General features: G+C 44.3%; 3 protein-coding genes across 5 annotated transcripts in view; all 3 read left to right on the plus strand.

Annotated features, from left to right (window-relative positions):
• Nucleotides 1–10792, plus strand: part of LOC115205960 (striatin-4) — a 21948-nt gene extending 11156 nt beyond the window's left edge. Inside the window, exons 7-18 of the mRNA XM_029772413.1 lie at nt 1–130; nt 683–778; nt 4802–4920; nt 5357–5532; nt 5789–5836; nt 5961–6082; nt 6755–6922; nt 7045–7185; nt 8838–8936; nt 9091–9177; nt 9349–9552; nt 9663–10792. The exon at nt 1–130 is cut by the window's left edge and continues 24 nt beyond it. Coding sequence (XP_029628273.1) covers nt 1–130; nt 683–778; nt 4802–4920; nt 5357–5532; nt 5789–5836; nt 5961–6082; nt 6755–6922; nt 7045–7185; nt 8838–8936; nt 9091–9177; nt 9349–9518 — 1356 coding nt within the window. The 3' untranslated portion in view covers nt 9519–9552; nt 9663–10792. The remainder of the gene's footprint in view (nt 131–682; nt 779–4801; nt 4921–5356; nt 5533–5788; nt 5837–5960; nt 6083–6754; nt 6923–7044; nt 7186–8837; nt 8937–9090; nt 9178–9348; nt 9553–9662) is intronic.
• A 6505-nt stretch (nt 10793–17297) lies between these two features.
• Nucleotides 17298–87591, plus strand: LOC115205963 (serine/threonine-protein kinase D2). 2 transcript variants are annotated; one of them, XM_029772418.1, is made up of 18 exons: nt 17320–18234; nt 64416–64554; nt 65258–65389; nt 69538–69839; nt 70140–70323; nt 70465–70536; nt 71076–71238; nt 71332–71443; nt 72713–72790; nt 73363–73684; nt 74084–74136; nt 74322–74394; nt 74496–74602; nt 76669–76830; nt 83748–83846; nt 84989–85256; nt 85411–85496; nt 85699–87591. In XM_029772418.1, exons 1-18 carry the CDS (start codon nt 17908–17910, stop codon nt 85918–85920), a joined length of 2901 nt encoding a protein of 966 aa, XP_029628278.1. In that variant the 5' UTR covers nt 17320–17907; the 3' UTR covers nt 85921–87591. The 2 variants fall into 2 exon arrangements, with proteins under 2 accessions (XP_029628277.1, XP_029628278.1); XM_029772417.1 differs by having other exon boundaries at nt 17298–18234; nt 71076–71443.
• An 11129-nt stretch (nt 87592–98720) lies between these two features.
• Nucleotides 98721–109247, plus strand: LOC115205964 (G-protein coupled receptor 4). Of its 2 annotated transcripts, none has more exons than XM_029772420.1 (3): nt 98721–99111; nt 103262–103380; nt 107242–109247. In XM_029772420.1, exon 3 carries the CDS (start codon nt 107283–107285, stop codon nt 108282–108284), a length of 1002 nt encoding a protein of 333 aa, XP_029628280.1. In that variant the 5' UTR covers nt 98721–99111; nt 103262–103380; nt 107242–107282; the 3' UTR covers nt 108285–109247. The 2 variants fall into 2 exon arrangements, with proteins under 2 accessions (XP_029628280.1, XP_029628281.1); XM_029772421.1 differs by lacking the exon at nt 98721–99111 and adding an exon at nt 102022–102043.
• Nucleotides 109248–119402: the final 10155 nt, after the last annotated feature.

A 119402-nucleotide genomic window follows, 5' to 3' on the forward strand; every position in this document is an offset into this window, starting at 1 on the left:
GATCTGGACCCTGATGATGAGGATGAAGATGACTCGGAGGATGCCCTGAGCGAGTTTGACTTCCTGGGATCAGGGGAGGAGGGGGAGGGGGCGGGAGAGGCCCGGATCTCAGGGGACGGCCGGGAGTTAGGTACGCCATTGTCATAGCAACCACCTCAACCACACCTGTCTGTCTAGCTTTCTGTCTGTCTTCTCTTTCTGTCTGTTTGTCTATCCCTCTCTCCCTTCATCCCTATCCGTCTCTCTCTAGGGAGTTATATGTTCTGTACTCTCACCTCTACTGCCAATAAACCATTGTCTATGGTGAACCATTGTCTCTGTGTCTCTATCACATTTGTTGTTTGGATGTGTGACTTTGTCATCCACGTGTCTCTCTCTCTCTCGATCTGGAGCAATGTGTTCTGTTGGCATAACGCATGCCATTTGGTGTCTGTCTACTTTCTCTTTATCCGCCTCGTGGCCTGTCCCTCGGTCCGTTTCTCTTCGTCTGTTTGTGGGTTTCTCTCTTTCTATTTCTCTGTTCGTCCATCGTCTCCTTCTGTATGCATGGCCATGTGTTCTTTTGTCCTTTACTTCTCGCTGTCTCTCTCTCCTCTCTCCTCTCTCTCCTCTCTCCTCTCTCTCCTCTCTCTCTCTCTGCATGACTGTGTGTGTTGTGTCTCTCTCCTCTGGCCTGGTTCAGAGAACCGCAGGAACAAGCTACAGGGCATGATGTCGGACTTCCCCCCCAAACCCTCCCCACCCCCCTCTGTGTCGGGACAGTCTCGCTCCGGGGAAGGTAAGACAACACCCGCCCCCAAAACTCTCCCTGTCTGGCTGTGCCAAATGTTCTACAATGTCCTGTATTATGTCGTGTTTTGTGTGGACGCCAGGAAGAGTAGCTGCTTCTTTCACAACAGCTAATGGGGATCCTAAAGAAAAACAATTGCAAATACCAAAGTAGCTCAATTGCTTCTCTAAAGGGATGCTTCTCTAAAGGGATGCTTCTCTAAAGGGATGCTTCTCTAAAGGAATGCTTCTCTAAAGGGATGCTTCTCTAAAGAGGTAATTGTTTTAGTGTTGGAATAGGGGAAGGGGTGTGTTTTTGATAAGATGGTGGTTGATATGGTAGTGAGTTTAGTGTTGGAATAGGGGAAGGGGTGTGTTTTTGATAAGATGGTGGTTAATGTGGTAGTGAGTTTAGTGTTGGAATAGGGGAAGGGGTGTGTTTTTGATTAGATGGTGGTTGATGTGGTAGTGAGTTTAGTGTTGGAATAGGGGAAGGGGTGTGTTTTTGATTAGATGGTGGTTGATGTGGTAGTGAGTTTAGTGTTGGAATAGGGGAAGGGGTGTGTTTTTGATAAGATGGTGGTTAATGTGGTAGTGAGTTTAGTGTTGGAATAGGGGAAGGGGTGTGTTTTTGATAAGATGGTGGTTGATGTGGTAGGGAGTTTAGTGTTGGAATAGGGAAAGGGTGTGTTTTTGATAAGATGGTGGTTAATGTGGTAGTGAGTTTAGTGTTGGAATAGGGGAAGGGGTGTGTTTTTGATAAGATGGTGGTTAATGTGGTAGTGAGTTTAGTGTTGGAATAGGGGAAGGGGTGTGTTTTTGATAAGATGGTGGTTAATGTGGTAGTGAGTTTAGTGTTGGAATAGGGGAAGGGGTGTGTTTTTGATAAGATGGTGGTTGATATGGTAGGGAGTTTAGTGTTGGAATAGGGGAAGGGGTGTGTTTTTGATAAGATGGTGGTTAATGTGGTAGTGAGTTTAGTGTTGGAATAGGGGAAGGGGTGTGTTTTTGATTAGATGGTGGTTGATGTGGTAGTGAGTTTAGTGTTGGAATAGGGGAAGGGGTGTGTTTTTGATAAGATGGTGGTTAATGTGGTAGTGAGTTTAGTGTTGGAATAGGGGAAGGGGTGTGTTTTTGATAAGATGGTGGTTGATGTGGTAGGGAGTTTAGTGTTGGAATAGGGGAAGGGGTGTGTTTTTGATTAGATGGTCGTTGATGTGGTGGTGAGTTTAGTGTTGGAAAAGGGGAAGGGGTGTGTTTTTGATTAGATGGTGGTTGATGTGGTAGGGAGTTTAGTGTTGGAATAGAGGAAGGGGTGTGTTTTTGATTAGATGGTGGTTGATGTGGTGGTGAGTTTAGTGTTGGAATAGGGGAAGGGGTGTGTTTTTGATTAGATGGTGGTTGATGTGGTAGTGAGTTTAGTGTTGGAATAGGGGAAGGGGTGTGTTTTTGATTAGATGGTGGTTGATGTGGTAGTGAGTTTAGTGTTGGAATAGGGGAAGGGGTGTGTTTTGATTAGATGGTGGTTAATGTGGTAGTGAGTTTAGTGTTGGAAAAGGGGAAGGGGTGTGTTTTTGATTAGATGGTGGTTAATGTGGTAGTGAGTTTAGTGTTGGAATAGGGGAAGGGGTGTGTTTTTGATTAGATGGTGGTTAATGTGGTAGTGAGTTTAGTGTTGGAAAAGGGGAAGGGGTGTGTTTTTGATTAGATGGTGGTTAATGTGGTAGTGAGTTTAGTGTTGGAATAGGGGAAGGGGTGTGTTTTTGATTAGATGGTGGTTGATGTGGTGGTGAGTTTAGTGTTGGAATAGGGGAAGGGGTGTGTTTTTGATTAGATGGTGGTTGATATGGTAGTGAGTTTAGTGTTGGAATAGGGGAAGGGGTGTGTTTTTGATTAGATGGTGGTTGATATGGTAGTGAGTTTAGTGTTGGAATAGGGGAAGGGGTGTGTTTTTGATAAGATGGTGGTTGATGTGGTAGTGAGTTTAGTGTTGGAAAAGGGGAAGGGGTGTGTTTTTGATAAGATGGTGGTTGATGTGGTGGTGAGTTTAGTGTTGGAATAGGGGAAGGGGTGTGTTTTTGATTAGATGGTGGTTAATGTGGTAGTGAGTTTAGTGTTGGAATAGGGGAAGGGGTGTGTTTTTGATAAGATGGTGGTTGATGTGGTAGTGAGTTTAGTGTTGGAAAAGGGGAAGGGGTGTGTTTTTGATAAGATGGTGGTTGATGTGGTGGTGAGTTTAGTGTTGGAATAGGGGAAGGGGTGTGTTTTTGATTAGATGGTGGTTGATGTGGTGGTGAGTTTAGTATTGGAAAAGGGGAAGGGGTGTGTTTTTGATAAGATGGTGGTTAATGTGGTAGTGAGTTTAGTGTTGGAATAGGGGAAGGGGTGTGTTTTTGATTAGATGGTGGTTGATGTGGTGGTGAGTTTAGTATTGGAAAAGGGGAAGGGGTGTGTTTTTGATTAGATGGTGGTTAATGTGGTAGTGAGTTTAGTGTTGGAATAGGGGAAGGGGTGTGTTTTTGATAAGATGGTGGTTGATGTGGTGGTGAGTTTAGTGTTGGAATAGGGGAAGGGGTGTGTTTTTTGATTAGATGGTGGTTGATGTGGTAGTGAGTTTAGTGTTGGAATAGGGGAAGGGGTGTGTTTTTGATTAGATGGTGGTTGATATGGTAGTGAGTTTAGTGTTGGAATAGGGGAAGGGGTGTGTTTTTGATTAGATGGTGGTTGATGTGGTAGTGAGTTTAGTGTTGGAATAGGGGAAGGGGTGTGTTTTTGATTAGATGGTGGTTGATGTGGTGGTGAGTTTAGTGTTGGAATAGGGGAAGGGGTGTGTTTTTGATTAGATGGTGGTTGATGTGGTGGTGAGTTTAGTGTTGGAATAGGGGAAGGGGTGTGTTTTTGATTAGATGGTGGTTAATGTGGTAGTGAGTTTAGTGTTGGAAAAGGGGAAGGGGTGTGTTTTTGATAAGATGGTGGTTAATGTGGTAGTGAGTTTAGTGTTGGAATAGAGGAAGGGGTGTGTTTTTGATAAGATGGTGGTTAATGTGGTAGTGAGTTTAGTGTTGGAATAGGGGAAGGGGTGTGTTTTTGATTAGATGGTGGTTAATGTGGTAGTGAGTTTAGTGTTGGAAAAGGGGAAGGGGTGTGTTTTGATAAGATGGTGGTTAATGTGGTAGTGAGTTTAGTGTTGGAATAGAGGAAGGGGTGTGTTTTTGATAAGATGGTGGTTAATGTGGTAGTGAGTTTAGTGTTGGAATAGGGGAAGGGGTGTGTTTTTGATAAGATGGTGGTTGATGTGGTGGTGAGTTTAGTGTTGGAAAAGGGGAAGGGGTGTGTTTTTGATTAGATGGTGGTTAATGTGGTAGTGAGTTTAGTGTTGGAATAGGGGAAGGGGTGTGTTTTTGATTAGATGGTGGTTGATGTGGTAGTGAGTTTAGTGTTGGAATAGGGGAAGGGGTGTGTTTTTGATAAGATGGTGGTTAATGTGGTAGTGAGTTTAGTGTTGGAATAGGGGAAGGGGTGTGTTTTTCATTAGATGGTGGTTGATGTGGTAGTGAGTTTAGTGTTGGAATAGGGGAAGGGGTGTGTTTTTGATTAGATGGTGGTTGATGTGGTGGTGAGTTTAGTGTTGGAATAGGGGAAGGGGTGTGTTTTTGATAAGATGGTGGTTGATGTGGTGAGTTTAGTGTTGGAAAAGGGGAAGGGGTGTGTTTTTGATTAGATGGTGGTTGATGTGGTGGTGAGTTTAGTATTGGAATAGGGGAAGGGGTGTTTTTTTGATAAGATGGTGGTTGATGTGGTAGTGAGTTTAGTGTTGGAAAAGGGGAAGGGGTGTGTTTTTGATTAGATGGTGGTTGATGTGGTGGTGAGTTTAGTATTGGAATAGGGGAAGGGGTGTGTTTTTGATAAGATGGTGGTTGATGTGGTAGTGAGTTTAGTGTTGGAATAGGGGAAGGGGTGTGTTTTTGATTAGATGGTGGTTGATGTGGTAGGGAGTTTAGTATTGAGAGCTGTTCTTCCTCCACTCCTTAAGGTGGCGCTCTGGGTTTTTCTTCTGACGTCTTCATCCTGGACGCCGTCGGGGGCGGAGACATGAACCTGGGAGAGCTGGCTGACCTCACCGTCGCCAACGACAACGACCTCACCGTGGATGTGAGTACTTGAATGCGTGCTCACACACACACACACACACACACACACACACACACACACACACACACATATGACAGTGTTTCTCCTATGATTTTTTTTCAGCAGCGGTGGCAAAGATAACGTGGGGGGGGCTGAGAGAAGAAATTGCAGTTTTAAAGCTAATTTCCTGCAATTCTACACATTTCGCCATGGCTGAGGCCGTGTTTCTATGCTATCTGAGTGACTCAAACATAATAACAAAATCAATGGGGGTCCTTTATATTCTCCCTCAATGTCTAGTTTTTATGTTGGTGGTTGTTCATTTTCAAAGATGATTTTATAAATATTTAGCTCAATTATCTTTTTTACGTACTTTATCTGAGTTTAGTCATACAAAAAGTTAGCTGCTGCTAAATGACTACACCCCACCAACACTCTGCCACCTGTGTGCGTGCAGCTACAGGATAACCGGGAGGAGTTCAAGAAGACGTGGAACCCTCGCTTCACGCTGCGTAGCCATTTTGATGCCATCAGAGCGTTGACGTTCCACCCCAGCCAGGCCGTTCTACTCACAGCCTCCGAGGACGGAACCCTGAAGCTGTGGAACCTCAACAAGGCCATACACTCCAAGAAGTAAAAACCTAAGGAGTAGCAGGACCGTAACACGCCAATATCAGGGCCTGTATCATAAAGTCGGGAATGCTGATCTAGGATCAGATCCCTCCTTGTCCATGTTATCTTCTTCATTGTGATTTTAAAAGGCATAACTGATCCCAGATCAGCACTCACTCCTACTCTAAGGAGTGGGAAAGAAAGTGAATGTGGTCTGGTAGTTTGCTGTAACACCGTGCTGTAATGTGTAAACGGATTTTGGTCTTTGCCTCCACAGAAATGCAGCTCTGGACGTTGAACCCATCTACACCTTCAGAGCCCACAGGTGAGATCAGACCACACGCACATACACACACATGCATGCAAACACACATTTGTTGCAGCTGTCATGTGTTTTGGTGTGTTTCTGGGTTAATAGCTCATCTTTGTGTAATCGTGTGTGTGTACAGTGGTGCAGTTCTGTCTCTGGCAATGGGAGAGGACGGAGACTCGTGCTACAGCGGGGGTCTGGATGGAACCGTGCGCTGCTGGAAGATCCCAGACCTCAACGTGGATCCCTACGACAACTACGGTCAGTCCCTGACCCCTGTCTGACCTCTCTGTCACCAGGACAAGCCAGGTTTATCCCCAGCTAACGTATTCAGTTCTGATTCAGTGGATTACACATGATCGAGTATCATCACCATGAAAACATATTGAATGACATTAGGGCTGTGACGGTCAAGGAATTTTGGATGGCGGTTATTGGTCAGCCAAATGACCACGGTCAGACGCACATTTTGGGGGCATTGTATAGGACTGGGGTTTTCACTTTTCTTGGGTTGTGGTCGGGAGATTGTGGAGGCCAGGTCATCTGATGCAGCACTCCATCACTCTCCTTCTTGGTCAAACAGCTCTTACACAGCCTGGAGGTGTGTTGGGTCATTGTCCTGTTGAAAAACAAATGATAGTCCCACTAAGCACAAACCAGATGGGATGGCGTATCGCTGCAGAATGCTGTGATAGCCATGCTGGTTAAGTGTACCTTGAATTCTAAATAAATCACAGTGTAACCAGTTAACCAAAATAAAAGTTATTATTTTTCACGTAAATCCCCTCCCCCCCCCAAAAAAAAGAAAATCGCAGACCCCAGTTTGAAAACACCTAGTCTCGTTTGCTACAACACCTTGCTTGTTTCAGCAAGCAGCAACAAAGTTTCATCACGTTGTAGAATCCATTTGTGTGTGTCTCTTTTGTTGTGTAGACCCGGGCATAGAGAGCAGTGTGTTGTCGGGTCATGAGGACTCCGTGTGGGGTCTGACGTATTCTGCCCACCACCATCGGCTGGCCTCCTGCTCTGCAGACGGGACCGTTCGCATCTGGGAACCCCAGAACTCTGCCCCCTGTCTCTCCGTCTTCAACAAGGAGAAAGGTGTGTGTGTGTGTGTGTGTGTGTGTGTGTGTGTGTGTGTGTGTGTGTGTGTGTGTGTGTGAGTGTGTGTGTGTGTGTGTGTAATATCTTAACTCTCTCCCCCCCCCCCCCCCCCCCCCCAGAGCACGGAACACCCACTTCGGTGGCCTTTGTGAACTCTGACCCCGACCAGGCGGTGGTGTCATTCGACGGCGGCGAGACGCTGCTCTATGACCTCAACACAGAGCAGAGCATCATGGTCCTGGAGACCGGCACTAAGGACGGTGAGTCCTAGGGCCTGTTCTAATACGGTCAGAATGCTTCCTTCGTCCTGGCTGGTCTAGTAGTAATGCATGTGTACGGTGTTGGCTAGGGGTGTACAGCGAATGTTTCTTGGCGTTGTCTGTTGTGACAGGATTGTTATGTTTGGGGCCTCTCAAGTTTCCACTCTGATGCTGCGTTTGTAACCATGTGGGAGGTGGGAATTTAACAGCTGTGAGGTTGTAAATGCCATTTGAACTCGTTTAAAAAACGCAGATTGGCAAATGGCCAACCAGCTGTGTCAACCATAAACTAAAATGACAGCTATCATGCTTTTTAAACACATTATAGAGTAAAGAAAAAACACAACAATAGACTGCTTTTTATAAACCTTGTTTTGTTGTTGCGTTTAACTGCCGAAAATGCTGTTATCGAGGGCATTTCCTTAGTAGATGTCAGAGGTCACCATGTGGGAAGAACAGGATTATAGACGAGTTTCCCACTAGTAATTACCAGTTGGTGTGCCATTTCAAGTGGACTTTTCCCAGTCGTATGTGGTAAATTCCCTCTCCCCGCATGGTTACGAACGCACCATGACACTGCTTCCTTCAGTGCCAGATACGTACTTGTGACTCTCATGAAAGGTCTGTAGCACAGTTCATCTCCCGCTCTGGGGTAATGTAATGGGCTGCCGCTTTTAAGCGTGTTCAACACAGGGTGCATTGGCTAATTGATTGAAAACGTTGGCTTATGTAGAGCGGGAACTAGCTGTTTGCTAAAATGAGTGCAAGAGGGAAGTTTGTAACGTGGCTCGAGCACTTTCACCAGGTGCTGAAACACCCTATTCTCAACCTCTGAATGGGCGCATATCGGCGGCTATAAACCAAAGACTGTAAAAAACAATATGGACATAGCCTAGCTATTGCTCTTGTCATTTCTTTGGCCCAGTCATAATCAGCTGCTTAAATGCAGAGGGGAGACGACGTTGTGGTGTTGATTCTTTGCGTTTCCGTCTTGCTCCGGCATGCGAGGTTGACGTCGGCGTAAATGTGGCAACATATTTGAGGTGTTGGCAGCTCGATAGGCTATTGTCGTTGCACGTGGCGACATACTGTTAACGTTTTATCCACAACTCCTCTGTCCATCGCTGTCGTAATCTACTATGAAACCAACATTTTCCCAAAATGTGAGATTTTAACAAATGATGGAGTATCCTCAGAAAATGACAATTTGTGATTAAAATTTTGATTACAACGTACACATATGCTCTAGGTGTTGTAACGGAATGGCCTACGTCGGGTTTTTTTCAGCTCAGATTTACTCGAGGCATCGGCCTACAATGCAGCATCGGCATAGCCTATAGGACTAGTGTTTTTACATTTTTATATATATTCATTCGGGTTCACAGTGCGGACCGAACCGAAGTCCCTGTACCGAGCGGTTCGGTACGAATACGTGTACCCTTACACCCCTAGTCGGCATAGGTTCAAATCAGGCATACTGCCCTAGGATGCAACCTCTCTCTTGTCTTTCCCCACTGTCATCCTCTCTCTGTTCAATAAAATCTGAAAATACCTTATGTATTGAAAAAAAGGTATCATTCTGTGCCTCCCTTCCTTGAGAGAAGCCAGGAGGATCTCCCTCAATACTGGTCTGTGTGTGTCGCCCCCTGCAGGTAGTAAGCTGATTAACTGTGTGGTCAGCCACCCCTCGGAGCCCATCTCCATCACCGCACACGAGAATCGCACTATCCGTTATCTCGACAACAAGACAGGTCAGCCTCTGTCCACTGCTAAATCCTACCTTTATGTAACAACGGCAGAATTAGGCCTCATGCTTGATCTGTTTTGTCTGGGTCGAACTAGCCCATAGTCACGTTCCTATCTTTTACCGGTTTAAATGTAATGCCCATCTGCGTTTGTTACCAGGTAAAGTGATCCACTCCATGGTGGCACACCTGGATGCTGTCACCTGTCTGACCACGGACCCCAAAGGCACTTACCTCATCTCTGGCAGTGAGTACCCTGATTGTATTGGAACTGGGGACCAAAAGGTCTGCAATTTATTAGATTTTTGCCCTCTAGCACTACACACCTGGGGGTGTATATTAAGGAACACTATTTCTAACCGCATATCATTGACGATTCCGCTGTACTCGTAACTGTGCTCTCCGCTTCCCCCTGCAGGCCATGACTGTTCGGTGCGTCTGTGGATGCTGGACAACAGGACGTGTGTGCAGGAGATCACGGCCCACAGGAAGAAGCACGACGAGGCCATTCACGACGTGGCCTTCCACCCCTCACAGCCCTTCATCGCCTCAGCCGGCGCCGACGCGCTCGCCAAGATCTTCGTCTGAGAGGAGGCACAGACAGGGACCATCATCCTCCTTGGTGAGACACTAGAGTACAGAGAGAGAGAGTGTGTGTGCTTTATCTTACAATCTGTTAGTTTACTTTCTTTACAGTTTCTACTTATATGAAATTGTCCCTTTTCATTACAGCCCAACAAACACAACTTGGCCAGAGGAGAGTGATGACTACAATGGACAAACCTCACCTGCCTACACACGCAATTCCACATTCACAGTTACACACACACACACACACACACACACACACACAGACACACACACACACACACACACACACACACACACACACACACACACACACACACACACACACACACCCAGTGACATACACACACAAAACTGTGTCCTGCACCCCACTGGCTGGGTCATCGCCAACAGGACACTATTACCCACAGTTCTCTAGCTGTCCCATGATGCCTCAGTAACTTGTTGCAATACTAACCATACTGCTTTTCTAACGGCTAATCTGGCTGCTCGGTTTATTAGGTCAGTTTACTACACTATAATACTCTATTCATTTCTACCTTTACAGTCCACTCATGGTTATAATAAGGCAGTGTGTGTGTTGACATTGATCACTAGGCATGCCGATGCATCACCTACTACAATTAGTGACGCGCGCACGCACACACACACACACACGGGTTAACATTCAGTTTGAAACTTTTTTTTTTTATATATAAAAAGCTTAGCTCACCAGTTGTTAACACGCATAAGTACCTGACTACAGTAGAGTCCAGTCCCCATCAAGTGACGGCATTAGCCATTGTCTACTGCAATACAGAGTGGGGCCACAATGCATTTCATTCCAAAGACTTCTGAGGGTTTTAGTTTGTGTGTGTTTTGGAGCCTTCTCCTAACCAGTGTTGGACAAAACAGCTTTAATTTCAGCCTCATCGCCGAGACACTAAGTCTGAGTGTTTGTGTGTCCGGTATTGTACGGTCATCCATTTCAGTAGAATCAAGTTTGATAGGAAAGGGGTGTGTGTGTGTGTGTGTGTGTGTGTGTGTGTGTTGCACTTGTTTAATCTTTGGTGCTAAGATCTCGTCAGTCCGAGTCTGAATCAGGGACCTGTTTGCATTCGAGGTGTGTGTGTGTGTGTGTGTGTGTGTGTGTCTCACTGGGATATTTGTCATCAACAGTAGCATGATATGGCTTGTATCATGCGTCACTCTCCAGCCATGCCATCTGTTTGTGTTGAGATACTGTATGGGTCATTTTTATCTCATAAGAAGACTAACACGCTATGCTAAGCAGACACTTTTCTACTGGTTTCCTTTTATATATATGTGTGTGTGTGTGTGTGTGTGTGTGTGTGTGTGTGTGTGTGTGTGTGTGTGTGTGTGTGTGTGAAGTTGGCCTTTGTCATTTCATCAGGATAGCTGGTTTGTGAAAGAGTTTGTGGAGATGATGCCACAGTGGAGACCTCTGACTGAAACGGTTGACGTTGAGAGAAAGTGACACTACTCCCAATATGGCATCCTGTATTCTCTCTCCCTTAAGTCGGCATCAAGTCAGACTGGTCCTTTGTGCCGGTCTATTTATTTAGGCTTGTGCTTGGAAACAATCATATTATCCATTGAAATAGCTGTTGTTGATTAGGTTTCTGGTTTTGGTGCGAGTCCTCATAGTGGGAAACTGGTCTCTCTCCGGTGTCAATGGAGTCAGCAGGGGAAATTGCCCCCAGGATATGGGAACAAAAGGCACATAAAGACCCCTCCTTCCTCTCCCTTTCCCCTATGGAGAGGAAACAAGAACAAACACTACCTAACCCTTAGCCCCCCTTACATTGGCCTCCGACAAAGACTGAACTAGACAGGGTTGGTGTCTGTTCACCAAGCAGTCACTTTGGCCTTGGATTATTGTGGAGCTATTTTTCCTGGAAGGGAAAACAAGCTTGGACAAAGAGCGAAGCCACTCTGAGCCGTGGGCGACCGCTAAAGACTGACATATAGGTCGGAGATCAGGTGATGTCGTTAGGTAGCCGGTTTATTTTTGAACTTTCCGGGGTGGAGGCAGAGGGAGCCCTACGGGCAGATCTCTGGCTGTGGAAACATGGTTCAACATGGTTCCACAAGCCAGGGCAGAGCAGGGCATTGCAGTAAAGAATTAATGGTCCAGTAGCACCATGTCAATCAGTAACTGGCCCTGAGCTGCCCACAACATACTAATCAACCCCTAGCACACGCCAGAGGAACGGGGTAGAAGTCGTCCCAAACCACTGATTCCAGATCAGATATTTCTTCATCTCCTTAATGGTTAAAGCCAGAATTGTGGCTATGGTAATCTGATCCTAGATCTGTGGTTTAAGGTCAACTTTAACCAACTACAGTACGTGCAACAGGGTCACTACAGGGGTCAGAGAATCAGAGAAATGACTGAGAGGTCAACGTTTTCCTCTCCACTGCAAGATCTTATGGGAAAACACTCTGTGGTCTGGTCAGACAGGTGTCTGCGAGCTTGATTTAGTACATGTCAGCTTCATGTGTTTGCTAAAACATGATGGTTTCAGATGTATTGGATTTGATGAGGCAGAGAATTCCTAAAGTGCTACTGTGGCACATTGTGTGCTGTAAGGCTTTGTTGTTGAGAGGATAAATATAGTACACAGTTGTCAATCACCCACACTAACTGTTGGTTATATGCTGCACTACATCAGCTGCACTAGACCCCAAAACTAGACCAAGGGGTTATCTGTAGCTCAGCTGTGTCTTAGTGTGGCTGTGGAGACCAGGGCCCAGTTTCCCAAAAGCATCTTAAAGAGCGACTGACCCTATAAAAAGCTACTTCTCGTTTTTAAAAATGGCCTACATGAGTCAGAAACACGTATTCTACTGTCAAAATTGACTACAAAGTGTAATTTTGGTCATAAAAGTTAGTCTCGTCCAAAACCGTTGTTACTAAAGTTGCATTTGAAAGCGCTCATTATTTTCCCGACTGCGACTGCCTCAGAACAGCGGAGTGCATCGTTAGATGCTTTTTTTTTTTTACCCTTCCTCGTCACTTTATACACTAAACAGAAGATCTCAGCTAAACATAGAATCAAGATGTTTATCTGTCTCTGTGAACGCAGATAACTTAAGAACGTAGTTGACTGCTACAAATACAAAGTTGCCAATGTCCTTGCGATTGTTGCAAACAGTAAGGTTCCAAAATAAAAACTGAGTTGACGGTGGGGAGCAGACGGACAAACAAAAAGATAAATACAGACAGTAGGCTTATATAGGCTACATACAGTGCCTTCGGAAAGTATTCAGACCCCTTGGCTTTTTCCATATTTTGTTAGGTTACAGCTTTATTCTATAATTGATTAAATCGTTTTTTCCCCCTCATCAATTTACACACAATATCCCATAATGACTAAGCAAAAACAGGTAAAAAAAATAAATAAAATAAACGGAAATATCACATGTACATAAGTATTCAGACCCTTTACTCAGTACTTGGTTGAAGCACCTTTTGCAGTGATTACAGCCTCGAGTCTTCTTGACTATGACGCTACAAGCTTGGCACACGTGTATTTGGGGAGTTTCGGGCTCTGGCCGGACCACTCAAGGACATCCAGAGACTTGTCCCGAAGCCACTCCTGCGTCGTCTTGGCAGTGTGCTTAGGGCCGTTGTCCTGTCTGAGGTCTTGAGCGCTCTGGAGCAGGTTTTCATCAAGGATCTCTCTGTACTTTGCGCCATTCATCTTCGATTTGATTCTGACTAGTTTCCCTGCCACTGAAAAACTTCCCCACAGCATGATGCTGCCACCACCATGCTTCACCATAGGGATGGTGCTAGGTTTCCTCCAGACGTGACGCTTGGAATTCAGGCCAAAGAGTTCAATCTTTGTTTCATCAGACCAGACAATCTTGTTTCTCATGGTCTGAGAGACTTTAGGTGCCTTTTGGCAAACCCCGAGCACGCTGCCATGTACCTTTTTACTGAGGAGTGGCTTCTGTCTGGCCACTCTACCATAAAGGCCTGATTGGTGGAGTGCTGCAGAGATGGTTGTCCTTCTGGAAGGTTCTCCCATCTCCACAGAGGAACTCTGGAACTCTGTTAGAGTGACCATTGGGTTCTTGGTCATCTCCCTGACCAATGTTCTTCTCCCCCAATTGCTCAGTTTGGCCAGGCGGCCAGCTCTAGGAAGAGTCTTGGTAGTTCCAAACTTCTTCCATTTAAGAATGGAGACCACGGTGTTGTTGGGGACCTTCAATGCTGCAGATTCTTTTTTTCTTTTTTTACCCTCATAACAATTCTGTCTCGGAACTCTACAGACAAATCCTTCGACCTCATGGCTTGGTTTTTGCTCTTACATGCACTGTCCACTGTGGGACCTTTTATATGGAGAGGTGTGTGCCTTTCCATATCATGTCCAATCAATTGAATTTACCACAGGTGGACTCCAATCAAGTTGTAGAAACATCTCAATGATGATCAATCGAAACAGGATGCATCTGAGCTCAATTTCGAGTCTCATCGCAAATGGTCTGAATACTTAGGTAAATAAGGTATTTCAGTTTTTTATTTTTAATACATTTGCTAAAATTTCTAAAAACCTGTTTGTGCTTTGTCATTATGGAGTATTGTGTGCAGATTGCTGAGGATTTTTCTTTATCTAATCCATAACACTGGAAAAAGTCAAGGGGTCTGAATACTTTCTGAAGGCACTGTATATAGGCCTGTTTATTTAAATCAGGTTCAAATCAATTTCATGTTCAATCAATTGAGTTCTAGTTTGCTGGCTAGCCTACTGTGCAGTTTTTACCTCAATACATTTCACGATATGTAATGTGTGCAATGATATGTGAAATCTCTGATTTGTGCATTATTATTGTGTAAGCATTAGAATATGCCGCCTCAATATTTGCTTCCATTAGGTGATAATCTCTCTAGGAGCTGATCCGTTATCAGTATTGTGAAATAATGATAATGTTAAAGTAAGATATGAATAGAGAGAACTGATCCGAGAGCAGCGCTGCCTTTCTTTCGATCCTACCAGTATCGACACATGCTCCAACGACACACTTGGCGAACGTTCTTTCTGCGTGGTGTTTTAGGAAACGCATGTTACATCTTCGGGCGTTGTAGGAACGATGGATTGTTAAAACACTTGTAAGCCTAAATTCCAATGCGATTGGGAAACCAGGCCCTGAAGTGTCTCACTGGCATTTCTCCTCCCTTCACATAAATATTGAGACTGCCATGAGTGTGTTGGATGAACTCTGCACTCAGTGTCAATGTGTCAGTCTACATGTACGTCTGCAGCATTGAGCTATAGACTGGTCCTGAGACGCTGAAATATGTCCCCCTTCTGAGAACAGACAAATCAATGTGACAAATCAAAAAAAGCGAGAGGAAAATAAAAATGACTGTAAATGATAAAAGACTAGAGCTGGCGTTATGTGGTGTACATGTCCATTTTCATGTTTTATTTCTTGCTTTTTTTCCCCCTTTTTGATTTGAATTATTATGGAAGAATACTGTAGTATCATAAGTGAAATCATTATTCTTTGCTAGGCTTAGAAGTTGCTTGTGATTGACAATGACAATGTATACCTTGTTAAAAAAAAAGAAAAAAACGTTAACAAATCGGAAAAATGACAAAAAAACTAAAAACATCAAAAAGTGATCAGTCCGAGGCCAAGGTAAAGGACTCGTTTCTTTGTGTTTTTATTTTTTTAATAGCAACTTATCACTGTGTGATATTTTGTATATCATATTAAGCTGCATTCAAACAAGGGATAAGAGACCTGCTTTTTATTGTTTGTTTTATTATATATATTTTTTGAACTGCATTTTAGCTTGTATCAAATGACAGCTTTTCCTTCTTTGGTTTTGTTTACTTTGCAGGTCTCGTGTTGTATGTCATTAAAGAAGAAAAAACCCCATTTTGTACAGTGAATTTGAGCGCAATATTGTCATTCATCGTATCTTGTCAACTGTCATTTATTGCTGTATAACTACATGTTAATGATCAACCTAATGATCGAGGGTTTCCCTCTTATATGTTCCTTGTATAGCAACATATTAGGGTTGTTCCACAAAATGAGTCCCTTTTGATATTTTAAGTAGACATTTTGCGCAAAAATTGAATTTAAAAGCCTGTTATTAAATGAAGTGCCCTTGTAATATAGACCACATGGAAAATGCAAAAACATGTATGAATAAAGTCTTGCTAAAATGCCAAAATTCATCATTTTGATATGTCCCTCTGTGCACCCTCTGAGACTTCTAGGAAGATTTAAACCCACTTAACCCCAACATTTCTCCCAAGTTTTCACCATTGTAAAGCCCTAGTTATTTTGTTGCTTTGACAAAGTCATTTCTAAAGATTATTATTTATTAGTGATTCATTTTTAGGTATAAAAAAACCACCTGGCCCTCATTTTAAGTTCAACCCTGTTATGTGAACTGAACTTACATTTTAATATCGTGAAACTATTCCTTAAAATAATGTTTTCAAAAGAAACATTGAACATCTAATAGTCAAATCATAGTGTAAACTCTTGACCTGGTTGTACTCTTTTTGGCTGTTTTCTGGTGTTTTTTTGAGCTTTAAAACTGAGTGCGTTGAGCATAATGTCAACTCTGTTGCCAATAGATCGACAGGCTAAAATGTTTTAACATTCCCCCTGTCACAAGGGGATTTCTGGCTGATTTAAGATGAAATCGTCAAGTCATTTATTTAAAAGAAATGTAACATCTCTTGAGATGGGAAAACATGTTTTTATTAAGTTTGTCCTCTTTATGAAAGAATGTAAACATTTGGTGAAATCAAATGTTACACTACCCAAAATGGACTAATTTCATGGAACAACCCAATACACTCTTCTCTCCCTCACCTGACTTCTGTCCAGAACAGGAACGAACTAGGCAGGTTTTACAGGTCTCTGGGATAACATAAAACAGGACCCACAACAAGCAAGTGACCAAAGGATTGTTCATGAAAAAGTCCCATTAACATGACAGTTGTGACACCCACCTGCTCCCCAAGCTCTGGAGAAGACAACTCAGAAATATCAAGCTTGCGTCACCCGTTCCTGAAGACGAGCAAGGTCAGTTGTGTTTGTGTTACTTATGTGATGAAGATCAAAACAGACCTTGGATCAGTCCAGTCTTATGATGAAGATGTCAGAGACTCTTGAGGGATACATGTCCCTCTAGTGGTCCTTAAAGCTTCAACTCAGAACAACCGCCGATAAGAATGTGCTTTTTACAGTAGGTTTATTGTGGTCACTTCTCTTAATCTATTAGCCATAGATGACGCTAATTAGAATATCTATATCTAAATCAGTTTTTCATAATACACAATTAGACATTGAGCAAACATTCAACAACGAGTACCTACCAAAAGTCATAAAGCTAGTTAGTTACATACCAAAATGTATGTTTACAGTTCTGTTTTTCCTCCCATTTTTACAGCTCGTAGACGCACCATAGGTGCGGTTCTATATTAGAATCAGAGAGAGACCTGTATGTCGTTGGCACTGCCAAGAGGGAGAGGAGAGCGAGAGAGAACCAAAAAAGCAAAGCCACGGAGAAAAGTGATAGTGTTTTAAAAGAAAGAGAGACATATTTGTGAGCAGTTCCCCTCAGGCTAGAGTAAGACGAGCCCAGCTGTTTAGAGAAGGAGTAAACAAGAAGAATTAACCCAACCTTAAACACAGAGGAAGGAAAAAGAGAGAAGGGGGCGGGGTTGCTAGCTTGAGAGGAGACCAGGGAGGGGGAGGGACTGACATAGGCTTATGCAGAGCTCACCCCTCCCATTGGCAGAGAGCAGTGTCAGTCATATCACTTCCTCCTTGATTGTGGCAAGTTCAGAAAGGAGAGGGGAGGGGGAGGTACCTTCACGTAGCTGTCTCTGTCTTGGTTTTCTACAGAAAATAGTTAACTCGGCTGAAACTGAAACAGGGCAAAAGAAAAGTCCCACCAGGCTGTCTTTCTCCTTCGTTCTCTCAGTTTCCTGCTCAAGGAAGCTTTTTTGTACAGGTTGGCGTGTAGGACAACAAACTTTTGGTGGTTGTTTTTTCCCCTTCCTCAGTGTTTCCTGTGAAAAATTTGGACTTTCTCATCTGCAGAGCAGCTTCTTCACCGGAGGAGGGGTGGAGGAGAGGTAGGAGGGGAGAAGTTTTTCTAAGTCTGTCGCTCACTCTTGCCTTGCCGGGATAATGAAAGAACAAGTGTGAGTGCAGGTCACAAAAATCAAGAGGGAGAGAAGAAAGGAAGGAGCAGTGCTTCCTGGATAGGGATATCCTCTAGGAGAGGGGGTGGACACAGGAAAGAGACTCTGCAGCAGTGTGTTTGTGTGTGGATCAGCGTGTCCACACTCTCACGGTCCTGCTCTCTGAGGGAGGTAGAGCGTGTGTGCGTGTGTAGCGAGGGATGGCCAACGCCAGCCCCTGCATGTCGCCGGGACCCCTGTCCCAGGTCTTCTTCCACCCAGGGGGCCCTTCTCCCCCAGGCTCTGTGGTGATGCAGCAGGGGACCCCCATGGCTGTGCCTCCTACCTCTACTCAGGGTGGCTTCCCCCCTGTGGACCTGGGTGCCGGGCAGGGCCCTGGGGGGGCTGCCATTTCCCACGTGCCCCCCATCCCGGCAGGGGTCTCCTTCATCCTCCAGATTGGGCTGACCAGAGAGTCAGTGCTGCTGCCACAGACCGCTGACTTAGCCTACGTCAAACAGATCGCCTGCTCCATCGTAGACATCAAGGTGAGAGCACGTGTGTGTGTGTGTGTGTGTGTGTGTGCGCGCAGCCTGGCCTTAGAGCCATACGAAACATACTTGATGTATGTCTGAGCATCTCCAAGATGTATGATACCTACTAATGGTCTAGTTACTTTAGACAGAAACAAGAGTAAGAAGGTTGATCAGGGAGGATGGGTGAGCGTAATCTGCGACCGTCTAGCAATCCAAAGGTTGCGTGTTTGAGACGCGTTGTGACATATTTAAGTACAGAATAATACGAATTGCCCTGAGACCACGTTGGTGTGTGTATTTTTTGTGTTTATCTGTTTAGTAATTACTGACGAGCTGTAAGTGCTATACCAGTGATGGTGAAGCAATTTTGATCTTCTCTGAGACTCTATGCCACCCTTTTCTTTCCATTGGTCTCTCTCTCTCTTTTTCACACACACACAGAGAAGAAGCAAGGCGGCCATTTTGCAGCAGCCAGCAGGAGAACATTATCCTCAAATCAGTGCCTTGAATAAGAGGCGTAGATTTTTATCAGCCAATTAGACTGTGAGATGGTTAGATTACCAGATTTCCAAAGCCAGACACTGGAGGTTGGCCAGCGGGAGCTTGAAAAATTAGCCACTGGCAACTTTTCAAGGAAATGCTGAAAGAAACAAATCTCCCTCAGCCTCCACCACTGCTTTCCCTAATCTGTTATTGATGTGCGGAACAAAACCAGCCAATTGTATGAGTCTCTGTCAACTGTAAATCTGATGCTAGGACTCTCCTTTTCTCCCTTCAGAATACTGTACTGTAGTGTCCACTCAAGTTTAACGTTTTAATGTCACTTTCACAAGTAGAGTGAAATGCCTTTCTTCGCAGCTCTAAACCCAATTATGCAGTAATCAATATCAATGTTTTTTTAGATGCATGCCAGCAAAGCCACTACACAACACTAAACAACACATGAATTGCACTATAACGGTGAGAAACGGTGCCAACAAACTGTTAGGGCCTACGTAAACCTGTCCCAACAGCAGAGCTTTCTTTTCAGCACCATGGAGTGAATCCTTACCACCGCTACACCTGGTTATCAGCGGAGCCTCGTCTGGCAGCGAAACAGTTCATTCAGGCTCATTTACTGCCTTTAAATAAAACATAGCTGATATGGCTGACTTGCTTAAACAAATGTGGTTTCTACTGACAAGTGAGTTGTACGAACTATGGCATAACGGGACGACGAGCGGATAAGAGGCAATCCGTAATTAAGACATTAATGAGCGAGCTACTGTAGGACGGACATAGTCAATATAACTATTTGTTCAGTACTTTTTGAAATGTACAGCGACAGAATTCAGAACATTGACTGTTCTTACAGCATTTTCCCTGTACACCAAGTCAGAACCATAGGATAAATAAAGGGGGCATATAAGAAAGCTCTTACTATATTAGATGATTGCATTTCTCTAAAACAACCTATAGGCTATATGTGCACCACCAAGTCAGAACAATAGGCTAAATTAGGAGGGGGAAAGGGACCAAATAATTAGGGTGAGGCATAGGGGCTACTAACAGTTTACCACACAACATACACTTAGTAATACTTTCTTAGCTACAGTATACATATCTCCCTGGCATATTACATCATTTATGCAGCAGAATACAATACATTTTTGGACTCACCTTGTTTTGCTGTGCTCACTTGACCAGGAAGGTGGCACGACGGTCCTTCTTGTAGGCTCTAGAAAGAGGCCAGAAATCCCGACATAGAATTCCAAGTTGGATGACCGTTAAAAATAATTTTCCGTATTTTACCAGTTTTATCCAAGTTCCCAGTTGAACTCACTGAAGTCTGAGATTTCCGAGTTTCCAGTTGTTTTGAACGCGGCAGTCATCATGCTGGATTGACACCATGGCCAATGTATTCTAACTTTTCTGGCCCATGCGGTTACTCCCTTTTTTGTTATATCCAATTGGTAGTTACGATCTTGGCTCATCGCTGCAACTCCTCTATGGACTTGGCAAAGGTCGAGAGCCAAGCCGCACTGCTTCTTGACACAATGCTCGCTTAACCCGGTAGCCAGGCGCACTAATGTGTCGGTGGAAACACTGTCGAACTGACGACTGAAGACAACTTGAAGGCGCCACAAGGAGCTGCGAGAGCACGATGAGACAAGGACATCCCAGCCGGCCTAACCTGGATGACGCTGGGCCAAAGCTTCTGTAGATATAATGTGATTTGATGTTTTTTTATCTGTGGCCAATGACCTTGAGCCTTCTTGGATGACACCTTCTAATTTAAGTCTGGCAGCACCCAAGGGGCTTGAATTTTCTTGCTTTACCTGTAGATTTTGCAGTGACAGAACACTGAGCCAATCACGGCGCAACTAGAAAACATTACCGACCCCTACGCTCCGTATTTTCCGCTGGCTGCCCCACCACCACAGAAAGCACTGAGCTAGGCTGAAACACCTGCATTATGGAGCTGCCTTACTCAAGAAAGCAAAAAAGAGCCCATGTTTGTATGCGGCTTTAATAACTCAAGTATTTATTTGACATTGTTTGCAAACTGATATGTGACACGTATTAACGATTTTCCGGGCCTTTTATTCACACCGCCTGATATGGAGGTCCTGGATGGCACGGATCTTGGTCCCAGTGATGTATTGGTCTGTCCGCACCACCCCCTGTAGCGCCATGCGATCGAGGGCGGTGCTGTTGCCACACCAACCAGTGATGCAGCAAGTCAAGTTGCTCTCAATGATGCAGCTGTAACATTGTTTGAGGATTTGAGGGCCCATACCAAACTTTTTCAACCTCCTGAGGGGAAGGAGGCGCTGTCACGCCTTCTATATGACTGTGCGCGTGTGTGTCAGGAGTACGGGTGTTTGGCACGGCTCTTCCATCATTCCTTTCGGCTCTCCTCTCCCGTTCGTCTGTCTCAGTCAGAAATGTTGAGTCATCACGGCCAGGCCAGGCTACTCTCTCTGTTTATTTAACAGCCAGCTAGCCTCCCTGTGTTCCATTGACACGTTTTTCCGTTAACTTCAGAGCCTACAGTATGTAAGAGCACACTCTCTTTCCCTGCCCCCAGCCCCTGCTCCTAGCGGAATAGGAACAAATAAGAACACTAAGGCTGTGTCTGTCTGTCAGTTCAACCCTGAAACCGCAGAACACTTGATGGTTTATTCAGTGATTTGTGGAAAGGCATCATTGCATTCCCTCCTCCTACTCTCATCTTCTCTCCTTCCTTCATTCCCTTTCTCTTCTCAACGCTGTTATTCTCTCCCCTCTCCGCTCCTCTCTCTCCCCTCTCCGCTCCTCTCTCTCCCCTCTCCGCTCCTCTCTCTCCCCTCTCCGCTCCTCTCTCTCCCCTCTCCGCTCCTCTCTCTCCCCTCTCCGCTCCTCTCTCTCCCCTCTCCGCTCCTCTCTCCCCTATCCTCACTTCTCTCTGCTATCCTCACTTCTCTCCCCACTATCCCCACTTCTCTCCCCGCTATCCTCACTTCTCTCCCCGCTATCCTCACTTCTCTCCCCGCTATCCTCACTTCTCTCCCCGCTATCCCCACTTCTCTCCCCTATCCTCACTTCTCTCCCCGCTATCCTCACTTCTCTCCCCGCTATCCTCACTTCTCTCCCCGCTATCCTCACTTCTCTCCCCACTATCCCCACTTCTCTCCCCGCTATCCCCACTTCTCTCCCCGCTATCCTCACTTCTCTCCCCGCTATCCTCACTTCTCTCCCCGCTATCCCCACTTCTCTCCCCGCTATCCTCACTTCTCTCCCCGCTATCCCCACTTCTCTCCCCGCTATCCCCACTTCTCTCCCCGCTATCCTCACTTCTCTCCCCGCTATCCTCACTTCTCTCCCCGCTATCCTCACTTCTCTCCCCTATCCTCACTTCTCTCCCCGCTATCCTCACTTCTCTCCCCGCTATCCTCACTTCTCTCCCCGCTATCCTCACTTCTCTCCCCGCTATCCTCACTTCTCTCCCCGCTATCCTCACTTCTCTCCCCGCTATCCTCACTTCTCTCCCCGCTATCCTCACTTCTCTCCCCGCTATCCTCACTTCTCTCCCCGCTATCCTCACTTCTCTCCCCGCTATCCTCACTTCTCTCCCCTGTCCTTCCCTGTCTTCTTCTCACATCAGTTCTTCCCTCTTCTCCTCCTCTCCCTTCCTCTCCACTCCTCCTCCCTATCCCCTCGTCTCTATCTACTTTCTCCATCCCTCTCCCCGCTGCCCATTGTCTGAGGGATAAAGTGGAGGAAATGAGGCCTGTTTCCTTTTGGAGCACTCTGTTTGTGGGCGATCCACATCCGCCTCTTCCACCTCCATCCCCTCCCCTCGTCCTCCACATTTTCCCCCAAGGCACCTCCCATCTCTCTGGGGTTGGTGGGAGAAGAGGTTGGGTAGGATAATTTGGTGCTAACTGTTTGGTAGAGCTCTCTCATTGTTTCAGGACAATTGAGGTCTATAGAGTGGCCGTTTTTGCCCTTGAGCTGAATATAATAAATGTAATTCCCTTGTCCCGGCTGCGTTCCCCCGAAGCACCTTTCACTTACATGACTCTCAGGTAGCTCAATTCTTATTAGCCAATGCCCGTCACGTGATCAGGTCTTTGTCACAGGCTACAAGTGAAGACAGACACATCGGGGACGCAAGTCTACGTGTCCTTGTCCAATTCTGAGGTGCATATTGAAGATATTGGAAGAATTGTCATCATTTACTTTTCGTCAGCCAACAAGATGAGTAGGGCTAACGAACAGCAAAAGCACTAGCCTACCGTAAATTCCGGACTATAAGCCGCAACTTTTTTCCCAGGCTTTGAACCTCGCGACTTAAACAATGACGCGGCTAATATATGGATTTTTCCCGCTTTCAATTTTTTTTTCTTAAAAAAAACATTCTCTGACGTGCTCAGTTTTTTGGCGGCATGAAGTTTTCATTAGACCAATGAAATTGCAGAACAGGTTAAGGTCAAACAACTTTTTTGTTTACTGTTTAGATTAAATTGAGCGCTCTCAAACTTCCCATCATTCTGATTACGGTAGTCATTTTGTCACCCTCATCATGGCAAAGTCACGGAGAAATGCATATGATGCAGCTTTCAAGTTGAAGGCGATTGATCTGGCTGTTGGAAAAGGAAATGGAGCTGCTGCACGGGAGCTTGGTCTTAATGAGTTGATGATAAGATGTTGGAAACAGCAGTGTGAGGAATTGACTCAGTCCAAAAAGACAACTAAAGCTTACTGCTAATTTTAAATGTTTTGTTACAAGCCGTGTTTCGTTAAAGCCTGTGTAAAGTTAATTTGTTTCAATGTACCGGTAGGCACCTGCGGCTTATAGACATGTGCGGCTTATTTATGTTCAAAATAATATATCTTTTTTAATTCAGTGGGAGCGGCTTATATTCAGGTGCGCTTAATAGTCCGGAAATTACGGTATGTCAATCTACTATCCCAAATAGTACAAAACTTGACCTATTCTGGGCGTGGAAATAAATATTCCAAACATAGTCTGGAACAGTTGTGGGATGCGATAGATCCCAAATTTAATCCAATCACTAGCATCAAAAAAAAATGTAAGCAATGAGGCTGACGCAACAGATCAGATCTTTTAGCTTAAAATGTTGATCAACTATTAGGCTATCATGCACCTGTCTCGAAACAGGGGCAAGGGGGAAAATACTTGTAATCTATGCACTTAGTGAATGGTGACGCAATTCCTGTCGTTCATTTTCATGCCAACCAGGTAGGCTATATCCTTGTTGTAAATGTAAGCAATGTGCTTAATATTAGGAAAGTTAAGAAATAAATATAGTAGGCCTAGCTTACAGAAAGCTGATGGGACCCTCCTCTTTTTAGTAGAGGCCATCCCTCTGTTTTCTCCCACAATTGCATAGCTTATAGAAATGTTGTGCAACATGAGCTCATGGGCTCTCATGAAGTGTTTGATTTAGATTTTCAATTACATTTGCAATGATATCAGAGTGACTAGAGGGACGGAGTTTGGTAGGCTACTAATGACCAGCGGCAGCATCAGAGCTTGGAGAAGCCTAATTTCAATGACTAAACAGTCACGTGGAATTTGACTGCCGTCATGACTCGTGACCGCCGGTGTGGCGGTAATACGGTCACTGTAACAGCCCTACTCAAAAACCCATTCAGCCTACTACAGTACCATTTGGCTGTGAGCTTTATTTTGTCCCTTGTTTTGTCTGTCTTTCATCAGCCAGTCAAGTCTCACTGCCAAGATGTGTGTCTATTTAACGGGTCCTTAACTCTCAGACCAATAACCTGTTTACTAATTGGACTTGTAATGTGAGTGTGAGTGACTGGGGAGGGCCGACCTGTCGAGGCTTGACTGTGCCGGTTGTCAGTTGAGGTGTTGTAGTATCACCAAAGGTTCATCATGTCAGATGATTGTTGTAACAGGATTGTAATAACTGATGCCTGTTAGAACTTCCCACAGACCCATGGTTGGTATAGTTATTCACTAAGAAAACACCCTTCATTGTCTTCCTGTATTTCCGTTGGGCAAAAGAGGTAGAGAAAAAAATGGTTTCACATGCTCTATCAGGATCACAGATTGCAACTGTTAGTCAACCTTGTTTCCTTGCTATTTAGGTTTCAAAATGTGTGTCTGTGATTCTCAGTCTAGCATGCAACAAGTGGCTACCCTCACTACTCCCTTATAGGCACTCTAAAGTGGTATGTGCAGTGAATGAGTCTCACTGAGTGTTGTTGACCCGGTTACCTCGCATAGAGAGGAATGGAGGGAAGAAGGAAGAGTGAAAAAGATTTACACAAGGGCAAAAGAGAGCAGTAAAGGCTAAGGGCAATTGAAATGGGGAACTGTGCATAGGAAGATGTGAAGCGAATTGGACAGGTGGGCCATCTCCACCCACACACACACACACACACACACACAGCTGCGACTGAGAGTCCCTGGCCTGGCCATGTTTCCACCTCCGTTCTGGAATGGGCCTGGGAACGTGATCACACGCACACACAATCTCCTGTTTACCTCTGTCTCTCGTTTACACACACCCGCATGTACACACACACACACGTATGCACGCACGCACACACACACACACACACACCCAGTGGTGGAAAAAGTACCCAATTGTCATACCTTTATAGAAATTGACTCAAGTAAAAGTGAAAGTCACCAGTAAAATACTACTTGAGTAAGTCGAAAAGTATTTGGTTTTAAATATACTTAGGTATCAAAAGTAAATGCTGAAATATAGAGTGCATTCGTAAAGTATTCAGGCCCCTTCCCTTTTTCCACATTTTATTTTGTTACTTACAGACTTATTCTAAAATGTATTAAATACATTTTTTCCTCATCAGTCTACACACAATACCCCCTAATGACAAAGCAAAACAGGTTTTTAGACATTTTTGCACATTTATAAAAACAAATACCTTATTTACATTAGTATTCAGACCCTTTGCTATGAGACTTGAAAATGAGCTCGGATGCATTCTGTTTCCATTGATCCTCATTGAGATGTTGTATAACTTGAAGACCACCTGTGGTAAATTCAACTGGTTGGGCATGATTTGGAAAGGCACACACCTGTCTATATAAGGTCCCACAGTTGACAGTGCATGTCAGAGCAAAAACCATGCCATAAGGTCGAAGGAATTGTCCATAGAGCTCCGAGACAGGATTGTGTCGAGGCACAGATCTGGGGAAGGGTACCAAAACATTTCTGCAGCATTGAAGGTCCCCAAGAACACAATGGCCTCCATCATTCTTAAATGAAGTTTTGAACCACCAATTCTCTTCCTAAGAGCTGGCCGCCTGGCCAAACTGAGCAATCGGGGGAGAAGGGCCTTGGTCAGTGAGGTGACCAAGAAACCGATGGTCACTCTGACAGAGCTCCAGTTCCTCTATGGAGATGGGAGAACCTTCCAGAAGGACAACCATCTCTGCAGCACTCCACCAATCAGGCCTTTATGGTAGAGTGGCCAGATGGAAGCCACTCCTCAGTAAAAGACACATGACAGCCTGCTTGGAGTTTGTCAAAAGGTACCTAAAGGACTCTCAGACCATGAGAAACAAGATTCTCTGGTCTGATGAAACCAAGATTGAACTCTTTGGCCTGAATGCCAAGCGTCACGTCTGGAGGACACCTGGCACCATCCCTACGGTGAAGCATGGTGGTGGCAGTAACGATTGGCGCAACAGTCAGCATTTGCGCTGGCCACACTGTTTTTTCACAGAAACATTTTGCACAAACACAGTCCTTACAGCATTATGTCCTGAATGTGACCAGTTTAGTTTTGGATGCAATGTTCAGACATTCACAGAAGTAGCGACAGCATAACACAATTATCCAAACCGGAAAATGTAGGCTACATTAGTCCTAGCGCTAACTGAGGATAGATTGACGTAACACAAGTGGTCATATTTAGATAACTCTGGGCTGGCAGAAACCATAATATGAATTAGCTAATAGCAATTACTATTTACAATTCATCACGTCACGAGTGAGCTCACCACTGATCGAAACAATTGAGTAAAACACTTTCTAAAAATCGAAAGTAATCCGACGATGGGTAGTTTGTGCTCGCCGCCATGTCAACCAAAGATAAGAGGTTGCAAGATGAGTTGGGTCTGTTTGTAGGATGCATGTTGAAGGGGGTGTGTCATCTAGCATCATTCATTTCCAGAGGTTTACTCAAAAGATGAGTGAACCATCCTTCACCTCATTTTGTTATAACATCTTTGGTCTGACACACATGTCCAAAGTTGTTATTTTTAAGGAAAACAACAATGAATGCAATGCGGGCGCCAGCCGGAAAAACGTACCAGGGGGGAAAAGTTAGTGCAAGGCCTGTTCTGTCTGGAGATGCGCAAATGCCTGCATACTAGATCTGGGGAAACACTGGGGAAGTGAGAGAAGTTTGTCCGGATCAGTAAAGCCTCAAACATAAATAGTCCGCAACAGTGAAATGGGCTACTTCTATGTGAATTAATGAGGAGGCGGAACACACCTCAATTCAAACTATAAGTTTAAACTGACAAGTGGAAACACAGCGTATAGATAATTAGCAGGCAGCGTGTCTTGGTTTGAGGGCGGCGTGGGTTAACTGTCCTGTGGCATAACAATCCCATTTTGGAACAGCGAGTGCATTCTGACATCACGCGCATCTCAATAACTCCGTTAGAGATATTTGGAACTCGCTAGTGAAGAGGTTAAAGTATTTTTTTAATTAAGTACTTTTTAAACAACTGCACACACTGTACACAGGCAGGGGTATTGCACGTATGCGCACGCACGAAAGCAGCAAAGAGTACTCGCGCACCCACACACACTGTGCCGCCAATCCTGATGATGTTGATAAGTGTCCAGCCTGATTGACGACGTTGCATTGTGTGGCTGAAAACAATCGTCTAGCGTTCAATGCTTCTGTATTATTGTACGCGGCGACTTCGGCCTACCCCAGGTCTGTCTGTCAAACCGATCCAGCCTTCTGAATGGTAGGTCTGAGTATATCACATGTTCATTGGCTGACATGATCTGGTTTGATACATTTGGTCTTGTTCTAACCCAATTTGGTTGCGTGTTTGTGTTTTCGGAGTCCTATATTGGTTACTAATACCTACACTGCTTATCAGACCAAAGCCTTTTGTCAGCGAATTCGCTAAACCCAGGCAGGTGCACAGCAGAGTGAGTCAGGGAAGCATTACCGTGGTAGCACAATGGTCTGAGCCACCACGCCTTTACCACACCACAGCTTTACTAAGCCACACACACACACACACACACACACACACAACCAGCAGACCTCTGGAGGAAATGGTGCCCAATATCAAACCGTTGGCCGCCGCTAATGATCCGCACAGTGCTTCCTCACCGAAACCCCCTACCCGTCCCTCATTCTCTTCCCCACTCGTTCATTTGCATCATAGCGGAGCAGCTTTGCATGGACGTACAGTGTTTTCTGGTGGGCATTAGCAGGCAACGTACTCCTCCATTTGACTATTCAAAACACCACTAATGGCAGAGATGGGATGACAGAGAGCGAGAGATAAAGGTGTATTGACAGAGATTGAGAGAGATTTAGAAAGAGGGCAAGAGAGTGAAAAGGAAATTGACAGAGAGAGAGAAAATGACATTTACAGAGATTGAGAGAGAGAGAGAGATGGGAAGCAAGGTTCAGGCCACACTGCTAGAATCAATGGGAATGCTGTGGTTTTGTATCCAGTTTGAAGCCACGGTTTCATAGAGTTTGGCAATGCAGTTCATTTCAACACTTAAAAAGGACTTTATCACTACGGAATTGTTGATGCCTATCACTCAGTCTAGTTAGTACCTTTTTCAGTGTTTTTCTACAGAAAGTGTCAAGGCTGTACACTAGGTCCATACTTACTGTTACTGTAGAGCCCCTGCATTCCAGATCACCCCGAGACCTTATGATACTAATCCAATGATTTAGCTCTGCTAGAAACCAGTCTTGTACCGTAATCCAATTTTAAGCAGCAGCAGAAGCGTTTGGTGGCATGTTACTGTGCCAAAACCCTCCCAGCTGGTCCAGCAGGCAGGCAGGCAGCAAAATTCCTCTCTTTTCAGGGCAACAGACGGCACACACAGGGCTCTTTGAGAGCAGGGAGAGCTCTGTGTAGTGCACAGTTAGCAGGACATGTACGCTTCTATCTCAACAACACCTACTTACATAAAGGCTGCAAGGAAGCCCTCTCCCAATCGGTAACATTGAAACCTGAGGAAGAGGCTCCTAAAGATCCGCTATGCAGAAATCGCCTCCACCATTTCCTGGTTGCTAAAATTCCAATAGTTCGCCTAATTTCCATTTATGTGACAGCAAGTAAGTCGGCTATAGTGTAGAGAGAGAATCATTGCACCATCTAAACCGCTGTGAAATATATTTTCCAGAACCAAAAGTATTGTATTTTCAGCTGTTTGAAGCCGGTGTACAAAACTGAAGACGCAAAAAACAGAATGTTCTGAACTGGGAGCCTAGAAATAGCACACAGAACAGATCTTCTTAGACTTGCTTTCCATCAGAATGACCGATCTATAACTCACATTTCAATGTGAATTTGGTCGGGTCGCCCAAAAAGTGACATATTGCAGCTTTAACTTCGATATTGTGTCTTTTGGAGAAGCTGCCTGGATGATGTTGTTTGGTGCGTTCCAGGAAAAGCAGTGTTTGCTCTGGAGGGTCGGAGGGCCTTTTTTTGTTATAAGGTCATAGATGGCAGCTGTGGTTACCAGGGACAGCTGCAGACTCCCCGTGGTTTGTGGGTCGTGCTTAACACGAGTGTCTGTGCTGGCGCGGGATGTGTGGTGGAGGCCTGTGCGCACGCGCACGCACACACACACACACACTCGCACTCTCTGGGAACCTGAGGTTAGAGAGGCATGTAGTAAATACACAAACACTGAAGCTGGCACTGCAGTGACTTTCATAGGAAGGAAGGGAGTGACACAGATGTCAGCAGGGATGGTTGGAGGATGAGGTAGAAGAAGCGGCGGTGATGACAAGGAAAACGGGAAGATTACGAAACTGTAGATTACATGAAAGAAATATATAGGCGTGTCATGTGGGTCTTCAACGCGCTTGGCCTCGTGCTCTGGGTTCACTGTGAAAAACCTGTTGAACCGTGGCTAATTACTTACAGTATGTGGGCTAACAAATGTGATTCATCCCAGTTACTTTGATTTCATTGTTTGTGTTTTTAGTAAGAATCACAGGAAGTACAGGACACCTCACACATCAATTCTACAGAAGTCAGTACGTAGTTTCATACCCACATTATATTCCAAAATGAAGTAATACCAAAATGGCCGCCATATGACAAGAAGGGTTTAGTGTAGGAGTTAGGGTTGGTGTTTTAGTAATGGTCCGTGTTAGGTAAGCCCGACGACAATGGGTCAGTATGAGGGCTGGTTGGGTGGGGTCGCCCTGGTCCTCCTGGGGCTGTTTTGGACCTGAGCCTAAGGGGGAGAGAGGACTGCCAGGCTGGCTGGGGAAAGGGATGGGGGTGGGCAGGAGAGGAGAGGAGAGGAGCTAGGCCACGGCGCTACCTCAGTAGGTAAACAAATTACATTAGGGCTGAGGAGAGGACTCGGTGGAGAGAGAAAGAGATGGAGTCAGACTTAAACATTTTGTTTCTAGTATTGTGCTGGGAGCTTCGCTAGAAGGGATCGCTGGGGTCCCTTGTAAAAAAAAAAAAAAAAAAAAAAATGTCCAGCCAAACTCTTTGTGGAGTGGAATTCTTTGAGAGCGGAGTGCTCACATTAGTCATGTGACTGGAGCTGGAGCACCAGCCTGCATCTCTCTCTCTCTCTCTCTCTCTCTCTCCACTCTCTCTCTCTCTCTCTCTCTCTCTCTCCACTCTCTCTCTCTCTCTCTCTCTCTCCACTCTCTCTCTCTCTCTCTCTCTCTCTCTCTCTCTCTCTCCACCCTCTCTCTCTCTCTCTCTCTCTCCACCCCTCTCTCTCCTCTCTCCACCCTCTCCTCTCTCTCTCTCCTCCACCCTCTCTCTCTCTCTCCACCTCTCTCTCTCTCTCTCCACCCCTCTCTCTCTCTCCTCTCCACCCTCTCTCTCTCTCTAACTCCACCCTCTTCTCTCTCTCTCCACCCTCCTCTCTCCTCTCTCTCTCTCTCCACCCTCCTCTCTCTCTCTCTCTCTCTCTCTCCTCCTCTCTCTCTCTCACTCTCTCCTCTCTCTCTCTCTCTCTCTCTACTCTCTCTCTCTCTCTCTCTCTCTCTCCACTCTCTCTCTCTCTCTCTCTCTCCACTCTCTCTCTCTCTCTCTCTCTCTCTCTCTCCACCCCTCTCTCTCTCTCTCTCTCTCTCCACCCTCTCTCTCTCTCTCCACCCTCTCTCTCTCTCTCCACCCTCTCTCTCTCTCTCCACCCTCTCTCTCTCTCTCCACCCTCTCTCTCTCTCTCCACCCTCTCTCTCTCTCTCCACCCCTCTCTCTCTCTCTTTCCACCCTCTCTCTCTCTCTCTCCACCCTCTCTCTCTCTCTCCACCTCTCTCTCTCTCTCTCTCTCCACCCTCTCTCTCTCTCTCTCCACCCTCTCTCTCTCTCTCTCTCTCTCTCCACCCTCTCTCTCTCTCTCTCTCTCTCCTCCACCCTCTCTCTCTCTCTCTCCACCCTCTCTCTCTCTCTCTCTCTCTCTCTCCACCCTCTCTCTCTCTCTCTCTCCACCCTCTCTCTCTCTCCACCCTCTCTCTCTCTCTCTCTCTCCACCCCTTTCTCTCTCTCTCTCTCTCTCCACCCTCTCTCTCTCTCTCTCTCTCTCCACCCTCTCTCTCTCTCTCCACCCTCTCTCTCTCTCTCTCTCCACCCTCTCTCTCTCCACCCTCTCTCTCTCTCCACTCTCTCTCTCTCTCCACACTCTCTCTCTCCCTCCTCTTTCTCTCTAAGCAGATCAGTGAAAACCCGTCCTGACCTGAAAATGGGAATGAGGGATCAAAACCAGAATGGGTTATGGGAAGGAGGGGAGGAACAAAAGCATAGGAAGGGAGGAGAGGGAGCCTACATAAAGGGAATGACTCACAGCCCAGTAATGTGTCCATTGTGGCTCGCAGCGTGGATGGGGATGGTGTGTGTGTGTGTGTGACCAACCATGCACTCCCAGCACGCATTGGGAATGTTTAGCAAACACATGTTGTGCAGTGTTATTTTGAGATCTCCCTGGAGAGTCCCATCTATAACACCCGGCCTGCTGAGTGGAGAGGGATGGAGGGAGGAGGAGAATAATCACTCTCTCTGTCTCTCTACCTCCTCTACATTTTGTCCATCTTAATCCCTCGTTCTCCTCCTTATCCTGCTGTACAGATGTAGGATCTTAATTTGATCCCCCTGTTGTTGCACAGCAGGAAATGTAGTGTATTCAAGGTTTAAAAAGGCTTCTAAAGTTTGTAATTTCCACTTAAAAGTTTGATTTGACCTAACTAAAAATGTATCAAACCCTACAGAAATGTCCATTAATTATATCCCACGCAATAATTCACATGTCCTGTTGCTGCAGGATTATTTTCCTGCTGTGAGAAACTGGTCAAATGAAGATCCTACATCTGTATGTTTCGTACACCTGTTCCCTCTCCTATCCCTGACTCCTTTACTTTCTCTCTTTCTCTTTCAGGTCTCCCCCTCTTTTCCTCTCCCTCCTTTTCTTGTGAATATAGAAAGCTGTGCTGAGTGTGTAGATAAGAACCTGGCCCTGATCCCCTGGGCCTCTATTTGCTTACCTGGCCAGCCAGGCAGAGGGAGAGGCAGGCCCACAAAAGCCCCGTTCAGTACAGCCGAGCGCAGCTCCTTTATCCCCAGGTCCCCCCTCTCCAGTCTGGACACGGCTCTCACGTTACCTACCCGCTCCCCCAGAAAGAATAAGACGCTTTGTCTCCGAGCCCCCACCCGAGCATAGAGCAACATTTACATACTCAAGACTATACTTAATAGGTCACGCGGGTGCATACAGCGAAAGAGTATGGTCTGTGAATTGTGAGTGAAGGAAGCAACTTAAAAGGGCAAGTCGTGGTTCAGTTCTAATGTTAAAGTTATGCAGTATTTAATGTTAACCTAAAGCGCTATACATTAGAGAGAAATGGCAATTAGCTGTATAGTTACACTCAGTTGATGGAATGGGGGTCATTGGTGGGATGACAGTGCAGCAGCACTATTTGATCTTAACCCTTAACCCTTTAACCTAACACCTAACCTTAACCCTAACATGATCATTAACCCTAACCTCAAAACCTAACCCCTTGCCTAGCTAATATTAGTGTTAGCCACCTAGCTAACGTTAGCCACAACAAATTGGAATTTGTAACATATCAAACATTTTGCAAATTCGTAACATTTCATACGAATTGTAATTCGTAACATATAATATGAAATGGATGATGGACATCCCCAAATGAATACATATCATACTAATTGTAGTGTTCCGGATTTACTTTAACTATGTTACATTTACCCCTGAGTGAAGGTTGGACATCTTGGTCCATCGTTGAATGAATAGGCCTGTTTTCTTAGGCTTGCCACATTCTGTGGTCAAGAGGAAGTATCTGGAGCTGAACTTTATTGCCCTGGATACTGGAGCAAAAATAATTCCAGCTTGGGCTCTTCTGCTTTGTTTAGAATATGTCATAGCCCCGGATCATGATAGCAGGCTGATTAGGGCTATATGCTGGCCCAGCTGGTCAAGCCTGGCCCTTCAAAAGGGACTTCTTCTGGCCAGTAGGGTCAACCAGGGTTCCTGGTCTGGAGGGAGTTGATTGGCCCCTGCACAAGGAACCTGTGCTGATGTGACGCGAGGGTCCGTTCCTACATGGAAATGAGAGATATATGTTGGTGCTGATCCCCGCTTCAGTCACTCTGGCCCTATGGCCTAACCTAGGAGGGTCAATTTATAAATACAAAAATGTAACCTTTATTTAACTAGGAAAGTCAGTTAAGAATAAATTCTTATTTACAATGACGGCCTACCCCGGGCGACACTGGTCCGATTGTGCTCCGCTCTATGGGAGTCCCAATCACGGCCGGATGACTGAACCAGGGACTGTACTGATGCCTCTTGCACTGAGATGCAGTGCCTTAGACCGCTGCACCACGCGGGAGCCCAGACTTTACACGTGTCTGTGTTAACATGGTAGTCCAGGGGTGTATTCACTAGGAACCAAGAGGAAGCAAACACACCGAAACGGGGAGGGACTAACGTGAACTTGTCCCGTGAGAACCGCTTGTTTTCATTGCAAAATGTTTTCTGTGAGTGTGCAATAATGAATACACCCCAGATCTGTTTTGGTCAGGATCAGTGTGTTTGTTTTCTGTAGGGGCTTGTGTGGATGAAGTCTGCGTTATTATAGCCTATAGACCTGTTTATACACTACAAAACCAAAAGTATGTGGACACCTGCATGTCGAACATCTCATTCCAAAATTATGGGCATTAATATGGAGGTCCCCCCTTTGCTGGTATAACAGCCTCCACTCTTCTGGGAAGGCTCTCCATTAAATGTTGTAACATTGCTGCGGGGACTTACTTCCATTCAGCCACGAGCATTAGTGAGGTAGGGCACTGATGTTGGGCGGTTTGACCTGGCACGTGCTCGGCGTTCCAATTCATCCCAAAGGTGTTTGATGGGGTTGAGGTCAGTGCTCTGTGCAGGTCAGTCAAGTTCTTCCACACCGATCTCGACAAACCATTTCTGTGTGGAGCTCGCTTTGTGCACGGGGGCATTGTCAGGCTGAAACGGGAGCAGGCCTTCCCCAAACTGTTGCCACAAAGTTGGAAGCACAGAATCGTGTAGAATGTCATTGTATGCTATAGCGTTAAGATTTTAAGATATCCCTTTACTGGAACTAAGGGACCTAGCCCAAACCATGAAAAACAACCCCAGACCAGTATTCCTCCTCCACCAAACTTTACGCTTGGCACTATGCATTGGGGCAGGTAGCGTTCTCCTGGCATCCACCAAACCCAGATTCGCCCAGATGGTGAAGCGTGATTCATCACTCCAGAGAACGCATTTCCACTGCTCCAGAGTGCAATGGTGTCGAACTTTACACCACTCCAGCCGACGCTTGGCATGTCACATGGTGATCTTAGGCTTGTGTGCGGCTGCTCGGCCATGGAAATCCACTTCATGACGCTGCCGACGAACAGTTCTTGTGCTGACGTTGCTTCCAGAGGTAGTTTGGAACTCGGTTGTGAGTGTTGCAACCGAGGACAGACGATTTTTACATGCTACACTCTTTAGCACTCGGTGGTCCCATTCTGTGAGCTTGTGTGACCTACGACTTCACGGCTGAGCTGTTGTGGCTCCTAGATGTTTCCACTTCACAATAAGAGCACATGGGCAGAAATTTGACGAACTGACTTGTTGGAAAGGTGGCATCCTATGACGGTGCCACATTGAAAGTCACTGAGCTCTTCAGTAAGGCCCTTCTACTGCCAATGTTTGTCTATGGAAATTGCATGACTGTGTGCTCAAATTTATACACCAGTCAGCAACGGGGGTGGATGAAATCGCCAAATCCACTAATTTCAAGGGGTGTTCACATATGTTTGTATACAGTTGAAGTCTGAAGTTTACATACACCTCAGCCAAATACATTTAAACTCAGTTTTTCATAATTCCTGACATTTAATCCTAATAAAAATTCCCTGTCTTAGGTCAGTTAGGATCACCACTTTATTTTAAGAGTGTGAAATGTCAGAATAATAGTAGAGAGAATTATTTATTTCAGCTTTTATTTCTTTCATCACATTCCCAGTGGGTCAGAAGTTTACATACACTCAATTAGTATTTGGTAGCAATGCCTTTAAATTGTTTAACTTTGGTCAAATGTTTTGGGTAGCCTTCCACAAGCTTCCCACAATAAATTGGGTGAATTTTGGCCCATTCCTCCTGACAGAGCTGGTGTAACTGACTCAGGTTTTTAGGCCTCCTTGCTCGCACATGCTTTTTCAGTTCTGCCCTCAAATTTTCTATAGGATTGAGGTCAGGGCTTTGTGATGGCCGCTCTAATACCTTGACTTTGTTGTCCTTAAGCCATTTTGCCACAACTTCGGAAGTGAGCTTGGGGTCATTGTCCATTTGAAAGACCCATTTGCGACCAAACTTTAACTTCCTGACTGATGTCTTGAGATGTTGCTTCAATATATCCACATAATTTTCTCTCCTCATGATGCTGTCTATTTTGTGAAGTGCACCAGTCCTTCCTGCATCAAAGCACCCCCACAACATGGTGCTTCACAGTTGGGATGGTATTCTTCAGCATGCAAGCCTCCCCCTTTTTCCTCCAAACATAATGATGGTCATTATGGCCAAACGGTTCTATTTTTGTTTCATCAGACCAGAAGACATTTGTCCAAAAAGTACGATCTTTGTCCCCATGTGCAGTTTCAAACCGTAGTCTGGCTTTTTTATGGTGGTTTTGGAGCAGTGGCTTCTTCCTTGCTGAGCGGCCTTTCAGGTTATGTCGATATAGGATTCGTTTGACTGTGGATATAGATACTTTTGTACCCGTTTCCTCCAGCATCTTCACAAGGTCCTTTGCTGTTGTTCTGGGATTGATTTGCACTTTTCGCATCAAAGTCCGTTCATCTCTAGGAGACAGAACGTGTCTCCTTCCTGGGCGGAATGACGGCTACGTGGTCCCATGGTGTTTGTACTTGCGTACTTTTGTTTGTACAGATGAACGTGGTACCTTCAGGCGTTTGGAAATTACTCCCAAGGATGAACCAGACTTGTGGAGGTTTACAATTGTTTTTTCTGAGGTCTTGGCTGATTTCTTTTGATTTTTCCCATGATGTCAAGCAAACAGGCACTGAGTTTGAAGGTAGGCTTTGAAATCCATCCACAGGTACCCCTCCAATTGACTCAATTGAAATAATCTGTCTGTAAACAATTGTTGGAAAAATTACTTGTCATGCACAAAGTAGATGTCCTAACCGACTTGCCAAAACTATAGTTTGTTAACAAGAAATTTGTGGAGTGGTTGAAAAACAAGTTTTATTGACCCCAACCTAAGTGTGTGTAAACTTCCAACTTCAACTGTATATAGTGTATATGGCTGTGTGTATTCTTGTTTACACTTTGCATGTTTGTTTATATATGTTTATACACTGTGTGTACAGTATGCTGTGTGTATTTTTATTGGTGTGTATGTCAAGCATGTTTGTGTATACAATTCATATACAACGTGTGTATGTGTGCCTTGTATATTTGTGTGTGTGTGTGTGTGTGTCATCAGTGTTTCCACTCCTCTCCCTCTCCTGTCCTGCTGGTTTACAGAGCGTGTTCTGGTATGCAGCAGCCACGTCAGGAATGTAAACCTGTGTGTCTTTCCATGCCCTACTCTCCATGACGAAGTTCAGACAAATCACTGCCTCATACCTCCTTCCACCGCCAACCACGAGTCAGGAAAAAAATGTGGGTTCACTGAACCTGAACACCCATAAAGAGCATTCCTTTCTGTTTGAGTGAGGTTGTTGAGTAGGCTAAATTAGCTGCATTATCTAGCTAACTGAGTGAATGGGGAAACTAAGAAGAATAAAAAAAATACCACGAAATATAGCTCTTTCTCTCGTTCCTTCTTCTTGTCCTTCATTTTTTGAAGAAATGCATTTGTTCAAAACGTTCTTTTTTGAGTCAACTACTCACCACACTTCATGTACTGCAGCTAGCTGTAGCTTATGCTTTCAGTACTATATTCAGTCTCTGATCCTTTGATCGGCTGCAAGAGCTCTGATAGGTTGAAGGATTTCCTCCGGAAATCATCATAATTAACCTCTCTAGGGGGTGTGAGACGCTAGCGTCCCACCTGGCCAACATCCAGTGAAATTGCAGAGCGCCAAATTCAAAAACAGAAATACTCATTATAAAAATTCATGAAACATACAAGTGTTATACATCGGTTTAAAGATAAGCTTTTTGTTAATCCAACCATGGTGTCAGATTTCAAAAAGGCTTTACGGCGAAAGCAAGCCATGCGATTTATCTGAGAACAGCCCAGCAGACAAATCATTACAAACAGTTAGCAGCCAAGAAGAGGAGTAACAAAAGTCAGAAATAGCGATAAAATTGATCACTTACCTTTAATGATCTTCATATGGTTGCACTCCGAAGACTCCGTGTTACACAATAAATGTTTGTTTTGTTCGATAAAGTCCCTCTTTATGTCCAAAAACCTCAGTTTTGTTGGTGCGTTTTGTTCAGCAATCCATTGGAACAAAGCGCGGTCACAACAGACAGACGAAAAATCTAAAAAGTACAATAATAGTTCGTAGAAACATGTCAAACGATGTTTAAAATCAATCCTCAGGTTGTTTTTGTCATAAATAATCAATATTTCAAACGGACAAGAACTTCATCAATAGAAAACGAGAAACAAGAAAGGCGCGCTCCCGATCACGCGGTGGACTCATGTCTGGAAATTTCCACTGTCCACTCATTGAAAGTGCTGCATCTCCCTCATTTTTCTTAGTAAAAGCCTGAAACAATGCCTAAAGACTGGCCACATGTAGAAGAAGCCATAGAGATTGTGAACTGGGTCCAAAGTCTTTGTATGGTGGATAGTCTTTCAATGGAAAAACAGCCTTTCAAAATATAGGTATTTCCTGGATGGATTTTCCTCAGGTTTTCGCCTGCCATATCAGTTCTGTTATACTCACAGACATTATTTTAACAGTTCTGGAAACTTTAGAGTGTTTTCAATCAAAATCTACCAATTATATGCATATCCTAGCTTCTGGACCTGAGTAGCAGGCAGTTTAATTTGGGCACACTTTTCATCCAAAATTCCAAATGCTGCCCCCTACCCTAGTGAAGTTAATGTGTAAGTCTTCGGAAGGGTTTGAGAACCATGAGTTTGCTAGGTTTTGAATTGAAGTCAATGTTCCCAGAGGAGGACGGAAAATAGCTGTCCTCTGGCAACACCATGGTGCTACCCTAGAGGGTGCTGTTGAGACTACTGTAGACCTTTGTTGCGGAACAGTGTTTTAGTCAGTGTTTTGGTGACGTGAATATATTTAGTATAGTTTTATCTAAAAAAATATAACTTTTTTTAATGTTTTACCATTTTTATTAAATTCACTGAGTAGTATGGTCCTCCCCTTCCTTCTCTGAAGAGCCTCCCCTGCATTACACAGCACTATGCCTATAGCCATGTATAGGGCAAACGTTAAAATCACATACTTAGTTTTAACATTACTATAACTTTATAATAAGCTAGTAGTGAATCATTTGGTATCCTACACATGTAGTCTCTGTTGTTCAACTCCAGGGTTTCCCTCTGAAAGTTGTGCCAGCTGTGTGTGCAGCCAGTCAAGCATTTAGGAGGCCTGAGCTTGTCTCGTCCTCTGTGTGTCTGTGTGTGTGGCAAGGCTGATAGTGAGGATGCAGGGGATAATGCACTCAGGGCTGTGACACAAACAGGAAGACTCTTACTGCCCTTTCTATGACACTGTCTTCCAGAGAGAACTCTGACTTCCAGTATTGGGCCCTAAGTCTAGACTTTAGTTAGTAGGTTTGACTCTCTCTCTCTCTGTCTCTCTCTGTGTCTCTCTGTGTGTTTGTATTAACTTGGACGTCAGCAGTTCTGCAGTGTTGGCAACAAGCTGTCACCCTCACACTTTTACATCTGATTTAGGGCATTAACAATAGGTGATTTTCCTGCCTCCACCCTCCTCTCTCTTTCATGTGTATTTCATTCTCTCCCTCTCTTTCTCTCTCTCTTTATACTCTGACGTCCCCAGCCTGTGCTGTCACTCTTACCCTGCAGGTGCTGATTTGGGAGCAAAGGGTGGACAGGATTAGATGACATTCCTGCCGTCGGTTTCATCCCTCCGTCACAGTAACCTCACAGGGTTAAAAATAGCCCGTTCCCAGCTAACATGTTTGTTTTCGCCACGCTGCCAACAACAACACAAAATGAGAGGAGAAATTCCAGCGATGAGCCAAGCTGTTGTCAGGTGCTAACGAGGGCTGCACGCCGGCGTCTTTTTACACCCCGGTCGCCGCGGCAACGCCTCGTTAAACACCTGTTCCGGCAGCAGCGTGGTTTCACTTTCAGGTGCTCTGTTAGGCCCCGTTCGAAACATGTCCCTGCACAGGGATGGTCCCCACTCCCCACAGGAGGACTTTCCACTTACCACCCTCTGCCTGTAGATACTCACACGCCCAGTGATGGGGTTTGGCATCGCTGCTGTTTACTGTACAGTGTTTTTCAGCTGAAAAACGAGACATGGCTGTCTAAACAATGGCTGTTGTTTGAGGAGAGTGTATGTTCCTCTTACCTTTAAAAGAACAGGAGGGCGAACCTATCGTGAGAACTCTTCGGTTTCTGACTCTGTTTCGTAAAGCCATGTATGGTTATTGTACTATGGAGCCTGTTCACAACGTAAGGCATGAGTTATGTTATTGATAAAAAGTGACTTTTTGGGTCTTAGTTGCACAATATTTAGGAGGAGGATAAAAGGGGTATTCCTGTGTCCCTGCTATCATAAATTATGTGTGAAAATGTCATCGCTTTGGCGATCTAATGGCTGTCGGAATGGCTGGAGGTGTACACGGTACAGAGTGGATGGATCGTCCACAGGGAACAATCCCACATTGTTCTGGTGGCGCATCTGAATTCTGTCTGGGTTTTTACATGATAATCTTTGAGTGTGCATCTGTGGCTGAGTTCTTATCGCCTGTGATGAGACACTTCCTCCTGTCTGATTTGCTGCTGTCTCCACTTCCTCACCGCGCTCAAACACTTCTGCTCTCTCTGTGAGCTCAAAGAACTCTGTCCTCCACTCTCTGTCTCCACTTCCCCACCGCGCTCAAACACTTCTGCTCTCTCTGTGAGCTCAAAGAACTCTGTCCTCCACTCTCTGTCTCCACTTCCCCACCGCGCTCAAACACTTCTGCTCTCTCTGTGAGCTCAAAGAACTCTGTCCTCCACTCTCTGTCTCCACTTCCCCACCGCGCTCAAACACTTCTGCTCTCTCTGTGAGCTCAAAGAACTCTGTCCTCCACTCTCTGTCTCCACTTCCCCACCGCGCTCAAACACTTCTGCTCTCTCTGTGAGCTCAAAGAACTCTGTCCTCCACTCTCTGTGAGGTCATAGACGCAGTCCTCTCTCTCTCTCTGTGAGGTCATAGATGCACTCCTCTCTCTCTCTGTGAGGTCATAGACACTGTTCTCTCTCTCTGTGAGGTCATAAACCCTGTCCTCCTCTCTCTCTCTCTCTGTGAGGTCATAGACAGTCATATCGCTCTCTCGCTCTCGTCATAGACCAGGTGTTCTCAAACTTCTTTCATCCACGACCCCATTTTGATATCTGAAAATTCTCGGGACCCCAACCATGTGAAACAAAATATGTAATTAACACCCAATGTCAACCTCTTTTTTTTAAATGTTTTATTTTTATTTGGGGCTATGGCAGTCCATTGAAAAACATTCTAACAGTATTTCTGATAGTCTTCTCAACTCACCATCACATACATTTAATGTGGGGCTATGACTGTCAATTGCAAATTAGTCTGACATAATGTCTCTTATCTCATCACCGCTAATGAGAGCGCTTGATGCATGTCACGTTGGCGCTTCTCAAAGTTAGGGGGAGTGGTCGACAGTGCACACCTCATCTCTGCTGTCTCATCCAACCTGGATCGATATTTGGTTTTATGGTGCTTTCGCGACAACTGGGAACTCTGAAAAATACGAGGTCAAATCATGACATCCGTGATCTTCAGGTCGGAATGTCAGAGCTCTAGAAAGAGGTCATAGTTCCCAAGATGGAATTCCGAGTTGGATGTTCAGTCCGTTCAGAAAAGTCTAAGAGTTCCCAGTTCCCAGTTGTTTTGAATGCTGCACTAATGCAGATGAGAGCACTGCTGAATCCAACTTCACACAGATATGAGGCGAAGGGTACCATGAGTTTTAATGCTCTGAAGGAGACTCTCTGGTTGAATTTTATCATTTAGATTTTTAAGGTTAACAACATTACAATGATTTACAAATATATAAAATATATTTTGATTTGTTGAACACTTTTTTTTGTTTACAATATGACTCCATATGTGTTATTTCCTAGTTTTGATGTCTTCACTATTATTCTACAATGTAGAAAATAGTACAAATAAAAACAAACCCTTGAATGAGTAGGTGTGTCCAAAGACTAGTGCTATATACACTACCGTTCAAAAGTTTGGGATCACTTAGAAATGTCCTTGTTTTTGAAAGAAAAACACACTTTTTGTTCATTAAAATAACATCAAATTGATCAGAAATACATTGTAGATATTGTTAATATTGTAAATTACTATTGTAGCTGGAAACGGCTGATTTTTAACGGAATATCTACATAGGCGTACAGAGGCCCATTATCAGCAACCATCACTCATATGTTCCAATGGCAGGTTGTGTTAGCTAATCCAAGTTTATCATTTTAAAAGGCTAATAGATCATTAGAAAACCCTATTGCAATTATGTTAGCACAGCTGAAAACTGTTGTGCTGATTAAAGAAGCAATACAACTGACCTTTAGACTAGTTGAGTATCTGGAGCATCAGCATTTGTGGGTTCGATTACAGGCTCAAAATGGCCAGAAACAGATAACTTTCTTCTGAAACTCGTCAGTTTATTCTTGTTCTGAGAAATGAAGGCTATTCCATGCGAGAAACTGCCAAGAAACGGAAGATCTCGTACAACGCTGTGTACTACTCCCTTCACAGAACAGCTCAAACTGGCTCTAACCAGAATAGAAAGAGGAGTGGGAGGCCCGGTGCACAACTGAGCAAGAGGACGAGTACATTAGATGCCTCAAGTCCTCAACTGGCGGCTTCATTAAATAGTATCCACAAAACACCAGTCTCAACAGTGAAGAGGTGACTCCGGGATGCTGGACATCTAGGCAGAGTTCCTAGGTCCAATGTCTGTGTTCTTTTGCCCATCTTAATCTTTTCTTTTTATTGGCAGTCTGAGACATGGCTTTTTCTTTGCAACTCTGCCTAGAAGGCCAGCATTCTGGAGTCGCCTCTTCACTGGTAACGTTGAAACTGGTGTTTTGCGGGTACTATTTAATGAAGTTGTGTGTGTGTGTGTGTGTGTGTGTATGTATGTATGTATGTATGTATGTATGTATGTATATATATACATACATACATACATACATACATACATACATACATACATACATACATACATACATACTTGCCCCCCCCACTGTATGTATTTGATCCCCTGCTGATTTTGTATGTTTGCCCACTTACAAAGAAATGATCAGTCTATAATTTTAATAGTAGGTTTATTTGAACAGTGAGAGACAGAATAACAACAAAAAAATCCAGAAAAACGCATGTCAAAAATGTTATAAAATGATTTGCATTTTAATGAGGGGAATTAAGTATTTGACCCCTCTGCAAAACATGACTTAGTACTTGGTGGCAAAACCCTTGTTGGCAATCACAGAGGTCAGACGTTTCTTGTAGTTGGCCACCAGGTTTGCACACATCTCAGGGGGGATTTTGTCCCACTCCTCTTTGCAGATCTTCTCCAAGTCATTAGGGTTTCGAGGCTGACGTTTGGCAACTCAAACCTTCAGCTCCCTCTATGGGATTAAGGTCTGGAGACTGGCTAGGCCACTCCAGGACCTTAATGTGCTTCTTCTTGAGCCACTCCTTTGTTGCCTTGGCTGTGTGTTTTGGGTCATTGTCATGCTGGAATACGCATCCATGACCCATTTTCAATGCCCTAGCTGAGGGAAGGAGGTTCTCACCCAAGATTTGACGGTACATGGCCCCATCCATCGTCCCTTTGATGCAGTGAAGTTGTCCTGTCCCATTAGCAGAAAAACACCCCCAAAGCATAATGTTTCCACCTCCATGTTTGACGGTGGAGATGGTGTTCTTGGGGTCATAGGCAGCATTCCTCCTCCTCCAAACACGGCGAGTTGAGTTGATGTCAAAGAGCTCCATTTTGGTCTCATCTGACCACAACACTTTCACCAGTTGTCCTCTGAGTCATTCAGATGTTCATTGGCAAACTTCAGACGGGCATGTATATGTATTCTTGAGCAGGGGGACCTTGCGGTCGCTGCAGGATTTCAGTCCTTCACGGCGTAGTGTGTTACCAACTGTTTTCTTGGTGACTATGGTCCCAACTGCCTTGAGATCATTGACAAGATGCTCCCGTGTAGTTCTGGGCTGATTCCTCACCGTTCTCATGATCATTGCAACTCCATGAGGTGATTTCTTGCATGGAGCTCCAGGCCGAGGGATATTGACAGTTCTTTTGTGTTTCTTCCATTTGCGAATAATCGCACCAAATGTTGTCACCTTCTCACCAAGCTGCTTGGCGATGGTCTTGTAGCCCATTCCAGCCTTGTGTAGGTCTACAATCTTGTCCCTGACATCCTTGGAGAGCCCTTTGGTCTTGGCCATGGTGGAGAGTTTGGAATCTGATTGATTGCTTCTGTGGACAGGTGTCTTTTTTACAGGTAACAAGCTGCGGTTAGGAGCACTCCCTTTAAGAGTGCTGCTAATCTCTGCTCGTTACCTGTATAAAAGACACCTGGGAGCCAGAAATCTTTCTGATTGAGAGGGGGTCAAATACTTATTTCCCTCATTAAAATGCAAATCAATTTATAACATTTTTGACATGCGTTTTTCTGGATATTTTTGTTGTTATTCTGTCTCTCACTGTTCAAATAAATCTACCATTAAAATTATAGACTGATCCTTTCTTTGTCAGTGGGCAAACATACAAAATCAGCAGGGGATCAAATACTTTTTCCCCCACTGTATGTACATACATACATACATACATACATACATACATACATACATGCATACATACATACATACATACATACATACATACATACATACATACATACATACATACATACATACATACATACATACATACATACAGTTGAAGTCGCAAGTTTACATACACTTAGGTTGGTGTCATTAAAACTTGTTTTTCAACCACTCCACAAATTTCTTGTGAACAAACTATAGTTTTGGCAAGTCAGTTAGGACATCTACTTTGTGCATGACACAAGTAATTTTTCCAACAATTGTTTACAGACAGATTATTTCACTTATCATTCACTGTATCACAATTCCAGTGGGTCAGAAGTTTACATGCACTAAGTTGACTGTGCCTTTAAACAACTTGGAAAATTCCAGAAAATGATGACATGGCTTTAGAAGATTCTGATAGGCTAATTGACATCATTTGAGTCAAGGCCTACCTTCAAACTCAGTGCCTCTGCTTGACATCATGGGAAAATCAAAAGAAGTCAGCCAAGACCTCAGAATTCAGAGAAAAGTCTGGTTCATTCTTGGGAGCAATTTCCAAATGCCTGAAGGTACCATGTTCATCTGTACAAACAATAGTATGCAAGTATAAACACCATGGGACCATGCAGCCATCATACCGCTCAGGAAGGAGATGTGTTCTGTCTCCTGAAGATGAACGTACTTTGGTGCGAAAAGTGCAAATCAATCCCAGAACAGTGGCAGCATCATGTTGTGGGGGTGCTGTGCTGCAGAAGGGACTGGTGCACTTCACAAGATAGATGGCATCATGAGGAAGGAAAATTGTGGATATATTTTATTGGGAATGTGATGAAAGAAATAAAAGCTGAAATAAATCATTCTCTCTACTATTATTCTGACATTTTACGTTCTTAAAATAAAGTGGTGATCCTAACTGACCTAAGACAGGCAATTTTTACTTGGCTTAAATGTCAGGAATTGTGAAAAACTGAGTTTAAATGTATTTGGCTAAGGTGTATGTAAACTTTTATTTATATATATATATATATATATATATACTGCTCAAAAAATAAAGGGAACACTTAAACAACACAATGTAACTCCAAGTCAATCACACTTCTGTCAAAGCAAACTGTCCACTTAGGAAGCAACACTGATTGACAATACATTTCACATGCTGTTGTGCTAATGGAATAGACAACAGGTGGAAATTATAGGCAATTAGCAAGACACCCCCAATAAAGGAGTGGTTCTGCAGGTGGTGACCACAGACCACTTCTCAGTTCCTATGCTTCCTGGCTGATGTTTTGGTCACTTTTGAATGCTGGCGGTGCTTTCACTCTAGTGGTAGCATGAGACGGAGTCTACTACCCACACAAGTGGCTCAGGTAGTGCAGCTCATCCAGGATGGCACATCAATGCGAACTGTGGCAAGAAGGTTTGCTGTGTCTGTCAGCATGGAGGCGCTACCAGGAGACAGGCCAGTACATCAGGAGACGTGGAGGAGGCCGTAGGAGGGCAACAACCCAGCAGCAGGACCGCTACCTCCGCCTTTGTGCAAGGAGGAGCAGGAGGAGCACTGCCAGAGCTCTGCAAAATGACCTTCAGCAGGCCACAAATGTGCATGTGTCTGCTCAAACGGTCAGAAACAGACTCCATGTGAGTGGTATGAGGGCCCGACGTCCACAGGTGGGGGTTGTGCTTACAGCCCAACACCGTGCAGGACGTTTGGCATTTGCCAGAGAACACCAAGATTGGCAAATTCGCCACTGGCGCCCTGTGCTCTTCACAGATGAAAGCAGGTTCACACTGAGCACGTGATAGACGTGACAGAGTCTGGAGACGCCGTGGAGAATGTTCTGCTGCCTGCAATATCCTCCAGCATGACCGGTTTGGCGGTGGGTCAGTCATGGTGTGGGGTGGCATTTCTTTGGGGGGCCGCACAGCGCTCCATGTGCTCGCCAGAGGTAGCCTGACTGCCATTAGGTACCGAGATGAGATCCTCAGACCCCTTGTGTGACCATATGCTGGTGCGGTTGGCCCTGGGTTCCTCCTAATGCAAGACAATGCTAGACCTCATGTGGCTGGAGTGTGTCAGCAGTTCCTGCAAGAGGAAGGCATTGATGCTATGGACTGGCCCGCCCGTTCCCCAGACCTGAATCCAATTGAGCACATCTGGGACATCATGTCTCGCTCCATCCACCAACACCACGTTGCAACACAGACTGTCCAGGAGTTGGCGGATGCTTTAGTCCAGGTCTGGGAGGAGATCCCTCAGGAGACCATCCGCCACCTCATCAGGAGCATGCCCAGGCGTTGTTGTGTGTGTGTGTGTGTGTATATATATATATATATATATATATTATTACATTTTTCTCCGGATTTTGGAAATGTTCGTATCACACGACACCTAGTTTTGGGAACTGCTGTCATAGACACAGTTCCCCTCTCTCTGTAAGGTCATAGACACTGTGTCTGTCTGTCTGTCTGTCTGTCTGTCTGTCTGTCTGTCTGTCTGTCTGTCTGTCAGTCAGTCCGTGAGGTCATACAGTAGATGCTGTCCCCCAGGGATCATCAACTAGCCGGCCAATTTTTTTCTTGAGTGCATAGTCGGGGGGCCGAATAAAAACATAATAATATATATTTAGGGCCTCTCGAGTTGCGCAGCAGTCTAAGGCACCCAAGAAAACTAAGGTAACCTGCCTAAATGACTACCGACCCGTAGCACTCACATCTGTAGCCATGAAGTGCTTTGAAAGGCTGGTCATGGCTCACATCACCATTATCCCAGAAACCCTAGACCCACTCCAATTTGCATACTGCCCAAACAGATCCACAGATGATACAATCTCTATTGTACTCCAGACTTCCCTTTCACACCTGGACAAAAGGAACACCTATGTGAGAATGTTTTTCATTGACTACAGCTTAGCTTCAACACCATAGTGCCCTCAAAGCTCATCACTAAGCTAAGGACCCTGGGAGTAAACACCACCCTCAGGGGTGCGTGCGCAGTCCACTCCTGCACGACCAGGCACGACACCATCATTAAGTTTGCTGATGACACAACAGTGGTAGGCCTGATCACTGACAACGACAAGACAGCCTATAGGGAGGAGGTCAGAGACCTGACTGTGTGGTGCAAGGACAACAACCTTTCCCTAAACGTGATCAAGACAAAGATGATTGTGGACTACAGGAAAAGGAGGACCGAGCACGCCCCTATTCTCATCGAAGGGCCTGCAGTGGAGCAGGTTGAGAGCTTCAAGTTCCTTGGCGTCCACATCACCAACAAACTAACATCTTCTAAGCACACCGAGACAGTCATGAAGAGGCACGACAAAACCTATTCCCCTTCAGGAGACTGAAAAGATTTGGCATGGTTCCTCAGATCCTCAAAAGGTTCTCCAGCTGCTCCATCGAGAGCATCCTGACTGGTTGCATCACTGCCTGGTACGGCAACTGCTCGGCCTCCGACCGCAAGGCACTGTAGTGGGTAGCGCGTACGGCCCAGTACATCACTTGGGCCAAGCTTCCTGCCATCCAGGACCTCTATACCAGGCAGTGTCAGAGGCCCTAAAAATTGTTAAAGACTCCATCCACCCTAGTCATAGACTGTTCTCTCTGCTACCACACGTCAAACGGTACCAGAGCACCAAGTCTAGGTCCAAGATGCTTCTAAACAGCTTCTACCCCCAAGCCATGAGACCCCTGAACATGTAATCAAATGGCTGCCCAGACAATTTGCATATATATATTTTTAGACTGCAAATTGACCACAAGAAGCCCAAACGGATATAATTTTTGACTAAAACATCATTTCAAACCTTGATTACATTTGGGGACATTGCCCTGTGTAGGGTGCCGTCTTTCGGATGGGACGTTAAAACGGGTGTCCTGACTCTCTGTGCTCTTTCAAAATCCCATGGCACTTATTGTAAGAGTAGGCGTGTTTTCGCCCCGGTGTCATGGCTAAATTCCCAACCTGGCCACATTCCATCATAGCCACCTAATCATCCCCCTCATTCCTAATTGGCATATATCACTCCTCACCTCTCCACCTGATATCTGATGTGTGGTGATCGTTCTGGCACAAAATGGTCGCCGTGCAGCACTGATTTGTGTGCTACACATTGATGGTGAATGAGGTGAGTTTCCCTCTACTATGTAAAGCGCTTTGATTACCTCAGTTGGTAGAAAAGCGCTATATAAATCCAATCAATTATTATTATTTGTATACGATCATATGTCTCTTTATTATGCTTGGGAATACTTTGGAACATATTTCCAAAATGAAAACCGCTGATTTCCTGATGTTTTTTTGTTGTCTTATGTCCAACAGAGAAAATTCTATAAAACAATAATAATAATAATATGCTCCGAAAACTTGCGGGGCCAAATAAAACCACCTGCGCGCCACAGACGGATAGAAAGGGACTTTGAGGTTATAAACAGTTCCTCTTTCTGTGAAGTCATATACACAGTCCTTTCTGTTGCCGCGAGGCCATGGTGTAAGCACTGTAGAATGCTATGAATGCTCTAAATGAGAGTTTGTCCTAGGAGAGGTCCCCACAAAAACCCTCGCTTGTCAACTTTCACCCGGTCATAGGTCTCCAGTCAGTGCACCAGGTGGGGACTTAGTGGGGCTGTATCTTTCGAGCTTGTCTTTTCTCACCACCTCAGCGTGAGGCTGGGCGGTCGTATGTGGACCGCGCCGAGAGCATGTTGAGCTGCAGGGAGGAAGTCGTGGTGAGGATATAGAAAAATAGAATTCTGGGTTGGACCAGCCCCCCTCTGCTCTACGCTTCACACCTAGACAGGCTGTTTATAGCTCGTCACCTAGCTCTGAAGCCCTCTGATACGTCTAGCAGCGAAGTAGAGGGCTCCTCAAAGGGCGGAAACGGACGTTGGTGGTGGCGGTGGTCGTGTGTATCATTGTCATTGTGATATAGTTGACTCAGCCTGATTACTTGCTAGTGTGTGTAGTGTTGAAGTATCAAGTGTGATAGATGAAGTAATACACTGAAAGATATCTGTCCCACTTTGATCCCTCTCAGGGATACCACTTTAATAAATGTTGGGGAGTTGACTATAGAATACTACAGTACTTACTATAGAATTCTGTAGTAAACTGTAGTTTACTGTAGAGTACTATGCTAGATACTGTAGTATCCCTTGATCGTGTAGTGCTTACTATGGTATTCTACAGTATAATACTCAATTCTATACCACACACTGTAGTTTCCCTTGATCATGTGTAGTACTTACTATATAGAATGTTGTAGAGTACTATAGTAAATACAACAGTAGTATCCGTACAAAAAAACACTGTAGTAAATACTACAGTAATGTCCGCAAAAATACTACAGTCTGCAAAAACACGACACTTTTTTTAAACTGTAGTAAATATTACAGTATTTAATTTGCATATACCCTGCTTATTCCCCTCCCCCATATCCTAATTTGTGCCACCCGTAAGTGAGAAACCTACATGCCAAGTATAGACAATATGCTGTGTTCCCTACAGGTTATAGAAAAGAGAAGAAGCTCTTTTAGCATTTCTTCAGTAGGTTTCCTCAAGGAGGCTATGTCAAAGATAATAAAACAGAAACACTATAAATACTACAGTCTGCAAAAACACTACAGTAAATACTATAGTATTTTTTTTAAATATGGGAATGAGCATAGTTGTGACATGGTTCTGACATGCCTCATTTCCCAACAGAATGTCGTTTTCCAACAACATTTAATCCTATCATGTTCTATCGTATGATCACATGGTCTTGATATGTCTGGTCGATCCAAGACAGGAGCGGAAGGAAAACAATTTAGGGCTAGATTCATTCCGTAGCGTGTTGTAGCACGATTTAAAGCTGCGTTCCCGCTTTAGCGGAGACTGCATTTACGGTAAAAGCTGCACATGTTGGCTCAATCGGAAATTTGTCTCACCTTTTTCCTTTCAATCGTGCAATAACACAGATTGAATCAAGCCCTTAGCCTCAAGAGACGAAAGAGAGAGAGAGAGAGAGAGAAAAGAATGGCGAGAAAAGATGATGTCAAGAGAAGCCACATTCTGAGACTGTGCAGCAGAACAAAGGCCTCTCTGCCAGAGGCGACTGAATACACCCTGGATCACATCAGACGACCAGGAGGTCAGGTGATAACACTGTTCAAAGAAACAAGGAAGCAGTAAACAAACAAACAGATGAAGTGCAGCGCTGTGGACCGTGACATCATTGTGTTTGAATGGAAAATATTGTGTTTGAATAGAATATATTGTTCTCTGAGCTCCCATTTCACTCTCAAAGAGACTTCTCCATGACACCCAGCCTATTCATTTGTGTGTACAGCGTGTGTGCGAGTGTGCGCGTGTGTGTACCCTTGACGTCAGTATGTTTGTTTTTGACTGCTGATGTTTTGATATTTTTTGATGTGTGTGTATTTTCATTACTGGTGTTTGGACAATCTAACCTCTGCCCAAGATAAAGATTCTTGTGGTTATTGACGGTGGCGACATGGTGGACACCCGGCGAAAGGGATAATGTGCAGTCTGTAGGACATTTTTTGATGAGGGCTGGCTACTATACGGACTACTATAGGGTCATCTTTCTACCCTTCTACTCTCTGTGCGACTCAAAACAGGGTCCAGTCAGTGAGAGGAATGAATACAGCCTTGTCCCAGATCCTGTACAATCGAGTGAGCTAAAGTGAGCTAAAATAAATCAATCTCTGCTTTTCTGTTGAATCCCCCCGACTAATATCTACCTCAAATTAGTCCTTTTGGAAGTTTTTCTTGGTAAGCCCTTCTCTTGTTCCAGATCAGTTTTTGTTTTTGCTTTTTCCTTCTCCATTGTCAAGCCGAACATGTTTGGCATGACAAATCCTTATGGAGTTGGCAAGAGAGCCGAAACAGACTAGTACCCAGGCTAGAAGGAAGAGGCCATACCCAGAAATCCTGGAGACTTTGATCGTCTAACATTAAACCCAGCAGCAGCAGCAGAGCCCCTCCAGCCAGTAGCCAGTCCAACCAGAACTCCCTCCCCTCAGTCACAGCCAACAGCAATGTTAACTTTATCTGCTAATAGAGGGAATGAACTCCCCTCACCGTTGGACACATTTCTCCCCATGTTTGTTTGGCTTCTGAATGACGGGGGCAGGAAGAGGTCGGAGCCAGCGGAGGACGTAGAGCGTAGTCACTATATGGCCATGCTAGAAAGGATAAACGTGGCAAATTGGCAATAGTATCATTGCTTATTAGTGATGGGTTAAGTTGTTGCTAGTTAATTTCCTGCCTAGCAACAAAGATGATATGTTCAGAGAAGAGGAGGAGACTTCGCCTAAAGTGGGGTCTATATACTTGTGCTGTTGGGAACACGTCTGTGTCTGCTCAGCTGTCTGACCCAGTGGGCGAATAAACTTGGTTTGAGCTTTTTGTTTTATAGTTGTCCGTTAGGTTCTAAAACAGAGTAAAAACGAACAGTTAGCTAGATGGCCATGCTAGACAGGATAAACTGAGAAAATTGGCAATAGCATCATTGCTTATTAGCGACAACCTGAGGTATTTCATCGAGATTTACTGGGGTTGGAAGGAGTGGTTGGAAAGTCAGGTGCATGTCAGGTGTTTTATCTTGGGCTGGGCAACTCTGCCTCTGAGCACTCTGGGTAGTAGCTCATTCTAAAGCAGGAATAGCAGGAGAGCAGAGGAGGATGGTGATAGAGAGAGGAGGCAGGAAAGAGGGGAGTCGAGAGAGAGAGAGAGAGAGAGAGAGAGAAGGGCGGGAGAAAAGTAGGAAGGGGGAGGAAAAACAAAGGAGGAATATGGCAGGATCGAGAGAGAGGAGGGCCTCTGTAATTTACCTGTCAGTCATAATGAAGGCATTGGCCTGAGGAGGAGCAGGCGGGAAACCTTGCTAGAGACACAGCCCTATCTCCAGGCAAGCTAACTAACTCTATCTGCCAGTAGGTATGATTGCACCCGAATCCCATTGTCTGAATACGTACTGTACAAACAACGCTTGTGCAAATAAATACTCACATAGCCTCCATGCATTTAGATACAGAGTACTGCTTAGAAGCTCAGTATACTATGCTGCCCATACGCTATGCTAACCCAGATACTGGGAAAGAGAGGATGTGTTTTTACCCCCACCACAAGTCACTCCACTGAAAAGTAGAAGACTAAGGCCAGTGGAAAGGGACGTTTGGTTACGTCATCTAGCCTACGTGCCAGACAATGCTACGTCGTTGCCTCGGCTTCTTTGGCCAACCAAATTGGCCAAAGCAGAAAGACACTGGCAGCTAGGCTAATACTATTATTATCATCCACATCAAGGCTAGGAGGACGCCGGCAGAGCTACAGTGTGCGGAGGAGGCGTTGTTGAGCGCATTGGAAGCTGCTGAAGGCCTATGTTTGCCTCGGTCGGTAGAACCACAGTAATTGCCCATGCATGCCTTGCGGGGCTGGGTGTGGATCGGCTGGGGTTTGTCTTTGGGTCGGAGGGGAAGGGTGGGAAGTCGGTGGTTGTGGAGTCATTTGGCTGGTATGAATCTTTCTCTAGCTCTGGACAACAGCAACAGCATGGCAGGGTGTGGTGTACTGGGATAGTGGGACAGTGTGTTGTGATTAGGGCCACTACTGTGGTTTGGTTCGGGGGAGATGGACATTATGACCTTGAGGAGGCCTGTGGTGACAGAGTTCTGGTCTGGCCTATAGCAGGTCTGGGTGTGGTGTTGACTAACGGAGTTGGAAGGTTAGTGTGGGAGCAGTAAGGTTCCTGGGTATTGGGACAGACCAGGTCTGGGTGTGGTGTTGACTAACGGAGTTGGAAGGTTAGTGTGGGAGCAGTAAGGTTCCTGGGTATTGGGACAGGCCAGATCTGGGTGTGGTGTTGACTAACGGAGTTGGAAGGTTAGTGTGGGAGCAGTAAGGTTCCTGGGTATTGGGACAGGCCAGGTCTGGGAGTGGTGTTGACTAACGGAGTTGGAAGGTTAGTGTGGGAGCAGTAAGGTTCCTGGGTATTGGGACAGGCCAGGTCTGGGTGTGGTGTTGACTAACGGAGTTGGAAGGTTAGTGTGGGAGCAGTAAGGTTCCTGGGTATTGGGACAGACCAGGTCTGGAGTGTGTCTCACTGTCTGTGTTGTTGACTCCTGTTCAGTAGCAGACCTGGCTGGGTGTGGTGGGCTAACAGTGTTGTGTTGTTTGGCAGGGAGACAAGCCAAGCTCTTGGCCTCCCTCAACTGTGCTGTTATGGGTTCCCCACTGGGTGAAAGAAAGAGGGTGTGTTTGGTGAACAGCAGAGACGGAAACGGAGGGACAGTGGGTGGGTGTGTGTGCATTGTACAGGAGGCTGTGTGTAATGTCAGTGTGTGTATAGGAGGTTGTGTTTGGTGTCTAGTACCAAGGAAGAAGAGTGGAAGGGTGTGTATGTACATGTGTGTGTTGTTTGTGTGCTTTGAGGCGGAGCGCAGGGTTCCCTCTTCCTGTTTTGTTTTTACAGCTTTTTGTTGTTACATGTACATTCTACACACATTTTACATACATGTCACAATTCTTTACCTTATTTTAGTAAAACATTTTTTTACAGTAGTTACATAGCAAAAGTAATTTTAGATTTTGATATACATTACATCTGGATAGATAGCACTTATACATCATGTTTTCAGTCTTAATTATTATAGAACATGGGCTTTTAAGCCCACCCCTCAGCTACTCTCAGTCCATCCCACCTATCTCCGTCAGCCCACCCCTCAGCTACTGTCTGTCCATCCATTTACATTTTACATTTACGTCATTTAGCAGTCTTAGAAATTGGTGCATTCACCTTATGATATCCAGTGGAACAACCACTTTACAATAGTACATCTATATCTTTTTTGGGCGGTGGGGAGGGTTAGAAAGATTACTTAATCCTATCCCAGGTATTCCTTAAAGAGGTGGGGTTTCAGGTGTCTCCGGAAATTGGTGATTGACTCCGCTGTCCTTGCGTCGTGAGGGAGCTTGTAACACCATTGGGGTGCCAGAGCAGCGAACAGTTTTGACTGGGCTTTGATGATCTTCATCAGATGACACACCTAGGACATTATGTTATACAATACATGCATGTTTTGTTCAATCAAGTTCATATTTATATCAAAAAACAGCTTTTTACATTAGCATGTGACGTTCAGAACTAGCATACTCCCCGCAAACTTCCGGGGAATTTACTAACAATTTACTAAATTACTCATGATAAACGTTCACAAAAAGCATAACAATTACTTTTAGAATTATAGATACAGAACTCCTCTATGCACTCGATATGTCCGATTTTAAAATAGCTTTTTGGTGAAAGCACATTTTGCCATATTCTAAGTACATAGCCCAGCCATCACGGGCTAGCTATTTAGACACCCGGCATGTTTAGCCTTCACCAAAATCAGATTTACTATAAGAAAAATGGTCTTACCTTTCCTGTTCTTCGTCAGAATGCACTCCCAGGACTTCTACTTCAATAACAAATGTTGGTTTGGTCCCAAATAATCCATCGTTATATCCAAACAGCGGCGTTTTGTTTGTGCGTTCTAGACACTATCCGAAATGGTAAATCAGGGTCGTGCGCATGGCACATTTCGTGACAAAAAAATTCTAAATATTCCATTACCGTACTTCGAAGCATGTCAACCGCTGTTTAAAATCAATTTTTATGCAATTTATCTCGTAGAAAAGCGATAATATTCCGACCGGGAATCTGCGTTTCGGTAAATAGAGGGAAAAACAGAAAGGCGGGGGCGGCCAGTGCACGAGTATGAAGCCCTTTGTCCTCTGATAGACCACTTAGCAAAAGCGCTCGTGTGTTTCAGCCAGGGCTTTGAATTACGTCATTCAGGTTTTTCCCGGGCTCTGAGAGCCCATTGGAGCCGTAGGAAGTGTCACGTAACAGCAGAGATCCTTTGTAATGAATAGAGATGACAAAGAAGGGCAAGAAATGGTCAGACAGGGTACTTCCTGTACAGAATCTTCTCACGTTTTGGCCTGCCAAATGAGTTCTGTTATACTCACAGACACCATTCAAACAGTTTTAGAAACTTTGGAGTGTTTTCTATCCAAAGCTAATAATTATATGCATATTCTAGTTTCTGGGCAGGACTAATAATCAGATTAAATCGGGTACGTTTTTTTATCCAGCCGTGAAAATACTGCCCCCTAGCCATAAGAGGTTAATGGCGCAGGCAGGGAGCCCCGCCAACAGCGAGTTGCAGTAATCCAGACGGGAGATGACAAGTGCCTGAATTAGGACCTGCGCCACTTCCTGTGTGAGGCAGGATCGTACTCTGCGAATGTTGTAGAGCATGAACCTACAGGATCGGGTCACCGCCTTGATGTTAGCGGAGAACGACAGGGTGTTGTCCAGGGTCACGCCAAGGCTCTTAGCACTCTGGGAGGAGGACACAATGGAGTTGTCAACCATGATGGCGAGATCATGGAACGGGCAGTCCTTCCCCGGGAGGAAGAGCAGCTCCGTCTTGCCGAGGTTCAGCTTGAGATGGTGATCCGTCATCCACACTGATATGTCTGCCAGACATGCAGAGATGCGATTTGCCACCTGGTTATCAGAAGGGGGAAAGGAGAAGATTTAGTTGTGTGTCGTCTGCGTAGCAATGATAGGAGAGACCATGTGAGGATATGACAGAGCCAAGTGACTTGGTGTATAGCGAGAAGAGGAGAGGGCCTAGAACTGAGCTCTGGGGGACACCAGGAGTGAGAGAACGTGGTGCGGAGACGGATTCTCGCCATGCCACCTGGTAGGAGTGACCTGTCAGGTAGGACGCAATCCAAGAGTGAGCCGCGCCGGAGATGCCCAACTCGGAGAGGGTGGAGAGGAGGATCTGATGGTTCACAGTATCAAAGGCAGCATATAGGTCTAGAAGGGTGAGAGCAGAGGAGAGAGAGTTAGCTTTAGCAGTGCGGAGAGCCTCCGTGACACAGAGAAGAGCAGTCTCAGTTGAATGACCAGTCTTGAAACCTGACTGATTTGGATCAAGGTCATTCTGAGAGAGATAGCAAGAGAGCTGGCCAAGGACGGCATGCTCAAGAGTTTTGGAGAGGAAAGAAAGATGGGATACTGGTCTGTAGTTGTTGACATCGGAGGGATCGAGTGTTGGGTTTTTGAGAAGGGGTGCAACTCTCGCTCCCTTGAAGACAGAAGGGACGTAGCCAGCGGTCAAGGATGAGTTGATGAGCGAGGTGACGTAAGGGAGAAGGTCTCCGGAAATGTTCTGGAGAAGAGAGGAGGGGATAGGGTCAAGCGGGCAGGTTGTTGGGCAGCCGGCCATCACAAGTCGCAAGATTTCATCTGGAGAGAGAGGGGAGAAAGAGGTCAAAGCATAGGGTAGGGCAATGTGAGCAGGACCAGCGGTGTGGTTTGACTTAACAAACGAGGATCAGATGTCGTCAACCTTCTTTTCAAAATGGTTGACAAAGTCATCCGCAGAGCGGGAGGAGGGGGAGGAGGATTCAGGAGGGAGGAGAAGGTGGCAAAGAGCTTCCTAGGGTTAGATGCTTGTGGCTTTAGCAGCAGAAACAGAGGAAGAAAATGTGGAGAGGAGGGAGTGAAAAGATGCCAGGTCCACAGGGAGGCTAGTTTTCCTCCATTTCCGCTCGGCTGCCCGGAGCCCTGTTCTGTGAGCTCGCAATAAGTCGTCAAGCCACGGAGCAGGAGGGGAGGACCGAGCCGGCCGGGAGGATAGGGGACATAGAGAGTCAAAGGATGCAGAAAGGGAGGAGAGGAGGGTTGAGGAGGCAGAATCAGGAGATTGGTTGGAGAAGGATTGAGCAGAGGGAAGAGATGATAGGATGGAAGAGGAGAGAGTAGCAGGAGAGAGAGAGAGCGAAGGTTGCGACGGCGCAATACCATCTGAGTAGGGGCAGAGTGAGTAGTGTTGGAGGAGAGGGAAAAGGATACAAGGTAGTGGTCGGAGACTTGGAGGGGAGTTGCAGTGAGATTAGTAGAAGAACAGCATCTAGTAAAGATGAGGTCAAGCGTATTGCCTGCCTTGTGAGTAGGGGGGGACGGTGAGAGGGTGAGGCCAAAAGAGGAGAGGAGTGGAATGGAGGAGGCAGAGAGAAATGAGTCAAAGGTAGATGTAGGGAGGTTAAAGTCACCCAGAATTGTGAGGGGTGAGCCATCCTCAGGAAAGGAACTTATCAAGGCGTCAAGCTCATTGATGAATTCTCCAAGGGAACCTGGAGGGCGATAAATGATAAGGATTTTAAGCTTGAAAGGGCTAGTGACTGTGACAGCATGGAATTCAAAGGAGGAGATAGACAGATGGGTCAGGGGAGAAAGAGAGAATGTCCACTTGGGAGAGATGAGGATTCCAGTGCCACCACCCCGCTGACCAGATGCTCTCGGGGTATGCGAGAACACGTGGTCAGACGAGGAGAGAGCAGTAGGAGTAGCAGTGTTTTCTGTGGTAATCCATGTTTCCGTCAGCGCCAAGAAGTCGAGGGACTGGAGGGTAGCATAGGCTGAGATGAACTCTGCCTTGTTGGCCGCAGACTGGCAGTTCCAGAGGCTCCCGGAGACCTGGAACTCCACGTGGGTCGTGCGCACTGGGACCACCAGATTAGAGTGGCAGCGGCCATGCGGTGTGAAGCGTTTGTGTGGCCTGTGCAGAGAGGAGAGAACAGGGATAGACAGACACATAGTTAGTTGACAGGCTACAGGAGAGGCTACGCTAATGCAAAAGAGATTGGAATGAAAATTAACTAAACAACTGGGGAAGCGAGAGAGCCGAGGGCCTCCCTCACTAACCATTCACTGAAACACTCAAATATAACTTTTCCAACTTCCACTTAGAAATTATAATTGATGTAAACTACAGTGGTTCAATGTTTCCAGGAATAGGCTCAAACTTAGTTTATTCAGCTAGATAACTTGGTACAGTATTCTTCCGTGAAACCCACCCAGTGCACCGTGTCTTATGACGCCGTAGCTAACTAGCATGCTGGCATCCAATAACACACGGTTAGCACCAATACTTGGTTACAAAAAGCTACCAATGGATCATTCGTGTCCGTGTCTAGTTCCTTTCATAACGCAGAAGTAATTAAACGTTGGCTAGCTAACACAAAGTCAGTCCTGCTAGCTACACAAGTGGACAACACAACTCAAAAGCTTACGTTGCAAAAATCTTATTGACTAAAATGATACAGTACCGCTAGCTGGTAGAGTTGGCTAGCTAGCAGTGGCCTATCTCCGTAAGCCCACCCCTCAGCTACTCTCAGTCCATCCCACCTATCTCCGTAAACCCCACCCCTCAGCTACTCTCTGTCCATTCCACTTATCTCCGTTAACCCACCCCTCAGCTACTCTCAGTCCATCCCACCTATCTCTGTTAACCCACCCCTCAGCTACTCTGTCCATCCCACCTATCTCCGTTAACCCACCCCTCAGCTACTCTCTGTCCATCCCACTTACCTCCGTTAACCCACCCCTCAGCTACTCTATGTCCATCCCACCTATCTCCGTAAAACCCACCCCTCAGCTACTCTCAGTCCATCCCACCTATCTCCGTTAACCCACCCCTCAGCTACTCTCAGTCCATCCCACCTATCTCTGTAAACCCACCCCTCAGCTACTCTCTGTCCATCTCACCTATCTCCCTAAACCCACCCCTCAGCTACTCTCAGTCCATCCCACCTATCTCCGTTAACCCACCCCTCAGCTACTCTCTGTCCATCCCACTTATCTCCGTTAACCCACCCCTCAGCTACTCTCTGTCCATCCCACTTATCTCCGTTAACCCACCCCTCAGCTACTCTCAGTCCATCCCACCTATCTCTGTAAACCCACCCCTCAGATACTCTGTCCATCCCACCTATCTCCGTAAACCCCACCCCTCAGCTACTCTCTGTCCATCCCACTTACCTCCGTTAACCCACCCCTCAGCTACTCTCAGTCCATCCCACCTATCTCTGTTAACCCACCCCTCAGCTACTCTGTCCATCCCACCTATCTCCGTTAACCCACCCCTCAGCTACTCTTTGTCCATCCCCCTTACCTCCGTTAACCCACCCCTCAGCTACTCTCTGTCCATCCCACTTATCTCCGTTAACCCACCCCTCAGCTACTCTCAGTCCATCTCACCTATCTCCCTAAACCCACCCCTCAGCTACTCTCAGTCCATCCCACCTATCTCCGTTAACCCACCCCTCAGCTACTCTCTGTCCATCCCACTTATCTCCGTTAACCCACCCCTCAGCTACTCTCAGTCCATCTCACCTATCTCCCTAAACCCACCCCTCAGCTACTCTCAGTCCATCCCACCTATCTCTGTAAACCCACCCCTCAGATACTCTGTCCATCCCACCTATCTCCGTAAACCCACCCCTCAGAAACTCAGTCCATCCCTCTTATCTCCGTAAACCCACCCCTCAGAAACTCAGTCCATCCCTCTTATCGCCGTAAACCCACCCCTCAGATACTCTGTCCATCCCACTTATCTCCGTAAACCCACCCCTCAGCTACTCTCAGTCCATCCCACCTATCTCCGTTAACCCACCCCTCAGCTACTCTCTGTCCATCCCACTTATCTCCGTTAACCCACCCCTCAGCTACTCTCAGTCCATCTCACCTATCTCCCTAAACCCACCCCTCAGCTACTCTCAGTCCATCTCACCTATCTCCCTAAACCCACCCCTCACATACTCTGTCCATCCCTCTTATCTCCGTTAACCCACCCCTCAGCTACTCTCAGTCCATCCCACCTATCTCCGTTAACCCACCCCTCAGCTACTCTGTCCATCCCACTTATCTCCGTTAACCCACCCCTCAGCTACTCTCAGTCCATCTCACCTATCTCCCTAAACCCACCCCTCAGATACTCTGTCCATCCCACCTATCTCCGTAAACCCACCCCTCAGATACTCTCAGTCCATCCCACCTGTCTCCGTAAACCGCCCTCTTATGAATTGCATGTGCCATATATTTTTCAACTGTGCTGTGATCTTTCACATAAATTCTGAACCTGTCTAATCGCATACAATCTAAAGATTGTAAGTTAAAGATACATATATTTTACTAAAAGTATTATTATAATGTATGATAATACTTTTACTAAAAATATTTATCTTTAACTTATAAAATATTATTGTTTATTGATTTACTATGGCTTTCCAAATCTCCAAACAGTGCTATTTGTAGTGTTAATTTAAGATGATTCAGGAATGGCTGAAACATAATATCTGTCACCAGAACAAGCTACTGTATATAGGGGAAATACCGAGAATAATTCATCTAATGATTCTGTCTCTACATACAACCATCTCATCCCTGCAGATTTTTCTATGTCCCATATACATAACATTCTGTTTGTGGCAAGAATTTTGTATAATCATTTCAATTGAAAAACTCTTTTGCGAATCAGATCATAAATCATATGCCATGGAATCGGCACATCGAGAATCTATTTCTCAACTATTTTGCTATCTACAGTACCAGTCAAAAGTTCGGACACACCTACTCATTCAAGGGGTTTTTCTTTATTTTACTATTTTCTACATTGTAGAATAATAGTGAAGACATCAAAACTATGTCAGGGCTATTTGACCAAGAAGGAGGGTGATGGAGTGCTGCATCAGATGACCTGGCCTTCACTATCACCCGACCTCAACACAATTGAGATGGTTTGGGATGAGTTGGACCACAGAGTGAAGGAAAAGCAGCCAAGTGCTCAGCATATGTGGGAACTCCTTGAAGACTGTTGGAAAACATTCCAGGTGAAGCTGGTTGAGAGAATGCCAAGAGTGTGCACATTTTTCTCAAATGTTGGTCTTTAGTAGAGGGCAGAAAAAGTTCCCTACCTTCTCCCCCTTCCACTTCCCTCTTCATGTTAGTGTGTAGGGTCTGGCCAGATGAGCTGTAGGGTGGGATCATGGGAGCAACCAGGGGTAAAAACAACAGATAGATAGATAGATATATATATATATATAGGGGGTGGGGGAGAGAGGGCGAGAGACAGATGTTGAATCCCAAACCAGTCCCTTTCCCTCACCTCTCGGCCCTCCATTTGCCTGTTTATGTGCACCTCCGCAAAATGCACAAGTGGCCCAAAACTAGGGAGTGAAATTGATCGAGGGTGTAGGGGACCCTCTGATGACCACTTCAACCAAGCCAGCAAGGCTACAAGCTCCAGAGCAAAGAGCTATCCCAACACGCACCGCAATATGTTTTGGAGTTTACGCAATTTCATACAAAATAACGGAGAGGCGTGCGTGATTATCTCCCACGTGCATTTGTTTGTGTCTGATTTCGAGACATGACATGTAAAACATGAAAAACCTCCCAAATGGAAGGTTTAACTGTTATTGAGGTCAATACAGTCTATTGTAAATCGACCGCGATTTGTTATTTTGAGTTTCATGCTCGTTTTATCATGTGGAACTTGAGTTGCATCATTCAAGTCACCAGTGCGTCCAGAAGTTGACGGGTTTATTTCGTATTCCCCTCGCCAGTCTGAAAGTCAACCTCGGAGTGACAGGCCCTCCAGGTGACTGGGTAGGAGCGAGAGCGAGGCTATGTCATAGGGACTGCTTCCTCTTGACCAGCCCCAGTGTTCTGATGTTAGCTATTTCATGTTACAGTATATGTAAGTTCCAGCATATTGGCCTACTCTCCTCTCTTCTAGTAAATGAGTAACCCTATCCCATAACCCCGTCATCTCTCTGACACGCCTAGAATATAAATTGAACATACCTGTGCCACGCCTCGTATGGGAGAGGTCACCACCTGGCTGTTATAGATGACCCAGATATACCAATTCCCTTGCTAACATTACCAGCGTTCTGCATTGGATGCCACCATCAAGCCATTATATTTCATATACTGTATATGCCGACTGTTTTATACAGGATCCTGGGTATTCTTGTGGTGCTTGGGGAAGAGATCATGTCCCAGCTCTGTTAACCCGTGCCCTGGAACATGTATAGTGCTGCTGACCTGAACCAGACTACATTAACTATTCAGGTGCCCAAGGCTGTCCAGACAACCACCTAGCCTCGCTTAGGTGACTTTGACTGACGCTTTCATAACTGCCAGGGCACTTTCTTGGAAGCTGTGTGTGTGACAGGTGTATAGTGTTACCCCTGTGTCTTTTTCGACGAGGTCTGTCTGTATGTAACAGAGCACCCTTGCCCATTACTAGTCACTGGCCATGTCCGTAACTCTCAGATTTGACGTGTTAATCCAGGAGGACAAATGGGCACAGTGTGTTCCTTTTAGGGTGGGATTGGCAAGATGTGTGTGTTGAGTTGTTGAGTTGTTCCCATCAGCAGGCTTGGCTGTGCTGCTGTTATGCCTGATTGGGTATGAGATGAAGTTGTCTATTATCTATCCTGTTGCCTTCTCACTTTACCACTACCTACAGTATATGTACATAGCTACCTCAATTACCTCGTACCCCTGCGCTTTGACTTGGCTCTGGTACTCTCTGTATATAGCATGTTGTTTTGACTTGTTATTGTTATTCATTATTCACTGTGTACTTTTTCCCCGTGTCACCATCTCTATATATTCTAGCTCTGCATTGTTGGAAAAAGTACGAATGTTGCTGTCTACACCTGTTGTTTACGAAGCATGTGACAAATACAATGTGATTTGATTGTTGCTTCTCAGTTCTGTTGCTCAGGGAAGTGTCATTGTAACAGTGATGCCCAGTCAGCTGTGAATTTCAATTGACATCTACCTACTCTGATACTTTCATTTTGCACCATTTATAATGCATCTTTTTCAAACTCTCTATCAATACATTTAACTGTTTGATAGCTGAAGTCTTATTTTGCATTATATACAGTGGGGTCTGAAATGATTGACATGGCCCCAAGACACGCTAACCTCTCACCATTCCCAATAACAGGGGAGGTTAGCATGTCTTACAGGTATGATCTTTGACCCTCTGAAACGTTCTCGCTCATCATCATTCACGGTTCGGTCAGGATTATCCGCAATTTATGGTAGCAACCGCATGACTGTAGAAGTGTTTAGAAACATATTCTCATTTACAATAAAAGGGACTCCAAAATGACCCGATTTCATTTATATTGGGCACCAAGTAATCTGAAAACACAACCAAAACAAACTGCAAATGCATCCAGGAAGTTTGTGAGTCACGTTGTGTGCTAGGAACATGAGATCTAATACTAAACTTTTGACTACTTTATGTATAAGAATCTTTAGGGGTGTCAGTCATTTTTACCTCTACCTTTTTGAGAGAAAAAAGTATTACTTGTTAAACAAAATCTATTTCTCTAAGCAATTGAAATAGTATCAAATAATATACTTTCCCCATTTTGTTGAGAATACAATACAGTATTTGAATTATTTATTTAACATAGTCATTATTGCTCATCTTTATCAAGGGTGTCAATCATTTTGGAGCCCGCTAGAGGTGTATGTTTACCATGTGACCCCCATGGTTTTCTCAGAATAGTGAGTGTGTGTGTGTGTGTGTGTGTGTGTGTGAGAGAGAGAGAGAGAGAGACACACACAACAGGAAATGGTTAATTACCCCCCCTTCCCCCAAACTCACCACCCTGTTGCCAGGTGTGTGTGTGCGTGCACAGGCCTATCTATGTGTGTGTGCTTGTGTGTGCGTGCTTCCACTTCTCCTTGTGGTATCCTTCCCGCAGCCTGTCACTATGCAACAACAAAAAAACTTGCCTCTGTGTTTTGTCAGCATTTATTTCAAATCTCACCAACTTTGGTGTGACACCATATAGCATTCCCGTAGGCTACAAGTCATATGTCTCTTCCACCTCTCACATGCATTATGACGGTACAGCACTGTATCCGAGATGACATTGATTTTAGAGATGATGAAATTATAGAAAATGTATGAATTAGGTATTAACCTATTTTCTCTCTCTCTGTCTCTCTCGCTCTGTCTCTCTCTGTTGTAGTTCCCAGAGTGTGGCTTCTATGGCATCTATGACAAGATCCTGCTATTTAAACATGACACAGGCACCAACAACATCCTGCAGCTGGTCAAGGCTACCCAGGACATCCAGGAGGGAGACCTGGTGGAGGTGGTTCTCTCTGGTGGGTAGCAGTCTCTCATCCACTTCTGCTCTCTTTTCATCCGCCCGTCCTCTTCACCCTTACTCATCCTTTCATCCACCCATCCTCGTCTTCCTGCTCCTCTCCTCTTTTTCTCTCTGATCTTCTCATCCTCTTATTCCTCCTAACCGTCTCTGTTCCTTTCCCTCACATCCTTCTTTTAATGAGCACAAAGTAGAGACAGAGGAAATGTGCATAACACCATATGTATTTGGACGGTGAAGCTACCATTTTAAATTCGGTTGTATATTCCAGAATTTAGGATTTGGGCTAAGCGTGATCCGAAGCACAACCAAAACAAACAGCAAATCCATCCAATACGTTTATAGAGACACAAGCTTTGTGTAGTCATTGTGTGCAGGGATTATTGGACCAAAATACAAAACTTTTTACTTTTGAAATGTTTGACTACACTATAAGTGAGTTTGTCCAAAAACTGATGACTTATGCAAATTGAAGACTAGATACAACAGCACTCTCATTTCTAACCAGAAAAACAAACGTGTATGAAAATACACTAAAGTAAAAAATGATGTTCTGTACTATTGCCTCATATGAAACATTTGATCTCAACTCCAAAATGCTGGAGTATAGAGCATATTCACAAACATATCATTGCTAAAGTGATTGACAGGTTGATACCCAGACTGACTGTTGTGTTCCTCTGTGTGTTGTCTGTCTGCAGCTGCGGCCACCTTTGAGGACTTCCAGATTCGGCCTCATGCCCTGAATGTCCACTCGTACCGTGCCCCGGCCTTCTGTGACCACTGTGGAGAGATGCTGTTTGGATTGGTCAGACAGGGCCTCAAATGTGACGGTATGAGGGGAGGGGGGGTGCTGTTCTGCCTGCCCGATAAACATTTTGTCTAAAGAAGAGCATGGGTTTGTGGTGATTTACATTGACATTTTAGTCATTTAGCAGACGCTCTTATCCAGAGCGACTTACAGTTAGTGCATTCGTCTTATGATAGCTAGGTGGGACAACCACAGTGATAGTAAGTACATTTTCCTCAATAAAGTAGCCATCAGCAAAGTAATTTCCCCCTCAACTTCCCACCTCCTCTCCCTCCTTCCTTTCTCTCTCTGAATGTCTCTCTTTCTGCCCCTCTCTCCCTGTCTTTCTCTCTCTTTTCTCTTGCTGCCAGCTCTTAGCAAACTGTTGTAAAAAATGGTGTTTGTCCAAATACAATGCTATTTCTCTGTAAACAAATTAACAACAGACTTTCTGCATGCTTATAGAGAAGGAACTCAACATGTACTGCACTGACACAAATTACTGTTGATTTGTTTAAAGAAATTGATAATAAGAAGATTGTGGGAGCTGTACTGTTAGATTTCAGTGCAGCCTTCGATATTAATGACCATAACCTGTTGTTCAAAATACGTATGTGTTATGGCTTTTCAACCTCTTCCATATCGTGGATTCAGAGCTATCTATCTAATAGAGCTCAAAGGGGCTTCTTTAATGGAAGTTTCTCTAATGTCAAACATGTGAAGTGTAGTGTACCACAAGGCAGCTCTCTAGGCCCTCTACTCTTTTCTATTTTTTTACCAATGACCTGCCACTGGCATTAAATACAGCATGTGTTTCCATGTATGCTGATGATTCAACCATATATGCATCAACAACCACAGCTAATGAAGTCACTGAAACCCTTAACCTGTTGGGGGTAGGGGGCAGTATTTACACGGCCGGATAAAAAACGTACCCGATTTAATCTGGTTACTACTCCTGCCCAGTAACTAGAATATGCATATAATTATTGGCTTTGGATAGAAAACACCCTAAAGTTTCTAAAACTGTTTGAATGGTGTCTGTGAGTATAACAGAACTCATATGGCAGGCAAAAACCTGAAGGTTTCATGCAGGAAGTGGCCTGTCTGACAAGGAGTCGTTCTTCTTGTCTCTGTTTATTGAAGAGTGGGGATCTTAGCTGTAACGTGACACTTCCTACGGCTTCCATAGGCTCTCAGAGCCCGGGAAAAAGTTGAACGATGACGAGGCAGCCTCAGGCTGAAACACATAATCGCCTTTGCCAAATGGCCAATCAGAGGACAAAGGAATTAGGCGCGTGCCCGATTCGACCCCGTGCCGTATTTTCTTTCGGCTGTTTACCTAATTGCAGATTCCCGGTCGGAATATTATCGCTTTTTTACGAGGAAAATGGCATAAAAATTGATTTTAAACAGCGGTTGACATGCTTCGAAGTACGGTAATGAAATATTTAGAAATCTTTTGTCACGAAATGCGCCGTGCGCGTGACCGTTATTTACCATTGGGCTAGTGTCTTGAACGCACGAACAAAACGTCGCTGTTGGAACATAACTATGGATTATTTTGGACCAAACCTACATTTGTTATTGAAGTAGAAGTCCTGGGAGTGCATTCTGACGAAGAACAGGAAAGGTAATCAAACTTTTCTAATAGTAAACCGGAGTTTGGTGAAGGCTAAACTTGGTGGGTGTCTAAATGGCTAGCCCTGTGATGCCGGGCTATCTACTTAGAATATTGCAAAATGTGCTTTCACCGAAAAGCTATTTTAAAATCGGACATATCGAGTGCATAGAGGAGTTCTGTATCTATAATTCTTAAAATAATTGTTATGCTTTTTGTGAACGTTTATCGTGAGTAATTTAGTAAATTGTTAGTAAATTCAACCTCTCTAGGGTATGTGGGACGAAATCGTCCCACCTACTCAACAGCCAGTGGAATCCCGTGGCGCGATATTCAAAAACCTTAGAAATGCTATTTCTTCAATTTCTCAAACATATTACTATTTTACACCATTTTAAAGACAAGACTCTCGTTAATCTAACCACACTGTCCGATTTCAAAAAGGCTTTACAACGAAAGCAAAACATTAGATTATGTCACCAGAAATAATCAGACACCCATTTTTCAAGCTAGCATATAATGTCACATAAACCCAAACCACAGCTAAATGCAGCACTAACCTTTGATGATCTTCATCAGATGAAACTCCTAGGACATTATGTTATACAATACATGCATGTTTTGTTCAATCAAGTTCATATTTATATCAAAAACCAGCTTTTTACATTAGCATGTGACGTTCAGAACTAGCATACCCACCGCAAACTTCCGGTGAATTTACTAAATTACTCATGATAAACGTTCACAAAAAACATAACAATTATTTTAAGAATTATAGATACAGAACTCCTTTATGCAATCGCTATGTCCGATTTTAAAATAGCTTTTCGGCAAAAGCACATTTTGCAATATTCTGAGTAGATAGCTCGCCATCACGGGCTAGCTATTTTGACACCCACCAAGTTTGGCCCTCACCAAACTCCGATTTACTATAAGAAAAATTGGATTACCTTTGCTGTTCTTCGTCAGAATGCACTCCCAGGACTTCTACATCAATAACAAATGTTGGTTTGGTTCAAAATAATCCATAGTTATGTTCAAATATCCTCTGTTTTGTTCGTGCGTTCAAGACACTATCCGAACGGTGACGAAGGGTTACGCGCCCGACGCGTTTCGTGACAAAAAATTCTAAATATTCCATTACCGTACTTCGAAGCATGTCAACCGCTGTTTAAAATCAATTTTTATGCGATTTTTCTCGTAAATAAGCGATAATATTCCGACCGGGAAACCCTGTTTTCGTTCAAAGACGAAAAAATAAAAACATGGTGTCGGCTCGTGCACACGCCCCCAGTCTCATTGTTCTCTGATCGACCACTATCCAAATGTGCTACTGTTTTTCAGCCTGGGACACCAGTCATCATTCACCGTTCTGCCGCCTTCTGAGAGCCTATGGGAGCCGTAGGATGTGTCACGTTACAGCAGAGATCCTCAGTTTTCAATAAAGAGAGTGTAAGGCCAAGGAATGGTCAGAGAGGGCACTTCCTGTAAGGAATCTTCTCAGGTTTTTGCCTGCCATATGAGTTCTGTTATACTCACAGACATCATTCAAACAGTTTTAGAAACTTTAGGGTGTTTTCTATCCAAATCAAACAATTATATGCATATTCTAGTTTCTGGGCAGTAGTAATAAACAGATTAAATCGGGTACGTTTTTTATCCGGCCGTGCAAATACTGCCCCCTACCCTAGAGAGGTTAACAAAGAGTTGCAGTCTGTTTTGGAATGGGTGGCCAGTAATAAACTAGTCCTGAACATTTCTAAAACTAAGAGCATTGTATTTGGTACAAATAATTCCCTAAGTTCTAGACCTCACCTGAATCTGGCAATGAATGCTGTGGCTGTTGAACAAGTTGAGGAGACTAAATTACTTGGCGTTACCTTAAATTGTAAACAGTCATGGTCAAAACGTATAGATTCCGTGGTTGCAAAGATGGGGAGAGGTCTGTCCGTAACAAAGAGATGCTCTGATTTTTGGACACCACACTCCAAAAAGCAAGTTCTGCAGACTCTAGTTTAGTCTAATCTTGATTATTGTCCAGTCATGTGGTCCAGTGCTGCGAGGAAGGACCTAGTTAAGCTGCAGCTGGCCCAGAACAAAGCGGCACGTCTTGCACTTCATTGTAATCAGAGGGCTGATATAAATACTATGTATGCCAGTCTCTCTTGGCTAAGAGTTGAGGAGAGACTGACTGCATCACTTCTTCTTTTTATAAGAAACATTCATGTGTTGGAAATACCAAACACACAGCTCTGACATACTCACACTTACCCCCCAGATAAGTCACCAGAGGCCTTTTCAGTCACCAAATCCAGAACAAATTCAAGAAAGTATACAGTATTATATAGAGCCATTATTGCATGGAACTCCGTTCCATCTCATATTGCTCAAATGAACAGCAAACCTGGTTTCAAAAAACAGATAAAGCAACACCTCACGGCACAACGCCTCTCCACTATTTGTCTTAGATAGTTTGTGTGTATGTATTGATGTATATGATCCTAATAAAATACCAAATACCAAAATTCTCTCCTCCGCTCTCTCTCTTTCTATCTGCCCCTCCCCTGCAGGCTGTGGATTGAACTACCACAAGCGCTGTGCCTTCAGCATCCCCAACAACTGCAGCGGCGCGCGCAAGCGGCGCCTGTCCACCACGTCTCTGAACAGTAGCCAGTCGCTGCGTTTGTCCACCAGCGAGTCCCTGAGCAGCGTGGGCTCCAGCTCAGTCAGCACCTGCATGGAGGATGCCAGCCTGATCCGCCCGCACACCACCCAGACGCTCCCGAATTCCACCTGTACCGCGTCAGCATCCCTGGGCCTGTCCACCAGCCCCTCCATCACTAGACCCATGGCCCGCGCTAACACTCAGATGGTACTTCATCCACTCAACTCCGCTTAGTGTCTGTCACTGTTAGGACACTGCTCTGTGCAGAGTTGAGGTCACTTCCATTTCAATTCAATCAATTCAGGAAGTAAATTGACTCGTTGCTTTTCGGGTGAATTGGAGTGGGGTCAGTTTACTTCCCCTTGAATCGACTGAGTTGAAGTGGGATTGAGCCCTAACCTCGGCTCTGTGTGATTATTTCTGGAAAGCCAACACTGATTTACATGCATGGAAATACCATGGATAGAGCGTTATCATTTGAGTTTCTCCGTCTCCTCCCGTCCCCAGCCACGAACCCCCAGCGAGGCGCGGCGGTTCTACACGGGCCGGCCGGTGCACCTGGACAAGATCCTGATGAGCAAAGTGAAGGTGCCACACACGTTCGCCGTGCACTCCTACACGCGCCCCACCGTGTGCCAGTACTGCAAGAGGCTGCTCCGGGGCCTCTTCAGACAAGGGCTGCAATGCAAAGGTTAGTATGGAGAAAAAGGTTAGTGTGGGGTCAAAGGTTAGTGTGGGGGCCCCAGGGGTTTATCAAGAAGGGGATAACTTATTTGGAGTGCATATTGGAAGATACTGTCTAACAACGTTGTTTGTTTGTGTTGTGTCGTAGACTGCAAGTTCAACTGCCACAAGCGCTGTGCTTACAAGGTTCCCAATGACTGTCTGGGGGAGACCATAGGAGGTAAAGAAGACAAAACACGTCTTTGTTGTGTCATGTTGTGTCACGTTGTGTCATGTTGTTGGAAGTGTGGCCATGATTTGTTCAGCCACACTTTAGTGGCGCAGCGGTCTAAGGCACTGCATCTCAGTGCAAGAGGCGTCACTACAGTCCCTGGTTCAAATCCAGGCTGTATCTCTTCCGGCTGTGAAAAAAAAAAAAAAAAAAAAGAATTACATTGTCTACAGCAGGGATGGGTAACTTTGATGGGGGCCACAAAAATGAAATTCGTCATGAGGGGCCGCAGTGGCTTGTGGGTCTGCGTACCCACATCCATACCTGCCAATATTATATGCAATATTAGTACATATATATTTATATAGAGTCCTAATATTGTATAGTACTTCTCACATTTTTTTTTTTTCTCAGACAACAGAAGTTGTAAGTACTGCCTACTCACATACTAGTATAATGGGCTTTGTAATGGATGCTATTTTCTCTGTCTATTTTCTACATCTCTTTGTAGTCATGTGTGGCTGGCTCTGTCCTCCTCTCTCCTCCAGACATGTTGAGTCCCAGTGTGGACCACGAGGTGCCTATGGACTACAGTAGTGAGTATGCCGACTCAGACAAGTCTTCTCTGATGGACGATTCAGACGAGGCCTGCAGCATCCCTGGTTCTTTCTCCCCTGAGAGCAGCCCGGACGGGGTCAGCGGAGACCAGAGGTACACACATACGCGTTCGCACGCGCACAATAACACACGCACGCACGCGCACACACACACACCTACACCTAACCCTGTCCCTCTGTTCCACAGTGCTAACATCCCGTTGATGAGGGTGGTTCAGTCCATGAGGCAGACCACCCGTCGCTCCAGCACATCCATCAAAGAGGGCTGGATGGTGCACTACAGCAACAAGGACACACTGGTAATACTATTGACTCACTGATGTACTGACTGACAATGTGAAACATTTTCTCTACCACACCAGATTCCAGATTTGTTCTACTTTTCTAAAACTATTCTACTCTATTTTAAGGGTACCTAATTAACATTTTCTAAGGCATTTATAAATAGTGTGTTCGCCGTTGATTAATCATTACTCCCACGTGTGTAAATGTTAGTAAGCTATTCACACATTTCTATTTCCTTAAGCGTCACTTTTTTGCGTGCTTATTCTTTTACCAGGTACTGCTGGAATGTCTACCAATGGCTAGCCGATTTAAAGTCAACTCCACGATTTACACTGGAGTTGAGCGGCGACTAGTGTAATTTTATGTGACGTCGGAGCTCCAGTCCGCTCACACTAGTCGCCGCTCAACTCCACCGTAAATCGCGGAGTTGAGAAGAGTCGGCTAACCAATGGCATGCTCATCTTTTTGTGAGAAATTACACTGGTCACCCCAATTTTTTTTTAAACATATTTATAAACTGTAAATAGCACTCACTTTAGATTAGGGACTGTAAAAAGACTGAACTAATAATTAGTACGTGGGTCATAGATGTCGGGGTATTAGTACATGTAGTAAACGGTGAACACACAGTACCTTAGAAATGGTTTATTAGGTATCCTTTAAAGTAGTTACCTCTCTTACTTTCTACTTCTAAAACCTTCCCAGACGTTTTCTTCTCCGTGTTTGTTCTCCATGACGTTGACCCACTCTGCTTATCGTTCCCTCTGCCTCTCCTATCCTCCATCTCTTCTTCGCAGTGTTTTCTGTTGGAGTTTATCTTACCTCTATAACTTTTACCTCCGTCGCCGTTAATGCTCTTCCTTTTCATCTGTGTGAAAGTGTGTTTGTGTATCTCCGCCTGAGTGTGATAGATGGTATATACCTGCTCCCTGCTGCACTAAAGCACTCAACGTGTGTGGAATTCACATCCACAGCCTCTTTCTCTCTCTCTCTCCTTCCTCTTTGAAAGTGTTGCTGTTTACCTGAACTCAGACCTGAGACACTTTCCGCCTTCTCAAAGCTAACCTGTCCTGCTTTTCTGACACTGCTGCGGTCTCTCTTCTCCTTCTCTCTTCCTACCACTCCCTTTGCTTTTTCCTCTCCTCCACCTCTCAACTTGCCATCCCTCTCCTTGACCACTCTTCCTGGACCACAGCTTCACCTTTGACCCCCTCAGTGAACCTTGGTTGACCCCTTGATCCCTTTACCTCCTGTCCCCTCCTACTCCTCCGGCACCCCCACAGAGAAAGCGGCACTACTGGCGTCTGGATTGCAAGTGCATCATCCTGTTCCAGAACAACACCACCAACAAGTACTACAAGGTACTGTATTCTCCAGCACCACTCAACTAGATTAGCCACACAATAAACTTCACAGGTACTATATGAGTCGGGTCTCAGTCAATCAATCAACTTTAATTTATAGAGCCCTTTTTACACCAGTAGTGGTCACAAAGTGCTTATATACAGTAGATACCCAACTTAAAACCCCAAAGAGCAAGCGATACAGATGTAGATGCAGGTTTATGACATTATTATTATTTTGTAAATATTTCCTTAACTCTATTTTCTTAACTGCATTGATGGTTAAGGGCTTGTAAGTAAGCATTTCACGGTAACACCTGTTGTATTCGGTGCGTGTGACAAATACAATTTGATTTGATTCATTCCCTAGTGAAAATCTATACACCCCTTGAAGAGTTTTCACATTTTGATGCCTTAAAATTGAATCTAAAAATTGAATCTATTCAATTGGATTTTTTCCTATTTATCTACACAACCTACTCCACATTTTCAAAGTGAAAAAAAATTCTAGAATTAAATAAAAAGAAGAAAAAAAAATGTCTTGATTGTGTTTGTGTTCACTTGATTGCGTACATCCCCATGTCCTGTAGGAGATTCCTCTGTCTGAGATTCTGGAGGTGCGCCCCTCAGGGGACTTCACCCTGGTTCCTCCAGGCACCAGCCCCCACTGCTTCGAGCTTGTCATGGGAGCCATGCGCTACTTTGTAGGGGAGGACCCCAACGTCCACGTCCCCGCCCTGCCCCCCACCACCGCCCAGGCCTTCCCCCCCACACCCCCCTCCCCCAGCAACGTGGTTCCCAATAGCGGTGTGGGGCGGGAGGTGGCCAAGGCATGGGAGGGCGCCATTCGCCAGGCCCTCATGCCAGTCATCTTCCAGGATGCACCGCCGGTAGAGGGACACACTCCTCACAGTAAGATATAATATAACATCACAATAATAATATGGCTGTTTTTAGCAAAACTTTCATTCCCAAGTGTCTTAGTTCTAACGTTCCAACCAAGTTAGCCATCTAAAGAACAGAATAATGGGGTCTGGATCTGATATCAGTTTAGCTCTTAGTCTGGATTTACAGCCCTGCTGTTTGTGATCTGGGGAAAGGGGGCTGGTGTTGTGGGAGAGGTACAGTGAAAGGCTTTTGAGTGGTATGCAGTCCAAAGGTCGAGGAACAGAAGCTTGTTTTCAGACCTCCTACCACACACACACACACACACTCTATCTCTGTAGTGACCCCACGTAAGGTCAGATGGGAGTCCTGTATATGTTAGTGTGGATGGTTAGCGTTTTTTTTTTTTTATACTTTGATCCGCAGGACAGGCTTCAGTCAGCATCTCAGTGTCCAACAGTGTGATCCAGGAGAACGTGGTGAGCAGTCTCTTGACACACGGTCGTAATAGATTATCGTACATTATACACATTCACAATCATTACCAAGGACTTTGTGGTGATGATGATGATGATGATGGTGGGGATGATGATGATAATGATGGTGAAATGTACGATAACGGTGATGATTATGTTGCTGTTGCCTTCGTCAATTTCTCCTCCAGGACATTGGCATGGTGTACCAGATATTTGCAGATGAAATCCTTGGTTCTGGCCAGTTTGGAGTGGTGTATGGAGGTCAGTGTCTCCAGTCTTCTACACTCGCCGTATTGAGTCGTTGAATCTCAGTTAATCAGACTCGTGTAATTTCCTCTCTTCCTCTCCCCCCCCCCCATCAGGGAAGCACAGGAAGTCGGGGCGTGATGTGGCGGTGAAGGTGATTGACAAGCTGCGCTTCCCCACCAAGCAGGAGAGCCAGCTGAGGAATGAGGTGGCCATACTGCAGGTGACCACCAGGGGGAGACAGATACACATTTTCAACAGGTCTCCCACTTCTAGTCTAGTTCATCAGCTACACTACATGGCCAAAAGTATGTGTGGACACGTGGTCGTCGAACTTCTCATTCCAAAATCATGGGCATTAATATGAAGTTGGTCCCCCCCCCTTTTGCTGCTATAACAGCCTCTACTCTTCTGGGAAGGCTTTCCACTAGATATTGGAACATTGCTGCTGGGACTTGCTTCCATTCAGCCACAAGAGCATTAGTAAGGTCGGGCACGGATGTTGGGAGATTTGGCCTGGCTCGCAGTCTGCGTTTCAATTCATCCCAAAGATGTCCGATGGGGTTCAGGTCAGGGCTCTGTTCAGGCCAGTCAAGTTCTTCCACACCGATCTTGTCAAACCATTTCTGTATGGACCTCACTTTGTGTACGGGGGGCATTGTCATGCTAAAACAGGAAAGGGCCTTCCCCAAACTGTTGGCACAAAGTTGGAAGCACAGAATCGTCTAGAATGTCATTGTGTGCTATAGCATTAAGATTTCTCCTCACTAGAACTAAGAGGCCTAGCCCAAACCATGAAAAACAACCCCAGACCATTATTCCTCCTCCACCAAACTCTACAGTTGGCACTATGCATTGGGACAGGTAGCGTTCTCCTGGCATCCACCAAACCCAGATTCGTCCGTCGGACGGCCAGATGGTGAAGCTGAATTCATCACTCCAGAGTCCGCGTTTCCACTGCTCCAATGTCCAATGGCGGCGAGCTTTACACCACTCCAGCCGACGCTTGGCATTGCACATGGGGATCTGTGGTTTGTGTGCGGCTGCTCGGCCATGAAAACCCATTTCATGAAGCTCCCAACGAACAGTTCTTGTGCTGACGTTGCTTCCAGAGGCAGTTTGGAACTTGATAGTGAGTGTTGCAACCGATGACAGACGATTTGTATGTGCTACGCACTTTAGCACTCGGCCGCCCCGTTCTGTGAGCGTGTGTGGCCTACCACTTCGCGGCTGAGTTGTTGTTGCTCCAAGACATTTCCTCTTCACAATAAAAGCACTTACAGTTGACCGGGGAAATTTGACGAATTTGACTTGTTGGAAAGGTGGCATCCTGTGACGGGGCCACGTTGAATGTCACTGAGCCTTTCGATACGAGCCATTCTACTGTCAATGTTTGTCTATGGAGATTGCATGGCTGTGTGCTCGATTTTATACACCTGTCAGCAACGGGTGTGGCTGAAAGAGCCGAGTCCACAAATTTGAAGGGGTGTTCATACTTTTGTATATATAGTGTATGTGTGGCTGGTGGCTTACTGCTGCCACACAAAGAATGCGTCCCAAATGGCACCGTATTTCCTACATATTGCACTACCCTGGTCAAAAGTAGTGCAATATGTAGGTAATAAGGTGTCATTTGGGACGCAGACTGATAGGCTCCCACCTACAGATGTAGGATCTTAATTTGATCTTAGTTTGCTACAGCAGGAAAATAATCCTGCAGCAACAGAAAATGTGAATTATTATGTGGATTATAATATGGATTATAATTCAGGGGTTGAGGCATTTTTCGTTAGGACAAATCAAGTCTGAAAGTTTTAAAGTGGAAATTACAAACTTGAGAAGCCTTTTTAAACCTGCTGTGCAGGAAAATTCTCGGCAACAAAAAAATTATCCTATCCTATCCAGATCCTACCTTTCTACAGGCCACAAGGGTCCATTTTTTTTATCGCAGGGTTGTCATGCCAACTGTGTTCAATTACATTGGCAGGTTTTGCAGCAGAATTATCATCTCTATGGGGTGTAGTTAGATAAAGGTCAAGTGACAAATAAACACTGCCATCGCTCTATACTCTAACTGATACTCAGTCTAATTCTCTCTCTCAATCTTCCATCCCCTCCACTCTACCTCTCTCTGTTTCTTTCTCTCCCTGGCTGCCATTTCCCAACTCTTCTTCTGCCCTCTTTCTCTCTTCTTTTCTCTCTCTCTCTCTCTCTCTGTCTCGTGCCCCTTTTCCCACCCCCCCATGCTTTCCCTCTCTCCGTCAACCCTCCCCTCTCTCCATCTCCCAGAGTCTACGTCACCTGGGCATAGTGAATCTGGAGTGTATGTTTGAGACTCCAGAGAAGGTGTTTGTGGTGATGGAGAAGCTCCATGGAGACATGTTGGAGATGATCCTGTCCAGTGAGAAAGGAAGACTCCCAGAGAGGCTCACCAAGTTCCTCATCACACAGGTGAGTGTTTGTGAGTTTGTCTACTCGCATACGGGGGAAAAAATACATTTAAAATATATATATTTTTATAAATGTTTTAGGATACATGTGAAATATGTTCAATTGGACAAATAATGTATTTGTCCAATTGTATTGTTCCACGAAATGGGTGCCTTTTGCGTCCCTTTGATAAGTTAAGTAGCAATTATGCACCAATATTGCATTTTTTTATCTTCTGCTATATGAAATGAAGTGCCCTTTAATATAGAGCACATGGCGATTTCAATATGAATAAAGCCAAAATTCAGCATTTTGACATGTCCCTCTGTGACTTCTAGGAAGATATAACGTTATCTAACTTAAAGTTAGCTACCTAGCTAACAAGCTAGAAATTAACCAATAATCTTCAGGTCGGAGCTCTAGAAAGTGGCAAGAGTTCCCGGCTTGGAATTCCGCGTTGGCTGACCGTTCATAATGTATTTTGCCAGTCCAAACTATTTTTCTCCCGTGTTGAACGCACTGAAGTCTGAGATTTCCCAGTTCCGAGTTTCCAGTTGTTTTGAACACGGCAGAAGTCATACTGGATTGACAGCATGGCCAATGTATTTATTCAACCTTTTCTGTTGCGTGTGAATGTTTATCTTTTTAAGCTTGGAAAAAAGACACTTTCAGACAGATGTTTTAAATCCTTAAACCCAGACTTGGACCACACACCCTCTCCACCAAATATCAGGCAGGGGAAGCAAAATAGTGATTACTATGCAACACTTGCACTAGCCATTAATTCCTTCCAAACCACTTATTGTGTCCAGTGTCTGTGTTCTTTTGCTCATCTTAATATTTTCTTTTTATTGGCCAGTCTGAGATATGGCTTTTTTTTTGCCACTCTGCCTAGAAGGCCAGCATCCCGGAGTCGCCTCTTCACTGCTGACGTTGAGACTGGTGTTTTGTGGGTATTATTTAATGAAACTGCCAGTTGAGGACTTGTGAGTCGTCTGTTTCTCAAACTAGACACTCTAATGTACTCGTCCTCTTGCTCAGTTGTGCACCGGTGCCTCCCACTCTTTCTATTCTGGTTAGAGCCAGTTTGGGCTGTTCTGTGAAGGGAGCAGTACACAGCGTTGTACGAGATCTTCAGTTTCTTGTCATTTTCTTGCATGAAATAGCCTTCATTTCTCAGAACAAGAACAGACTGATGAGTTTCAGAAGAAAGTTATTTGTTTCTGGCCATTTTGAGCCTGTAATCGAACCCACAAATGCTGATGCTCCAGATACACAACTAGTCTAAAGAAGGTCAGTTGTATTGCTTCTTTAATCAGCACAACAGTTTTCAGCTGTGCTAGCATAATTGCAAAATGTTTTTTTTAATGATCAATTAGCCTTTTAAAATGATACACTTGGATTAGCTAACACAACGTGCCATTGAAACACAGGAGTGATGGTTGCTGATAATGGGCCTCTGTACACCTATGTAGATATTCCACAAAAAATCTGCCGTTTCCAGCTACAATAGTCATTTACAACATTAACAATGTATTTCTGATCAATTTTATGTTATTTTAATGGACCCCCCCCAAAAAACTATTTCAAAAACAAGGACATTTCTAAGTGACCCCAAACTTTTGAACGGTAGTGTGTATATATACACAGTGGGAAGAAAAAGTATGTGAACCCTTTAGAGTTTCCTGGATTTCTGCATAAATTGGTCATAAAATGTTATCTGATCTTCATCTAAGTCACACCAATAGACAAACACAGTCTGCTTAAACTAATAACACACAAACAATTATAGTTGTTCATGTCTTTATTGAACACACAGTGTAAACATTCACAGTGCAGGCTGGAAAAAGTATGTGAACCCTTGGATTGAATAACTGGTTGACCCTCCTTTGGCAGAAATCACCTCAACCAAACGTTTTCTGTAGTTGCGGATCAGACCTGCACAACGGTCAGGAGGAATTTCAAATCAAATGTTATTGGTCACATACAGGTGATTAGCAGATGTTAATGCGAGTGTAGCGAAATGCTTGTGTTTCTAGCTCCGACAGTGCAGTAGCATCTAACAAGTAATATCTAACAAATTACACAACATGTACCCAATACACACATCTAAGTAGGAATGAATTAAGACTATATACATATGGACGAGCGGAATGGACTAATATACAGTAGAATGGTATAGAAAAACAGTCTATACATATAAGATGAGTAATGCCAGATATGTAAGCATTATTAAGTAAATGAGATACTGTAGAATAGTATAGAATACAGTATATACATGAGATGAGTGATGCCAGACATGTAAACATTATTGAGTAAATGAGATACCGTAGAATAGTATAGAATACAGTATATACATGAGATGAGTAATGCCAGATATGTAAACATTATTAAAGTGAACTTTGGACCAATCCTCTTTACAAAACGGTTTCAGTTCAGCAATATTCTTGGGATGTCTAGTGTGAACTGCTCTCTTGAGGTCATGCCACAGCATCTCAATCGGGTTGAGGTCAGGACTCTGACTGGGCCACTCCAGAAGGCGTATTTTCTTCTGTTGAAGCCCTTCTGATGTTGATTTACTTCTGTGTTTTGGGTCGTTGTCCTGTTGCATCACCCAACTTCTGTTGAGCTTCAATTGGCGGACAGATAGCCTAACATTCTCCTCCAAAATAAACTTGGGAATTCATTTTTCCGTCAATGATAGCAAGCTGTCCAGGCCCTGGGGCAGCAAAGCAGCCCCAAACCATGATGCTCCCTCCACCATACTTTACAGTTGTGATGAGGTTTTGATGTTGGTGTGCTATGCCTTTTTCTCCACACATAGTGTTGTGTGTTCCTTCCAAACAACTCAACTGTAGTTTCATTTGTCCACAGAATATTTTGCCAGTAGCGGTGTGGAACATCCAGGTGCACTTTTGCAAACTTCAGACATGCAGCAATGTTTTTTTTGGACAGCAGTGGCTTATTCCGTGGTGTCCTCTCATGAACACCATTCTTGTTAAGTGTTTTACGTATCGTAGACTCGTCAACAGAGATGTTGGCATGTTCTAGAGATTTCTGTAAGTCTTTAGCTGACACTAGGATTCTGCGCTGTGCTCTTGCAATCATTTTTGCAGGATGGCCACTCCTAGGGAGAGTAGCAACTGTGCTGAACTTACTCAATTTGTAGGCAATTTGTCTTACCGTGGACTGATGAACATCAAGGCTTTTAGAGATACTTTTGTAACCCTTTCCAGCTTTATGCAAGTCAACAATTCTTAATCTTAGGTCTTCTGAGATCTATTTTGTTTGAGGCATGGTTCACATCAACACAATGCTTCTTGTGAATAGCAAACTCAAATTTTGTGAGGGTTTTTTTATAGGGCAAGGCAGCTCTAACCAATCTCGTCTCATTGATTGGATTCCAGGTTAGTTGACTCCTGACTCCAATTAGCTTTTGGAGAGGTCATTAGCCTAGGGGTTCACATACTTTTTCCAACCTACACTGTGAATATTTAAATGATGTATTCAATATAGACAAGAAAAATACAACAATTTGTGTGTTATTAGTTTAAGCACACTATGTTTGTCTATTGTTGGGACTTAGATGAAGGTCAGATCAAATTTGATGGCCAATTTATGCAAAACTCCAGGTAATTCCAAAGGGTTCACATAGTTTTTCTTGAAACTGTATATATTTGTTGGGGTTTTTTTGTTTGTTTTTTTGCTAAACAGGTGGCTCTGCCCCACATGCGCTGAATGACGGGTCGCCACTGGTTGTACGATGTATAGGTTTTGTTTGAATTGGTAAACAAAACATAAACTGCCAAACTATAAGAAAAAAAGTGCCCGAGATCTATTATTTAATTGATTAATAAAATAAGTACTTACTGTAGGCATTGTGTCATAAAGAGCACATGTTCAAGGTGCACTATGCAGAAATCGCTCCTCCATTTCCTGGTTGCTATGATTCTAATAGTTTTCCTAATTTCAGTTTATGTGACAAAACAAGTAGTATAGTGTAGAGAATCATTGTACCATCTAAACCGCTGTGAAATATATTTTCCATAATGCAAAATATTGACTTTTCGGCGGTTTGAAGCTGGTGTACAAAACTGGAAGTAAAAGATATAAAAAACGAAACTTAAGAACAGGAAGCATAGAAATAGAACAGATATTTTTTTTTAAATTTCACCTTTATTTAACCAGGTAGGCTAGTTGAGAACAAGTTCTCATTTACAACTGCGACCTGGCCAAGATAAAGCAAAGCAGTTCGACACGTACAACAACACAGAGTTACACATGGAGTAAACAAACATACAATCAATAATACAGTAGGAAAATCTATATACAGCATGTGCAAATGAGGTAGGATAAGAGAGGTAAGGCAATAAATAGGCCATGGTGGCAAAGTAATTACAATATAGCAATTAAACACTGGAATGGTAGGATGTGCAGAAGATGAATGTGCAAGTTGAGATACTGGGGTGCAAAGGAGCAAGATAAATAAATAAATACAGTATGGGGATGAGGTAGATTGGATGGGCTATTTACAGATGAGCTATGTACAGGTGCAGTGATCTGTGAGCTGCTCTGACAGCTGGTGCTTAAAGCTAGTGAGGGAGGTATGAGTCTCCAGCTTCAGAGATTTTTGCAGTTCGTTCCAGTCATTGGCAGCAGAGAACTGGAAGGAGAGGCGGCCAAAGGAAGAATTGGCTTTGGGGGTGACCAGTGAGCTATACCTGCTGGAGCGCGTGCTACGGGTGGGTGCTGCTATGGTGACCAGTGAGCTAAGGCGGGGCTTTACCTAACAGAGACTTGTAGATGACCTGGAGCCAGTGGGTTTGGCGACGAGTATGAAGCAAGGGCCAGCCAACGAGAGCATACAGGTCGCAGTGGTGGGTAGTATATGGGGCTTTGGTGACAAAACGAATGGCACTGTGATAGACTGCATCCAATTTGTTGAGTAGAGTGTTGGAGGCTATTTTGTAAATTACATCGCCGAAGTCGAGGATTGGTAGGACGGTCAGTTTTACGAGGGTATGTTTGGCAGCATGAGTGAAGTATGCTTTGTTGCTAAATAGGAAGCCGATTCTAGATTTCATTTTGGATTGGAGATGTTTAATTTGCTTCTTAGACTTGCTTTCAATGAGAATGACAGATCTCACATTTCTATGTGAATTTGGTTTCGGATCACCCAAAAAGTTACATATTGTCTTATTCTGGTGACAAGATAATCGATGCTTGGCAGCCGTTTGGAAAAACATTTAATAAAAAAAATCATGCTTTTTGGTCCAAAAGAATCTCATGTAGGCTATATACTGAGTATACAAAACATTAAGAACACCTGCTCTTTCCATGACAGACTTTGACTAGGTGAATCCAGGTGAAAGCTATGATCCCTTATTGATGTCACTTGTTAAATCCACTTCAATCAGTGTAGATGAATTGGAGGAGACAGGTTAAAGAAGGATTTTTTTTAAGCCTTGAGACAATTGAGACATGGATTGTGTATGTGTGCCATTCAGAGGGTGAATGGGCAAGACAAAATATTTAAGTGCCTTTGAACGGGGAATGGTAGAAGGTTCCAGGCACAACGGTTTGTGTCAAGAACTGCAACGCTGCTGGGTTTTTCAGGCTCATCCCTTTTGATGCATATAGTCACATATTTGTCCCTGCAGCGTACCATCACAAATATGTGATTGGAACAGTAGCAACAGAATGTATGATGCAGCAAACACTTCTAAACAGCATTGTTGTCTGAAAAGCATCTAAACAATGTTTTGTACTGATGGAAAATAAAGGTCTTCACAACTCTTCCTCAATTTCACCAGCGGCTAACTTTTTTTATGATGCAGCCATGTTTGTTTACGTTTGACAAGCGAAAACTCCCTAATCCCAGAATGCCATTCATTTTAAGACGCAAATAAGTAAAGTCAAAGATGGCTGCGCCCATTTCCCGAATAAGATCTACTTGATTTGGCCACTTTGGCAGCTCGAGCTTAGGAAGGTGTTCCTAATGTTTGCTATTCTCGATGTACGGGGTCTATGCAGATAGCGCTGTTGGCTAGAGAGCACATGCCAATACCAGAGTGGGCACACTCACTATATAACGCAACATTTTTGTGAGAAAACCATTTTACTTGTTGTTGTTTTTTTACTTACATTTTTTGTTTGATACTCTGGAATTTAAACCCAAAATGTATTTGTATGTGCACTATGTCATCACAGACAGTCTTTAACAAGTCTATTTAATGGAAACAAATCTCTGGTAGGAAAATGCAGATTTTAGAATATTTCTCATGAAAATCTGTCGCCAGTTGGATGGAAACTTAACTACTGATCAATATGTAATAAGTCATTTAAAAAGCCAAATTAGTAACCGCTCTAGCTACCCTGTAGACTAGATGTCAGAGCATTTCTGGAATATTGTCAGGCATTATATGATTTTAGTAAAGATGCAAATTTGAAATGCATTTGAAATATATATATTTAAAAAAATTAAATAAATATTTTTATCTGTATAATACTGTTTTTCATAGTGGTTTTTTGTTTTTATGCCACGTTTTAATAAACTTGTTTGTGTGTGCGTTTTCTACAGTTGTGTAGTTTCTCACACCACTGTGTGTTTCTCATATTTTCTCACATCGTGAAAATAAATCTGCAGTCAAACCAGTGAAGTATCAAATTTGCTTGAGATTTTGTTGGTTCCCGATCATGTTCTGTAGTTGCTCACGCCCACAGATCACTCACTACATAACACATATGTCATTCCTAACCGTATGTTTTTCTAGGGGTGTGTTCTCACTCTCTGTGTGTTTTGGTTTCCTGTTACAGCCCAGAGAGTCTAAACCATATCCTGTGTGTGTGTGTGTGTGTGTGTGTGTGTGTGTGTGTGTGTGTGTGTGTGTGTGTGTGTGTGTGTGTGTGTGTGTGTGTGTGTGTGTGTGTGTGTATAGATTCTGGCAGCCCTGAGGCACCTGCACTTTAAGAACATCGTCCACTGTGACCTGAAACCTGAGAATGTCCTGCTGGCCTCTGCCGAGCCCTTCCCCCAGGTACAGACACTTGTCTTCACACTATCACACACACCATGACTCTACACATCCAAGCTAATGTAGACAGCCCTTAACTCAATGTAATGCACCTTCATGCATATTATACAAATTCACCCCGACTTTATTTCACTCCAAAGCAGCGATTCACACACATCTCTCACTCTCCTGTCTGTCTGTCTGTCTGTCTGTCTGTCTGTCTGTCTGTCTGTCTGTCTGTCTGTCTGTCTGTCTGTCTGTCTGTCTGTCTGTCTGTCTATTCAATTTGCTTTATTGGCATGATGTAACAATATACACATTGCCAAAGCTTACTTTGGATATTTACAATATGAAAATAATAAGAATCAAAATTGTCAACGGGACAACAGTAACAACAATAACCAAGGGTCAAAATAACCATACATTCAACAATAACAATAAGCATACAGTAGAGGACATGTGCAGGTTGATTGGTCTGTCAGACACCATCCCTCATCTTATGGCAGGCAGCAATGTAGTGCGCTGCCAACCCACAGCTCTCTGCGTCCTACCCCAACAGGATGGCTAGCCTACTCTCATAGAGAGGTCTTTGAAACCTTGAATAAGGGTTTCAAATTTGGGGAAATGACACTCTCTAATTGTTTTATATTTTTTACATTTTGTCAGGAAATGCAGCTCTGTCTCAGGTTCTGCTGTTGTGCAGTGGTTGCATAGCCTTTCCTCTACAGGGAGCCAGGTTTTCCTGTGTCTTCCCTTCTCAGTGGCAAGGCTGTGCTCACTGAGCCTGTACTTAGTCAAGGTTTTTCTAAGGTTTTGACCACTCACTCTCTTTCTCTCACTCACTTTCTCTCTCTCTCTCTCTCTCTCTGTCTCTGTCTCTCTCTGTCTCTCTCTCTCTGTCTCTCTCTCTCGCTCTCTCTCTCTCTCGCTCTCTCTCTCTCTCTCTCTGTCTCTCTCTCTCTCTCTCTCTCTCTCTCTCTCTCTCTCTCTCTCTCTCTCTCTCTCTCTCTCTCTCACTGTCTTTCTCACTTTCTTTCTCTCACTGTCTTTCTCACTTTCTTTCTCTCACTGTCTTTCTCACTTTCTTTCTCTCTCTCTCTCTCTCACTCACTTTCTCTCTCTCTCTCACTCACTTTCTCTCTGTCTCTGTCTGTGTATGCGTCCAGGTGAAGCTGTGTGACTTTGGCTTTGCCCGTATCATTGGTGAGAAGTCGTTCAGGCGTTCGGTGGTGGGCACCCCGGCCTACCTAGCCCCAGAGGTGCTCCTCAACCAGGGCTATAACCGCTCCCTGGACATGTGGTCTGTAGGAGTCATCATGTACGTCAGCCTCAGTGGCACCTTCCCCTTCAACGAGGACGAGGACATCAACGACCAGATCCACAACGCTGCCTTCATGTACCCACCCAACCCCTGGAAACAGATCTCACCTGATGGTAAGACACACACACACACACACACACTTGCACTCATGCATGGAAAATGCAACTGTCTCATGTCTTACGCAAACATGGGTAAGTCTTTCTAAATATGCAGGTCGTTATGGTGTTCACACACTGTTCTCAACTGTGTGCCTGTGTTCCTCTTCAGCCACTGACCTGATCAATAACCTGCTCCAGGTGAAGATGAGGAAACGCTACAGCGTGGACAAGTCTCTCAGTCACTCCTATCTACAGGTACACTAGTCAACAGAAGCATGGTGGCGATACAAAGGTCCATTACTTACAGTAGAGACACAAGGCCACCTAACTTACTTATTTCTCATGTTTCTCTCCATTCTCTAACCTCTTATCTCATCCTCTTTCCTCCTTCCATGCTTTTCTCTTCTTCCCCTCCTCCCTCCCTCCATCAACAATCCTTCCCTCCCTCCCTCTCCAGGACTACCAGACGTGGTTGGATCTGAGGGAGCTGGAGACCAAGCTGGGTGAGCGCTACATCACCCATGAGAGCGACGACTGCCGCTGGCAGATGTTTGCCCACGAGCACACGCTCCCCTACCCGGCCCACCTGGTGCCCCCTCTGCCTGCGCTCGGCTCCGACGATGAGGCCGCGGAGGACGCAGACATGCAGGGGCTCACCGAGAGGGTCAGCATACTCTGAGAACCTGGAGAGCCAGGACCCGCGAGGGCCCAAGAGACTCAGACTGACCCAGTGAAGAGGAGGGGAGTGTGGGGAGCGAGTAGAGAGAGAAATGGGCTGGCTGGATGGATGGAGGTCTGGAGAGTGGGGAGGGTGAGGCTGGGAGGTTTAGCTGTAGAAAAGCGCCCTCTATTGAGATGATCCCGCTCCTAACTGTCTACTAATGGTGTCCCACTCCGGCCCTTGCCTGTCCAATCTCCAGACCCCATCCTTGACCCCTCTCTCCTCGGTCTAGCTTAGCTCTTCCACCCTTGAACTCTTTGAGTGTAAGAGATTGCTCTGCTGTATCCCACAAGGACATACTGTGCTGTACCCAGTGGTCAGGGGATGTGTAGAATATTGTTGCTGCAGTGTGCTCATTCAGTCTAAACTGCAGTATGGCAGAGGTCAGTTTGGGTGAAACACTCAAATTGCATTCTAAGCTCCTGGCAGAGGCACAACTTGCATCTTTCTATCTCAGAAGCCTGGGCAAGCACAAGGATCCCCTGCTTATTGTGATGGGAGGGAGAGGAAGAGAGACGGGGATAGAGACAGACAAAAAACTTTAAGGACTCGGATCAATCCACTTATGCATGACTTACATCCACCCATAAGCAAATCCTTATGAACCGTTTTATTTTCATTGAATGCGATGACTGGAAGCGCCCTGCCTGTACTGTCAGACCTGTTTGCTGCAGACCTCAACGAGTTTAATGGAGACAAAGGAGTCATTTAGTGCCTGTAAGTGGTAGATAAAGGGCTTCTAACTGTAGGCAGCAGACCAGCGCTAGTGGGCTGTCATGGTCTCAGAGGAAATCTGCCGTTCAAACGACAACAAAGACAACAAAGCCAGAAGTGGATGTAGCAATCAAGGATTGCACCTTTTTAAACTGTCCACTGATACTGTCCTAGTTGGTGCAGCGTCATTATTGATGATGACTTATTAGTGAAGACCGAAGACTCGCTTATCATCGGAAGTGCTAATTCACAAGTCCTGGTGATCCGAGGGTGTCCTAGACCTGTAGACATACACTGTTACAATGAAGGCAATGTGGACGTTTTTGGAATAGTTTGTCACGGACACCATTAAACACCAATGGACAGTGGGGAAAATGCTATTGCTCTTCTAGTTACAGTAGAAAGACGACAAACTGCCTATCTCTCGAGTCAATGTTAAAGTGTGGGAGGAGGGCTCCGATATTGATTGCTGACTATGAACCTAGCATGTCAACTAGTTGATGTCCATGTGAAGTAGATTTGTCGAGAGGGAAAGCATTGCCGTGAAGGAATATTACGTACATGTATAACCATATCTTTATGCAGTGTTATCAATGTATGCCTGGAGAATGTAAACCTATGCAAGATCCCAGCATTTATATGTAACATCAGTACAAACCTTGACCTACAATTGTTCGTCAGTCATTTTATTCAGCGCGTTGTCTCTTGAACATGGAGACGGAGGATTAGGGGGAAATGTGGAAGACTAGGGAAGAAGTATAGGAGGAAATGATGATGGTGATTATTCATACCGCTCTTCAGACATTACCTGCTCTGAATTTCCATCGCACTGGAACATATACACTATGTGGATTGAATGACAAATTGAGAGCGATTAAATATATAGCGATCGTCAATAAATAATCAACATGCATGGATGATGTTTTCCTCACAAGGTGTTTACTCCCCTTATGATTGACAGGCCAATGTCTGCCTATTTAATACATCATCATCCCCATTTGGGTGGCCTGCTTCCAAGGCCTTTTCACAGCCTGTCAATCAGCTCTCCTACATAACGAGTGTAAATGACATACTACACATGGACAGATGGGAGAGAACTGGGGCTTCAGATGGACATGGGGGGGGGGCAAAACTCATTCCGTGGAGGGCCGAGTGTCTGCAGATTTTTGTTATTTTCTTTCAATTTGTGTCCAATTAAGTCCTAAACAACCAGATAAGGGGAGTTCCTAGCTAATCAGGGACCTTAGTTGTTCGATAATGGACAATGGCGGAGAGAAAACCGCAGACACTCGTCCCTCCATGAAATGAGTTTGACCCCTGTGCCACTTGTCAGGACACAAAGCCAGCGTTTTGCATTATTCTACACAAGCATATTATGAGAGCCTTGTGGCCAGCTCTGAAAGAAAGGACCACTTGTTAATTATAATATTTCATATGTAATTTAGCAGGCACTTTTATCCAAAGTGACTTAGTCATGAATGCATACATTCTCGTATAGGTGGCCCCAGGGGGAATTGAACCCACAGCTCTTGAAATTGCAATGCTCTACTAACTGAGCCACAGGGTCATACTGAATGGTGAGAGCTCTTCACTAGCCTGCTGGGTCTGCCAGAGGGACAATTGTTACTCTTACTGGTTGGAAAGGTCAAGAGGGGAGCATGGTTGGAGGATAAGTGGCCATCTCACCCAGCAGGTAAAAAGAACATCATACACTGAACCTATTGGTGGCAGCAACAAACCCATCAAACCTGGGTTCAAATACATGTGTATTTGTTACTTAAATACTTATTTTCTGTGTCTTTGAGTATTTTCAAATAATGTGGCCCGAATCATCTACTTCTATTGGAAGTATTTGAAATATATATTTTTTAAATTCTATAAATAGCCTATTTCAAAGAACTAATTTCAAATACTATCTTTAAAAACCAGGGTTAGATGCATTGGATATATTTGAGTGAGTGTATTTGAGTATTTTCAAATACTTTCCAAGTGTATTTCCAGATACATTCCAATATTAAACTAGCTGTCTTTTCAATATATATATATTTTTTAAATATACCCAAATGTCTGAAAGTAATTGAAATACACTAAATAGTATTTTAACCCAGGTCTGAAACCCATAAATGATGTGATCCAGAAAGCATGGTCCCTTTGCAGTCAAGTTATGGAAGGGGGTATTTAAATGATTAGGACTCTGCCTAGACTTTTAGCTGCCGTGACAAACAGGCCTACAGTATACATGTTCGACTAGTACAGTTTTCGTCTTTCTACAATGCCAAACAAGGCGATCAGTTGGAAGTCATCACACGCACATCCTGGTGCTCATCCTGTCGAGCTGATCTGTGCATGTTGGTTGGCACAAATTATGTGTGGGCCTACTGCAGCTACGGCACCATACATGTCCTAGTTGGGCGCAACTCTTTCATGTGGTGTTCACTAAAACGACGGTTGTTGATGTGCACGGCTACATTTCAGGTACATTTGAGCAGTAGTAGGAACCAATCTGCCTTAACAGTAGTTATGTTGACGCATGTCTCATGTAGCGTTCTTTAACCGTTAGTATCAAGGTCTTCTGTACTTAGCAAGCAGGAAAATACAATTTGGGTAGAAATGGTATGAAAAAGACTAGTGACGGTCTTACTCTACTCTGAGTGAACAACTGTGAGTGTGTACGTCCAACTGTATGTCTATTGGTGTTTAGAGATATTCATTCTAAAGAAATATGACGAAGACTTAGAGATCAAAGACATCCTCATAGCGGTGTGTTGGCTGTGTAGGAGGTGGAACTGTGTTGGAGCGTTCAAATCGGTGAGCAGCTACTCTTGCAGAACTGTCGGGAATCCACACCTGCCTCACTCGCATTAGAAGTTCAGAACGAGAAAGTGTAGGCTATATGGAAATAATTACGCTCAAATAGAAAAATCATTCAACTAAATAATGAGGATTTCTATCATTCCCATGGAGGTGTAGATTACAGCTCACATTCCAGTGTTTGAACTTGTATACAAGGCTGCATGGGATTTCTGTTAATGTGACTCTGTGCAGCCAATGGCAATGTCTGCTTTAGATATAATGCCAGGAGTCACTTGTGCATTTGACAGCTCTATTGCAGTTCCACTGCTGACACCGCCAAAGCAACGCTATGCAATTTTCAGCTGAAGCGGATCTGATTGAACAGAGCCCGTAATTAATACATTGTAGCCCAGAGGAGAAACTGATATCTCAGTGATTCTTGAAAGATGGGACAATCCCTACTTTATTTTCACAAATCATTTTCTTACTATTAAACATATATATATATATATATATATATATATATATATATATATATACACATATACTGCTCAAAAAAATAAAGGGAACACTTAAACAACACAATGTAACTCCAAGTCAATCACACTTCTGTGAAATCAAACTGTCCACTTAGGAAGCAACACTGATTGACAATAAATTTCACATGCTCTTGTGCAAATGGAATAGACAACAGGTGGAAATTATAGGCAATTAGCAAGACACCCCCAATAAAGGAGTGGTTCTGCAGGTGGGGACCACAGACCACTTCTCAGTTCCTATGCTTCCTGGCTGATGTTTTGGTCACTTTTGAATGCTGGCGATGCTTTCACTCTAGTGGTAGCATGAGACGGAGTCTACAACCCACACAAGTGGCTCAGGTAGTGCAGCTCATCCAGGATGGCACATCAATGCGAGCTGTGGCAAGAAGGTTTGCTGTGTCTGTCAGCGTAGTGTCCAGAGCATGGAGGCGCTACCAGGAGACAGGCCAGTACATCAGGAGACGTGGAGGAGGCCGTAGGAGGGCAACAACCCAGCAGCAGGACCGCTACCTCCGCCTTTGTGCAAGGAGGAGCAGGAGAAGCACTGCCAGAGCCCTGCAAAATGACCTCCAGCAGGCCACAAATGTGCATGTGTCTGCTCAAACGGTCAGAAACAGACTCCATGAGGGCCCAACGTCCACAGGTGGGGGTTGCGCTTACAGCCCAACACCGTGCAGGACGTTTGGCATTTGCCAGAGAACACCAAGATTGCCAAATTCGCCACTGGCGCCCTGTGCTCTTCACAGATGAAAGCAGGTTCACACTGAGCACGTGACAGACGTGACAGTCTGGAGACGCCGTGGAGAACGTTCTTCTGCCTGCAACATCCTCCAGCATGACCGGTTTGGCGGTGGGTCAGTCATGGTGTGGGGTGGCATTTCTTTGGGGGGCCGCACAACCCTCCATGTGCTCGCCAGAGGTAGCCTGACTGCCATTAGGTACCGAGATGAGATCCTCAGACCCCTTGTGAGACCATATGCTGGTGCGGTTGGCCCTGGGTTCCTCCTAATGCAAGACAATGCTAGACCTCATGTGGCTGGAGTGTGTCAGCAGTTCCTGCAAGAGGAAGGCATTGATGCTATGGACTGGCCCGCCCGTTCCCCAGACCTAAATCCAATTGAGCACATCTGGGACATCATGTCTCGCTCCATCCACCAACGCCACGTTGCACCACAGACTGTCCAGGAGTTGGCGGATGCTTTAGTCCAGGTCTGGGAGGAGATCCCTCAGGAGACCATCCGCCTCCTCATCAGGAGCATGCCCAGGCGTTGTAGGGAGGTCATACAGGCACGTGGAGGCCACACACACTACTGAGCCTCATTGACTTGTTTTAAGGACATTACATCAAAGTTGGATCAGCCTGTAGTGTGGTTTTCCACTTCAAAAAGAATCAATGGAAATCCAATTTATCAACCCATGGAGGTCTGGATTTGGAGTCACACTCAAAATTAAAGTGGAAAACCACACTACAGGCTGATCCAACTTTGATGTAATGTCCTTAAAACAAGTCAAAATGAGGCTCAGTAGTGTGTGTGGCCTCCACGTGCCTGTATGACCTCCCTACAACACCTGGGCATGCTCCTGATGAGGTGGCGGATGGTCTCCTGAGGGATCTCCTCCCAGACCTGGACTACAGCATCCGCCAACTCCTGGACAGTCTGTGGTGCAACGTGGCGTTGGTGGATGGAGCGAGACATGATGTCCCAGATGTGCTCAATTGGATTTAGGTCTGGGGAACGGGCGGGCCAGTCCATAGCATCAATGCCTTCCTCTTGCAGGAACTGCTGACACACTCCAGCCACATGAGGTCTAGCATTGTCTTGCATTAGGAGGAACCCAGGGCCAACCGCACCAGCATATGGTCTCACAAGTGGTCTGAGGATCTCATCTCGGTACCTAATGGCAGTCAGGCTACCTCTGGCAAGCACATGGAGGGCTGTGCGGCCCCCCAAAGAAATGCCACCCCACACCATGACTGACCCACCGCCAAACCGGTCATGCTGGAGGATGTTGCAGGCAGCAGAACGTTCTCCACGGCGTCTCCAGACTCTGTCACGTCTGTCACATGTGCTCAGTGTGAACCTGCTTTCATCTGTGAAGAGCACAGGGCGCCAGTGGCGAATTTGCCAATCTTGGTGTTCTCTGGCAAATGCCAAACGTCCTGCACAGTGTTGGGCTGTAAGCACAACCCCCACCTGTGGACGTCGGGCCCTCATACCACTCTCATGGAGTCTGTTTCTGACCGTTTGAGCAGACACATGCACATTTGTGGCCTGCTGGAGGTCATTTTGCAGGGCTCTGGCAGTGCTCCTCCTGCTCCTCCTTGCACAAAGGCGGAGGTAGCGGTCCTGCTGCTGGGTTGTTGCCCTCCTACGGCCTCGTCCACGTCTCCTGATGTACTGGCCTGTCTCCTGGTAGCGCCTCCATGCTCTGGACACTACGCTGACAGACACAGCAAACCTTCTTGCCACAGCTCGCATTGATGTGCCATCCTGGATGAGCTACACTACCTGAGCCACTTGTGTGGGTTGTAGACTCCGTCTCATGCTACCACTAGAGTGAAAGCACCGCCAGCATTCAAAAGTGACCAAAACATCAGCCAGGAAGCATTGGAATTGAGAAGTGGTCTGTGGTCCCCACCTGCAGAACCACTCCTTTATTGGGGGTGTCTTGCTACTTGCCTATAATTTCCACCTGTTGTCTATTCCATTTGCACAACAGCATGTGAAATTTATTGTCAATCAGTGTTGCTTCCTAAGTGGACAGTTTGATTTCACAGAAGTGTGATTGACTTGGAGTTACATTGTGTTGTTTGTGTTCCCTTTATTTTTTTGAGCAGTGTATATCACACCATGTAAAGAAACAACTTCATAATTCTTAAATTCTTTTATAAAATGCAACTCCGTCAGACATCATAAAAGGCATTTCATTTTGTGATTTAAGTATTTAAAAGCCTCGTTTAATTTTAAAATTGGATAATTCAAGTATGTAATACAAATATCCAAAGTTCGAGAGCGAGACCGAGAGCTTTGTAATGCTCCAGGGATCATTTTGTTAGCATTTTTGGCATGTTTTTTTAGATTCAGAACATGAAACCTTTTTAAAGCAAACATTATCCCTTAGTTCTAGCACAGCAAATACGCCAATAGTTTAAGCATATGTTGCAGAACAGTGATTAACCAATTTTTTTCAGAATATTGACAAAAAGATCTCAAGGTGGATGCCGTTGGTGACGGAGTTGATAAGCTACGGACAGAGTTGACAACATATACTCAAAACAGACATATTTTTGCCTCTAAAAATCAAATCGAACCATTCTATCAGAACTTTCCGCACTCTGACGGAGTTGACGTTAGACAAAAATCTGAAGGAGTTTATGTTTTATGGAATTGACAAAAGTTGCATTCAAGCGGTATTAAGTTCCCCAGCAAGAAAAACGAAAATGCCGCTCAAACAGACAGGTAACCTAACAGAGTCATTGACAACAACCGAAATTTAACAGGTGGGGTTTTATGAGGGGTGTCCATTAAGTTGACTAGCAACAACAACTGGGACCTAAAGGACACCTACCGTGAGCACCCACTAAATTTGCCTGAGATGAGGCAAACAAAAGAAAAACCCACACCACACCAAAACATGAAGCAAACCAAAAAGTTGAGCAAAACGAAAACAGGGAAGCTCAGACAAGGGAATGTCTTTCTAGAAATCAAATAGGGAGAGCTAACTCAAGGTGTTGACCCTCCACATCTCTCAAGACAACTGGAGCACTGGGCCAGCCACTCTTAAATATCATCTGGGCCAGCACAGGTGAAACACCCTCCAACTACCGAGATAGATAAGCCAGCACAGGTTTAACACATATTGACTAACGAAGTGACACCAATTGGTGCGCCCTACGTGCTAATGTGCAATACGTGCTAAAAGTCCAATCTCAAAACATAAACGGAAAAACCAAAACATGTAACAGTATACAAAGTATGAATTGCTTTTCGTCATTTGCTTTATGACTCTAAAACCTAATTAAAATAGAACATTAATTATGATTCAAATTTGTTTATCTTAAAGGAAAAATCCACTCCAAAACTGTCTTTAGGTATTTTTTTCATTAGTCCACTGTTGATAAAGTCCCAAAAAATGTTTTTGCATTTCAGCCTTCAAGTTGTGAAGATATTGGACTTTCAAGAAGCAAAATGATAAGTCATGATGAGTGGCAAGTTTTTGAGTGATTTCCTTTAATCTGGAGTTGATATTTTATGGTTGTGACCATGGTAATATCAATATTGTTTGTTTAAATCTATCAAAAGTAACTTTATAGACCATGAGTGGTTTTGTCCCCCACCCCCAAAAAAAAATATATATATATATATATATATATATTTTGAAAAAAAAACTATTAAAATAATGTTTCCCTGCCGGACAAGGATTGCCCCGACTTTCAAGAATTCCTGATCTATAGTTACCAATCAGGCAATTGTCGTATTATTTCTACCAATATTGCAATTACATCTACAGCAAATTCAGGAAGTTGTGCAGAATAGGGTTTTACACAGGATGTCTCTACCTTGTAATCTAGGTTGACAACAGCGTCAGAGGGCATTGTGCATCAGAGGGAATTGTGCATTATGGGAACCCATTTAAGACTGAATAGACCAATCACTGGTTGTATTTGTTGTTCCATAGTTGAATAATGTCACAATGACATCCATCACCACTAGATATAATTAGAACTTGCCCATGTTTATAATCTTCTCTAAATCGAATACATAACCTTTTTAGTGCCTGGAAACTGCTACTGTAAAGAATGTATCCATGTTATACTATATTTTGTGTCCATATTTTGTTTGAGCTGGAAAAATATGGTCATGGACAGGTAATCTATTCTTAAACATTATTGTTGCATGCCTTAAGCTGAAGTCTTTCCATTATCAGTTCACTCGCTTTACCAAAATAGTTGTCAACAACATCAATGAAACATTTGTTATGAAGTCTTTAATCAACATGTCTGTACGTTCCTTGGACCTAAACAGGGATATATCAGCCCATTATTAGAAACCCTGTAGGAGAAGATGGATGGGTGCACAGAGGTGAGCGCTGGCTTCGTCTGTCTCTGAGATATAAGAAAAGGCTAGAATCTCTCATGAGTTATTTAAAAGAGCTGGACTAGAATATTCCCGGCAAGAGGAAGCCATGGTAAATCAATAGAATGGCCTTGATGCATTAAGTGGAATTTCAGCCCCATCCATTTTCCCTTCACTGACATTATTATTTATTTCACTTTCACGTCAGCTTGGTTTATATTTGTTGTTCCATGGATGAATAATGTCCCAATGACATCCAGCACTGTACATTTTTTATAAAGTTGTTTGTGTAGGAGCTTATCAAAGATTCTTACAGGCTTCATAGCTTAAACTTGAAAAATTAGAACCATAGGCTACATTCTTTTGTACCCCTTTTTCTCCCCAATTTCGTGGTATCCAATTGGTAGTTACAGTCTTGTCCCATCGTTGCGAAGGTCGAGAGCCGTGCGTCCTCCTAAAATATGACCCCGCCAAGCCGCACTGCTTCTTGACACAATGCCCGTTTAACCCGGAAGCCAGCCACACCAACTTGTCGGAGGAAACACCGTACACCTGGCGACTGTGTTAGCGTGCATGCACTCAACCCGCCACAGGAGTTGCTAGAGCACGATTGGACAAGGACATCGTGTCGGCCCAACCCTCCCCTAACGACACTGGGCCAAATGTGCACCGCCTAATATGTCTCCCAGTCACGGCCGGCTGCGACACAGCCTGGAATTGAATCAGGATCTGTAGTGGCGCAGCTAGCACTGCGATGCAGTGCCTTAGACCGCTGCGCCACTCTGAAGGCCTTTATAGACTACATTTCTGTTGAATTTGTGACACTTGAGCGTAACTAAGCCGTCACTTCTCCAGGTGCGCAATATTTTATGTGTGGGAGAGTTTCAGGAAAGAAAACTCAATCAAGCTAAGTGCATATTCTATAGTCATAGCTGATGTAAAATGTCCTACATGGCAGAAGCTAATTTGAATCTGTCGGGAATAAGACAAAATGCCCATTCTGAGCGCAACACATACATACACACACACACACACCGCATAGCAAGAGAGCAGGGAGGGTGCGAAAAAGTAGGCTATGTGTCGTTTTCATAGGCTACTGTAAAAGTGACGGCAATACTATCACACAATGACTTTGTAATGCAGAACAAAGTGAACGTTTGCCTTCTTGTTTTAGTAAGCTACACACGGTATGGGTCCTACATATAAAATGAGCAATAAAATGTACCAAAAATGTAGGCCTATCTGAAATGCAGCCATATACACAACAGCTGGCTGTCATGTCGCCCACAAGAAAGCACCAGACGTTGAAGAAAAGGCTACCACGAAGACTGGTAGCCCAAGATGTGCTCATTAAAACAACACAAACCGTAACCATCGATTCAGGACCATGGACAGAAGGCTACCGCCAGTCAGCGCAATGAAAGGAGGACTTTAAAAAAATGCACTTCCAATTTCAGCATCACCTCAGAGCGCAACAAATAGGCAACGTTGGTCATCGTCCCTATACCTGTCGAGTAACGCAAAACGGTACATCTATCAATAGACCCGCAAAAGCAAGCAATGGAATTAAGAATCACAGATAAATCTAAAGTATCCATTGAAGTAAAAAGCAAAGGCCTAAACTATACATAAAAAAATCTGACAAACAACCAGTAAGCTTACATGAGGGAAAAGCAATGAAATAATCATTCTGGCACAGCGGATAGGGCCATAAAGGTTGTAGCTTACCATTTAGACACGTTTTTGCCTCCTCCATGATGTGTTGAACCTCATGAGACATTTCTGATTCCATTCTCCTTCCTGGCGAAATATACTTGTCAGGTCCAGCTCAAATGCCAGCTGGACAAGCTGGGCTTTTCGTTGATGTAACATCGCTCAGTAAGCTCTTTAGAGTGGAGAAGGAATTTTCACACATTGCTGTAGATGTCCCAAATGTTAATCCAAACCAATGTTTCAGAGCCAACGGCACAGTCGGCATTGATGACAAAAGGCCTGTCGAATCTTTGAAGACCACTGAGTGGGGTTCCATTTGTAGTTGCTGGCTGTGGTTGCGATTTCACTTTGCAAGAATCAATACACTCTGCTTCCACTGGTTCAGTTTTGGTTAGATCCAACAGTTCGTCAGGTGCAAGTTACTAGTGGCTGGCGAAACGGCAGTGCAGGTGCTTGTTGTGATGCTGGTGCTAGGCCCTGGCTCTCCTCCATCTTCTTGTTCAGCAGGCAGTATGCGGGATGGACGGGTTTTACATTTGCTGCAAGGCTCCTCAACCTCGGTGGTAGGACCAGTGGGCTGCTCGGAAAGCTTGCATCGACATGGTGGCCCTCCGTTTTTTTTGCTCTTGGCAGTGCCTAGCCATTTTCGAATCTCCATGCTGATTAGCCAACTATAAATATTCAACTCACTGCTACCAAAACTTAATGAAGCTAGTAGCTAATTGCTAGCCTATTAAAACGGTCAATTTTACCCTGCCCTGGGTGGAATCCAATGAGCTTCCTAAATGAAGGTAATGAAGATGGTACCTTATGACAATGCATGGCTAGGTGCACAAACACAATGCATTTTGGGATTTTAACTACTAAACATTACATTATTACATCCCCCTCCTCAGATCATGAGCTCGCACCCAGCATAGCCTCTATCCCGTGTCTGTGCTACTGGCAGGCCCGACAACGCTGCATTGGCAAAATTCATATAACATTTGTTATGTTTATGGGGAAACAAAACTGGGGGGCATGTCTGGGGGGTCCATGCCATGTCAGGCTTTGCCACCCGGTACTTTGCCGACCCATAGAGGCGGCTCTGTCTCTTGTTTCATCTCTCCATCTCCCTGTTGAGCACAACACGTCCTCACTTCAGGACAGATTTTCCTCTCCAACTCCAACTTCTGATTTCTGACCACATCTCTGAAACTTATCACCACTGACAATTGTACACTATCTGCTCATTTACCCACATACCTTCATGCATCTCTGTACATTTCCCTGCAGCAACGTTCATTTAAAAAAAAATCGCTTTGGATACAGCTGTGAAGCGTTCAACCTCAAGTGCATATTGAGAGAGTTATTACAAGACAGAATTCAAAGATGGGATGATAAATATTAACACAAGAGTGTAGGGAGAGTCAGTTTATAAAGGATATTTGCTTCTCATTCCCAGCTGAATTGTGACTGATAAACATTTTTCCCTCCTGTATTAATCTCCAGCTGTGATTTACTTCAGGTACAGAGATGACGTTAGAGATAACCTGACCCGTGATGAATAATTTTAGAATTCTTCCTGATGGTTTCAGTCCGGTTGACATGTGTATCAGATTTCCACGCCACAGGAATAGCCCATTAGTCACGTCTAAAGATAATTTTAATCTATTGTGTTATTGACTTACATTGCCTGTGAGTCAATAATATCTGTTGCTGCTGTTAGCTCTCTTTGTTGTATCTTGTGGAGGAAACTACCATTGTGGTCAGCCTGACTTCCTGTCAAGTTGTAAGTTTCAGTCTCAACGATCCATCTGGAGGTGCTGGGGAGTAAGTGTATGAGTAGTGTCTAGCCTGGTCTCTACCCCGCCCTGAAGTAATTACTTCTCAAATGCACGTGTGTGCTGAAGAAAACTCCCTCCCTCCCTCCTCCCCTAAACATCACTCTTCTCTTCCCCTCTCGTGTCTGGCTTATTCTCTCTCTGTCTTTCTCGTGCATGGCTGTCTATCTGACATCTTGACTTTAGTGAATGGACTGACTGCTAATGGTTGGCATTTCCCCATCACAGAGGACGTGTACTGGGTTGAAAACATCAGTCTGTCGGTTGTCTTCTCTCATCAGAGTGTTTCTGACTGGAGTGGGCGCAGCTCTCTTCCTGTCGTCATGTGGGACTCTAATGGTCTGGCAGTAACTCAAAGGTTCTGAAGTCTCCCCTCAGGCTGTCTGAATGGAAATCTCCTGTACCTGAGGGTTACTGAAGGAGACAGAAGTTCTTGGCCCACTTTTGGAGAACCATTGTTGACAACAAGCTAAGTGCCACAACTGACAGGTGAGGACTTCTTAAACGGCGGTCAGGACTCAGAAGTGGTAAAACCTGTAGATGAATGAATGATAGTGCTTTTGTCAACTTTTTCCTTTCGGATGGAGTTCAGACATTCTCTGAAAGTTAGTGCACAGAGTATCACTGTACGTTTTAGAAGATAAGACATACACATATTGTCTCAAATTGATTGAGAGTCCTTTAGGTCTCAGTTCAATCTCTTCACAGATGCACGCCTGTGCTTCCTAAATATTCGACCTAAAAATTGCGCTGACAAGATCTATTTTAATTCCGTTCTAAAATAACTCCCCCCCAACACAATTTTCCCTGTTGCTCTGGCCCCAGGATGACAGAGATAAAAGGAAGCCTGTAGCAGTGTGAGTCTGTCTCACTAAATGATTAGACTAAAGAGGTCTGGGAATGTAGCCAGTGACTGATTCAACGTCCGAAAACATGCAAATTGCTTCCACAGGTGCTTAAAGGGCAAAACAAAGGGTTGATTCTGAGAACTGTGGAAATGTGGAAGAGAACAGTCTGCTGATTGAGAAAGAAGTGGACATTTTCAAGGATGTAAACGAGTGACGCTTTGAGACCGTTGGGACACGAGACTATCTGTGACCTGGGAGATCTTTCGTCTAGCTGTCACTGGACGTCTGAGAGTCCCCTCCCTGTGCGTTTGGCTAAAAGAACATTAACATACTGCTGGACAGATGTAATGGAGTTAAATCCACATTACAAGTGGTCTTGAGAGGGCTAGCAAGGACAGCTTCAGTGAGTAGATATTACATGTAGTGTCAGTCAAATGTACTCTTCTAATTGTTAAGCAAGGTTCATTTGACGTTAAGAGAATACGGACAACACAAGGACTAAACTAAACCCACAATCTCAGGGAGTTAACCAAGATGGTGTGCAAATCTGATAGATAATCCTGTGGGAGAGAACGCAAGGCAGGTAGCATGTAGAGTTGCATATTTATGAAGGGTAGCCTGCTACACAAATATTCATGATGCTTTATTAATCAGACAGGACAGATAGCTTAAAAAGTGCATTCTTCAGGCCAAACATGAGATAACAAAACTAGACCTACAGTGTTCTTCAGTAATGTGCTGGAATGTACAGTTGAAGTCGGAAGTTTACATACATCTTAGCCATGTACATTTAAACTCAGTTTTTCACAATTCCTGACATGTAATCCTAGTAAAAATTCCCTGTCTTAGGTCAGTTAGGATCACCACTTTATTTTAAGAATGTGAAATGTCAGAATAATAGTAGAGAGAATTATTTATTTCAACTTTTATTTCTTTCATCACATTCCCAGTGGGTCAGAAGTTTACATACACTCAATTAGTATTTGGTAGCATTGCCTTTAAATTGTTTAACTTGGGTCAAATGTTTTGGGTAGCCTTCCACAAGCTTCCCGCAATATGTTGGGTGAATTTTGTCCCATTCCTCCTGACAGAGCTGGTGTAACTGAGTCAGGTTTGTAGGCCTACTTGCCCGCACACGCTTTTTCAGTTTTGCCCACACATTTTCTATAGGTTTGAGGTCAGGGCTTTGTGATGGCCACTCCAATACCTTGACTTTGTTGTCCTTAAGCCATTTTGCCACAACTTTGGAAGTATGCTTGGGGTCATTGTCCATTTGGAAGACCCATTTGCGACCAAGCTTTAACTTCCTGACTGATGTCTTGAGATGTTGCTTCAATATATCCACATCATTTTTTCTCCTCATGATGCAATCTATTTTGTGAAGTGGACCAGTGTAACGGCTGTCGTGAGAGAGAGTAGACCAAGGTGCAGCGGAGTTAGTGTTCATCATTGAATATTTAATAGACGAAAGAACACGATACAAAAATAAGAAAACCGACAGCCAAACAGTCCTGTCAGGTGCAAAACACTAACAGAAACAATTACCCACAAAACCCCAACGGAAAAACAGGCACTTATGTGTGACTCCCAATTAGCAACAACACTCTACAGCTGTGCTTGATTGGAAGCCACACGGCCAAAATCAATTAAACAAACCAACATAGAAAAATGCACATAGAACGCCCACCCAATGTAACACCCTGGCCTAACCAAAATAAAGAACAAAAAAAACCCTCTCTATGGCCAGGGCGTTACAACCAGTCCCTCCTGCAGCAAAGTACCCCCACAACATGATGCTGCCACCTTCGTGCTTCACGGTTGGGATAGTGTTCTTCGGCTTGCAAGCTCCCCCTTTTTCCTCCAAACATAACAATGGTCATTATGGCCAGACAGTTCTATTTTTGTTTCATCACACCAGAAGACATTTCTCCAAAAAGTACGATCTTTGTCCCCATGTGCAGTTGCAAACCGTAGTCTGGCTTTTTTTATGGCGGTTTTGGAGCTGTGGCTTCTTCCTTGCTGAGCGGCTTTCAGGTTATGTCGATATAGGACTCGTTTTACTGTGGATATAGATACTTTTGTACCTGTTTCCTCCAGCATCTTCACAAGGTCCTTTACTGTTGTTCTGGGATTGATTTGCACTTTTCGCACTAAAGTGCGTTCATCTTTAGGAGACAGAATGCGTCTCCTTCCTGAGTGGTATGACGGCTGTGTGGTCCCATGGTGTTTATACTTGCGTTCAATTGCTTGTACAGATGAACGTGGTACCTTCAGGCGTTTGGAAATTGCTCCCAAGGATGAACCAGACTTGTGGAGGTCTACAATTCTTTTTCTGAAGTCTTGGCTGATTTCTTTTGATTTTCCCATGAAAAGCAAAGAGGCACTGAGTTTGAAGGTAGGTCTTGAAATACATCCACAGGTACACCTCCAATTGACTCAAATTATGTCAATTAGCCTATAAGAAGCTTCTAAAGCCATGACATAATTTTCTGTAACTTTCCAAGCTGTTTAAAGGCACAGTCAACATAGTGTATGTAAACTTCTGACCCGCTGGAATTGTGATACTCTGAATTGTAAGTGAAATAATCTGTCTGTAAACAATTGTTGGAAAAATTAATTGTGTCATGCACACAGTAGATGTCCTAACCGGCTTGCCAAAACTTAAGTTTGTTAAAAATACATTTGTGGAGTGGTTGAAAAACGAGTTTTAATGACTCCAACCTAAGTGTATGTTAACTTCCGACTTCAACTGTACGTTTGGACAGGCATTCTGCAAGCACATTCGATTTTTAAAAGTATAAACATGGTTGGGGTTTCATATAAGAAAGAGGAAATGAAACTGTTGGAGCGAAGGGTAACCACAATAGCGCAGTTATCAAGAACACACCCACAAGTGGTCACATAAAATACAGCATTATGGGCTACAGTATTTAGAAAGATTTGTATCAGCAGTTCTGAATTTATTTTTGGTTAAGAGTCAACGGAAAATTAGTAATCTAGACCAGACTGTTCATTATTTCCTTGTTACTAAGAGGGGAATACCACGGTTACTCACAACTCAAGCTATCGGTATGCCACCGATACCTACGTTCAGCCTTTTCACTTTTTCTGATGAACGTTGTCAAGGGCGCAAAATGTTCAACTAACGCAATGATTATTCCATCAATGTCTCTGAAACTGAAAGATGTTTCTAAATTCCACAGTGATTATTGGAGGCCAAATGGCCTGACTAGTCAGTAGATTGCACCAGCATAGCAGAATGTTCTGATGAATGATTAGCACGTTATGGTCTGACAACAGGTTCAGGTCGCCCTATTCACCGTGGTAATAATACAAAGGAAAATGTGCAGATCGTCACATAGTCAACGCTCATTCTTATTTGCTGCTAAATGAACTACTAATCATGTTCGTCTCACCTCAGTTAGGCTATTTGCGGTTTGCATGTAATGTCTGTCATCCACATGGTGAGAACTTAGATTAATGACAGATCTGTGGATCACCCATAGAATTACCCTTTAGGATCATTATCATGAGCATTAACCCAGGGAATAGGAATGAGTGCTTGATCAGTCTGGATTACATACCAATTATATACCGTAGAGTACATTTACATCACATGCCAATTCATGCCAATGTATTATCATCCACTTATACCATTAATAAGGGCCTTCTGTTTCTGCACACCAACAACAACAAAGCCTGAGTGTGGGATGAGGATGGAAACATGGCAACATCATCTTCTCTGCCCCATAACGTTTTGTTTTTTCATGATTTCCTGTTTTATCTTTCAGAACTCGAAAGAGTTTCTCCAATTTGAGCTGGAACCGAGCTACTCCTCAATACCATCAACACCTTTTAGTGCAATAATTAAAAAGAAGACTTTGTATTACTCCACCAGAGAGCTGAAAAGGTAATTATGTGATGGCGCTACTAATAATCTAAAAACACATTTTGGTGTATGTGGTATTGAAAGGAACATAGATGTCCATCTTATTCATTGCTGTCATGTTTCCCAGAATCTAATTGGGATTTAGATTGGAATAGGGATGTTTGTTTCATGTGACAGTCAGACTTGCATGTCTATTTCAGGAGCAAGCTAGAACAGAAACTTAGATCTGATTATCAGTGTGTAGTATCAGTCCGAATTTCATCACCAATGATTGATAAAGTTACTGCCGCAGGACATATTTTCTTCCCGCTATGATCGTAACACCCCTGTGACCTTTATAGAACTATGTCCTTCCTTGCATTTCACTAAAGAGTTGAAATACGCATTAAAGCTACGAACTGTACTGCTGTCAGTCTTATTTCCTCCAAATATCTGGTTAATCCAATCCCAGGGCCTGGCTCTGGCACATCGAACGTCACAATGAAGTGCAAATGCTCTCCCGTGAATCACAACCTGTGCTGTGGCAGATAGTCAGCCAGTTGGAAACCATTCAGAACAGTAACCATGGAAAATGTTGATGCAATTACTGGACAGCAGCATTAACATAAGATAATATAAACCCGTTAAGAGGAGGGAGCCAATATTTCCATGACACATTTTTTGTCAAATCATAAGATCCTGAACCCAATGACAGTAACTGCTATCATACACAGAGGGGGTCAGACAATGTAGAAGGTCACAAATCCTGAAATTGGTGAAGCTTTTCACACAAAGTATTTAAAAGCGGAGAGATGGTTTCACAGTCAATTTGGAGTTAGCCAGTTCCACTGCAATAAAGCTCAAATCGATATCTGTGAGACCATGACTAAACCTCAGAGACCCACTTTTGAAGGGTAGACTCATATTTTCCATCCAGAGCCAATTATCAAGCTCAAATAGTATGTTACATTTTTGACTGTGTCAGAGTGGATAGCCAAAGGGTTTTATCTTTTTGACACATAAACAATTTTGTCAATGAAATGGGTTGTAGCAAAGTGTGATGAGCTGGATACTGGGATATTAAAATGAAAAGATTGTGAGTAAGAGGATGCCATCTTTTGAGGGATGAGTTCAACTGATATGGGTTATATAGTATTGTGTCTATTTATACGGTGCATTCAGAAAGTACTCAGACCCCTTCACCTTTTCCACATTTTGTTATGTTACAGACTTATTCTAAAATTGATTAAATATGTTTTTTCCTCATCAATCTACACACAATACCCCATAATGACAAAGTGAAAACAGGTTCTTAGAAATGTTTGCATAAGAAACAGAAATAACTTACATAAGTATTAAAATACACATGACAGCCCGCTTGGAGTTTGCCAAAATGTACACAAAGGACTCTGACTGTGAGAAAGAAGAATCTCCGGTCTAATGAAACCAAGATTGAACTCTGGCGTGAATGCCAAGCAACAAGTCTGGAGGAAACCAGGCACCGCTCATCACCTGGTCAATACCATCCCTACGGTGAAGCATGGTGGTGGCAGCATCATGCTGTGGGGATGTGGGAGACTAGTCAGGATCAAGGGAAAGATGAACGGAGCAAAGTACAGAGAGATCCTTGATGAAAACCTGCTCCAGAGCGCACAGGATCGAAGACTGGGGCGAAAGTTCACCTTCCAACAGGACAACGACCCTAATCACACAGCCAAGACAATGCAGGAGTGGCTTCGGGACAAGTCTCTGAATGTCCTTGAGTGGCACAGTCAGTGCCCGGACTTGAACTCGATCAAACATCTCTGGCGAGACCTGAAAATAGCTGTGCTGCGACGCTACCCATCCATCATGGCAGGGCTTGAGAAGATCTGCAGAGAAGAATGGGGAAACTCCCCAAATACAGGTGTACCCAAGAAGACTCAAGGCTGTAATCACTGCCGAAGGTGCTTCAACAAAGTACTGAGTAAAGGCTCTGAATACTTCTGTAAATGTGATATTAAAAAAAAAGTTTTTGCTTTGTCATTATGTGGTATTGTGTGCAGATTGATGAAGGAAAAAAACTATTTAATACATTTTAGAATAAGGCTGTAACATATCAAAATGTGGAAAATGTGAAGGGGTCTGAATACTTTCCGAATGTATCGTATGTGTCTCTATATGATACACTTCATGGGCTCTTTTGAATCTGTAAAGCTGAATTGTTACAGATTCTGCGATAGAAATGTAAAGGTAATTTCTGAATGAGCCAACATATGCAGTGTTTACTGTGAATGCAGTCTCCGCTAAAGCGGAGATTGCCTTTAAATTTCAATCAAGCTATAAAGCTGAACTTCCGCAATGCAGATTGATTAGAGCCCTATGTGAGTAACTTTCTACTAAATGAGAATAGAGGAAGTTCTAGGAAAGACAGAATAGGCTGTCTCATTTATGACTCAAGACTGTCTAAATACAACTTTCCTGGTTAAATAAATGTAAAAAAAATGGCCAAAGACTACGGAAACTTGATTTTTAACACAGGTGATAATCAAGCTTTTCTGATCAGGGTTCATACATCACAAGCGATTCAAACTATATTTTATTTTACACTAATTACATACAGAATATACCTTTGTGAGAATGCTGTTCATTGACTACAGCTCAATGTTCAACACCATAGTGCCCTCAAAGCTAAAAAATAAGCTAAGGACCCTGGGACTAAACACCTCCCTCTGCAGCTGGATCCTGGACTTCCTGGTGGGCCGCCCCCAGGTGGTAAGGGTAGGTAACAACACATCCGCCACACTGATCCTCAAAACGGGGGCCCCTCAGGGGTGCGTGCTCAGTCCCCTCCTGTACTCCCTGTTCACTCATGACTGCACGGCCAGGCACGACTCCAACACCATCATTAAGTTTGCTGATGATACAACAGTGGTAGGCCTGATCACCGAGAACGACGAGACAGCCTATAGGGAGGAGGTCAGAGACCTGGCTGTGTGGTGCCAGGACAACAACCTCTCCCTCAACATGGTCAAGACAAAAGAGATGATTATGGACTACAGGAAAAAGAGGGCCGAGCATGCCCCCATTCTCATCGACGGGGCTGTAGTGGAGCAGGTGTTTAAGAGCTTCAAGGACCTTAGTGTCCACATCACCAGCAAACTAACATGGTCCAAGCACACCAAGACAGTTGTGAAGAGGGCACGACAAAACCTATTCCCCTTCAGGAGACTGAAAAGATTTGGCATGGGTCCTCAGATCCTCAAAAGGTTCTACAGCTGCACCATCGAGAGCATCCTGACTGGTTGCATCACTGCCTGGTATGGCAACTGCTCGGCCTCCGACCGCAAGGCACTACAGAGGGTAGTGTGAACGGCCCAGTACATCACATCATTGGGGCCAAGTTTCCTGCCATCCAGGACCTCTATTCCAGGCGGTGTCAGAAGAAGGCCCTAAAAATTGTCAAAAACTCCAGCCGCCCTAGTCATAGACTGTTCTCTCTGCTACCACACGTCAAGCGGTACCGGAGCATCAAGTCAAGGTCCAAGAGGCTTCGAAACAGCTTCTACCCCCAAGCCATAAGATCAAATGGCTACCCAGACTATTTGCATTGCCCCCCCGCCTCTTTTACACCACTGCTAGTCTCTGTTGTTATCATCTATGCATAGTCACCTTAATAACTCTACCAACATGTACATATTACCTCAACTAACCGGTGCCCCCGGACATTGAATCTGTACCGGTACCCCCTGTATATACCTCGCTATTGTTATTTTACTGCTGCTCTTTAATTACTTGTTACTTTTATTTCTTATTCTTATCTATATTTTTTATAACTGCATTGTTGGTTAGGGGCTCGTAAGTAAGCATTTCACTGTTGTATTCAGCACATTTGATTTGATTTTGATTTGTTTGTCTTTTCAGGAAGTACTCCAGTTTGGACCTGAACAAAGATAGAGAAACAGATGGATAAAACAAACTTCAACTTGACTTGCGTGACAATCTCTAATAGCCCTATCAGTAACTTATTGATGGGCATCTACATCCTGGCCTTTATCCTGGGCTTGGCCTTTAACCTATTGACCCTTGGCCCCATCGTCCAGCAGGTCCGCAGCCAGAACGCCCTGGGGGTATTCCTGCTCAACCTGTCCCTGTCTGACCTACTCTATATCTTTACCATGCCTCTCTGGATCAACTACTACCACAAGGACCACCACTGGAGCCTGGGCAGCCTCTCCTGCAGCGTGGCCGGCTTCTTCTACTACTCCAACATGTACCTTAGCATCTACCTGCTGTGCTGCATCTCTGTGGACCGCTGCCTGGCCGTCACCTACCCCCTAAGGACCAAAGCCTTCCGCAGCACGCGCTACGCCTGGGTGCTTTGTCTGGTCGTGTGCGTGACTGTCATGTCCGGACACGGCCTGGTGCTGTTCAAAGACAACCTGCAGGACGCCCACGACGACATGCAGGACCGCTGCTACGAGACCTACCCCATGCCGCAGCCCGTGGCCCTGTTCAACCTGCTGCGGGTGGGCATCGGCTTCCTGCTGCCCCTGCTGGTGCTGGGGCTGTGTTACTGGAGGATCCTGGGCCAGGTGAAGCAGAGCGAGGGGCTGGGGGAGCAGGCTAAGAGGAAGGTACGGCTGCTGTCCTTCGGGGTGATCGGGATTTTCTCTGTGTGCTTCGCCCCCTACCACCTCCTCCTGCTGACCCGCTCCCTGGCCTACTACCACATGGACGAAAATATGTACTGTCAGTTTGAGCAGAAAATGCACTTCCCTTTCTCGTTCACGCTGGCCCTATCCAGCCTGAACAGTGTGGTGGACCCAGTGCTGTATGTGCTGGTCAGTAACGGGGTGAGGGAGGACATGAGACTGTGCTTCTGTGGGAACAGACAGGGTCAGAGGGAGAGAGAGAGTCCCCTCTCCATTGAACCATGGAACACACATATTACAAGCCTGATCTGATTACATACTGTGTGTTTGTGTGGAGGGTTGGGTAGGTTACTTTCTAAATGTAATCCATTACAGTTGTAATCAATAATGTAACTTTTGGATTACCCAAACTCACTTTCAGTTGCTTTTGGATTGCCTTCCCTTTAAGAGGCATTAGAAGAAGACAAAAAGGATCCATCCAACGCATTTGGTATGTCATCATGGTGGTCTCTGACTCACTCAGGTGGAACAAGCTGATGCTTTTTCCAATGCTGAATTGAATGTCATTGAGAAAACAGAATGCTGTCATAAGGTGTCTGAATTTAAAAGTAATCTAAGTAATCATGTTGTTTTTCAAGGGTATCGGTAATCTGATTACAATATCTTTGCTGGTAACGTAACTGAATACAGTTACAGTTTGTTGTATTTATGCCCTTCATCTTTTGCTGTAAATCCCTTCTGTGCACATTGTAAAAAGGACGGCATGTTTGTTCTGTGTGACTTTAATAACATGTTCTTTCATATCAACCCACTTTCATGGACAATCAGTCAATCAGGTTGTCTTTAAAATGTTCAAAGAAAAGCCTTTGTGAAGTTTTTCTAACATTCTGCTTGGTGATGAGGATGGGTATTGTGTTCTTTAATTGGAGCTTTCTATTAATGCCTGTCCTCATTGGTAAGGAAAACCCTTTCAAAGGCTGTCTGTTCTGGCTTTATGTTACAGGATTGCTCCGCTTGAAGGGCCCTTGAATCTCTTCAGGCCTGCCACAGGTTTTCATTGATATGTGCTTGGTTTACAAATGAACCTTCTTGTTCTAATTTGCCTGTTTGTGGACTGACATAAATCAGAAGAACATTTGTCAATTTCATATACTGTATATCCCAAACGAAATCTATGTAATAAACAATTCTGGTGTTGGAATCACATAAAATACAGTACTGGACATTGAAGACATGTTGTACAAATGTTCACCCAATAAACATAAAAGGAAGCTACCCAAATGTGCATATTTGTTATTACGTTTCCATGTACAATTCCATTATCGGACAAATCAGTTCCCCTCTCACTCCATCAAGGTAAAATATAAAAATAGGAGAACAAAAATCCAGCGCTGGAAAAAAATTAACTTCCTCATCAATTTAGACACTTAGTCAATACAGCTCTTTGACAAATGCTCTGAACATGAGAGATCACTGTAGACCCTCGCTTTAATTAAGCAGTGTGATGCTGATTTATGTCGGTTGGCACCCCCCCTTGGGTTGTGCCATGGCGGAGATCTTTTGTAGGCTATACTCGGCCTTGTCTGAGGATGGTAAGTTGGTGGTTGAAGTTATCCCTCTAGTGGTGTGGGGGCTGTGCTTTGGCAAGTGGGTGGGGCTATATCCTGCCTGTTTGGCCCTGTCATGGGTATCGTCGGACGGGGCCACAGTATCTCCAAACCCCTAATGTCTCAGCAGCGAGTATTTATGCTGCAGTAGTTTATGTGTCGGGGGGCTAGGGTCAGTCTGTTATATCTGGAGTATTTCTCCTGTCTTATCCGGTGTCCTGTGTGAATGTAAGTATGCTGTCTCTAATTCTCTCTCTTTCTCTCTTTCTTTCTCTCTTTCTTTCTCTCCTTTCTTTCTTTCTTTCTCTCGGAGGACCTGAGCCCTAGGACCATGCCTCAGGACTACCTGGCCTGATGACTCCTTGCTGTCCCCAGACACCTGGCCATGCTGCTACTCCAGTTTCAACTGTTCTGCCTGCGGCTATGGAACCCTGACCTGTTCACCGGACGTACTACCTGTCCCAGACCTGCTGTTTTCAACTCTCTAGTGACAGCAGGAGCGGTAGAGATACTCTGAATGATTGGCTATGAAAAGCCAACTGACATTTACTCCTTAGGTGCTGACCTGTTGCACCCTCGACAACCACTGTGATTATTATTATTTGACCCTGCTGGTCATCTATGAACATTTGAACATCTTGGCCATGTTCTGTTATAATCTCCACCTGGCACAGCCAGAAAAGGACTGGCCACCCCTCATAGCCTGGTTCCTCTCTAGGTTTCTTCCTGGATTCTGGCCTTTCTTGGGAGTTTTTCCTAGCCACCGTGCTTCTACACCTGCATTGCTTGCTGTTTGGGGTTTTAGGCTGGGTTTCTGTACAGCACTTTGTGACATCAGCTGATGTAAGAAGGGCTTTATAAATAAGTTTGATTGATTGATTCATGCGGCTGTGGGGATGGGACTTGCTGTAGTCCCTCTGTTCCCGGGTGGGGGGGTATTTGTGGGGCTCATGGTTCCTATCCTAGTGGTGGTCCCTTTGGCTCTTACATTCTGGATAAGAGCTCTCTGGTGTTGATGAGGAAAGCTGAACAGAAGACTCGAGAGTCGCTATGGCTCTGGCTATACGCTATACGCTATGGCTCACAGAGAGCACGGCTCCCATCCAGCCTCACTGACAGCAAACATAACGTAAAATGGGCCGTAATTAAAACAGCCACACAGTCCATAATCAGCTGACGGTAACACAGACCGCCCCCACACGCCATAATTAAAATGGCCAGCGATGTTTTGTCTCTGTTGCTGCAGTTACAGAGAGGGATGGACAATTATCCACTGCTTTCAAACTGTTTATTTGAACATCGCTCCCAAACAAGGTCATATCAGTGTGTAACCAATGTGAAATGGCTAGTTAGTTAGCGGTGGTGCACGCTAATAGCGTTTCAATCAGTGACGTCACTCGCTCTGAGACTTGAAGTAGGGTTTCCCCTTGCGTTGCAAGGGCCGCGGCTTTTGTGGCTGGATGGGTAACGATGCTTCGTGGGGTGTCAGTTGTTGATGTGTGCAAGGGTCCTCTGGTTCGAGCCCGGGTTGGGGCGAAGAGAGGGACGGAACCTACACTGTTACAAGTGCTCCTTGATTATTTGGAAGAAAACGGTCATAAGCTAATATCAGTAGGTCTCATGAAGCAAATCCAATAACCAGTGGTGAGAAGGAAAGTTTGTAATGAAATCATTTACTACAATCCAATATAACGGTGTTTGCATGAATTAAATTGAGATGAAGTGACGTTTGTTCTATCTGCTCAGCGCTGATAAGATGATAAGAGCTGAGAAGAGAAGATTTTTAACTAAATCTGACAGGAACGGTCAGGTTCCAGACACAGTCCAGACTCAAATGATTTTGGAACACAATCGGCCGCCACATTCTTTGTCACCAAAAGGAGGGTTCAGTAATCGCTTCTCAGTGGCAAGCATTTCTGTGACCTTCCTTAGCTCTGACAGTGGAGCGAGTTAAAGAGGGACAGCATTGAAATTGCAGGTTATCTTGCTATGTGTGGAATGGTGTTTAATGATTCACATGATAGCATGCTGCTTGTCAATAAAGCTCCCACTGTGCCCATCAATACGGTAGCAGGCTGAGTGGTTGGCATTTTACTGGTGGGAACAGTGGGCTACGACGTGAATGCTTGCTCTGATTCTGAGCTGCTCACGGGGACCAAACTCTTGAAATGAGACGCACTGCAAAGCACAGATTTATCTGTCATATTGAATTGGTTTCATGAGGGCTGGGGACAGCCTGTTTACAGAAGGAAGCTCCCCTCTCTTAGAGATTAATGATACGGTACTTTCACAGAGGAATCTTTTTTTTTTATTTCCATTGTAATTTCCTCTCTTTACCTCACTGAATGACTATTGGTCCGTCTCAGTGCCAGAGCCTTGTTGAACATGATGCAAAGGAAAGATATGCAGACAGTGTTAGTTTTGGAGACAGTGAACATTCTTCAGAAATACAACTAATTCAAGATAGTAAACTAGGTCCTACTTCTCAAAAGGCCATGAATTATGTATGTTGCATTAGTGAGTTTTGTTTGCAAACACAAAATGTCATTCTAGGATCTTTATAAAGGCAGCGCCTCATTGAAAACCAATTTCCTTTGTCTAAGGGTCCTTGATAGATCTCATCAAATTATGGAAGAGTATTAGATTACCTAAACCCTTATTTCTATGTGTACCATTTGTGAAAGCAATGTGCTAAATGATGCATGAACTGTAGCAATATAATGTTATTTTATAATCAATTAATGCAGCTCTCTAGCACTCAAGCACAAATGGCCTAGATGAATGGAGTTTTCAACCTGTGATAGATGTGAAATTATGCTAATAAATGATTATGTGACTTTAACCCTTTCTGGGTTACCCAGAAGTAAAAGGATTTTGCGAAAGTTTTGTAATTTACTGTTTCACTTCTGGGGGGGGGATGCCATTAACAATTGTGATTACCTTTGTGCAAATGGAGGAAGTGAAGTCTCCTCCCTAGCAAATGGAAACTCGAGGACAAACCCCTCCCTTCTGCTAATTTAACCCGTGTTTATCATGGCCAAAAAGGAAATGTTTGTTTTCATGAATTTTTACGATATAGCCAATTTTGACTTTGGACAGACCGTACCACCCAATCCTGATTCGTCCAAATAATCAATGATGAAGACCCAAAACCAGGAGCTACTGCTTGTAATCACATAATTCTATGTGATCCTTGAAAGATTCTCGCCATTTAATCTGTCCACGAGAGATTAAGGAAGCTGAAGCTTGTATATCATACTGCTACATAAAATGGCTGTATGTATAGAAAACACTTGACCAATGAGCAGTTTGAAAAACAACATCAAGGGCTAGGCACTCTGTGAAACAAACAGTGATAGATCTCATGTGTGTGTGTGTGTGTGTGTGTGCGTGTGTGCGCGTGCGCACTTGAAGATACTTTTGAAGACATTCGTCCCCTTACGTATCCTCAAGTCTTCTCATATCAACTATGGCTTGAATACACACTTGTATACACACTGTTGATCATGTTCGTCTGAGGATCTCCGCAGCTCTCCTTGAAGCCTACACACTTGTCCCATTCACTTCACACAGATCTGTGTAAAATATAGGGTTGCAAAATTTGTGGAACTTTCAATAAATAAATCCTCCAACCAGGATTTCTGGAAAAGCAGGGAAGTTGTTTCAAATGTGAAACACAAATGAAACACAAATGTTTCAACCCTTGTAAAAACAATGAAATCTTATTGCTACACTACAGGAAGAAAGCACAACAAGACATTTGCTTTCAATTACGAATGTGGAAAACGTTCCCTCACACTGTGACTAAAGAACATCATGGTCTTACAGTGTGTGTTGGTACAATAACAAGCTCCCTTAAACATTGATATATTGTACCCCACACAAATCCAGTGTGAGATACAACTAAGCACTAAGCTCTTAGAGGAGTATAAAATAGAAAACAGAAATCACAAAAGATAAATACTTCAGGTCCGTGCCACATCTTCCATTACTGCTAAATGTGGTATGGAGCAGCTACAATGAACATACCAGTAACAACTGACAGATTCCCTGCCACACCACTCTCACAGTTGGTGTTCCAATGTGTGTTATAGTGAAAATTAGAAGTGTTTTTAACACGGGAGGAAATTGAAAAGTTGGAGTATAGGTGTAAAGAAAAGGAGAATAAAGTAGGCCGATTGAAAATTATATTTGTAGTTGGTGAAACTGCCATGTCTGCTTTTGATATTACAACAACAAAGAAGTTTACTTCAAACATCGACCACTCTTTTGTCCCTTTTACCGCAATGCTGGATGCCCCCTTTTCATTTCATCAACAAAACAAAAACAAGAACAAAGGCGCTGGGGTGAACAGTGGCGCTCTTTCCCCTTCTACAGATTTCAACTTTAAGGGCTCTATTCAATCCGTGGCGCTGAAGATCTGTTTTGTAACAGGTTTGACAATTAAAGGCAATGTTCCCGTGGTCGCAGAGACTGCATTCACGGCAAACACTGCATATGTCGGCTCAATCGGAAATTACTTCTAAAATTTTAACACTGATGTTCTGCGATACTTTGGCGATACGGATTTTCATACAGCGCTAAGGAAACACACACAAAGCTCTCTCTACAAGCAAAAAGTCAAACAGGAAGTACCAGTGACGCGCCCAACTGGGAAGTGGTCCGATGAAGTGGATGCTAAGCTACAGGACTGTTTCGCTAGCACAGACTGGAATATGTTCCGGGATTCATCTGATGGCATTGAGGAGTTTACCACATCAGTCACCAGCTTCACTACTAAGTGCATCGACAACGTCGTCCCCACAGTGACTGTACATACATATCCCAACCAGAAGCCATAGATTACAGGCTAAAGAATAGAGCTGCCGCTTTCAAGGACGCTACAAGAAATCCCACTACGACCTCTGATGAGCCATTAAACAGGCAAAGCGTCAATACCGGACTAAGATCAAATCCTACTACAATGCTCGTCGGATGTGGCAGGACTTGCAACTGTCACGAATTGTGACGGGAAACCCAGCCGTGAGCAGGATTGGAGTGTAATGGATTACAGCATGTAAACATCATTAAAGTGACTAGTGGTATGTTATTACAGTGGCCAGTGATTTCATGTCTATGTATATAGGGAAGCGGCCTCTAAGGTGCATGGTTTAGTAGCCGGGCGGCAGCTGGCTAGTGATGGTTATTTAACAGTCTGATGGCCTTGAGATAGAAACTGTTTTTCAGTCTCTCGGTCCCAGCTTTGATGCACCTGTACTGACCTTTCCTTCTGGATGATAGCAGGGTGAACAGGCCGTGGCTCGGGTGGTTGTCCTTGATGATCTTTTTGGCCTTCCTGTGACATTGGGTGCTGTAGGTGTCCTGGAGGGCAGGCAGTGTTCCCCCGGTGATGCATTTTGTAGACCGTACCACCCTCTGGAGAGCCCTGCGGTGCAATTGCCATACCAGGTGGTAATACAGCCCGACAGGATGCTCTCAATTGAGCATCTGTAAAAGTCTCTGAGGGTCTTAGGGGCCAAGCCAAATTTCTTCAGCCTCCTGAGGTTGAAGAGGCACTGTTGCACCTTCTTCACCACACTGTCTGTGTGGGTGGACTATTTCAGATCGTCAGTGATGTGTACGTTGAGGAACTTGAAGCTTTCCACCTTCTCCACTGCAGTCCCGTCGATGTGGATAGGGGCGTGCTCCCTCTGCTGTTTCCTGAAGTCCACAATCAGCTCCTTTGTTTTGTTGACGTTGGGTGAGAGGTCATTTTCCTGGCACCACACTCTCAGGGCCCTCACCTCCTCCCTGTAGGCTGTCTCGTCATTGTTGGTAATCAGGCCTAGTTGGAGGCGTGCGTGGCCATGCAGTCACGCGTGAATAGGGAGTATAGGAGGGGACTGAGCACGCACCCTTTTGGGGCTCCTGTGTTGAGGATCAGTGAAGTGGAGGTGTTGCTTCCTACCTTGACCAACTCCGAATAACTCTTCTCCACCGGCGGCGTACTGGAGCAGCCTCTGTGATAAGTTAAATTGCCCTGGGGGGTACGAACAAAGGATCCAATTCAGAAAGTCGTATTCCTAGTCGTAATGCTGGTGAGTTACTGCCTCTTTGATATCCAAAAGTTATTTTATGTAATAACACAAAAAACGTCCTGGGTTATAACGTAAGAAGTAACACACACAAAAACGAAATACTGCAAAGTTGCTTAGGAGCTAGAAACAGAGCTGGCATGTCTGTCGGCGCCATCTTACCATCTTTCCATCTTACCAAGCAACATGTCTGGAGGAAACCTGGCACCATCCCTATGGTGAAGCATGGTGGTGGCAGTATCATGCTGTGGGGATGTTTTTCAGCTTCAGGGACTGGGAGACTAGTCAGGATCGAGGGAAAGATGAACGGAGCCAAATACAGAGAGATCCTTGATAAAAACCTGCCCCAGAGCACAATTTTTTGTCAGCAGGACCATAGAGCACTGAATGAGAGCAAATGTGACTTGAAAAGTTGTCTATTATTCAACTACCAAAAAGACAAGCTTACATTAATTATAAATATTCATAGTTGATGTTTCCACCTATTAGATCTCTGTGTTTACAGGTATATATTTCCAAGATGAATTAAGATATCCTAATGTTGTTTGTTTGTGTATGAAGGGAAGACAACTGACTACTTGTATTTCACATTTTAGCAATATCAGAGCTTGTATAATTGGGTTACATGAGTTTATGTAGCCCACCCCTCTCCAACCAGGCAATATTCTGCACATTTTGAGTTTAGGTGGTACATCAAAATATCTATTAATTTAACCACTTTTGCATTAAAATGTGTTTTGTTATACGTCGGTTAGTGGTATCTCAAAAAATAAAGCTCACTTTGAGGATTGGCCACTCGCCTAATATTCTCGTAATTCTCTTTCTATAAAAAAAAAGTTACATTACAGCTCAATTTGAGACAATTTAGAATTTGCGATTAATCACAGCAAATCCTGCGGTTAACTTGACTAGATAGCCCTAATTGCAATGCATGTCCGTGTTATAAAGGTCATGTGACTCAGTCCCTCCCTACATGCCACACATGCACGCACACACACAGGGAGAAGGGACTTATCTGGGGAGCTGGCGCCAGCGGGAGACAGCTCTGTCCCTAGGGTTCATCCATAGACTACACACTTATCTCCATAAGGCCATTAGCTGAAACTGCTGCTGTTGTATGTTGAGCCCTGCTGCTCCTGGGAAAGACAGGCTATATCCAGGCTTTCTAATCCCATTACAGTAATGGCTGCCAGATAGGATAAATGAAACAAATTAGCATGCACACACATTTAGCTCCATGGCATTACTGGCCCATCTCACTGCTCTGCCCTTTGTTTAGAGCCACTTCCTTTGGCACTTGTCACTGCTACTGGTCTAAATAGCTACATCATTTTGCTATTGGTGGATGTGCATATTTAATTGTTTGTCTGTGTGTATGTGAAAACCTGATGAATGAAATAGACGAAAAAAGAACTGAGTAATTTTCTTTCTCACATGTATGATTTCACAGTCTTTTTAATTAGCAAACAAACAGGATCAGGGGCGTGCGTCATGCAGACATTCTTTTCGGAGGATGGAGGGGGTGGTAAGTTGGAGCATTTGGCATTTTTTATACACCTGAAACAGCTTCTTCCTGCAATCTAGAGCCATAATCATTATGCCTAATTCTATTTAAAAATATATATTTTTCTGCAAAGGTTATTTCAGCATACCTCTTTACCTGTTCAATTGTCATTTCAATGAGGGTGTCATTTTGACTGTTGTAAATCCCACATCTCAATATACTGCACAAACATGCCTAGGATATTACATCCAAATTACAACACATTACATGGGGTCATAACATACATCATCAATACAGGCACATATCATGGCATCATAATTAATCAAATAATTAAATTAAATAATCTGATATTAACATCAATTGTCAGATCACATTTAAACTAAGTATGTTCCTGACTGGTGTTTTTTTTTTTTTTTTTTAAGAAACTAAATACGCTTTTCTGCATCTCTGCAAAAAAAATCTGGGTAAAAGAATGTTGAATGTTGTTCAGTACATTTAGCATTTGCTTGCTTTTCTTAAGTCTACCAACCTTGCCAGCAGGCATGCCAGCTAAGATAGTTAGACAAGCTACTCCAACTTGATTGATAGCCTGAAATAGCTTGGTAGCTGGTTATGAGGTTGGGAGATTGGGACCATAGCTAGCTGGCAAAAAATTGCTAGGTGGCTAGTAATACAGAGAAACAGCTAAACATTTTTGCTTTATATATTTATCAATTTATTATATATTTATTACTAACATACTTCCAGCAAGTCCTGGCCATCACCGGCCACTAAAATCAAATCAACTGCTGTGTGTGTCACTCGAACACTCTCTCTCCTCCTCTACTGACGATACTGTCTGCATGCTCTAAAGCCCTCAAACTCAACTCTGGACTTTGAAGCCAGTTCAATTGTATTTTTTTTTAATTGTCCCCCTCTAATCAGGTACTGATTTAGACCTGGGACACCAGGTGGGTGCAATTAATTATCAGGTAGAACAGAAAATCAGCAGGCTCCGGACCTCATAGGGTAAGAGTTGAATACCACTTCACTAGAATACAGTATTTAGTGTCCTGCCGAGCCTGTCTTTACTCTGTGGTGTATCGGTACCCCCCTGTATATAGTCTCACTAATGTTATTTTACTGCTGCTCTTTAATTACTTGTTACTTTTATTTCTTATTCTTACTCTTTTTTAAAACTGCATTGTTGGTTAGGGGCTCGTGAGTAAGCATTTCACTGTTGTATTCGGCACATGTGACTAATACAATTTGATTTGATTTAACCTTGGAAGGAACCATTTGCTAGGTAGAATGGGGCAGGGGGGATGTACTCTTTGCCTGGTCCAGTCATTGTGCCCTCTCTGCAAAACCCAGCTGACAGATCTTTTTTAATAAATAATGATGAGAAAATGTGGGGTTAAGCGTTTTGTTCAGTAATTCATTTAACATCTGAAAAAGAAATAAACAGGAAACATCTGCCCTTGTGCCCCCCTATAGGCATGATGCCTCTGAACCTCATACAGGAAACCAAGGTGATGCCAACAATGAGGCAGGGTAGAACAGCTGCCTCGACAGAGAAGGAACAGAAACACTGTGTGTGTAACAGGGATGTGTGAAACTGCAGTCATTTACTGCAAGTAATTGTTTCAAATGTGTGTACAGTATGTGTGACACGGTGTATTACTCCTAACCTACATGATCAATTTGTTTAAAGGAGGTTCATTCAAAACCCCTGTGCCTTTTCCATTATATTCGATTTTGAAGATTGAAAGAAAAAAAAAAAACATTTTGCTCACACTTAACAGCAGCAGTCTGTTTCGAAGTCCGTTTGATGATATCTGGTCGTACACAAACATCCATACAGATCACATTTAAAGCCATTCAAACCCAGTGTTCTTGTTGGACTGACGCAGTGGGTGGTTTGCTAGAGTGAGTCAGTGACAGCGTGCTCAGAGGCCTTGTGAATGTTAGCTACATGAACCCCAGCTAACTAGACAGACATGGACACCGCTGCCCAACCCTGTTAGAAACACACTATTCCTCCTCTGATACAGCCACTGAAACCACGGCTAGAAAGCTCGCTTTCACTCAGTGTAACCATCGCTATAAATTGTGTTGTCAAAAGATGACAACAGGGTTCTGATTTTGTGTTGAAACCCGCTTGTTATCACGACACACTGGGAAATCAGACGGCAGGAGCTTTGTGCAACACCAGTTTTTTGGGAGGAGAAATTCACTTTGAAAACAACTAACCTTTTTAACAGAA

The sequence above is a fragment of the Salmo trutta genome, chromosome 13 (assembly GCF_901001165.1).
Source record: "Salmo trutta chromosome 13, fSalTru1.1, whole genome shotgun sequence".
In the NCBI taxonomy this organism is placed as follows: Eukaryota; Metazoa; Chordata; class Actinopteri; order Salmoniformes; family Salmonidae; genus Salmo; species Salmo trutta.

What these genes read in the sequence shown, in the direction of transcription:
- LOC115205963 (XM_029772417.1), top strand. Translation starts at nt 17,908, where the DNA reads ATGGCCAACGCCAGCCCCTGCATGTCGCCGGGACCCCTGTCCCAGGTC. An exon ending in AGAGGGACACACTCCTCACA is followed by an intron (nt 73,685 to 74,083) that starts GTAAGATATAAT and finishes TTTGATCCGCAG; the next exon opens with GACAGGCTTCAGTCAGCATC. An exon ending in CCAAGTTCCTCATCACACAG is followed by an intron (nt 76,831 to 83,747) that starts GTGAGTGTTTGT and finishes GTGTGTGTATAG; the next exon opens with ATTCTGGCAGCCCTGAGGCA.
- LOC115205964 (XM_029772420.1), top strand. Translation starts at nt 107,283, where the DNA reads ATGGATAAAACAAACTTCAACTTGACTTGCGTGACAATCTCTAATAGC.